This window comes from Sebastes fasciatus, chromosome 21, assembly GCF_043250625.1.
Source record: "Sebastes fasciatus isolate fSebFas1 chromosome 21, fSebFas1.pri, whole genome shotgun sequence".
Lineage (NCBI taxonomy): Eukaryota > Metazoa > Chordata > Actinopteri > Perciformes > Sebastidae > Sebastes > Sebastes fasciatus.
Genome location: NC_133815.1, coordinates 19170307 through 19285056, shown reverse-complemented (window position 1 = coordinate 19285056; position 114750 = coordinate 19170307). Strand labels below are relative to the sequence as shown.

The window sequence follows — 114750 nt, the reverse complement described above, 5'->3', positions numbered from 1 at the left end:
GGTCGGGCACACACCGATTACATTACGTACCCACCATCCCCACCGTCCCCACCGTCCCCACCGTCCCCACCATCGTTTTGCTTTTTTTACACAAATAAAACCCATTTAGTTCATTTTAGCGTATCAGCACCATGTTATCAATAGATAGTCGGACGACGGACGCTACAAACTGAAAGTGAATGCATCTGCTCCACACGGAGTCTCAGCTCAGAGTAGCAGGAGTCATATTTCACACACACTGGACGAGAGTTGACAGACCGAGAGATGGCGGAGGATTTGGTGTCGAAGCGAAAAGCAAAAGCGCCGTCATCTTTTCTTGTAAAATGTCCGGTGTAATCGGTAACACCGTTATTGTTACAAGTTTATGGGAATATTTCCCACCCCTGTGTGTCACATCCCTACTGTATATAAAGATGGACGACACGACAGCTGCCCAAAAGTGAAGCCAAAACATCTGAATCGCCCCCCTGGTGGCTGGCTGCAGTATAGGTCATAAAACCCGCCCTCTCCACGTTAGCAGATAGGACATCTAAACCAAACTAAAATCACTCCGGCTCCAAATGACATCAAAAGTTCAAGATGGAAGCTCAGAAAAACAAACCACATTTGTTTGAAAAATATAATCACGGATTGTGTTGTCTCTATACCACAAACACATGTGGTTGTTTTATATTTGATTACGTGTTTGTCTTGCAGATGCCAGCACCTCCAGCTCTGAAGTGCATCCTTTCCTCAAAGCTCTTTTCTCGTTGACCATCAGTGTTTCAGAAAGCTTTTCAGGTCACTGTAAAATGGTCTGGGGGGGGTGTAGGGTGGCTGCTTGGGCTTATGACCTCACCTATTCTTAAAGCATTGGTACAGCCCTGCCTCTGAGGATAGAAGTGTTGTCTTGACCAGCCATAAATGAGAAAAGTCATGGCGCAAACATCCAGATGTGGGGGCCAATGAGTCACTCAGCAGCCGACAGCTGAGCTCAGATAAACCGGCCGTCGGCCCTCTCACGTTCAGGGCTTCTCGCCACTGAGAGGTTTTCTTTCTGCCCGTCTCTTTACAACCCCCTCGTCACCCATCGCTCCTATTAGGAATGTGTCCACTACGTCCACCCCGCTGTGCTCGACCTTTGGTTCCTCCCCAGGTGTACACGCCTCGGTAGAGACGACCTTTAACCTTGGCCTTTGTCTGACCCCGCTGGGAGATGTCGGTGTGTGTGTGTGGGCATGTGCATGTTTTTTAATGTGAGCAGAGGTTTAAAGAGGGGATGTTGCGTGCTTTGGCAACCTTGGTCACGACCCCTCCTTTTCCGCGAATACCTGAGCTGCTATCCTCCATTTACCTCTCTGTATTTACACACCCAGCTCCCTCCCTCACAGTCCATTCCCTCCTCCTCCTCCTTATAACACACATTTCACTCTCAAATATGTGGTTTTCCTGCTTCTCCTCCTCCAGCTAATCGGCCCAGAGAGGCTTGGACAGCACCTGTTGTTTCGAATCCAGCGATTAGCAACAGTTTCGGTCTTCCTCCCCTCCGCTAACAGCCGGGCCTCACAGCTCCGGCTGTTGTGTCTAAGACACCGGCTCCACAGCTTTTTACATAACAGTGTAAAAAGTGCAAACAATGAAAGGAATCTCTGTTTGCCAATTAGAGACAGAAACTGAGAAAGGGAGTCTTGTTTGTGATGATTTCATATCATCACTTCTGGGTGAGTACCTTTCAACAAAAAATGTCAGAATTGAAGAGCCACAATGGGTTTTTAGTTTGATGATGATGCATTTTTAAGTGGGTAAAGTGGTGATTTTAGCCAGTGGGAAGCTGAGCCAGACATAGTTGTATGTCCTTTACTATTGTCACACAGCGAGCACAGTGTATGAGTGGTTTAAGGGTGTCATGAGCAAGAACAGACACAGAATTAGAGTAAGTTGTTAGCGTGAGTTTTGCACCGAACTGCCAGTTGACGTTATTTAAAATGGTATAAGGCCTGGAGCAACTCACTCTATGATGGGGATGATTATTTTTATGGTTATAGTTTATGGTAGTACCAATCATTACTGTTGACTGAATTGACTATTTTGCTTTTGTTGATCCACATTTTGAATTTTTATCCTGCAACAGATCTGAGACAGATGCCAACTCGCTTAATCCCATTAAGAACTGCTCTGCAGGCAAAACAATCGAAGCTTCTAGTCCTATAACTCTGACTTATAGTGAAAATAAAATTATGAATGAACATAATAAATTATGTGCACCAGCTTTGAACCGTAATCAATCAGATTGTCTGAGTCTGTGTCGTGAGACACAACAGATGAACAGAATAGAAATGTTAGACATTTTTTAGTGGTCAGGTATTATGAAGCCAAAATGTTGCAGTGTATCAAAACCAGTGAGCTACGTCAGGGTCTGAGAGGTGAAGCCAATGCTGAAGTGCCTTAAACCTGCATTCTTTCTAACAGCCAGCAGGGGGCGACTCCCCTGGTTGCAAAAAGAAGTCTGATTGTATAGAAGTCTGTGTTAAAATGACCCTACTTCTCACTTGATTTATTACTTCAGTAAACATTGTAAACATGAGTTTATGATCTCAATCTCTGTGTTTGTATATGTGTCTGTTTATTTGTTGTATTTCTATTGTGGGATATAACCTGGAGCATTAGTTGTGGGAGGTTCACGCTTGCGATTATGACTGAATGATGTTTAATTTTATGTTTGGATGATGCTAGATGATGCCGGGCTAACATGCCAGAATGTTTGTTTGTTTTGTTGCTGGTTAATGTGTCTGAATAATCCCATGAGGGATGGGTTATGTAAACGACCGGACACAAAAACAAATTATTTATTCATTCATTGTACTTCTCGGGTCACTTCTGGTTGCAAGGAACCAAGATGGCGACGGCCAAAAACCGAGATGGTGACAGTCAATAACCAAGATGACAAGATGGTCCAAACATCCAATCTTTACTTTAAGTTGCAGACTGCAATGAAGCATACAAACAAGAAGGCAATAACATTACTCGCTCCCGTCGCCGCTGCTCTCTCTCTCTCTTGCTTCACCACTCACTCCCCACTGACTCTGCTACAAATGACCCACGCTATACTCTTACAACTGGTTCAAGAGAGGGCATTTTGCGTTTTTCGTGTCAGCCACCGTAGTACTTCTATACACGCTTGGCACACGGGAGAGGCTTCAGATGGTTGCAATCTGCAACCTCACTGCTAGATACCGCCAGATCCAACATACTGCACCTTTAAAAAGGAAGCAAACCCTCACAACTGTGAAGCTGAACCATAAATGTTTTTCATGAAAAATTACTAAATATAAGCTCCCAATTAATTCTCTGTCAGTCGACTAATCGTTTCATTAACTAACAATTTGTTTGTAAAAGAACTACAAAATAAAGCGGTTAAATAATGGTAGTACAATATTTCCCTCTGAAATGTAGTGGAGTAGAAATAGACGGTGGCACGAAAAGAAGAGAAATTTGTACTTAAGTACAGTATTCGAGTAAATGTACTTAGTTACATTTCACCACGATTCATCACTACGACCCACATCTTCCACATTACACATAGTCATTTAACCCATTTTTCATATTATAATATTGATTAGTGCAGCTTTAAAGAACCAGCAGTTTCAAAAAAAGAGAAAACTAGATCATTTGGCAGAGTGGGGTATTAGGAGGCATTTAAAAATCCAATACTCAGACTGTGTAATTCCAATGTACATCAAACTGAGGCGTCACTGTTTTCAAAGCAATCTCTGCTTTGGCTACACTCCCCCCCTCACCTTGGGCAACTTGGCGTATTTTTGAAAGTGTATATTTTAGTAATAATCTGAAGATTTCAAGTGATGCACGACATTCTGAAATATATGTATCCTACAAATCTTACTTGGAGACGTCGTCACCTCGCCCCCGGGGATGCCAAAGTGGCTCATCTCACCCCCCTGTTCCCTGAAAAATGAAGTGAAAAGTGCCAAAATATGAATTATGAGGTGTCCACACATCAGTAGAGATACTCTCTCTCCCTGTGTCAATGAGAAGCAGGTTACAGAGATTCTCACAGTGATTTTTTTCGTGTTTAAAATACACTAAAATGACAGAAACGAAAGCTTAATTCCCATCATCGCTCAGAGTATCGATCATACAGACACACTTCATTTGCTTTTCTTATCATAACCTTTAAAATGACCCTAGAAATGAGGCTCCGAGTCAGAGGACGGGCGATAGAGGGAAATGAAGCGAAGACGGGGAAGGGGAGGGAATAAAGCGAGATGATGAGGAAGGATCCTAATCAGTGCAGGCAGCTTTCATTCTCTCCTTCTGTCTCTGTCTGTCCCCATTTCCTCAAGCTCTTTTCATTAAGACACCGGGAGCTTCGGTTCTGCGCCGGCGTCCATCAGCATCCCTGACCTTTTGATCCCCGCCTGGGCTCCCTGTGTGTGGGTTAAGACGTGAGTGTGTGTCCTTTTTGGCTGGGGGTGGGGGGTCCACCCCTTCCGGGCTCTGCCATGCCTTCTGTCTCCGTCATCAGTCACTGGGTGTGTGCTGGGCCACTGGGGACAGAAACCAGTACACTGGATAGGTGTAAATGATCCAGAAGAAGAAGAAGAAGCAGAGGAAGACACACTTTGTCCTCGACGAAGGTGAGTGAAAAAAATAAGAGACGGGAGATATCATAAAATCCCAAAGAGTTTGTGTGTGTGTGTGTGTGTGTGTGTGTGTGTGTGTAATCCAATCCCCCCCCGCCACCCCACCTCAGGAAGGAGAACAGGTTGGAGCCCCATCTTTCTGTGCCAGATGGCTCCACATTGACAAATCAATTAGGCTCCACCTCATCACCGGGGGGACCGGGGCTACAAACCTGCCCACCTCCAACCCCCCCACCACCCTGGGGTCCTCGGTCAACCACTCCTCCGTCTCTCCTCGCCTTAATCACCCCCTGATCCCCAGAAAAGCTTTGCCCGGGTAAAGAGGGGCGAGGAGGCAAAGAAAAGAAAAAAAAAGATAAAACAAAGAGGCTGGCAGCACATGAATCACCTAGCATCAATATGGATGACTTCCATGCTAATGCAGAGGGGACCGGAGAGGAGACAGTGGCAAAAGCTTGATTTTGTGTGTGTGTGTGTGTGTGTGTGTGTGTGTGTGTGTGTGTGTGTGTGTGTGTGTGTGTTTACAAGCTCAGTCAGAGTAGATTTGCCGTGTGCTGAAGAGCCAAGTGTCTCTGGTTGTTTTTCCTTCACCGTGTGGAGGTGGGAGACAGGAGGAGGAAGATGAGGAGGAGGAGGAGGAGGAGGAGGAGGAGGAGGAGGAGGGTGGACGTTTGGGGAAGTTAATCCAAGGAGAATAAACAGCGCAGCCTGGAGCAGGTATGCATCTGGGTCGGCAGGAGGAGAGGGTGAATCTGTGTTCTTCACTACACCCTAGTGGGAGAGGAGGGACACAGCAAGGAGGAAGATGGATGGACACAGTCAGAGCTACTGGACCGGCCGACACTCACAATTTATTAAAGGTTCTTCTTCTTTTGAAGGAAATTCCTGATGAGTTGAGTTCAATGGGAGGTTTGATTGGAGTTACAAATACTTGATCTGAAACAAGAATACATTAAAATGTATATAAATGCAAAAGTTCGTTATCATGCAAATGCAAACATACTGTTGATGAAGCAGTATTTACGTATACCTGTACCTGTGCCACGCCTGTTGGCTGATGTAGACAGTGAGATGCTGTTAAAAAGCCCGGAAAAGTTTGATTAAATTAAGTAAAAATAATAGTAAACATAATTTCTATATCACGAACATGAAACACAAAATGCTTTACATCAATAACTTTCACAATGAAAGGATAAACACCATACAATAGGATCAATTCACATAAAAAAAAGACAAAATAATTAAACAATCTAATGTTAAAACAGTGTCTTTGTTTAAAAGTGTCAACCGTTCTGACCTCAGGTATACTCAAAGATGTCAGCGGAGACTGCAGACTAAACTTGCTTGGTATTTTTATGTGCTGTTGGTTGGACTGTATTGTTCCACAATGCAATGCATAAAGGAAATAAAGGAAGTACTCACAGCTGGAAATAAAATTAAATGTTGGAAGTGACGACACGGCTCAGGGAACACCCTGGAAAATAAGTATTATCAAGTTTTAAATCTGTGTTTCTCTCTGTTTACTGCCTAAATTGTAATTTTATACTGTAAATCAGCAGCAGCTTTCAGGGGCAGCACAACAACACAACTTTGATATATTATCACCTCATGAAGTTGATATGGTAAACATGTTAGCAAACAAATTCAGCGGACAGCAACATTATCGTTCATTTGGAGTTGTGTTTATTTCCACACTATGAATATAAGTCCCATATTCACTCTCTTTTAGCTCTGTTTTGGTCTCCACCAACTCCTGAGGGAAATATCTGACTCTTTAACTGTTAAACGCTAAACTATGTTCACCAGCTAGTTGATCATTTTGGCAGCGGTGGAAGAAGTACTCAGATTTCACTACTTAAGTACAAATATTATTACCACGACGCAAAAATACGAGTAAAAGTCCTTCATTAAAACTTAAGTATCATGCGCTAAAAGTATCAAAAGTGAAACTACTCATAATGCACCGTGGGCCCTTTTACTGTAGTGTTATATATCACTGGATCATTAGGAGTTACTTTAACTGTTGGGTAGTTTAATCTGTAACAATGCATCATACTCTATAAACTGATCACATGTTTTGCATGTAAAAGGTTATTCTGTAGAGTAAGTGGCTTTTAAATAAATATAAATATTTCTTTTTGAATTGTAGTAGAAGTAGAAGTATAAAGTTGAATAAAATGTAAATATTAAAGTGAAGTATAAGAACCTCTTTAAGGACTTAAATGTCCAGTTTGTGGGGGATTTGATGATTTTATGTTTTCATTAGTATATAATCACCGGAAACTAAGAATCGTGTTTTTCGTTGCACCGCCATGTTTTTTCTTTTTTAATTTTAATTTATTAACGATTCATTATTAACAACACATGTTGCGTCGCCATGTTTCTACAGTAGCCCAGAACGGACAAACAAAACACATGCTCTGGAGAGAGCCTTTCACATTTTTATGTTACCTGAAGGCCACCGTAGTTTTCCCACATGCCTGGAAAGAGAGGGGGTGAGCGGAGCGGTGTTCAGTTGGTTACAATCTGCAACCACACCACTAGATGCACCAAATCGTACACACTGCACCTTTAAGTACAGCATAGTAAATGTACATAGTTGCCATCACGCTCTGCTGTTTGGTGCTGAGCATGTAGTGGGTTTTCCGATTTTTTTTGGAGGGTGAAAACAGCTGCCGCTGGCCACGGGGTTGATGAGAGCTGTGAGAGTCAACCAAAACATTACAGGTACATTGCAGGTAAAACCAAAACAATGAGCTAAAAGCTGTGTAGAGCTGAGAGGAAGAGCAGAGTTGGGTGATGATTCTCTGTGGTCTCGTCACTATGGGCGATACCTTCCACATTCCACCTAGTCAGTTAATCCATTGTTTATAGAAAAATAGTGTCATGGGAAGATTAGCGCAGCTTTAAAGTTTGTGAAATCTTCAGTCCGCGAGTGCTCCACGTTGCAGCCTTGAGCTGCATGGCTGATGAAGGAGTGAGGGGGAGGTGGGAGGCAGGTTTACGTGTTGGAAGGGGGGGGTGGGGAGGCGTGGGGTGATGGAGAGATGTGTGGGTGCCCTCCTGGCTTGCCTCAATCCCTGCGTCCCTTTACTCATCCGATCTGGGGGCAGCGTCGAGAGAGAAAAGAGTGAGCTGATGCCGAGACCCCTGGGGAGAGATTAGCGCTGACAGCACAACAAAGAAGAATTATGCCAGGGGCTCTCAGCTCTTCGACAAATTCAGATGTAATGTATGGCTTTAACTGCGCCAAGGAGGATCAACATAATATATGATCGACCCACTTTGCGGTGCGCTCCGTTGGCAGTGATGTAAAAGCGATTTATGCCCGTAAAAATGTGCAGGCTAATTAAGTAAGACGTTGGCACGGGAGCAAATCCAATGAGCTTATGAGAGAGCTGGCAGAGCGAGCGCGGCCCTCCCTCTGAAAAGGTCTACCTGCGGTGAGAGGAAGAAAACTTCTACTTCAAAATCAGAAACGGTCGTGATCGAGAATCGTCTGATCAGATGTCGGCGTCCACGTGTGAGGCTGTTGATCCTTTAATTAAATTTTTGTTTGTGATTTGTTTAGGGTCCCCCAACCACCCCCCTCTGCCCGGCGAGGCGGGGGCCCAGGGCCTCTGTAATTACGCAGGGCCTTTCCTCCAATCAGACAGCTGTGGTGAAAAGGCTGCGGAAGAAATGTCCTAATTACAGCCTCAGTGGAGAAAGGCTCCACCAGGGGAATACATGTGCTGTTAGCTAACAGATTCTGGAGCCAACAGTGTTAATGAGACCGAGAGGAAAAAAACAGACACCCCCCCTTTTCACATTAATCAGAGCACCTAGTTCTTCCTGTCTCACTGTCAGTTCTTATCATCGCCAACCTCAACCTCACATCTCCATCCAGGTTGGAGGATCACTTCACTGCTGCTCTTATTTCCAAACAAGATGAGAAGCTTTTTCAGCCGATTAGACTGTTATCAGGCCATTAAATAGGAGTTATCAGTCGCTATAAGCACCATAGATGTGGGTCAATAGGGGCCTACTACGCCTACTATGTTGTAAAAGTGAAAGTGAAACTTAAAAGCAACATGTTTTAACTGAATGAAATGTCACGTTTTGAACACAAACAAAACTGCTTGTTTAGGTTTAGGCAACAAAACTACAACGTCTTTAGGTTTAGGAAACAGAACTACAACTTCTTCAGGTTTAGGAAACAAACTACAACTTCTTTAGGTTTAGGCAATTAAACTACAACTTTTTTAGGTTAAGGCAATAAAACTACAACTTTTTTAGGTTAAGGCAACAAAACTAAATTTTTTTAGGTTAAGGTAACAAAACTACAACGTCTTTAGGTTTAGGCAACAAACCTACACCTTTTTTAGGTTAAGGCAACAAAACTAAATTTTTTTAGGTTAAGGTAACAAACTACAACTTCTTCAGGTTTAGGAAACAAACTACAACTTCTTTAGGTTTAGGCAATTAAACTACAACTTTTTTAGGTTAAGGCAACAAAACTAAATTGTTTTAGGTTAAGGTAACAAAACTACAACGTCTTTAGGTTTAGGCAACAAACCTACACCTTTTTTAGGTTAAGGCAACAAAACTAAATTTTTTTAGGTTAAGGTAACAAACTACAACTTCTTCAGGTTTAGGCAAAAAAAACACTTAGTTAAGTTAAAAAAAAACTACAACTACACATTGTTGGTTTCACACGTGATGCGTACTCTGGTCTTCTGGGTGAAAACCCTGTGTTTCGTGTCCCATCAATCGTCATCAACCTCCACCCCTTATCGACTTTCAGTCTATACTACAGCACCTGACTTCCACTTCTGCTCCTGTCATAATTACTACGGTCGCTAGAGGTCGCTATCTTCTTTTATTCCTTCTTTCAGTGATCCACCATGTGAATAGATGATAAAACCTACTAGTGGGTGCAGTAGGCCCCCATTGACCCACATCTATGGTGCTTTTAGCGAATGATGATGCCTATTTCATGGCCTGATGACAGTTTCTGCGATCTGCTGTACCTCGTCCCTCCATCAGTCTTAATTAAAAGAAATACACAGAGCACTTTCTGGGTGTAATCATCACTTAACGGACCCAAAAAAAAAAACATACACACCACCAACACATAATCCCAGGGTCTCTGGGGGAAGAGTGTGTTCGTGCAGTCAGCCAGCTCAGCCCATTTCTCTAATGAGCTGCTGAGCAGGCCGTGTCATAGACCTACAGAGGCTAACTACCACCTCAGGCCCGCGGCGCTCCACTTCATGGAAAAGGCAGACGGCTTATTTGATGTTAATATTCCAGCCTGGAGGAAGATGTCATAACCACCGGTTGACAAAGCCAAAGAATGTGTGTTTTTTCCCCTTCTTAGCAACAGTAGGTGTGTTCAGTTGATTGAAGTCCCCCTCCACCTCTGCATACATACAGCATGGCACTATTGTCTCTGTGTTCTCACTCTCTACCTACAGTTAATTTCCCCAGACCCCCATAGCAGCTGCTGCAGGTAGACCTCGGAGAGGTGTAACATGGGGCATCATCTCAATTCTCCTGAACGCCCTTCTCTGCCAGCAGCCAACCCGTTTCAATACTCAATCACTGCAGGAAACAATACCACATAGGACCGAGGTTGTCAAATCTTCTTTAGCAGGTGAAGAAGAAAAGGATGCCAAGTCAGACTATAGATGTGCCACGTGTGTCTGCTAGAACAGCAGCTGTAACTGTCCAAGGGTAAATATATAGATATTCTGGAGAGGGGCCATTATCTGTCATGGAGCGCTCATACAGTCTTGCCTTGTATTTATTGCCTACTTAATGGACTTGATTGTATTACTGAAGGTAAAGAGGGAAAAAAAAAATCCATTGCCAGCAACAAGGTACTTTCAGCATCCTGCAATTACCTTATGTAAATCCTGGCCTGGAATGTTGATCCACTGCTATTTAAAATGCATTGAATTTCCATGGAAAATGATCCACTCCTGCCGCCCGAAGCTCATTAATAACAACGATGAGCCGGGCTGACATTTGGAATACTTACACGCTTACTTAGCATTGCCATGCATGCGAGAACACAGCCCGGTCTGCCATGCGCTGCAGCTATGACAGCACATTTGGAAAAAGGATGGCTGTGAGTTAAAGCGAGCCGGCAAATGAGTTATTTCTGCAACTGGAACCGGTTCTTCTTCTTATTCTTCTTCTTCTTCTTCTTTTTCTTGCACATGAGGTTATGCTTGTAAGTGCTCACACTATCTTTGATCATGCAGAGAGGGGATTGCAGGGAGTGAGCTGGCTTCTATGCATTTGCAGAAACAGCTTCATTACCCTGGATTTTACTATTATATAAACATGTCTATAGCACACTGTACTCATATTGTTACAGGTAGTTTTAAAGGAGCAGTTCACTCAAATGATAAAAAAAGGAGCATATACCTCTAATGGTATGCTGCCATGGAGATAGTTTTGGTTCAGGTTTTGAAATTTCTACATTCACCCCAAAACAATGGAGGTGAATGGAATTATATCTGTAGTGCTCACAGCTTTTAAGCATTTAAAGGGCCACTCCATCAATTTTACTCACAGAGAGCAGTTTACTTGTCACAAGGAGTACTACTCAATGATAATATTTTTATGCAGACAAATATAAAAAAATAATAATAATACATCCACAGAGCTTTTAGAAAGGTGCAGAAAAAGTTTGGGTGGGTCCAAAATTATTATTATTTTTTTAATCTCTGTGGAAGATATCTGACGTTTGGGTCCCACTTCTAACAAGGCTTGTGAGCCAATAGTATAACAACGTTGGTATCATGTGGTATCTCTGTGTCGTCAGTTAGTGTGGAAAAAACGGATAAATGAATGAGATTGACGGTAAGTGCCTGGTAATGACTTGTTGTGAAGTAAATGCAATGGAACGGGGGGAGGGAGAATGTGACATCTAGTGGCTGAATGTTATCAAGGTTATCAATAAGCACCTTTAAATTAAAACAGATAGCATGTGTGTTACGAACTTGGGGCGTGGAGAAATACGTCAGCCTTTACCACATAAGGCAGGTCTAACGAAAGGCACTATTAAGATGCATTGTGGGAATCGTAGGATCCAAATATTTTCCTGTAAAATAACCCCACAAATCATGATATCTTGGCCACAGCTTCATCCATTTCGACCAATCTTTTGGTAATTTGTCTCTTGTGAGTCTCCCAACTTTATGAAAGTGCAACATTGCTGGAGTAGTGTCCCCCATTTGTATGGATAATCCACAGAACACAACAGTGTTCATAAGGACAATTAAAACCCAAACTATATATACGTGGCTGGATACAACATTTTATTTGGATGAACTGGCCCTTTAAAGGCCCTTCTTAGTTTGCCGAAGTGCTCTGGTTGCACAGTGACTCAGTTGAGCCACACGGGCCCTTTCTGCATCTGTTGCCGAAAGGTTGATGGCACATCAGCTCAGCTAAGTGAATGGGGGGGGGGGGAATCGGCGGAGCGAGGCAGCACGAATCAGAAAACCAACAACAGAAGGTCAGTGCCGTAGCAGCGGAGTAGCAAAGGGCCCTACGATGGTGAGATGGATGCACAGAAGAGCCAGTGGAACACTAGTCCTGTCAGACCATTTGATTAGATTAGTTGGGTTGGGCTACAGGCAGAGGCTCTATAGGAGCTGAAGCTGTATATAAGCAGTTAATGTGTCAAATGGAATATCACATGTAGTCTCACATGTAATACAAATCAGACAAATGCCAGATAATTTGGAAATAATCAGACTGTATTTAAAAATGTAAACAGTGAAACTTGATTTAAACAATATATAATGTGAACGGTATCACTTGGAGAGACAAACACAGAGAATTATCATCCAATTCTGCAGTTTCCATTAGCTATATGGAGCGTTTTAGCGTCTTTTGGCTAATTGTTTTGCTTTTGGTTCAGTCTCACCACTCTTATCAACCTCGTTTGCAGCCGCGGCCAGCAAGTTTCACCCAAAAAAGCTCTGATAAACTGACTTTGTGCTATACAAGCTCAACATCAAACAGTAGACAGGAAAAGTTAGCAACTAGCTTGTGAACATAGTGGAGCATTTAGCAGCTAAAGAGACAGATATTTTTCCACAGGAGTTGGTAGAGACCAAAAACGGAGCTAAAAGAGAGTGAATATTGGACTTCACATTCACCAAGTGGTCAGAAACACAACTCCAAATGAAGTTGTTGCTCCGTTAATGCTGCATGTGTAAATTGGCTGCTAACAACTTCACCAACATGGGATTTGATTCCTAAGTTGCTAAAGTGTCTTCTAAAATGCTGTTTCTGCACTTTAACGGCTTTATAATCACAAACTAACAGCATCACGCCGCAGATAAGCGGCCATTTGCTCGCTGAGCTATGAGTAAAAAGCAGTGGGTAAAGTACAGGGGTCTTTACCACAGAGTGGCAAAACCTCCCAACCATTTTGTTCCTCATCCAGCCACTTTGCCGACAGCCCACCTGCAAATGAAGCATGGGGGGATGAGGGGGGAGCACTGAAGACCCATAAATCTTTTATGCTCCATAATGGCTTGTTCACATTACCTGCCCACACCTCAGCCTCCACGGAGCAGGCCGGGCCAGCACTGAGCAGATCAGGCCTGGAAAACCACCGTGAGCATATGGAGCACTTCAAACACTCAAAGCCTCCCCGGGCCTGAGCTGTGGTCGCACCCATGAATTATAGAAATGATCTAATTGTTTTCTCATTTGGAAATAGTGGGGGCCCTCCTCTCCGCGTCTCAGTTTTTAACGGCCTGCGGTTTCCAACGGGGGCACATGATTCAGTGCTGCCTACCTACCGACAAGTTTGTTGAATCCAAGGTGGTCCGTCCTGTCAAAACAGAGCCGGAGCTGAGGTATAAGTCAAAAACCTGTTGCTGTAAATTAACACGTAGGCCAGAGAGGGGAGGAGGGGGGTTCAATGGGACTTCAAAGAGGAGCGTTCGTGATCAGAGGAGGGAGGAGGGCACATGTGGTGGTAAATACACATGAAACAAACCTGGGGAATGGATGAAAACTTCTGCGTCCTCAGAGAATCTACACCGTATGGAAGCCCGTTATTGCCAAGAAAACAGGAAAGAACATAGTTGAAAAGTTAGTTATGACAAAAGCAAAATACTCACTTGAAATACTATGAGTTACTAAGTCATAAGTGTAATCATGACTAATGCAAACCATAAAGTCTTATTTGTGTATGACCTATGGATACCTTGTATACACCACTAGTTATTCCTCAGGTAAAATTCATTTATGACTTAAAATGATGAGATTACAAGTCAATTTACTAAAGTCAAAATTATGAGAAAGCAGATAAGTCAAAATACGAGACAATAAGTCAAAATTTGAATGAGATCTTGCGAGTGCTCAAGCAATGGTTATCTCAAAACCTGGACAAATATGAAGTTAGAAACAACAAAAAATAAAATACTGAAAATGGTGAATGAAAATGGTGAGATATGAGAAGTCAAACATTTGATTTTCTGAGTTCAGTTACGACAGTTTTATAGATAAACAGATTGGTTATTGAGTCTGACAGGGAGGATGTTACTGGTTCCACTTGGTTTTGTCTGTATTATAAGAAAAACTCTTAACTGTAGACAAACCACAGGATCCCACACATAATTTAATGTTTCAATTATTTAATCTGATTAATAATATATAAAATTAATATCACTAAATAATAATAAAAGTCAAACATTTATGAGTCAAAAATGTTGACGTTAAATCAAAATAAGTTAAATTATGAGACAGAAGGTTGGTCAAAATTATGGGACAATAAATCAAAACTGACTCATTATCATAATTGCAACCCGACCCAGGACCCGTACAGGTTCGGATTTATACGGTCCGGTCCCGTTCCAGGTTTGGGTCCAACAGTTCAGTTCTGGGAAGTACCTCTCTGTGAATTTTTGATTGAAGACTTCTATTAGAATGTCAAAATTTCTACAATTTAGGCTCAGAAGTCAAAATGTCGACTATCATCATTTTTACATAAAAAGGAACATTTTGACTCACTCTTATAATAACAAATTAGTGTCTCATAAATTTAAAAATCATAAAGTCAATCAAAAAATTTAATTTCTTCTGACTTTGACCAAAGTTGAGCCTTTTTATTTCTATCATTCTTGACTTTGAATGAAAAATGTTCCCCTATTTTTTTGGCAGAAATGGTCTTCCATACAGGGCTGCTATTCTGTAGATCCTGAAGCAGAGAAAACATGAGATATCCCAACACAAACACAACCTGCAGTAAAAAGAAAAAGGGGAAGCTAAATGGAGGCTTTTCGTTCAGCGCTGCCTGCAAAGCAAGCAGCTTTGCTCAGCACTTGCTCGGCCTCGTGCTTCTTAATCAAAACTGGCACCGTGGCAATTACCTAATTAGACATCAATTAATCCACACCCTTCAGGTCCGCAGCCACGTTTGACCCGCGGAGTAATGACAAAAATGCCTTCAAAGAACGGAGAAATCAGATTAATGGAAGCCGAGCAGGCAGAGGTTGCGCCGCATTTGAGAAATCTCCAGAAATATACTGCAGTTCATTTCATAATTAACAGGTAGGAATATAATTGATTGAGACGTGAAAGCTTAATCACTCAATTCAATAACCAGGATATCAGTGTTGAGTAGATTAATTCAATTCAGTAATTAAAGGCGAGGGAAAGGTGAAGCTTTAGTTGATTGAAGGTTAAACAGCAGACTCACCTTCTCTTTCTCTTTATCGTCTCCATCCGCCGGGAACATTTAGCTCCACATTCATTCGGAACAGAGAATATACACACTCTTTAGTTTGTCTTTTTTTATTAGACATAGCAGTTTCACAAACAGCAGTTAGCCTGAAAATTACATTCAGAATGTGCAGCTGAACCATGCGCAAACACTCCAGGTACACCTTCAAACAAAAGTAACAGTCGATCGTGTGTTTGTTTTTCTTCGCAATCTGTGTATTGTGTATGTTTTAATTCAAATTTGCTAAATCAAAATCATCTTCCACTAGTTCACCATCAAAGCATACATACCTCAGTCACTATAACACGTTTTAACAACTAGTTTCTGTCTCTGTACATAATGCTCTGAAAGTTTTTTTTTTTTTTTTAAAGGCTCCTCTTTGCATTTTAACACCCATACGCTCCCATACATCAACCTGTGAGATATTCTCAGTGCCCTCTCCCCTTCTCTGAATACTCTTTAACGTTAGCTTAGGGTGATGAGAAGGGTCGTCACGCCGACACTCAGACAATTCGTGTCAACATTGGTAACATTGCAGTCCCCAAGAAATGTTGTTTTCCAGTAACACCAGGACCTCGGTGGCGTTTTCCTGCCACTGAATAAAACCAACATTGAAGTTGATGAAGGAGCACAGACGATGATGACCCGGCAGTTTTAACGGAAACTTTACCAAAAGCACGCAAGACTACACGACAACACAGTTTGTACAAAGTGGCAAGACGAGGATGCTTCTGCTCAGGTTTTATTCCATTTAGGGTTAATTCACTCACACACACACAGACAGACGGAGGGTTTGTCCTCCCCGTCATTCAAGTCACAGGACGCTCATGTCACAGGGTTAATGGTTAACACTGGCTGGAAGGAGGGGCGGCAGGGAGTGGGAGGGGTGATGGTGTCGCTAAGGTAAGTTGGGGACACGATCTGTAACTCCAGTTCATCCAAGTGCCAAAAGACAGTCCGTTAACGTAACACTGATTATTTATTTTTTCCCCAACCTGATCAGGGCTTATACATCACAGACGAAGCTCCACGACACAGAAAAACCAGTTCAGATTCAGCGAGGTGATGAGGTCGCCGGTTTTGGCTATTAATGCCACAAGCCCCCCCGCCGCGATCCACCAAAGTCCGGTCGGCTTCCACCTGGGAGGCGAAGGGTGCCACCGTTTTGAATTACTGGCCACGGGGATCCAGTGTATGTGAAAACACCTGAATACTCAAAAATCCACCAAAAATCACACGGACGTCACCACGTCATCACTCTGAAACACTGTCCGTTTGTCCGGTCCCGCTATACTCGCAGCAGGAATGGCAACTGAAGAAGAAGAAGAAGAAGTAGCGGGTGAAATCTGTACACCTTTTTTCTTTTTTTTTAAATTCTTCTCCAAAACTTCTGTTAAGTGCGACCCTTTTCGTAAAACTGTCCTGTCAATGAAGGTAAATTCGATTTTTTTTTATCTCCCAACTGCTTGGTCCACAGCAATGTTCAGTTCAGTCAAAGAAAAGGAGGGCGGGGGGGAATAGGGTTAGGGTAAAAGAAAAAGAAGAAGTCCGCGTTTTGAAAAAGCCCGGCATCCTATTTCTCTGAGTGCCTCTACCTGCCGAAGATGCTTTCGTACTCGAGCAGTATGAGCTCCACTATCTGGTTCTGGTAGACCATGTGGACCGCGATGTTGCCCGTCTCGGTCTCGGGCCGGAGCAGCGTGGGTCCGAACACGATGGCCACGCTCTGGGTGGTCATTCGGTTGGCCTCCCCGTGGTCAATCACCCTAAGGAGGGGGAAGAAGGAGGTAGCACATGGGGAGATTTAAAGATGGAGAATGTGTCATGAGGGGCTTTAGGTGAGCGTCTGTTTGTTTGACAGCTCAATGCAGCTTCGGGGCTTCATCTAGAAAAACAACATTACACACATCTTCAGGGCCCTCGCGACACACACTCACACACACATACCCTGTAACGGTACACAACGCTCCAGGGCTAGAGCATAATAGCCTTTTTAAATAGAATCTACATCCTTGCATGCAGATGCACAAAACAATAACATATTCATGGAAGGGGAGAAAAAAAAAAAGGAGATTAAATCCGCCCGCTGATATACGTAGACCTCCATACACTGAATGTCACGCTATAAATTTCCTCAAGAAACACCACTTCATAGGTGCTGAATTACAGCAAACACGGCGCCATATAAATGCAAATTGGAAAACCTAGGCAAATGTCATTGTGAACATATGGTATTGCCACTGGCTCCGGTGGGCTAAGAATACACGTTAAACCGGGCTGTAGTTGGTTGTTTGCCCACAGGCTGATCAGCGCGAGGATGGAAAGGTAAACACGGGAGAGTCAGACAGGAGCCGGTAACATATCCTCGGTGCCATTTATGATCCGAGTGCATGAAACTGTGGAGTTAATGTGAACAGGTCGGACGTGTTGTCGAGGCAGAGCAGACGCGGGTTTCCAAGGGTGCTCGGGAAGGTTCTCAGGAGCTCAGGCACCCGAAGGTAAATGTGAGTGGACCATATCAGAAAAACAGTCACATTGTCCAATAAAGATCAATATGGGAATTCACAGTCTCTTTTATTATCTGACCTTCCACAGAGATGTAACAATTTTGCTTCACATTGTGAACTACAAAATGGGACTGGACTATAGACTGTATATATAAGAAGTGGACGTAGTCACCGTGATGTCACCTGTTGGTTTTGTGGACTGCGCTTTTGAAGCCTCGAGCTCGGCATTTTGTCGTTGCCATCTTGGTTGTTTTTGCAACCAGAAGATGAGACGAGACGAGAGGGCGGAGCTAAGTACAACCGCACGCTGAATAACACATTGTTTGGCGTCCAAACTTTTTTAAATAAACCTTCATGAAGTGAAAACACACTGTGAAAGACCGGACAACGCAGTGGTAGCAACCTGTCAATCACAAGGTAGCCACGCCCTAAAGCATCCCCTGCTTTATGGTCTATTTGACTCTAAATGGGACCATAATTTACTAAATGAACATCATGCTGTATTGAAGAAGACTTGAAACTAGCGATTGAGACCATAAACTCATGTTTACAATGTTTACTGAGGTAATAAATCAAGTGAGAAGTAGACTCATTATCTCATAGACTTCTAAACAATTAGACTTCTTTTTGCAACCAGAGGAGTCGCCCCCTGCTGGCTGTTAGAGAGAATGCAGGTTTAAGGCACTTCAGCATTGGCTTCACTTCTCAGACCCGGAGGTAGCCCGCTGGACTGGGCGTGAAACAAATGCGCAGTAAGTTTCCAAACAAGGCTGTTTGCAAAGGTAGTTCACCAGTAAATATTTTCTTTGGTAATGATTTTACTCTACTTACAAAACTATAACTATTAAAGTTAGGGTACCAATTCTTATTAAGTGATAAGATGGATGTTTTGACTGATCAATCTAATCTAATATATATATATATAATATCTAATATTATACGTATATGTGTTTATGGATATAGGTCCCAGGCAACTCGCTTTGTTTGAGGGCATGCCAAACGAGCCACTAGGCAGGTATTAGGCAAATGTGTGACTTGGTGATATCACCACGTTACGGAGGAGAAGGCGGGACTTCAAGTAAGGCGGTTCAGGAGCAGTGTTTCTGTAGAGGAGAGTAACTCCCTTTGGTGTGGACTTTGTAACTTTGCAGAACTTTTAAATGCACAAAAAACGATATAACACACTAAAGGAAAAGGGAAAAAACACAAAAGCATAATAAGTCCTGGTTTAAAATGTTCAAAATATAACAACCAAAACAAAATATAATCAAATAGTTAAAAAAAGTTCCTGATTTAATTCAGGAAATATCTGATTTTAATCAGGAAGTCAAGCCTAAGAATCCAACTGTCAATAAGTATAGAAATTCAACACACAGCCAAACAGTGCTAGTAGAGTTTGTAAATGTCATATCTGTCAGGACTATCAGTCTCAATGAAGGGCTCCTCATGCCTTTATTACTGCCAAAGAAAGTATGTAATTAAGATATAATAATAATATGGTTGGTAAGTAGTTCTTACTTATGGATGTAATATCTAAAAGACCTCATTGTGTAAATTAAGGAGATTAATAGCAGTTGTTTGCACTTACCTGCGCAGGTGTTCGAAGAGGCCTTGCATTGTGTCGTGGTTGGGTTTTGGCAACTTGTTTATTAAGTCTTTGATTGAATTCACTCGCTGCTTGTAGTCGGAGGATTCTGCAGCACGGAAACAGACGGTCAGTGAATGCACGTGTGCAGAGCACCATCTTGTGGCCAAAATTAGGAAAGAAAAATGCTGCACTACTCTAAAACACCTCGTCATAGAATAGTGGTCCTTTGACACAATGAATCAAGTTCACTCACTGATGGATTCGACAAAGTCTTCGAAGGATCCGTATGTGAAGAGAGGCTCGGGGAGCTCCCTGAAGAACATCTTGAGAGCTCCGGTGGTGACGTGGATGTCCTCCCACTTGCTGTCGTTCAGATCCACCTTCTCATCTGATGGAGGGGTTGATGGAGGGAAAGGGATTTAACGAAAGTGTACAAGGTCAGTATGTGTCCCACAAATGTGAACCGTACAATCCCCTATAAGGGAGGTAGCGTTTTAGGCGAGTCCTACCGTGATTGACAGCAAAGCGGAGCTTCTGGATGACCGCCAGGTTCCCGCTCACTCTGTACAAGCCGTCAATATCAAGACCTGCATTAAAAGGATGAGGAAGAGGGACAAAAGCAGAGAGTGGAAATTAGACACTGGTGGTCCTGACCAGTGTTGGGTAATGTTACTTTTAAAAGTAACTTGTTACATCACAACATTAAAAGTAACTTGTTACTTTACAGTGTTAACCTACTGAGAAAAGTAACCCCTTTGTGGTTCCTTGTGGATGTTGGTTATATTGTCCAGCAGTAAGCTTACTTTTGAATGTATTGACTTTCAGAATAGAATGGATGAATAGATCACACCTATGTATGGCATTTAACAAAGCGTGTATGACTATTTCAGCCTTCTTTCAGCTGCGTCCTCGACTCCGGCGGTGTGAAACGGACTCGAGATCAAGTAAAAAAAATAATATAAAAACATAATTCAAAGCGGTAAACACCCACAGCATAAATCCAGCTGTCCTTCCTGCATTTGGCAGTTTAATTGTGTTGCTTTCAGCCTGGATTATGACTTAGACTTCTATGTATTTGTGTAATATTATCATATGATCTACACACCAGGCTCTGATTGGTCAGTATGCGGTGCTTTTATACGAGTTGATCTCTTATCTGGAACGTAACCAGGTTAGGTGTTCAACATAAGTTACTATGGTGATCTACCCCCGGTAAAAAGTGAACCACCGTCGTAGGACTGAAAACCCTGAAGGGTTAACAATTGAAGTTTCCTCGCTAAATCGCAAATCCTGCTTCGTGGTACAGGCCTCTGGAGCTCTCGTCTACAAACGGTAATCAAAGCTGGACAAATGCAACTTGTTATATGCGTTATATACACACATTTCTGGCCTGAGTTTTGATCATACCTTCGTTCTCCACGTGGTCGATACACATTGTGACAAAGTTGGGCACTGATGTGTTCTCCCGCTGGCACAGACTGGTCAGACTGCAGCCAAACACCTGATCTGTGAATCACCAAACACACAGTCATTTCTAAACTTCCACCTGTCTGGTGCTGCTGTGACATATTTAAACACCGGCACACGATATCCACATCAACTGTGTTCTGTCTGGATACCTTTGATGTATCCCTTGTCTCTGACGGCCTGGTAGGTGGGCCGACGTGTCAGGAACTTCTTGAGCTTCAACCTGGTTTTCTTCTGGTCTGATGAGTCCATACTCACAGAGGTCTTCATCACTGAGGAAGACAGGCAGGATATGAGTGTATTTCTTACAATAATAAACACATTTACAGTATGTTGTAGGAACGTTCTCCGTCGGGCCTCACCTCTGCTCTTCTTGGAGTCCCGGTGGTCTTTCTCCTTGTCCTGTTTCTCAGCTCCTGGAGACTCGGGCATGTCCTCCTCAATGGCCTCATCTGACTCCCAGGCCTGGACAGGGAGAGACGCACATAATATACTGTTAGATACATTCAGATTTAAAGGAACTATCCCTTTAAGGCTCATTTGTTCCAACCAACTGAAGAAATGAAACTGAGGCAGCGCAGATAAAAGGGATGCATCTGCTCTAAGGTCAAACTTGTGACAGATGTCTCCTCACATGTGTGTTGATGGTCTCGGTGAGGGCCCGGTACCAGTCGTTGATGACGCTGTCGATCTCTGACTGGATCAGCAGCTCCGTCCCTTGACGAGTCTTCAGCTGAGGGAGGGAAAAGTCAACATTACTTTGTGACCACGTTAAAAACAAAAGCGCAGGCTGATCTGCGGCGAAACCGGACAGCGGATCCACTGAGTTTCAGTACCTCGATGACGTGTTTCTTGCTCGACTTGTCCTTGGAGGCCCAATCCACCGACCCCCCTCGCAGATCAACGGTGAACTCAGGCTTCGACTGGTTGCCCCCAAACTTCTGGAATCAATGAATCAGCATGAGGACACAAAGATAATAACAACAGGGACACGTCGTTGTTTCAGGAGGTTTGTTAAAAACAAGAAACTATTTGGGATGTGTGTGCTTTTAAAGGTAGGTTCTTAAACACTGTGAATGTCATTGTGGAGCTCTTCATGAACACATCTTTAGTATTGAGTTACAAGAAAAGCAAAAACACTGTTAGTTGTTGTTATTTATATAATGTGCATATACATTATTTTGGTTAGATTCTCAATGCAAACTTAAAACACAACATTCAAGCCATTTCAATGACTTTCAAGGTGATTTTCTCCTGTTCAATGTAGTTTTTTGCCAGAGTAGTAGCTGAATCCTACAGAGTGTAATTTATCATTTTAAGTGAACATTATGAATGTTTGTGATAAACACTGTTAAATCTATATGATAATTGTTTCCATTTTGTTTGTGTTTCAGCAGAACCATTATTATCTAATCTAATCTGACTTCAGACCGGTGTGCTGCTGTTCTTCCAGGTTATCACTCATCTTTATAGAAATCTAAATGGATATGTTTTTGGAGTTAGACACAGGTAAAGGGGCGTCCTTGTTGCATGTCTTTCCCCCATCTGTCTCTCCGGTCATCTCTCTATTATTCGGTATCTAAAAAAGGCAGAATAAAAAAAAAAAAATAGATCCGCACACCAAATGGATTTTTATTGCTGTAACGTTCAGGATAAAAACAGATCGATCCTCTAAAAGTCACAGCAATGAAAAATACTTCTAACGGGAGCTATTTGGTGTGCGGGTCTATCTGTTTTCATTCTGCTAGTTCTTTCTTACATCCAGCACCGATCCTATGTGTGTCTTTCTTATTGTTTCCTATCTAAAAAAAAAAAGGCATACAACACAGGGACTTCATCATTTTCATGTTTTCTTGCTAAATCAAGAAAATGAATATACTGAAGACTTTTGAAGCTTAATTTCATCTTTCCATCCAAATTAAACTTGCATTAACTGATTTTTTAGCCATTTAAGGGAATTGAAACACGCTGCAAACACAACACTGACATACTATATAGTATATTATCACCATATAAAGTTATTATGGTGAACATGTTAGCTCAACTGTTGCCTATTTACAACTCCAGCAGATGCAGAGCGACAGTAGCATGCATTTGGAGTCGTGTTTGTTTCCGCCTGATTAAAGGAGAACTACACCCATTTTCAAAGTTCATACATGTTATTCCTATGGTCTAAGACAGGCCAAAAAATATGAGTAAATATGAGCGACTCTCCAAAAACTAGAGTGCTAAAACTCAAACTTTGAGTCTGGAGCTGCTCCAAAGACAATGAATAGGGAGAGATGTTCTAGATGACACTGAGATCACCCAGGGGAATATTCTGAGTATATTTTTTTGGTTCACAACTGAGAACACTACAATAGCATGAAGCTCATTTAGGTACAAAAAAGAAAACACACATTCTGTGGGTCTCCCATTCGTTGTCTATGTAGCAGCTCCAGACTTTATACACTATGACATCACAAGTTTGAGACTTACTTGTCTGGTTTCTGGCTTTGAGAGAGAGTAGCGCATGTTCACAAATATTGATTGACCTTTCCTCGGCCATGGAGATAACATATTGGAATTCATAATTTAGGTGGTGTTCCCCTTTAATGTATGTCCAGTACTCGCTCTCCTTATAGCTCTGATTTGGTCTCTACCAACTACTGAGGCCTCTTTAGCTTCGCCTTAGCTCCACTATGCTCACTGTAACAGCGCTGTAGTTATCAACTGTGTCTGTCTGCTGTTTGGTGCTGAGCAGGTGGGTTTATCAGCTACCTGCTGCTGCAAACAATGCTGAGATGAGACTGACTGGCTGTAAAATTTGATCTATTATTAAATAAAAAATATTGATTAATGCATCTTTTTTGCATTGGATCAGCTAAATCAAGCTTTACACACACACACACACACACACACACACACACACACACACACACACACACACACACACACACACACAGAGACACTAGTGTCCCTGTCAGCTAAAGCAGGAGTGAATAAAAGAATGAAAGACGAGCAGGAGGAACAGCAACACATGCAGAGAGATGGAGAGAGAGGGGGGGGGACATACAGCGGCAGCCTGCACAGGCCTACAGTTCACATAGGAGACAGCAGGACGGGGCTTGACTGAGCGTTTCCAGTTGCTAAGGAGAGTGAGGAGCAGCTCGGGGATGGAGCCGCTGCGGTAGTACGACTTCAGGAAGGAAGAGGAGAGGAAGAAAAGCGATAAAACTGAGAGAGAGGATGACACATTTCGCAGCACATGTGGCAATGAAGACAGGAATGAGGAAGAGAGAAATAACACATAGATGAATGGAATGCCTCAGAAACTTGACGGAAACATGAGGGCTGATGGGAAACGTACCCAGCTGGTGCTGCCCCCCTGACCCTTTGCAAAGAGCAGGGAGGAACCCTGCAGCACCGTCCACGACGAGGTCCAGTTCTTCCTGTGTGACACAATAAAACAAAGACGTTAAGGGTATAGCAATTGAAAGGCTGACACACAATCAAACTAAAAAGTCTTTCATAAAACATGGGGATTTATACCTTACATTTTTGGAATCAAGATCTGATAACGTAACATCTTGAATTTGACATATACCAATGTACCTCTTAGAGATAGACAGGCAGGTATGTCTGCATTTCTGCATGTGGGAATTTGTATTTACACTGATCAGCCATAAAATTATGACCACCTGCCTAATATTGAGTAGGTCCCCCTTTTGCCGCCAGAACAGCCCTGACCCGTCGAGGCATGGACTCCACTAGACCTCTGATGTTAAGCTGTGGTATCTGGCACCAAGCCGTCAGTAGCAGATCCTTTAAGTCCTTTAAGCGAGGCGGGGCCTCCGTGGATCGGACTTGTTTGTCCAGAACATCCCACAGATGCTCGATCGGATTGAGATCTGGAGAATTTGGAGGCCGAGTCGACACCTCGAACTCGTTGCCCTCCACATGATGTAAAAGAAAACGTGATTCATCAGACCGGGCCACCTTCTTCCATTGCTCCGTGGTCCAGTTCTGATGCTCACGTGCCCATTGTAGGTGCTTTTGGCGGTTAACACGGGGTCAGCACGGGCACCCTGACTGGTCTGCGGCTACGCAGCCCCATACACAACAAACTGTGATGCACTGTGTGTTCTGACACCTTTCTATCGGAACCAGCATTCACTTTTTCAGCAATTTGAGCCCCAGTAGCTCTTCTATTGGATCGGACAACACGGGCCAGCCTTTGCTCCCCACGTGCATCGATGAGCCTTGGGTCTGGGTCTGACCCTGTCGCCGGTTCACCGGTTCTCCTTCCTTGGACCACTTTTGGTAGGTCCTGACCACTGCAGACCAGGAACATCCCACAAGAGCTGCAGTTCTGGAGATGCTCTGACCCAGTCGCCTAGCCGTCACAATCTGGCCCTTGTCAAAGTCGCTCACATCCTTACGCTTGCCCATTTCTTCTGCTTCCAACACAAAGTTCAAAATGTTCACTTGCTGTCTAATATATCCCACCCACTGCCAGGTGCCATTGTAACGAGATAACCAATGTTATTCACTTCACCTGTCAGTGGTCTTAATGTTATGGCTGATCAGTGTAATGTATGCAGGTAATTTAATTTATTTTTGTTATTATTATCATTTTGTAAACTATCATTTTTGTTATTATCTACACCGAGGGCTCAGAGTTCATGGGACTTGAAAGATGTAACCAACTCATTTTGGAAAAGTGATGTATTATGTTCAAAATCAATAAAGATATGTGAGAGAAAAACAAAGACATTCAGGGTCTCTCATTTCAGACAAAAGCTCATCAGGATTTTGAAAAAGTAAGTTCTATGTAGATCCATTACCTGACTTTCTTTCCATTCTCTGTGATTTTGGTGACATTTAGGACTCCGCACTTCTCTGAGGGCTGAGGAGACACAGACGCAGATAAGAACCTACTCAAACACATGCATGAAAACACACATACACACACACTGAAGCTTGAGAAGCAAATGGGTCAATGTTGGAGGCTGGAAGTGGCTGTGCTGCTTGATGTTATGTCCAAATGTCACCAGCAGAGGGCGCCCTAACACTGCATATTTGCTGGTATATTTTTTTAGCGTGGTGTTAGATGTGATGTAGTTAAGATGTGGCATGCAGAAGATGAGAGGAACCAAATGCTGGGAGAGTTTTAGAAGATGAGGAGAAGAGACGTGTTTGTGTTTGGATGCGGGTGAAAGTGGGATGATGTGGTGCGATGCAGTGCGAGCTGGGATACTAACAGTCGAGGGGTGCTTAGGAGATGAGGGGCAGGAGTCAGAGTCTGGAGAGCTCTGCTTGGGCGCCGGAGCACACTCCTATCGACAAGAGGCACAACATGATGAGTCGCTAATAACTACCGGCTAACTACGAGACACATGAAGAAGACAAGTCAGTCTGAGGTTAGTGAGGAGAAGAGGATGGATCAGGGAACCTGGAGAGGAATCACAAGATTGTGTTGGATGTTAGCGAAGGTCATTAGAAGATAAGGAAGGGAAGTTAGGATTTAGGGTTAGAAACAACATGCGTTAGAGGTTCTGATAGGAGTTAATTCAGAGTGAGAGATTCATTCCAAGTTGCTGCTTTCCTTCCTGTTTATCCAATCCACAATAAATCAGACATATTTGATTGAGTGAACACGTGGCTTTGATTTGTCATGTGTATTCTACAGGACACACTGGCAGTGAATCAAAACGGATCATGTGTTGTGATTAGAGAAGGGACGGGAGAGCGGAGGCTCTGTGTGGTACCAACTTTATCACGGTAAAGAGAGAGACGGAATCTCCTCTTGTGCGAGTCGGAAGTGAACCGCCAGAGTTTGAAAGGGAACTGCAATGAAACGGCCACAGAGTGAGTTAGCCTCCAGTATATTTACCTCACTCTTTAAACTTTGTGTCTAATTCAAACGCCCCCCCCCCCAATAAACTATGCCACAGAGTTTATTAACCGTTACTCCAACCAACCAAGGCATTTGAAAGATCTGAGGATTTATGAGGCAGTATGACAAATAATAATAATCTGTGGGTACACACATTAATTAGTTTTAGTGTACGCTATATTTAGAATGTTTTTTACAGCTTCACCTCGCCGTCAGACAGCCCTGAAGCTGTTATCTATGCTCTCTTTAAAGTCACTAGACTCCATTGACAAAAACAGTTATTTAACCTTGCAGAACACGGGAGTTGCGGGTCTACCGCTAAAATTTCTGCTATTGTCAATGGAGTCTGGTGACTTTGAAGAGAGCATAGATAACGGCTTCAGTTCCCCGTCGGAAAGGGCTGTCTGATGGCGAGGTAAAGCTGTGAAAACATTCTAAATATAGCATATACTTAAAAGAATATTGATTTTTTTTTAGGTGTCTAAAATCGTTACTCGGTACTCCTGTCTGTTTCGCCAACCGACCGTCATCTACTGTAGGTAATAGGGCTGGGCGGTATGGCCAAAATCTTCTATCATGATATGATAAGTAATTTCGTATCTCGAGAACGATGTATATCACGATATAGCATGTTTTCCGGTAATTCAATAAATAAATATTCTAAATGAAATAACCACATGGTAAAACCTATTTTCTATACTCCTGTGCAAATTAAATGCTTGACAAAATGAAAAGTATCATTTTAAGAAATTGAGTGCAAAATGAACATAACTTTGAAGTGAAATTATAGAAAAAAATAAAATAAATATAGTTCTAGCCTATATTGCGATAGAAACAATATTGAAAAATATACACGATAGACATTTCATCATATTGTTTTGATGATATATATCGTCATATTGCCCAGCCCTAGCAGGTGATTCACTGACTATGGCCAAAGTATCTCATACAACCCTACTTCAAAACATTCAAACTATCCCTTTAAGGGTTGTCAAATATAACACAAGTGACAGGTGTCAGGACAAACTAATCTGAATAATATGCTTAGATTAAATGCAGTTTTTATTTTGTGTATCTATATATAATATATAGTAAAGTTCAATATATTGCTTTATATATATATTATAATATGGGCCCTATATTGCCAGGAGAGTCTAGCAAAAACACTGCAGTTTTTCTGGAGCTTGACTCGTACCAGGGACTAAAAATCGGAATATCTTGGCCTCCGTTGCTTCAATTTAGAGCATTTGTCCCTCGTAAAGCTCATGACTTTATAGGAGTGCATTACTAACTCACTGTAGCACTCTTTTAAGACATCTTGTCTGCTGTAATGGATCACCTTGCTCAGTGGAAGTTAGCTTGCAACCTGAATCTGCACAGAAACTAGCTGGAATTAAATGCAACACAGAAACTTAAGGTGGGTTTTCACTAACATCACAACAACATGTTGAAAATCCCTGTAAGTAAACCTGCTTTTCACTTGAATAATACATCATCCTTTTGTCAAGATTCCAAAATAAAAGAGACAGATTAATCCAGTGTAAGCCTGTTCCTGTGTTGAGCTGAACGCGTCATTAGTACTCGGGGATTAAACTCGGTGCCAATAAGACAGGTAATGGAAAGAGTCTGCCAGGAAGCCTGCAGCAGCCAGAGCGCCTGTTTCCACGCCGATCAGACCCAACGGTCTACGTAACCTCGTTATTGGTTCTCACATTTCCAATCCTGCCGTCTTCACCGTGTCTTACCTTGTCGTTGAGATCTAAGACGTAGGTGCTGTGTCTCCACTTGGTGAGGACGATGGGATCCTGCTGCTTCCTCTCCAGACTGCGACTCTTGGGAACCTCGCCGGACTGAGGGGAGATGTTGTACTGCAGAGACAGAGAAGGCGGCTTTTAGACATCACAGAGTTCTCCTAGCACGCCCCTTAACTATCTCTCCTCTCCCCTACCTCTCCTTTAACTGTCCACAGCACCATTGGACAAAGAGGGCTTCTCTTACAGCCCATGCATTGTCTTCAACAGTCTACTGAACGCATCCATGTCCGCACTACTGTCCATTCACTGTGAGAATGGACCGCTCTGTTCAGATCGGCTCCCCAGATTAGCAGGTAAAGAGCCAGTAATAGTCCCGTCACCCGGAGTTCAACTCAAACTTGGCTCCGGCGGGAGCTCGCCAGACACTCATCCTCTTACATTAACAGGACCAGTCTTAAGTAAACATACCAGGAGGTGTCGCATTTAAGTGTGTTACTGGGTGGTGGTATTATTAGGTGATGTAATATGAGAACGTTTTCCAGGTTAAAGAGGAGGAGATCATTTTAAATGAGGTATGATTTTAGTCTGTATATAAGAAGTGGACGTAGTCACCGTGACGTCACCCGTTGGTTTGTGGACTGCCGTTTTGAAGCCTCAAGTTTGGCATTTTGGCCTTAACTTTCATGAACGGAAAACACACCGCAAAAGGGTTAAAAGTTCTAAAGCCGGGGACACGCCAAGCCGACGTAAAAGAACTAGCGGCGACGAATGCCGCCTGTTGAGCCCGCCTCACATCGCCTTTGCCATGGCCAAAAAGTTGCACTTGAACACACCGCAAACACTACAGCTGACGGCCAGTTAGCCCGTACGCTCTGCACCTGCGTGAGAGGAAATAACTCTCCGCAGGCGGCGGTAGTCCGTATTCATCATTCAAAAAAGGGAAACCGGAAGATCGAGGACGACGGATATACAAGCCGTTGTTATGATACGTACATGAAACAAAGCTGTGTCTGCCGACCATTCACACCACTTCGCTTCATTCCAGACGGCCTTGTCGTTGAGAAAATATCAGTGTATTGGAATGATCAGATGAGATGAAGATGAAAAAGGAGAACGTTGGCTCGCTTTCCTCACTTCCGTTTATCTTCTCCTGCACTTACCCATTTAAGCTGAACAGCCAATCAGTGATTTCACTCACCGACGAGTGCTGCTGCCAATTCAACATGCTGAATCGACCGAAAAACCTCAGAAACAGGCAGACTAGAGCCGACGGTGCGGGACACACCAAAACTAGGCCAACGGACGCTTACCGACGGCCCCAAACTGTTTGGCGGCCGACTGTTGAGTTGGTGTGTCAGGGCACTAAAACGAAAACACGTACAACGCCGTGGTAGCGACCTGTCAATCACAAGGTAGCCCCGCCCTAAAGCATCCCCTGCTTTATGGTCTATTTGACTCTAAATGGGACCATCATTTACTAAATGAACATCTTGCTGTATTGAAAAAGACTTGAAACTAGTGATTGAGACCATAAACTCATGTTTACAATGTTTACTGAGGTAATAAATCAAGTGAGGAGTAGGCTCATTTTCTCATAGAATTCTATATAATCGGACTTCTGCTGGCTGTTAGAAAGAATGCAAGTTGAAGGTACTTCAGCATTGGCTTCACTTCTCAGACCCAGAGGTAGCCACCTGGATATGATGGATGTAATAGTTCATAGGATCATCTTACCCTAGGTAGTTCCCATTCTGACCTGGACCCGTCAGAGCTGTAATAGTAGGGCCGGCCTTGTTCATCCACATGTTTTATCCACTGCGAAAACAAACACAGTCAGAACTCAGCATCAGAAAAGGGAAAACCGGCATATTTGATGCAGATGTAATTTGCAGGGGTGGTAGACAAACTATCAAAGACTGTGATTTGATCTATAAGCTGGCTGGTTAATGAATAGACCGCACCTTCTCCTGTGTATACTCGGAGACGTAGAGAGTGTGTCCGTGCTCATCCAGCTCCTCGGACCAGCCTCTAGGGGGCGACCCGTACTGACTGTCGGACTGACTCGAGTGGGTGCTGTGACAGTTTTCCTCTGAGGACAGCGGCTGTGGAGGACAAAGAAAAACAGACGGAGGGCTTAATGATACAGGTTTTACTAGCGGACACAACACATGACTCATGAAGACATTACAACCTTTCTACTTTATTTAAGTATGGAGGCTTAGCTAGCCTAGCAGTGACGTTACAGAGACTGGAAACAGTTAGCCTGGCTCTGTCAAATTGTTGTTGTTACACTTCAGTTTTTGTGATAATTAATCAAATAAAATGCAACATAATGTGTTCATAAGTGAGCTAGTTGTTTCTTCCCGTTTCCAGTCTTGCTAAGCTGAGCTGAGCTAACTGACTGCTGTCGCTGGCTTCATATTTACCATAAAGACATGAGAGTGGTATCACTCCACTCATCTAACTCTCGTTAGGAAAGCTAATAAGAAAATTTCCCAAAATGTCAAAATAATCCTTGTAAAAAGATTATTGTTCCACCACAGCTACATCATTAAAATGTTGCTTACACAGAGACACATTTGTAATAATTAGGCTGTTACTAATGATTATTATTATTATTATTATTATTATTATTATTATTATTATTATTATTACTACTAATTTATTATTATTAAAAAGTAGCACTGTGACATTTGTTTAAATGCAAACATATTCAGTTTACATTGATAAAACAGAAAAACAAACACATTTCAGAGGCTGGAACCAGCTTAAACATATTAATCAAATATCAAAATGTATGTTGATTAACTTTCTGTTGACTGACTCATCAATTCAGCACTGATTATATTCCAATAATACTATATACAGTCTATATAATTAGCCATCCTCACTCTCCCTAACATACTACTTCAATAAACCAAAGCACCACACGGGGGCAGTGTTGGATAGATAGGCAGGAAACTACAACCTGACAGGAAACCATCACTTCCCCATATCAAAGGCACTCTTGTTTCCCTACCTTCAGTAACAACCACAACACCATCATAAAGTCATTTGAGGTCCACCACACCTTCACCGCAGCCTGTTGATTTAAGACTGACTGACAGAGAGTCCATTTACAAACAGCTTTGACTTTTTCCTCACATCTAAACTAAATACCTGAATGTTGTGTTTCCTGTGGGTCTAAAAGGAGTGATTTTGTTCATGCTTGTACGGAAACCCTGAGAGGCAAGTGAGAAGAAAAAAAAATATCGTGGTGATCCATTTTCAAAGTCTGATCTAAATTGTTTTCTCTCCTGAGTTATGACTTAAGAACAGGAGGGTAAAACGTTTTACCAGGATGATTTTAGTAACTTTTCTATTTCATCTGTGAAATAATGTTGCCCACCAGACGCTGAAGGTCACCACTACCCTGTGTTCTAAAAACGACTAAAAGCATTCATGTTTTCCTCCAGGTGAGATTTTGCAAAACAACCTTCGGTCAGTCATCTTTTTCAGTAAAAGTAATACATTTTTGGAACGCCCTACCAACGGAAATAAAAATACAACCTGACTTTGAAACGTTTAATAATGAAAAGGTGAAACACTGGCTGAAACTAAACCAAACCTGTGATCACTGATTACTGATTGGGAACATTCATATGTAAATTGATTGTAATGTAGTATTATGTGATTTTGTGTATGATGTGGTATTATGTATTTTTATTTTTTTCTTAAAAGCCTAACCAGGGACCAAGGTCTGCAAATTAGCAAAGGTTATAGAAGTCCTATATACATTGCATCAGTTGCACTTTAATTCAGTGTACTGTAACAATGCCTACATGTATTGTCCCTGTCAAATAAATTAATAAATAAAATAAATAAATGCATTTACATAACTTGCTAACAAACAATATATGTACCTTATGTTTAGAGTGTATGGGGGAATTAAACCTCAGCTGGAAGAAAACATGAATGATTTTGGTCCCATTAAGAACATGAGGTAGTGGTGCACTTCAGCCTCTTGTGGCCGGAATGAGCATTACAACAAACACTTGTTTGAAAGAAAAAAAATTCCTATCTGCCAAAACTTTTACGTTTTCACGGATGAGAAAAATGCAACTTAGAAAAATGATCCCGGAAAAACTTTTTTTTTCCCTTAACAGATGAAAAATAATGTAGGGAACATCGAAAAATGTTCCTGGCAAAACTTTTTTTCACATGTTCTTTAGTAATAAACACAGGAGAGAAAAAACAATTTAGATCAGACTTAGAAAACGGATCACCAGAATTGTTTTTTCTCTCTTGCCTCTCAGGGCTTCCGTATGCTGCCCAATTAGAAGCTTTTAAACAGAAGTGAATAGTTTCGCAACAATTAAATTACTTTTTTAAAAGTGTTTATACCATACAAGACAAAGAAATGTCTTAAATTGGTTTTAAGCATCCCTCACCTCACTCTCCACCGTGCTCTGGCTGTCTCCCCGCATACTGCTGGTGCTGCCGCTGGCGTCCCTGGTGCGCGGTGGCTTCCAGGTGCGCTCTCCGGTGGCCCGGTTGTAGTAGAAATGCCTGCCGCTCAGGTCTTTGTGGGTCTCCCAGTCGCCCAGGATGTGGAGAGGGGAGCTGGAGGGGACGGGCGGCAGGCTGGACTGAGAGATCTTCAGCTCCTGGAGGTTGGTGTAGACCGGCGAGTCGGACCGGCCCTGGCCTGTAGGGGATGTTGTCTGGTGGAGGAAAGGAGAAAAGAAGAGAGGTCAGATCATGAACTTCTCCAGAGACTTTATGAGTGAAAATTCAAATGATGTTTCAGGAATTCAATAACCAGAAGGAGCCCTGAAATCCCTCCAGAGTCTGCCGAGGTCTAAGTGTCTGTAGGAATGTGGGTCCTGTCCAGCACAGAAACCGACAGCTATCACATCCTGGACTAGAGGACTGAGGAATGTAACAAGCTGAGCTGTTTGTCACAGTTCAAATCACAGACGTGAGTGCACATTTAGCTGCAGAAACAACAGACCTGCTATACATAAAACCCAACTTCTCTTTCTAAGAGCATGAAGGTGAAGCAATGAGTTACGAGTCTCTACGAAAGTCTGCACGGCAGGATGCAGCCGCTGATCACATCACATGTGGCCCGCAGATATTTTAAAACCACATCAGTCTAATCAGGTCCTCAAAACAGATGGATTCAGCACAGTTACAGAATCACTTATCTGTCCACTCAAGATACCAGAGACTAACATAAAGGGCTACTGGTAATAGCATGCAAGCTTTACGTATATAGCACTTCTCAAAATAGAAGTCACAGAGTGATTTACAGGAAGAAGAGAGAGAAGGCCGTAGACGAGACAACAAATGAAAAGAAGCACAATTAAGTGTAGAACACGTAAATAAAAAGGTATAAAATCCAGATAAAGTCGAGAAAAGCAAATGGATTTTAAGGTGCTTTTTAAAGATGGAAGTCGATTTGGCTTCTCTGCAGTGTTGGAATGTAACTAAGAACATTTACTCCACTACTGTACTGAAGTACAATGCTGAGGTACTTTACTTGGGTATTTCCATTTTCTGCTACCTAATATTTCTACTCCACTACATCTCAGAGGGAAAACACACATGATATGCTTTTATGATATGATGCAGCACTGTACCACTGATCTACCCAGTAGTATATAACAACAACAAAAATCTAAATTGACGAAGAACTGCGATGTTAAAATGTTTTTTTAGAATAATATAATTTTGTATAATACCAATATATAATAATACAACAATTTGAAAGGAGCTGTTCTGCATTATGAGTACTTTTCATTATGATACTTTCAGTACACTTTGCTGATAATACTGCAAACTTTTACTTTTCAGTAGCATTCTGAATTCAGGACTTTTACTTCCAATGGAGTATTTTTAGACTGTGGGATTTGTACTTTTACTTAAATAAAAGATCTTAGTACTTCTTCCAGCACTGCTTCTCTGAGGCTTTGCGTAAGTCTGTTTGTGATCACCTTTAGTTCACAGTTCAGAAATTACAAATACAATGACCCGCAAGCTGTACATTATCCTGCTTATTACACGGCTACTTACTTGAGAAATCAATATTTTGACACAAAAACAGTCCGCCAGAGTCCCACATCAGAACTGTGCCCATAGCAACGGTCTGTTATACATAGCAACGGTCTGTTATACATAGCAACGGTCTGTTATGAAGAAATTACAGACCGCAGAACGCCGTGATTGACCAATCACAATCGAGTATTCAACACAGCCGTGTAATAATTTAAGTTATCACCACTATTATCACAACTACTATATCTTTTGTCATGAGGACTGGGAGGTAAATGAGGTAATCCGAATCAGAAATGTTGCGCTTGCCAGATGATATTATGTTTTGTGATACTGCATCGATTCTCAAAATCACTATTGATTTTTTAATTCATAGTTTACATACACAGACTGTTGCTTAGATTGCACAAAAAGTAGTGCTATGGTGTTGGATGTTACAGGGACTGTGATAAATGCAAATGCAGATCCCACTGTTCTGATTGCATAACAAAAAGTCAACTTTTTTTACTCAGATTTTACACACATGGTGGTGTGTTCTTTATACTATGACAGTTGGAAAAGCAGAGAATTCACATGGAGCTCAAACTTTATGTTGGAATCACAAATAACTCTTTTTCACAGTAGATAACACTTTTAAAATCCTCTAGACAGATCCTAACCAGACAGATAAGAAAATCATTATGGTTAAACATGTCCATTTTCCCTGACATGCTGCAAAAGACCTGCAACCGGTGAGCAGATAGTAGAAGTTCAGTACCATGACAGGATGCATGTTAGAATTGCATAAAAAGGTTGGTTAGAAGATAAGAGTGAGGAAACAAAGCAGAAAATGCATTATGCACGGCAGAGACAAGCTAAGAGGAAGTGGAAGGGGAGATAAGATACAGCCTACTTTTTGAGCAAGGGTCTGGTGTCAAGTGTTGATAAGGTGTATGAGGAAAACGAAAGAACAGTGTTACTAATTATTAAACATTCGCACATTTTCTATCTGTTCAAAATGTACCTTAAAGGGAGATTTGTCAAGTATTTAATACTCTTATCAACATGGGAGTGGACAAATATGCTGCTTTATGCAAATGTAGGTATATATTTATTATTGGAAATCAATAAACAACACAAAACAATGATAGATATTGTCCAGAAACCCTCACAGGTACTGCATTTAGTATAAAAAATATGCTCACATCATAACATGGCAAACTGCAGCCCAACAGGCAACAACAGCTGTCAGTGTGTCAGTGACTTGACTATGTCTTGCCCCAAACTGCATGTGATTATCATAAAGTGGGCATGTCTGTAAAGGGGAGACTCGTGGGTACCCATAGAACCCATTTACATTCACATATCTTGAGGTCAGAGGTCAAGGGACCCCTTTGAAAATGGCCATGCCAGTTTTTCCTCGCCAAAATTTAGCGTACGTTTTGGAGCGTTCTTTAGCCTCCTTCGTGACAAGCTAGTATGACATGGTTGGTACCAATGGATTCTTTAGGTTTTTGTAGTTTCATATGATGCCAGTGTCTTCTGTCTAACACAAGTCGCGTTAATGTGTTAAAGAAATTAGGGCCGTTTAAACGAATTTGCGTTATTATCGCGTTAAATTTGCCAGCCCTAATTAAACAGCGTGCTTTGTGTTGAGATCAAAATGTTATTCCACATTATAACTTCAGGGTGGCAATTTCTAATTATACTTGACTGGACTCGCTGCAGTTTGCTTTTCCAAGTGACAAAAACTAACCACAGTGAATAAACGTAATCACAAATGTGGCCCCATGTCAGCGCAGACACACTTCAAAGACAGTTTTTTGAAAACTTGGCAGCATCCGAAGGTCACTCCACAAAAGCCAGAAAGCTACGTTACCATGGCTACAGCTCAGAGCATATAACATTGTTCTGAATGCTTCTGAAAAAAAATATATTTGGGGCGTTTGGAGCAAGAGCAGAGTGTGTGAGACTGCTGCCAGCTTTGTGTCTCTCTGGAGGAGATCCAGCACCAAACATTGTGTAAAACACAGAGCGGATAAAAAGGAATAGAGCAGATATCAGAGGCTGTGCCAGCACCACACCTCCCCTCTCCTCTCTCTGCTTGTTACAGGTGAGGAACACTCTTCAGTCAGACGGTTTGAACTGTTCTCAGGACACAGATGGGACTTCCTGCCGTTCTTGGAATAACAGGAATGTTTTTCACATTATTTAATATCCTGCACACATGCGGGAGCAGAGGAAAGGATTCGGCGGCGCCCTGCTGTTTTCAGTTAGGTTCGCCCCGCTGTTTCTCGGTTTCAGTCCAACGCGCGGCAAGTGCTCGAGCATGAACCGCTGAGAGATGATGATGGTTTGGCTGAACTCGGGTTCAGACTCATCAGTTACAACCAGGGTGGAGCCGGTGTGCCGCAGCTTTAATTGGGTTTTTAGGGAATAATGTGGTAAAGATGAAATCTAAATGCAGATGATTTAGTGAGGCTGGGACTCGGGGACGCTGAGGTATCTGGACTTTTATGGATCAAGCTCCAGAGATCCTCAATCGAACACTTCCCATAATGCAATACTGAGTACGGTTTTTCATTATGGTCACATGGGTTATTTCCTCAGACTTGACAAAGCTCCCTCCAGGGCCACAGAAGTCCTTATACAACCGCAGCACTCCCTGTATCGGATAAATGGATCTTAATGCGTAGAATCTGTGGAGTTCCCCTTTAACACACACGGAGAAACTTCCACTGGGAAGCTGCTAAATAGAACCCGACCAATATCGATATGGAGGGTTAAAAAGAAAAATCCTATAATGACGTGAATCATTTGATATTTGTTTTTAGCCATGCCAGCAGCATGGCTCCAGGGAAGGCAATGACAGAAACCCCATCCAAAAATGACCTCTAGTAACACTATCGAGCAGTGGGTCCCTGTTTTGTTTGTCTAGACTGCCTGCCAGTAAACATGAATATAAACGATGCAGGATTTGAAATACTTTATAAATGTTTGATGAGGAAGGAAATGCATTGAACACATTTAGATTTCCAGGATACACCCGATTTGTTTTGGTGCGTGACACTGACCATAAACGGAACTTTTGTTTGTTTAGAATTACAAGAAAAGGGCAGGGTATCTTTAACTAGACAGGTCATTTAGACTTGGCTAAAAGGTCGGATCTCAGTTTAATGTTAAGACCTCTAAAATAAACACATATCATAAGGAACGTTTAAAAAAAAAAAAAAAATCCTTATAACGTGGTTAACAACAGTTGAAAAATAAACTTGTTAATGCTTTCTGGTGGACAAACTATTTCATGGAGGCTACACTTCCGCAACGGTCTGTCGGTCGGGACGGCGTTATCAGCTGTAACCGCCGTATGAGAGCAGTGCAGAGCGGTGGCCGTGAGCTAGCCAGTGGGGCATGCTCACATGCACTAAAAGCAACCACAGCCTGCCCGACTATGTCAACAAAGCACAAAGAAGCTCTGATTACAACACACACAGAGGGAGAGACTTCATTCTCTGCTCTGGTAGACATTACTCCTCTATAGCTTTACATAGACAATAGTTGTTTTTGATGCTACATTAATGCTCTGGATATCATCATAGAGCACCTTTAATGATTGATAAAAAATACGCCGATGGGGATAAACTAAAATGGGCCAAAAACATCGACCCTGTCAATATATCACTCAGGCTCTAGCACTATATCTTTAAGTCTATATATCTTATCACTCTTTGTAAAGAAAAATAGCTGACTAACTGCTCCCTTGAGACTAAGCAAAATAGAAGTGATGTCAAGAGACAATGGGCGCCCTCTTTTGCAAAAAATGGGACTGTTCTGTCTCCGATAGAAACGCAATGTGACCATATGCTGAGAGAGAAGTCCAACACAGCTCTTCTACAGTCAATGTTTAACTGAACTCAACATCAAGTGTTTTACTGGCAGACTGCAGTCAGTTAGTATCTGCTTCTCTCTCAAACTGGCAAACTTTTGTTAGGACCACATTAATCCTACCTGGAATTCAAACTGAACAAAGCCGGCAATGCCTGCCGAGTGTCAGATGGAAAGTTCTCCAGCTATAAATGGACATTTTGAAGGAAAATGACACCGGGAAATCAATTGTCACGGGACATGAAATCCATCTGTTGGCAAAGCAGACGCCCCCTGTTCTATATGAATCTAGTGCAAACACACCTGACATGGTAAAAAAACATCACATATTATGTCTCATTTCATGTCACCTTGCGTCCGGGGCTGCCCACAAACACCTCGTCATCATCCTCGCTGGCTCTCCTGTAACCTTTGAATACACTGAATGCACGACGCATGGCGATGCACGGCGGCCATCAAGTGTGACAGCTGACCCCCCCTGTGGCTTCACCTCCTTCCAGCACGCACACACACACAAGCTCTATTATCTCTTCCCCGTCCTTCTGGCTGTGTAGCGGTCCAAGCTGAAGGTAGGAGGGGAATTTGATATCGACTGTGACAGAAGCGAAGGGGGAACCGGAGCTGTTCTACCTCACAAACACGCAGCGCGCCACACACACACAAACTCATCTGACACAACAGGAAATGGCACTGAAAAGTCAGAGCTTCCTCTATCAGAGCTTGCGTTCTGTGTGTTTGAGTCAAACTGGGCACTGACAGACGTGTTGACAGACAAACCGGGTCGGGCTCTATATTTAACCTGGCCGCCACACTCAACACACCAGAGCAGAGAGGAAAGATAACACCACTGTGCAATGTCCAGCTCTCATCTTTCACTTTTATTAAAGAGTTTTGTTTGCACAACAGTGTATTAGCAAAGGTGTTGCAGCTACAGACAAAAACAGCAAGAGGAAGGATGACAGAAAGGGATGTAGCAGAAATAAGATAACCCACAAGTTAGGGCTGAGATAGAGAAGGGATTATTATAAATCATACTATGAAAAGGAGAAAGCTAGTGTCTATTATCAGCTTCATCACTTCCCTGAACATTTTGCAACACGTGTTGTAATTTAACTAAGATCTTTCAACAGCACAGTTCTTTTTTTTTCTTTTCTTTGAAACACGTGTTTTACAGACATATCTGATTTTGGGTTGCTGTTTTTTTGTTTAATCACTAACAGGAAGTTTAAGAAGCTGCGGACAATAAATGCTAGTTGATGCATTTCTAGTATTTTAGAGCCTGGTTGATACGGAATTTCTGAGGTTTTAAAAATAGGATAGTCAGCAAGATGTGTCAAAATGACTATCTTTCTTTCTTCTTTCAGTTCTTCCTTTAACATAAACACATGTGGCGGCATGCCATACTGACATTTAGAATTCCCCTAAACTTCTACCATAAACTTGTCAAAAACACAAGACTAACAGCAAATATATCAGTTTATTCTAAACAGTAAACTTCACTGAAAATCTAATTCAAGTGTGATTACTAATGAACAATGAAAATATATAAAAAAAATAAGAACAGACTCACAAATTGAATCACGATTGATCGCACATTTTTTTTCTGTTCAAAATGTACCTTAAAGGGAGATTTGTCAAGTATTTAATACTCTTATCAACATGGGACTGGGTAAATATGCTGCTTTATGCAAATGTATGTATATATTTATTATTGGAAATCAATTAACAACACAAAACAATGACAAATATTGTCCAGAAACCCTCACAGGTACTGCATTTAGCATAAAAAATATGCTCAAATTATAACATGACAAACAACAGCTGTCAATGTGTCAGTGTGCTGACTTGACTATGACTTGCCCCAAACTGCATGTGATTATCATAAAGTGGGCATGTCTGTAAAGGGGAGACTCGTGGGTACCCATAGAACCTATTTTCATTCACATATCTGGAGGTCAGAGGTCAAGGGACCCCTTTGAAAATGGCCATGACAGTTTTTCCACGCCAATGTTTAGTGCAAGTTCGAAGCGTTATTTAACCTCCGTCGCAACAAGCTTAAAAACCGCAAGTTGCGTCAATGCCTTAAAGAAATTAGTGCCGTTAAAACAAATTTGTGTTAACACATTATTATCGTGTTAACATTAATATCAACAGATTGAAATCCAAATAAATAGTATTTTATTCAAAACATATAGTTGGCATTCTGTACTGCAATATCTTGTACCACTGATCGATACCAGCAGATACAGGTCTATCTGATCTGCGATCCGATAATGGATATTATCAGCTCACGCAGCTCTCATAGCAACAATCAACAATGAAGAAACTCAACTTTTTACATCATTCATTCATATCTGTGGGATATGAATCCTTCCCACAATGCACTGGCAGTCTCTCTCGACGTCTGCCTGATAGTGAATCTCTCCTCACTTTACTCTCAGAGGCAGATTCCTGGCTAGTCTGCGGTGAATGAGATGTGGCAGAGAGCTGGGAGGCAGGGGGATCCAGACCCGGGGTCTGTGACAGGTAATTAAAAAAAGAAAAGGGGCCCGAGGGGGGCGGGAGGTGTGTATGAGGGATGGATGGAGTGAGAGATAGAGGGCAAGAGAGAGGGAGAGAGATGTACTGTTGAATGCAGAACAGTTTTACAGCAGCAGCCTGTCTGCACGGAGATGATAAATGAGTTTCAGACTACAGGCCAGTGCGGTATAGAATCCACACATTAGAATGCATTATGCAGCCTGTAGTGTGTGTAGGCACACCCAACATGGAAATGTGCGATTAATTCAACTCGTGGGTCTAATGGAGTATGCGAAGGGAAAAGAACTGATGAGAATTGGCTCGCTAATGGAGCCCTATACGATTATGCTCTGCTGCGTGGAACACAGCTTATAACCATGTTGGGAATACTACTCTCTGTTTCCCCTTACCCCCCCCTTCTCCTGTCCCACTGGGCTTGTACAATCACTAGAAAATGCCTCGCACCATAAATTATTCTGTGTGTAAAGGAAGCGCAGGTCGGGGTGAGGGCAGCGAGGGGATGAGGGGCTGTAGTTGCACCCCGAGTCCTCTAGGTGTCTCTCTCGGGTTGGGGAGGGAGTACCGGGGAGCAGGGGCTGCTGGGTGAGTGGGTGGGAGTCTCCATCAAATGCATCTGGCCATGAGGAGAGTAGCGTGAAGGGGGGGGGGGCTTTCTTTCTCTCTCCGTGCACACATGGCAACCCGCTCTGCAGCATCTCCACGCTGCACTTTGACACATTAGTAGTGTCTGTGCAGCAGGGTGCACATAGCCGGACTCACATATATATACTACACAGAAGCATCATTCTATCTCACTGCAGCTGATTCAGAAACTGCTGCTTACTCACAACACTGCTGCTGCCAGGATGTTGACAGAGACAAAGAAAGTACATTACATCAGCTCTCCAGACCTGGCTCCACGCTGGCTTCTAGTTTGTCACAGAATAGAAAATCTTAATGCTTGTACTGTACATAAATCACTGATTGGCTTAGCCCCCCTAGCTATATCTCACTGACCTGCTGGTACAATATGAAACCGCCAAGCCTCTTAAGGGTTCAGTATGCTTGAAATGAACTAAGTCGTACGACGTGTCATCTGACCACAACTCCAGTAAATGTTCACAGTTGAAAGTTAAAGCGGCAGTAGGCTGAATTTATTTGGCATCATTGGGCAAAAAATCCATAATAACTTTTCAGCATATTGTAACTCAAGTGTTCTGAGAGAAACCTCTGCACCTCCTCATGGCTCTGTTTTCAGGCTTTTAAAAATCTAGCCCGGGACGGGAGACTTTGGCCAATCACAGGTCATTTCAGAGAGAGAGCGTTCCTATTGGCTGTTCATTCAACGGAGGCAGCTGTCAATCACTCACAAACTCCGATCAAACGGTCAAGCTAGGCAGCGTTGATTAAATATGACTCAATATTCTGTTACTGTAATGACTATTTCTCGTGTAAAATGTTTTCAGAAACATCAATAGGAACGCTCTCGCTCTCTGAAATGACCTGTGATTGGTCAAAGACGGAGCCATGAGGAGGGGCAGAAGTCTGGTTCTCTCTCAGAACACTTGAATTACAATATGCTGAAAAGTGAATGTGGAATTTTTTGTCCAATGATGCCAAAAAACATTCTGCCAACTGCCACTTTAATATCCCTTCAAATCATTTCTCTTATATGACTTTCTGATTTAAATGTGTCTTGATTCTTTCGTTTTTTTAATTCCTTTTTAAGTTAAATGTCTCCTCAGTGTGAGTTGTGCTAAATAAAAGCTTGTCAGATACATGTGGAAGCATTAGTCAGACCTGAGCACGCGCTGATCTAATCTAAAAAGGTGGCCGCATTTCATTAAAAGGCTTCAGACACAAATAAAACTAAAAAGAAATGTACGACTCCCATGGTGACACTATCACAGCAGTAATGCTAAAATCATGATTCTGTTTTTAATTTAAAAAGGTCTCTCTGGTATCTTCTGTCACAGATGGCGCCCGCATCGATGTCACACCTCAGAGCGTGCGTGTGTGCGTTCCCCCCTTAACTACGTTACATAATGTGATTGTGTAATTGAATTAGATGAGAGCAGGTTAAAGGAAGTGTGGTGGTGGTGGGGTTTTGGGTGGGGTGGCGGTGGCGGTGGCGGTGGCGGCGGAGAGGTGGTCGCATGGTGACTGACGGAGAGCTGCACCCGTGGCCATGGCGACACGCACTCAGCCGATGAGGCGGTCACGCAGAGGAGTGTTTGAAGATGGACCGCGGGGTTAGAGGGGAGGGTGGAGGTGGGGGGCGGGGGGGAAGCACACACACCGCCTCCGAGCCAATGCATCAATCCACTCTGCTCCCTCTGTTCTTTTGTCCTCTCATCTTCCTCCGCTGACCTCCTCCTTCATCTCTCACTTCTGTTTCCTCCTCTCCAGCCCTCTTCTCTTCGCCGCACACAGCAAACACTCCCTGCCCTTTTCCTCCGCTGCATCCTTCTGATAATCATGCACCAAACCTCTTCGGCCATTCTTTCTCCCTGCCAACGCCCCACTGCCCCCCTCTCCTCCCCTCCCCTCTGCTCCAGGAGGTATGATGCTGATCATGATGTCCATATGACCAGATTAACCTACATTTCCACCTCACTGGGTGTCAGACCACATTCGCCCCCCCCATCATCACATTTGTGGCATTTCACATGCCAATCCCTCCCCCCCCCCCAACACCACCACCCATCACTCTTCACAAGCAGAGACTGACACACACACATGTATCAACATGAACACAAGATGCTTACAATCACACACACTGCTCCTCACTTCCCTTAGCAACAACCAGCTCCAGCCTTGTGCTGTAGTTCAGAGAGGCACGGTGTTTAAATAGACTTGATATTCAGCCAGATTCAATAGTGAGTTTGGGGGGGGGGGGAAATGTTAATGGAATTGGAGTATTGACTTCACTCACAAATGCAACGCACACATACACGGGTCAGCAAAACACAGCCAGGGGTTTGGGAGTGGAAAAGCGAAAAAAATAAATCAGAGAATGTGAGTCAGCATCTTCGCTCTCGTCAGGATGACGACAGCTACTTTCATTTCACGGATCAGAGGATCCGGGGCGAGGCTCGCAAACCTGACGGAGACGCGAGCAATTAACCTTTTGGTCTCGAGCTGATAGCGCTCGGCTAAAATGTCAGCTTGTGTGTGCGGAAATACACCCTGCTCGTGTTAAACCTCCAGCAGCTCAGCGGAGAATAACTGGTCTAATAGACACTGCTGCTGCTCGGATGCTGCAGACAAAAGAAGCTTCAAGGCTGCACTTTACCAGATTAGAGCACAAAATGTTTTTAAATCGTGTAGAAAACAAGCTGCAATTGAGAGCTGATCTAGAGTTGTTGTGTCAAAATGATCCGTTTTTACGTAATACCTTTTCAAATAGCTCTGCTGTTTTTCATGTCCTCTTTGTGAGTTAAAAAAAGGGTTTTTTTCACTTTCTCTCCAATCACATTTTTCCTCTTGAAATGTTAATGAGCGAAGGAGAGGGCGGATTTCGAGGACGGGGGAAGCCTGCAGTCTCATGTGCATATGGAGGGGGATGCTGTCATTGGCCCAAAAACCAGTCTGTCGTACTGGGCCGCAGATTCTGCAGTGCCAGTGAGTGAGCTTAACTAGAGCAAGGGAATCAAACTCATATCTGGGACACAACGCGTCCATGGTTATTTTATAGGCACCCAATGGATCACGGGGGTTTGGTGCTTCTATTTGGGGCTAAACTCGGAGTGTGAAAGCAAACACGGACAAGTCAGACATGTCCTTTTTATCGCCTCTCTTTAAAAGCATATGGAGACATTTCCTGGAGTATTTAAAAAATGTCTACATCTCAAATATCAGCAGGTCTGAGCAGCACGGGAGCATACAGCTGCCGTGTGAAGATGCACACTTGCAAGACACAGAATCGGAGAGCGTGTTTTTGCATATGCTGCTTACTGTCAGCGTGCATGATATGATTTGTGTAACAAGCAGCTTGAGGCTGCGGCGCCACCTGTGTCCCTGCAGCACCTGGGCATGCTTTGTCTCGGCGTCTCAGTGTCCCCTGGTGCGTGTTTACTGTCCTTTCTCTGTGTAGTCATCAGATCAGTTCAGCCTGGGCACACACAGCTCCTAATGGTCCGGTCACAGAGAAACTAATCCGTACCTCGGCAAATTATTTGGTTCTTGAAGCGTGGTGATTACTCACTACAGCTAGCTGGCTGGGCTAGCTTAGCACTAGTCATTCACAATTAGGGATGTCACGATACCAGAAATTTAGTAGTTACTAGAAAAATTCCACAATTCTCGATACCCATTTCAATACCACGGTGAAAAACAAAACAATAAATTCATACATTCACTCCTTTATTACCGTTTGCATACTGGTTTTTGAAAATGCATCATTAATCCCTGATGAACCGCCTCAAGTTTCTCACCAAAAACTACATTTTACAAGATTATATTTGAACACATCATGATAACGTTAGAATTTAACTTCACCCAAAACGCATTTTTTTACTGACTACTATACTTTCTAGAGCTTGAATGCATCACAATGTATCTCAATGAAAACCTTGCCCTGACGGGACTTATGGTAACTGCGGTACTGTAGAAAAACGAGTGCCATCACATTTTCCTTTCAGAATTTTGGCATCGACTTGGTACCAAAGTATCGGCGATGAACGTATATTGGCAAGAAGTGAAAGTCAATTGTTCGTTCCATTGCAACATCAGCTACGCTTCCGCCGTTTTGGACTGAATGCGACTACCGGACGCGAGTAAAACGTCCGCCTACAAAGTGCCGTACAAAAGTAAAACAAAATTATTTCTATTCTTTTGTCATATTCAATGTCTCTGCCGAAATGGCCTGTTTTGAACAATAAAAATATTATAAATATAATACGTGTTTTCAGTTAAAAATGGCGGCAGCTGCTGTTGTCAAAAAAAGTTTTGTTTCTTTGCTTCAATACTCTTTGGTATCAGTTCTTGAGAAATCCCTCATCACAATAGCTCTAGGGACTTCTCTCTATTTTCTCTCTACTCTTCTGTTTACTTCCCCCCGGCATGTCGAACATCGTACACCAATTGGTTCAATAAAAGGTAGCTGAAGATGGAAAATAAAGCTCTCCAAGCTAACAAGCTTGCTAATGGTCAGTTAGCAAATTACACTGTTTTAAATGCTGGTGTGATCACCAGGCTTTTCCTCTGAGAAACACAGAGAGAAAAGGAGTGTGTGGGTGAGAGGGTGAAACACAGACTAAAGCTCCTTTTCCCACTGGAATAAAAACCCCACTAACACCCACTAACATCTGGCTTTTGACTGAAGTGGTAAAGGTTACAATCGGCATTCATTCCCGGGACAAATCACTCTGCAGTAGGCACGGGTATTTATCTACTCCAGCTCTGATCGGCAGTGATGGAAACGTGACACCCGGGTGGACACGCAGATTTTTTACCCTTTTTCCGGTGCCGTGCTATGTGAAACACATAGAAGTGAATTTATAATAAATAAAATCAAGAGGAATTTGGACAATTATTATAATGTATTAACATACAAAACACACAATTAATAAGCTCTCCTTAAAAACCACCAGACTCCAGTCAGAGAACAGTCATTTTACCTCACTGATCGTCGTAAAACACATTCAAACATGACGGGACCAAAAATAAATCATCAAAACCGTGTTTTGTAAATCTTTCCACTGTTCCAGCAATCACCAACTCTGGTTTGGTCAAAATAAACCCTTAATTCACCAAGTTAGGTGTGAAAAGAAACAGACGTTTTATGCGTTCCTCAAAGCCACCAGACTCCATTGACAGAAACAGTCATTTTACATCGCTGATTGTCGTAAAACACACTTCATTCAAACTCGACAGACACAAAACAAATCATCAAAACCGTCTTTGTTAGTCTTTCTGTTGGTATATATACTCTGGCTTGAGAGTTTGGCGAGAGAGACTGAATAAGTCTATGGTGAAAGAAGGGAAAAGAAGTCTATCGCAAATCTTTACCGGGTTTTCTTTGTTTAAAAAAAACTGCATATACGTGTGTGCACATGTGCAGGCTATGCAAAGGCTACTACATTTCTCTCCTCAGTGGGGGGTCAAAGGCCACAGATCCCCACAGCAGGAGTGACTCCCAGACCCCCAGCAGTCTGTCCAGTCTGGACGCTGCACTCCCACCCCTCTTCCTCCTCCTCCTGACCTCCTCTTTCTCTCCATTTTGTGCCAACAGACCTGGCCTCAGATGCATCACTTCTCTAAGAGCTGCACGCCAGTCGGTCGTGAGCCAGCGCCTGTGAGCTCCACGATCAAAGTGTGAGACAGACGGCCAGACTCGTGGGACGCGATGACAGAGCAGCACCGCAATCTGTTTACCCACAAAACTGTCCAATAAAAAGGAAGAACAGGATGTGATGGATTCTGCATCCACTCCTATGGGAGAGAAGACAGAGCGGGAAGGGGCCCCGATAAATGAATTCTGGCTGCACAAGTCAAACGACCTGCCAGCGCCCTGACAGCATCAATTTGTTCTGTTTAGTCGCGGACAGGTTTGGGGAGGGGGGGGAATATCGACGACGCACAGAAGGAAAATTCAATTTCTTTAATGGAACCGACATTGCCAAATCTCTCTCTTATTACTCATTTCGAGTGGTCTTTGGTGAACAAAGACTCTCTGTGTTGAAACTCGCCGCCATCGGGTTTTCTCCGAGCGCAGGGCCAAAACAAACACCGCTAAACATTACACATTAGAGTCGGACATTTGGGACTATGAAAACTTGGTTAATTGGTGCCAACACAGACTGTTTAGAGGTCAGTTCTTCTGCAATAACTACAGCAATATCATGTTCATTTACAGCTGGTGTCTGATCCATCCACCCGCGGCTCAGGTTATTAACAGAACAGCACACAGCGCCGCTGTATTTTAAGAACTATTTTGCTCCCAGAATTATTATTTTCTTGGTGGCAGGGAGGACGGGGCTGAAGCAGAGACTTAGCAGCATTCCTGCGTGGCTGACAGCTGACAGCTAAGCCCCTCTGTTAATGACTAATCCTGCCCTCATGCCTTCAGCGTGATTGGTTCAAGCTAATTACACTAGCTCCGTTCTACGGGTGCTGAATGGCTGCTCGGAGGGGTGGGGCGGAGGTAAAAAGCGGTGTGGAGGCTGTGCGATGGTGGCCTTCAAGGTATAGCAACATGTGATTGATTGATTGATCGTTAGAAAATTTCCTTGTTTTGCTAGATGGGTGAGGGAACTAGTCTCAGGGATGCACCTCGAGAGGCTTCGAAGCAACACAAATGGTTTTAAAGAAAAATCTGAGTGTATATGGGGCCCAATTATTAGACACCTTGACTCCCCCGACTGAAGTCCCTACTGCGTGACATCCTGTTTGGCCATTCTTTTCTGTTCTTTCCCTTATATGACATAGGCGGAAAAGTGATTGTATCTTTGTCTGTCTAGTCTGGCTTTCTTGTGGTGGTTGTCTTTTTTGAATTATTTTTATTCTATTTATTTATTTATTTATTTTAATTAAATAATTAATTAAATTTAATTTATTTTTTTACGTTTGTTTTTTGAGTCTGTCTGTAGATGTTACCTTTTTGTTTGTGATGAAAATTTAAAAAAGAAATTACATAAAGAAAATTTGCAACTATATTAATTATCAATATGATTGAAGCACAAAAGATCAAATATTTGATGGTTACAGCTTTTCAAATGTGAGGACTTGCAGTTTTTTTATTTTTTAGTATAACACAAGATGCAATACATCTTATTGTACCTTACTGAGTACATAACCAGGCAGCACAAACTATATCATAAAAGCTCTTGTGACAGCTCGTTATACTCTGGAACCGGCTCATTTTTGACAAACCTGCATTAGCTCTCCCTCTCCGTCTTCAGCTGGGGTCTGGAAGGCAGCTGGCTGTAGTTTATAGTAGGTTATTAATATTCCCTCATATCATCCTGCTAATCTGCTCTGTTTATGTGGAAACAGATAGAGACACTCAGAGAGCCTCCTCCTCTGCTCCCCCACAGAATCTCACGATAACATCTTAAAATAATCAGAAAAGCTCAATATCAAAACAAAGGGAGTTTACGGAACATTAAAAGTAGTAGTAGGAAAATAGTTCCAGTTCATACCAAGGGTGTTGGATAGGGTGCACGCCACTTCTTCCACACCAAACAAGGGAAAACATTTCTTTACTGATGTGGCTTTGTACAACGGGGCACTGTCATGTTTAGCTGCAACGATTAGTCAATAAACAGATTAATCATTTTGAGTAATAATAATAATAATGATAATAAAATCCAGAATTCTCTGGCTCCTGTTTTGCCTTTATTTGCGGTGCAAATACTCAGAAAAATCAACCTCGAACCGAAATAAATAAGTTGCTTTTTCACCGCGTAATATTCGTGTTCTGTGTTAAAGTAGTCATGACAAAAACAATAGTTTGAAAAAATATATACTTACGTGCTTATTAATCATGTGACAAAAAAAAATGCTGCCGGAATGTTAAAGCTTTAATAGATCATAGTAAAAAAAAAAAGTTGCAGCACTGGTCATGTTGAAACAGGAAAGGCCTAAAACCAAACTGTTGGCAAAAAGTTGGAAGAAGACTATTGTCCAAAGTGTCATTGCACGCTGTAGCAGCAAGATTTCCATTCATGGTGTCCACATACATTTGGCAACATGGTGTATATTATTTAATATGCTTTGGAAAATTATTGGCAGTTGACTGGTGAATTATATTCCACATATCAGACTTCCAAAGTCTATATTGGTCCAACAAATACAATTCCACCTCACTCACTCTTTCTGCTGACTGTCATTACTTTCCATTACTGGTCGGGGTGGATGGTTGGGTCAAAAAACACCTGACTTTTGCCCAGGAGGCCGCTGTTTGCACCCTGCACCAGACGTCAAAATTGATTTATTTGTCGTGTAACTTCTGTACTTAAGTTGCGCCATTTCTGAAGTTATTTTAACCCAAACCACGATCTTTTTCTAAAACTAACTAAGTAGTTTTGTTGACTAAACCTAAGCAAGTTGTTTCCTGTGAAGTCTATTTTGTTAAGACCGTATGCATGTAACGAGCACAAATTGACACGTGTTGCTGGACATTCGTAGGAAAACACACAAAAATACAACTTTTTGTAAGATATCATACAAACTGTTGCATGATGATACGTTGTTAACTGTTTTAATATGTCTACCGTGCATGTGCAGTGCGTTGTCATTTCTAGTGAACCTGACCGGCGCATGAATGAGAGGCTGCTACTTCCACTCTACAGCACAACAACAAAGCTGCAGCATTCACACTCCCACCTGCACATATTCTCCTCAAGCTGCCCAGTAAGCCAAGTCTCTGTTGTCTTGAAACATCAATGAGACTTCCATGAGAGGAAGACAGTATACGCACGTCCACATATGTACACGTTCAACACCCACTTTCTCCTCGAGTCTAATAAAACAAACTGAAAGCATATAAGCCTCATCGTGTACAGCAAAAATGATCACTGATACGGGGAACAAAGAGCCCTCAGTACTTCCTGTGTTAGTGGATTAGCGTTCAGAAGAAGCAGATTACATGCAGTAGTGAAGTGTTGGTGAATTAATGCTGTTAACATGCTGTAAACATGGTGCTAATATTATTACATCTCTTGCAGCACTTCTGCGAGTATATATATGTGTGTGTGTGTGTGTGTGTGCCTCTATCATCTGAGGCAACTTAAGATCAAATTAGTCACGTCTCTGTGAATCCCAGCAGCTGAGAGGAAAATAACAGGATGTGTCATGCACATCCACTGCCAGCATGATATCATGGCGTGCTGAACTAAAACTAATGTTACTTATCAAACTGGTGAATAGGATGAAAAGACCAATAAATCAATGATAAGAATGAAACATGATTGATGCCAGGAAAGGGGATGTATGCTTCCTTCCTCCATCCTCATCTCAGGACCCAGACATTTTCCCACTGCAGGGCTCAGACACATCAGCAACATCCACGCTGGGACCGGGACAAAAACAGATCAAGTTACTGTCTTCACACAGTGCAAAACGCCAAATATATCAAGACTGCAGCAGAGCTGAGATATCAACACGTTAGATAACAGGGAGGGACGTCCCGGTAACATTTCTCTAACTACATCGCAGATTAAACTAAAGGTCACATTTCTGCTGATGGCACACTGATTACGCACATTCCTTTTATAGAACAACACACAATGTGTCAATCAGTTTGGAGACAACTGAAGGATTATTGATCCACGCTGGAGAAATGTCCCTCTGCAAGGAAGGTCAAGGGTCAAGGCATCACATAGTAAAGTCTGCATTGTGTGGCTGCACACACTATACTGGGAAAGTCTTCAGCACCTGTTGTGAACAAGGATTTGCTACCCTGTAGATAAACATTCTTGAGTCAAAACGGTTTCGTTAGAGACACCATGGTGAAAGACATCAAATATCAAACTAAATCAGATCCTGAACATGTAAGAAAAAATGACAATCGTGTGTATTATTGCAAAGTGAAAAACATAGAGGACACCGGCTCTAAAACAACCCAGGTCACCGAGGACGAGGGTGATACATACACTGGTGTGTCATTATTAAAGTCCAAGCATCCACATTCAACACAAATCGGTCACAATAAGTCAACTAGTGACATCAGATGGACGTGTTTGAGGTTGTGTTTGAAATTGCATACTAACGTACTGCATACTCATTCAGCAGACTGTTCATACTGGAATATACTCAAGCAAAATACGTATTCTCCGCATCACATGATTGTATTGATCACAACGTTACCGGCACTTACATACCGTTTTTCATCGTCCTCTCCCGGTTTCCTTCCGGGGTCACACTTCTCCCTTATTTCTCTCGATTTATGACAAACGTTCACACCTTTTTTTTCCTGTTCGTTATCTCAGCCCGTTTCTGGCTCTGTATGGCGTCTACTGTTACCTCCTGGACAACAATACAGCTACACCAAATGCCATTTCCTGGGGGGGGGGGGAGCTGCTTGTGGTTTGAGCCACGCTCGCCGCCGCACGTCGTCAGTGCATGCTGCACCCAAAGTTGGGCTTTGCTTGATGCAGCAAAAAGCCGTTGTGGTGCGGCATAATCCGTTGGAAATAACGGGTTTCAGAGCGCAGTGGTGCCGTTATCACGTTGTGTCTGAAAGGATCTTCAGTGAGTGAGAGAAGGAGACGTAAAATTAAAAAGTATTTAACATAAAACTGCTGTTGCGGTTTACTTTATAATTATAATTATTTTACAATTTTCATTCTTTAAAAAGTCACCAGAATGCAGGAAAAAAGGGGAGCGCTTTGGTTTCTTAAATCGTCCCTATTTTTGAGCTCTCAAGGTTGGCAAGTATGGTTACCGGTCCGAGTTACTGTTGAATCAAACTGGTTTATCACAAATGGAAAACAGTTCCAGGGTGCTGGTGTAGGCCTTTTACAAACAGACATTTTGACTTGTCATAGTTGGAACAACACAGGTGTTAATAATATTAATAATGTAATGATGAGTCTGTTCTGTACAAGTTAGCCGTGACAGTGTGACAGTGAGCCAGCATGCACAGAAAGACCTTTTTCCACAGCAGACATTTTGACATAGCAGGTGAATTCAGTGGCTGCGTTCTACTTCTCCTGGTTTTGAGCATGCTGGCTGCACTGTCGTGGCTTACTGGGACACTTAATGGAACCAAGCCATCATTATTGTTATAATTTCCTGCTGTGACAAGTCAAAATGTCTGCTGTGGAAAAGGTCTGTAGCTTTTCTTTGTTGTGTATGACAGAAAATGTTGAGTTTTGGACTGTTATTCGAATAAAAGAAAGAATGAAAGATGACACTTTGGCCTCTGGGAAATTATACAGGGACTTTTTCGTTATTTTATAGACAAAACGATTTAACTAACTAATTGAGAAAATAATTGGCAGATTAAAGGAGAATGAAAACAATTAGTCGCAGCCCTTGTAAAATATCACAAGCATGTGTCTCATGTAATGTTGCCAAATTGGGTGGAAAACACATGGCAAAACCTGGCATAACAGCTGTGCTTTTTACACCAACATCCCACCACATTGTCACCACTGCATGGCTCTCATACATCCACCTACATGAAGACATGTATTCCATAGAAAAGTAGCGAGCGTGCATGATAAGTTACATAGCGGTCCAGGTGAGAGGACATGTTTAATAGTATTTGGGGGGTGAAGTGACCCTTTAAACTAGGCCCTGATGTATTCAGATGGGGGTTGGGGTGGTTGATGGGTATGAGGGAGCAGACCCAGGGGGCCTGGTGGCAGTAGCCTGAGGTCTATTGATGCGCCGCCACATGAAGTGCAGAGACAGCGCGGGACACAAGGGCTCTTGGTACAAAGGACAACAATGGCCAGTCAGCCTTCAGTCACTACAGCTGAGCAGCTGACAATGACAGGAGAGGTGGGGGGGGAGTTAAAGAGGGGTGTAAAGAGTCACACGGGTTGGCTTCTCCAGGAGGGAGGGAGCAGCCAGAAACACTGAAGAACTGCCAAGAGAAAGAAAGAAAGACAGAAAGGACCGGAGGGAATAATGAAGCCACAGTAGGTATACTCGACAGCTGTGGTTACCATGGAGAGTAGGGTGGGGTGGGGGTGGGGGTTGGAAAGGGTTAAGCCAACATGGCTTAAGTCTTTTCTCCGTCTTTACCGTCCTCAGGTGTGTCATGGCTGAGGAGAAATTTGAGCCTTTAACCCGTTCTAACGTTGAAGAAAAAGCTCCAACCGTGAACACAATCACCTGTGTGCTCCGACATGAGCGCGCAGCACACACACGCAACCTGGAGGCGCTGTCACATCTCACAATATCAGCTCTGTTCACCGACAGACTCCATCCTCGTCAGCGGGCCATTCAAGTTTGAACTGCATTTGCCCTGCAGTTAAGTGAAGGTCAGATCCTCTTTATACTCTCTCTGTGAAGCAGTTACGGACTCCTTTTGATGCTGAAAGAGGACACTGAAAACAACCACGAGCCTCTCTTCTTCTCTCTTATGTAAGCCGAAAGCTCAACAATAGACAGCCGAGGTTTTGCTGGTACTCCTGAGGGCAATTCTACTCCAAACCCTTTCTCGAATACACTATACAGTACACACAACAAGCATCATACACAACAGAGTTCCTACAACGTGTGTGTGTGTGTGTTCCTAGAAGAAACTGAAACAGCAGTGATACAGAATAATGTAAGTGCGGATTCACACCTAAAGGTCCGGTTCCTGAATGGAACCAATGCGGGGATGATGGGTTGTTTTAGTTTTCCAACTGGTTCCGGTTTGTGTTCACAAAGGCAAAACTCAAACGGTCCAGAAATTGTAAACAAAAGTCATGTAGGTCTGGGCGATATGGAGGAAATCAAATATCATATTTTTAACCAAATACCTTGATATTGATATTACAACGATATTGTAGGGCTGACGAATGGTGTTTTCACAAAATGTTTGATAAATAATCATCAGTAATGTGGATATAATGACTAAGTGGGTAAAGACAAATAATAGAACAGTAAGTAAGTTCAGAAAATGACATCACTTTACTGTAATGCAGCATCCACATCTTCGAGGTTGTTTGGACTGCACCACATTATTATTAATGTATTCAAATGTAAAAAGCATTTTAATAGCGTAGCTGGTCAAAGTGCAGTTAATTATAGCCTAATAACTTCCTATAGATGGGTTTATGAGCGACGTCCTTGTGAGGTGTGTGTGTAGAAAACAAACCAGAAGGACTGAGAGCTTAAATGAAGATCAACATGAGGAGTTGTATTTGTGCCACAAACTGCATGAATCACAAAAGTGCAGAAAAAAATGCTTGATATTCAAAGAAGGAAATCTCCCTTTTGGCTTAATTAACGAGCAGGTTATATTCTCGGGTAATCTTTTAATGTACAAAATGTTTTTAAAAAAAGTTCTGAAAAAATACAAATAGCAATTTCTCCCTCGAATTCCATGTGTCATGTTAGCTGGCTAAAGCCGACAGGTGTCTGTTAACACACGACTCCACATTTACATTTGTTGCACTGGTGCACCAAACTTTTTCATTTAGGTGCACCCCTATATTTTTCACCGTGCCTTTTGGTGCCGCAATAACAGCTACATTTTAAGTGTTTTGTCAGTTCCTATATAGGACTACACATTGGTAATTTCTTAAAACATTATGTAAAAGGTTATAAACAGGAATAAAGGTGCAGATTAATGTTTTTGAGTCAGATGAGGCCGCCAAATATGTTGTGACAGAAGGGCGCTGACCCCCATTGAAAATGTTTAGTCACACTCTGGAGCCCTGTTACATGCCATTTAGTAAAAAGCTGTGAAAATGCAAGAACAAGTGCTATATATTCAACTCTAAAATGTGATTTTACTTCTTTTCAGCGTAGTGTTTTCTTTCTAAATACTAAAAAAAAATTCCGAAATAATCTATCATGACATTGTGGCAGCGAGTTTAGCTAATTTCCACCACTGACAATGATAATAAATGGCATGGAATGCACACGGTTAAACCAGACACATGTTTCGTCAGTGAACCAGAGACCATGACGAGAACCAAGACCCACTAACACCTGCTCTACTTTGTCCCTCAGCCAAGTAGCGTAAGCCTCAACACATTCACTAAGCCTGCGTTTGGGAAAGTGCAGAACAGAACGGCAGCTACTCACAATGTAGTGTGGGCTCTTCAGGTATGAAAACATGGTCCAGAAAGAGAAAGAGAGAGAGAGAGAGAGGAGTCCGGTCGGGGCTGGGAGGGTCCCGAGCAGGTAGGTGTGGATGTGGCTACTGTAACAGCCTCACTGTATCCAGACTGTCGTCACACAGAACAGAAGAGGAGGCCTCGGCGACCGATTAAAGGATCTTAAGATCTATTTAGGGCCCTGGTGCTCGCCTTGAATAGGAGCTCTCATTAGCTGGCTGACCTGAGCCTCTCAGACAGAGAGAGAGAGAGAGAGAGAGAGAGAGAGAGAGAGAGAGAGCAAGGAAGAGTGAGAGAAAATACAAAGCAGATGAAGGAGGGGAAAGAGTGAAAGACAGAGTGGATTGCTTGACGGGTGGCCATGCTCAGCCAATAAAAGGTCAGGGTTCGCGATCCTGGAGTCATAAAGTGTGTGGTTCACACGCTCCGGTCACAACGACAGACGCTACACCGAAAACTGTTCTGAATGTAACCGAGAAATAAGCCAATAACAACTAGTAATGTCTAAGCAACACAAAAAAAAAAACAGCTCAACAATTGAAACCCAATTTTACACAGCAAATAACATCCAGCAAGCTGCAATCACCAAAATTGCCGAAACCCACTGTGTTTTCTCTCCTTTGTAGGGTGCTGGAAGTAGATTATCGAGATTAGATTTTGGAGTAAGTCTGCCACCAGCTGCGTGTGAAAACAAAGTGATCACAGCTGATCCCGACATCCCCCCCCCCACTCCTCCCTTTCACTGCTTCCTCCCAGTCTGTCAATGGCAGGGTCGGCCAAAACACACGAGGATGATGACAGATTAGAGCCATTATCTAGCTCGTTAGTCCAGCGGCAGATTGGTGGGAGGAGCTGTCCGTCACATGAACGTCACCATGGTGTTGTGATGATGATGAGCCAGATGTGAGAGGAAGGCTCGGTGAGAGTGTTTGTGCCCCGACACCCAGACACTACAGAAAGAGAGTCACACGCCGTGCATGGTAAGAGGCGGTGTATTGAACGTCAATACTTTTTGTGTACCAACATAATTGTGTATTAAAAATGATGCATCGATACCGACCCACAAACTATGAAATAAGACGACCCCAGTCAGTTTTTTTGTGAGCTGCCTGGATCAGAAAAACATGTGATTCAGATTTGGCTCTCCTTCCTATGTCACATGTAGGCTCATTAGAATATACTAAAAGCTAATGAAAGCTGGTCCACCTTAACAGCCCACCTGAAGAGAGTCTGAGCCGGCGTCGCAAGATACAGGAGGTTGGATTAGATTTGTAGATTTGTGTACACACGTGGGCAACGATAACCTTACGAGATCGAGGCGGCCGCAGTTGCTCTCCACCGACTGCAAGACCCAGGGCACCATGGGAAACGCCTGGCTCACGCCTGATTAAAGAGCTGATTGGCTCTTAGTTTTAACAGCAAACACCACGTGTTGTAGAAAGTCTGTGTAATCTGTGTAATTGTAATATTTAACGCTAGATTGTAGGCTATTAGTCTCATGTTGTGCAATGAAGGTTTCATCTGTTAAACACTTGTGTGGTTGATAATAATATTAATGAAGGTTATTTATAAGTGCTCATTACAAAGTGCTTTACAAGGCGGACATCAAAATAATAAAGGATCCAGAATCCAATGCCAGATACTGTAAATGCACATTTCCACATATACTTACAAACAAATATAAATAAATCCAGACGTGGTTTGAAAACTACAAGTGGCCTACAGATGGGATCTAACAGGATGTAACTACTTCTGTAACTTCCTGTAAATTCTTTGAAGGCTGTTGGAAACTGTCCGACTTGACCGCAGCTTTTAGTCTCCGCCCCCTGCTGCTGCTGCTGCCGCCTGATCTCGTCTACTTTCCAGGCGAGGCGCAGTTCATCTCGAACGAGCCTATTTATTCACCGACAAATAAACTGTACACACACTGCTACACCTACGTCCACAGCTATAACGACAAACCCACACTCACTGCCCGCCACACACACACACGGTCTGCCGGACGCTCGTTAACGCTGCGCCATGCTGACAGACTGTATGTGTGTGACAACGGCAGGCACGAAGCCACCAGCAACGCTACATCTGTGAATGTAGCGCAAACCCAACAGACGCGATCTGTCGGACACAGCTGACAACATCGTAGCTAAACTAAATGGTGCGGTAAAGTGGAATTTTGTGTCCTCGACAATACACGCAGCATCGTGGCTGCTACAGTAACTCTCTGCGCACTGCTGCATGCAACGAACTAATCTTGTCAGGTTAACGAGGGTCGGTTACCGGTTAAAAATAATAATAATTCAAAATTAGCATCCCTAGAATATACCGCCCACAGCTGGAGAACTACCTTTGCAAAGGTGCATCATATTTTTCTCACGAGCCAATCAGAGCAGACTGGAGGAGGGGTCTTAAAGAGACAGAGGCTAAACCGGAGCGTTTCAGACAGAGGGTGAATACAGGTACATTCAGACAGACAGGAGGAGACCAATAATGTGTTTTTTGGACATTAAAGCGTGTAAACATGTTCTAGTAGAAACCCAAAACACAAGTATGAACCTGAAAATGAGCGTGATATGTCGACTTTAACAGAACAGAGTTGGCAGAGCTGGCATGGCTTGTTGAATCACATGTTTGCTGATCGAGGCAGCCCACAGAACACTGACTGGGTCGTCTTATTTCACTTTTTTTTGTGGGTCGGTAGGAACTCCAGATACCCAGATATATGTGCACAAGCATCATCATGATATGTCCCCTTTAACCAAAAAATGAACAAAGCTAAAGCTAAATCCATGTTGGACCAAATATACAAGCAAAGCAGGCTTACCCCAGCATGCTGATGCATCAGTGCACTTCGACTTCAAATCAATAATGAATCCCTAATTATAGCTCCAGGCTGCTTACAAGAGCTGGCAAATAATGCAGTGATACAGTTATGGATGAGTCACCCTGTGAACTTCTAAGGCCCAAAGATATCATTTCCACTGTTAAAATGTGCCACGCCCACACGGGAGCACACATGTAATCATCATGACGCCTGCACGGAGATGGCTATCATTCGGTACACCGGAACAGAGTTAAAGTCAAGGCTGAGTCTTTATTATTTTCATGTCTGCGCATTAGTCTCTGCTTTATTTCTTCACAGAACGCCCATGGCAGAGACAAAGACGACTGTGTCTGTGTGTGCTCAAACAGATGATGACTCATTACTGGTAAGAAACGAAATGTGGGAGCGCCTCGGAGCCAAGCACGCCGGTTGTTGCGCATCAGGGGTATTAACCCCGGTGAATCAGGTTAATTGAAAATCAAACACACAGCGAGGAGTGCTTTTATCTCAATGGCGTGCCATTTTTCAGCTTTAGGTACAGCGGCAAAATAAAGAAAAAGGGATGGCAAAGCTCAATCAGTGTGTGTCACTGTGTGATTTTGTTTGAATCATGCATATGCATTAGTGTGTGTTTGCTCTCATGTAGCTGATTTCTAATGCTCCAAATTTAATGATCCTCCTCTCCAGAATGTGACCCAGATAAGCGCCGCGCTGCCGCCCTGGAGGTTCAAGTGGCATGGTTTTCCACACATCTCTCTTCCCTCCTCTGCTGCCACACTTCAACATAACCCTGTAACCCTCTGTGGAGTGCTATAGGGTACTTTTATAGAGATATGAGAGCATGTGTGTATGCGGGTGTACAAGTTAGTAGGTGAACGCAGGCTGAAATATTCAGGCCACGCGTCGGTATCACAATCTCTACAGCGCTGAATGAATCTGTGGTGGAACGGAGCGCTGAGGGGCGGCGGGTACCACGTCAACAGGCGATAGACGCCCACAAGGGAAATGGAAACTTCCTCCCAGACGAAACCCTCCAACCAGCAGGCTGTGGTAAACACAAACGCACGTGCACAACCCGCCTACGAACCCAGACAGACACAGGAAGTGGTGTGCTACAGCTTGAGGTGAAAGACAGATCTCTTGGAACATGAGACGGAAGGTGTCAAATTTATAAACAATCATCGGAGCGAGATACAGTATGCAAATTCAAATATATTCCAGTAAACATCAGCAGATTGAAAAGTAGTTGCTATTTGTTTTTGTAGGGCTGTCAATCGATTAAAATATCTAATAGTAGAATAGAATATAGAATATATAGAAAATATCCATTTTTTATCTGTTCAAAATGAACCTTAAAGGGAGATTTGTCAAGTATTTAATACTCTTATCAACAAAAATGCTGCTTTATGCAAACATATGTATATATTTATTATTGGAAATCAATTAACAACACAAAACAATGACACATAGTGTCCAGAAACCCTCACAGGTACTGCATTTAGCATAAAAAAATATGCTTAAATCATAACATGGCAAACTGCAGCCCAACAGGCAACAACAGCTGTCAGAGTGTCAGTGTGCTGACTTGACTATGACTTGCCCCAAACTGCATGTGATTATCATAAAGTAGGCATGTCTGTAAAGGGGAGACTCGTGGGTACCCATTGAACCCATTTTCATTCACATATCTTGAGGTCAGAGGTCAAGGGACTCCTTTGAAAACGGCCATGCCAGTTATTTAGCCTCCTTCTTGACAAGCTAGTATGATCCATAGATTTTCTAGTTTCATATGATACCAGTATGAGCCCGCTCCAACCTAAAGATCGCGAGTGTCGTTGATGCGTTAAAGAAATTAGTGGTGAATTTGCGTTAACGTGTTATTTTCGCATTAACTTTGACAGCCCTAGCTCAAATATATTTCAGCAGAATGAAAACGCATAGTTGTTTGTTTGCTAAGTAAAGCATCTGTCCATTAAAAGACAACACGATGATCTGTAGGATACCCAGGTTTAACGGCTCACAATACTCCAAGAGCAGAAACAATAGATGTCTTTTTTGTAACATCAGGTAGGATTAAGACAGATAAGAGTCATTTACAGAGTAGTGAGAGATCAGTGGTAAAAGAGGAGGGATGTAAGGAAAGAGAGAGCAGAGAGAGGTGATGAAAGGCGTGGGTTGTTGTTTTTGGGGGGGCCGGCAGACAGTAACGGCACATCTGGGCTGAGAGAGACTGACAGCGGGGGCCTCCCACAGAGAGGACGGCTGCATTCACAGCACATCATCTACAATGAGGAAATGGAATTACCTGAGCAGAGAGAAGCAAAAGCACAGCGGGCGGTTTGGACAACTCATTCTACTCCTCCGCCTCAGGCACACAGCACAGGAGGAGACTTCGAAGAACTGCTTATTTACAACAACACGGATTTCTGTTCTGGCAGTAAAACAATTATCTAACATATGGAGAATTTGCAAATGATTGCTGAATGAGGCCCAGCAGAACAGATCAGGTGGATGGGATACAGTTGGTACAGGGTATAATTAAATAACAGTGGTATCAGACAGCGGGGTCAGGGCTGTTTTTTTTAGGATCAATGTGTCTGTTCACATTCCAATATATAAAATCAGACTGATTATTTCAGCCCAGCAAACTGCAAATCAATGGCAACACACCATGATACCTCACCGCAGGGAGACTGCTGGTATTTTGTGGACATCATTATCCTTCACCTTGTGTATGTGTGTGAATCGGAAAAAAAAAAAAGCAGCCCAAAGGGATGTCTTTACTTGTTTTATCTGATCATCAGTCCAAAACCCAAAGATTGTTTTGTTTACTATCATTAAATATCGCTGTCTTATGAAAACCATGGATCTCTCCATCGGACTACGTTTACATGACACTAGGGTTGTGATGATTCACTCAGCTCATGATACGATACGATACGATACGATACGATACGATACGATACGATACGATACCAATAATTTGAACAAAACTTGAATGATGAATATATATGACTGAAAAAGTAGCTCTTTATTCAAAAGACTGTTGTTTGCCCTATAGTTCCACTTTTTATGTTATCAGTCCTTCCTCCCGTCCTCTGCTGATGTCACTCACTGCTGCAGGTAACGTTAGGCGGCTTTGTCTCAGCCAGCTGATCAGTTTACCAGTAAGATACATGACAAACTAACCTAAACAGTTACACTATACAGCCTACTGCCAGCTTTAGTTTCAGTCTTGTGTAGCCGAGGGTTACGCTGCTCCTATACTTTATGAAGATGATAAATTAATAACACGGAGGCTCTGTAGTCTGCACCCTTGTCAATAACAGCGCATCACCGCTTCACGTCTTCCGTTCCTCCCTTCACAATAAGCTCCCCGGACACATATACTGAAACACGGCTTACTGGAGGGAAGTAAAGTCATTCACAACTCAACTAAATAAATTACACGTGTTTACAGTTAGCTGTTAGCCGCCGAGCTAACGCATTCTGCTTGTGTAAACAGCGGCAGGGGATGAGAGACAGCGGACAGAGCAGATTGAAACGTTGCTTTCCTCCATGTTTAACCGTTTCATCGTGTTTATGCTTGTTGAACAGGTGTAATGACGTATCTTGGCTTTACACTTGCAAAGTTTTATTGCACTTACAGCAATTACGCCCTGATATCGCGATTCAGTTTTTCGTCTCGACGATACATATCGTCCCATTTTTTATATCGTGATATTTCGTCACACCCCTAAAGCATACCAAACAAGTTATGGTTATTGGTTCTCACAATGTGAGGATACGCTTGTTTTCTTCTGTTCTGTAGACATTGCTTTGGGCTCTGCTTACTTGTGATGGATATTTGTCATTGTACATTAATGAATAATAATATGACTACGGCCTCGTGGTGACAGAGCCAAGAAACATGGGGAAAGTGGGCTACATACAATTTAAAAGGGCACATTTAAATCTCCAGCCCATCTACCCATTGGCCCACATACCATGACTCAGGGTGTGTGAGCGTCTGTGCGTGCGCTTGTTGTGGGTGGACATGCAGTGACAGAAAGGTACATTGTGTCCCGTTCGTACAGGTCATGGGTCACTCAGCCCACTACCCCAGAGACTGCCAAGCCGGCCAGCCCTCCCCCTCTCTCCGTGCCCCCATCCCTCCCTCCCTCTCCATATCCATCCAGAGAAAAGTTCCAGTAGCGGGCCAGCCACTGTAACGCCATTGTTGTGTACTGTCCCTGTCAGAGAGAGGGCTGCCTTGTCATCTATACTGCCCAGTCACATGCTAGGGGTCTTTAGAAAAATTGAAGTGCATCATCAGCTGGACACAGGGTCTGCGTGTCACGCTGAAAACATGACCACATATTGAACTGTGGACTGCCTACCACCTCCTGATTTACATGCCAACATATTGTTGGCGAGCTGACACCCACCTGCTGCTGGGTGACACCTGCTGCAAGGAGCACTTCATCTCAGATTTGGGTCAAGAATGAGAACTTATTGGCTTAAAAATTAAAAAACAATTGTTTGCTTTCTGGAAAAACACACATAAGATCCAGGTAAATAATCCTGCTGCTCCACAGTACCACACTTTCCCAGGCTCTAATCTATCCAAGCCAACGGCCTTGGTCCCTTTCGTCCTCTGAGTGACCCATGAAAGGGTCCTGGTTGGGTAATTGATCGTCACAGAGCTGCTTCTGTAGCAAAGCAATTTAATTTCCACCCGGCATGTCTTGCCACATTAGCGAGAATGGTGCTATTGTTTTGTCGAGCCGGCAGTGGCACGTAAAGGCAACTCTGTCCGCCAAATTGTCCGCGGCCCATTGACAGAATGTGCACCGGGCGGGGCAGAAACCGGGGCACTCGGTAACCTTGAGCCACGAGGTGGTCCTCTCCCGCTGAGCGGTGCTGGCAGAGATCTGGAGCAATGGTGCCGCTGGGTTGGATGGCAGTAGCGAACAGGGTCAGTGGGTTTGCTTCAGAGTAACAAAGGGACATTAGATCAGGGTCCAAATGGGCACAGAGATGCTTTAGAGGAGCCGGGATGAGACCTGTTTCTATTTCCTGGTCAGGGCAGGAAGCTGGAAGTGCAGCCACTTTATAAGCTCAGGATTTTAAAATGCAAGTTTCACATTCGCCGAGACAAGAACTATTTCAGGCATCCAGGGAACTGAAAGTGAAAGTCACTTTCTGCTTAAACAGTGTTAAGTGACTGGCAGGTGGCCACTTCCCTTTGACAAAAAGACAAAAGGTACAAGCCTTTGTAAGGGTCTAAGGACACTAGGGCTGACCCCTCTTAGTCGATTAATCAGACGTTTTGGTCTTACTAAGATTTCTTTAGTACATTACTCCTTTTTTATGCTTTTTCATGCTGAATTTCTTATTTCTAGGACTGTCCTCGACTAAACAAATTCTTAGTCAACCAACACTCATACAATTTGATTTAATCGACAGATCCGTAAAACTGAGTTTCTTCACAAAGAATCACGTGAAAAGCACCACTTTAAATCTTGTGTTCACCAGAGATGTGCTCATTCGTTTCTTAGAAATAAGTCATTCAGCATGAAAAAAGCATAAAAAAAATGACAAATCAATTAAAGAAGTCTTAGTTGATTGAGACCAAAAGAACCAATTAGTCGACTAATCGACTTAGAGGGGGCAGCTCTACTTATTCCCAAGAAGCTTATGAGCACATCTCTGGTAAACAAGTGGTGCTTTTGTGTGATTCTTTGTGGAGAAACTGTTGTTTTGGTCAAGGACAGGCTTAGAGGACAGGAGGAGTTTGTCAATAGTGATTTTAGGCTATATGAATAAAATTGATTTGAAACACCTTAATACTGAGCTTAAAATTCTGTGCACAGCTAACAATGAGCTCAATACTCAATTCGCCTTTTTAGAGAGTATCTATGAGATTGCTCTCAGATTCTGTGCCAATTTTGGATGGATTTGGCAAATACGCCTACTTCTCTGATTCACGCCTCTGACTGGATACTATTCCATAGAGATGGAATCAATGGTATCGTAGAATTTAAAGTCAAACTGAAGTAAAAAAAAAAAAACTAGATTTCTGAAGTTTAAATGATTAAAAGTGATGGCCCCAACATAAACCTGTAGTATCAGTACACTAGGGATAGTTTACTAAGAAACTGGAATTTACGGTGGGGAAACAATAATTCTGGAACCAGAGCTAATAAATTATTAATAAAATCCATTGCAGGCTAGGGATGCACCGATTTGACTTTTTCAGTCCCGATACTGATACCGATACCTGGGCTTTTGGTATTGGCCAATGCCGAGTACCGATCCGATACCAGTGTTTAATTAATAAGCTGTATGCCTCACTGTGTGGAGGTGACTGGGACCATTCCTTTATGTGTGAGGCGACATCAGGCTTGACTTAAACATTGCTTTCCTAACTTTGTAAAAACAAACTGTAACAAATAAATATATAGATATAAATTAACTGAATTGTTAAGTTATTATTAAAATAATAAATCGTTGACCAGCAACTTGGTAAAAAAAATCTTCAATTAATAGGAATTGCAAATGTAAACTTTTGTAATGCAGCAACAAATTGGTCAAAACTTGAATATTCCAGTATATAATTCATATAGGATATAAACATAGAATTGAATTGAACAGATCGGCCTTATTGTCACCGATAACCGATCCAGCTGTATGAGTCGGTATCGGCCCATATCAAATATTGGTGGATCCCTAATTTAGGCCTACCTGCAACCCTTATATTGTGAACATTTAGCACATATGCAAATTCATTTTGACGTACCCTGATGTGTAGGAATAACAATGGCTCCCCTTTTAGTTATTCACTAATTTAAGGCTCTTTGTGTGAAGTAGCTGTTTTCTCTTTGACATCCTCTCAAACAGGAGCATGCTAAACACATCCAAAGCACCGCAACCCAATGGGCACTTGGAGTGGCTGCCGTCTGATTTGAATATGTCACCATGGTTGCAAACACCACCCACTCACTTCAGATCAATAGGGGCTCAAGAGCCTGGGGATTGGCTGGCAGATCAACAACAAGCTTCTCTACTGGCCACCGAGGGAGGGGGTCCTGGCCCGGGCCACAGAGCAGCCACATAACCCCAAACTCTAAAGAAAGACCGATTACTCGCCTTTCAATTAACACCGAGCGAGAGACACAAGTAAGGAGAATGAATTTGTGAATAAGGCAACAACGAAGACATTGAGCTAAGCGGCGAATACCCTCTGGACCCCCCCCCCCCCTAACGGTCTTAGGGGATCAACAGTATGGCACGCTTGGTGCTGGACAGGAAGGGTTTGGGCTATCAGCGCAGAGCAAATAAGCACATTGTTCAACAAGATGAGGAACGCTGGAACATGTTGGTGTGGGATGAACAGGAGTTTGGGGGGGCGGAGGGGGTTTAACCCAGGAATGTACTGTACACAACCTCTTAATCCAGATATGTAAGAAGATTGCCTTCGACTGTGTGTGTGTGGAGGTGGGGGCAGTCTGTCCGGGCTCGGGCTCGGGCTGACCTGTAAGCCCCTCAGTCCCACAGTTGCTGGTGCATGAAGCTTACCCAGTGAAGCCTCTAACACTTTTGAGATGATTATGGCACTCTGGGCCTGGTCTGTCTCTGTGGTTTAATCCATACAAAACAATGTTCTAGTAGCAGTCATTTCACTGGAAAATAAACAGAAACACACATTAGTGTACCATACATATGAACAGGCTTATTCGCTGAGGCACCAAAACAACAGACTCTCATACAGAAAGTACAACAGGGAAGTAAAATCAGCCGTCCTCAGACAACTGAACTTTGTCATGACTAGGGATGTCAAGAGGACCAATACCTTGGTACCACGTCGATGATAAAATTCTTTAAAAAGTGACAGAACTTGTTTTTCTACAGTACCGCAGGTACCGGGGGGGTGACTAACGGCAATCTGGGGACGATAGCAAATTTCCCTGACAATGCTACAGTGGGAACAACAAATCCTTGTTGAAATCGGCAGGACGAGAGCTACTTAACGTTAGCTGTTGGCAGCCGGTGGCCATCACAGTCCTGCAGGCGTCGTACGGTACCTTCTGTACTGTAGAAAACGAGTACTGTCACGGTTTTTAGAATTTTGGCATTGACTTGGTACCGAAGTCAATTCTCGTGACATCCCTAACTCCATGAGGTGCTGCTAAAACACAGGATTACATTCAGTTGTTTGCAAGATTCGTTCCACGGAGATGCACTACAGAGCGCCACAGGAAGTCATTCCTGCCTGTGGCCATCAAACTTTACAACTCCTCCCTCTAGTCAATAGACCGGACCTGGACTTATTTCACCCAGCTGTTTACAATACTGACTTAACTGTACAATACTGTCATTAATACTGCATTCATGCTTTACATTCAAGAAATATTCTTATTCATTTTCTTATTTATACCATTCTGACATTTATATTTACTTAATCTCTTAATAGATCCCACTTCTCAGCATTTTGAATTTACTTATTTGCACTGTTATATATTGCACATCGTATTGCAAATATTTGTACATATTTCTTATGTTCTCATTTTCTTATTTTAAATTTTAGTACTTACTTTTATTTTTTTGGATATATTGGGTTTATATTGTAGCATTATGTACATAATTTACATGTTACATACTCATTTATTTCTATTTTCTTTTATACATGAGCAACACCCCAATTTCCCACCAGGGATCAATAAAGTATTTCTGATTCTGATCATTTAGATCAGTTCTGATCGTAATCAATATTCATTGTTTTTTTTCAATTTAATCAAAAAAAGTCTAAAAGACTAAAATTAACAAAAAATAATAGTAATTCTGTTAACGCGCCACACAGTCACACACAGAAAGAATCTAAAAGGTCACCATGGGAATGAACTCAAAGGCCACCGGGGATAGACTACGGTACACACACTGATAATAAAACATGCACTTACAACAAGGAAATGTAGCGCAAAGATGTATTATGGAGGTATGCTTGCCTGAGCAGATGGTTAGGAGCACTGGGGTCAAATGAGCTCAACTATCTGGTGTCCCTTCACTGTGGAAACATTAGCAGCATGGATTTAGTCTAAGTAACCTCCATCCGTGGTAAACAATCACTGGCTGGTCCCACGACGGAGACAAAACAAAGAGAAATCGCAGGAGAAGTGAAACAGGCTCAGCCAATGATATTACATTCATGGCATAAAAAATATGCTCACATCATAACATTGCAAACTGCAGCCCAACAGGCAACAACAGCTGTCAGTGAGTCAGTGTGCTGACTTGACTATGACTTGCCCCAAACTGCATGTGATTATCATAAAGTGGGCATGTCTGTAAAGGGGAGACTCGTGGGTACCCAGAGAACCCATTTTCATTCACATATCTGGAGGTCAGAGGTCAAGGGACCCCTTTGAAAACGGCCATGTCAGTTTTTCCTCGTCAAAATTTAGCGTAAGTTTAGAGCGTTATTTAGCCTCCTTCTTGTCAAGCTAGTATGACATGGTTGGTACCAATGGGTTCCATATGGATTTTCTAGTTTCATATGATACCAGTATCTTCACTCTAGCTTTAAAACTGAGCCCACTACAAGCTAAAGACAGAAGATTAGTGGCGTTAAAACAAATGTGCGTTATTATTGCGTTAACTTTGACAGTATGAATACATGATGTCTCCAAAGTCAACGAGTAATCATGTTAAATAATCGTGACGTCAATATTGACCAAAATAATCGTGATTCTGATTGTTGCCATAATGGAGCAGCCCTAGTTAACGCTGCAAAAGAAGTAGAAAAATGGGAACTAAAGTCAACAGAAATAAGTGCACATGGCTGGCGGCCAGCGCTGGCTCTCACTCACACACTCCCAAACACACACACACGTTTGTTTTGCTTCCATTCAGGCAAGATAATGCTGACCTGACCAAGGTCCTACGCAAATGAGAGAGAAACAAGATAGCATGCTTTAAAAAGCAGTGGTGGAGTCGACAAATATAAAAACCAAGAAGAACAGTTGATACACAGCACGTTATCTAATACTGTAAGGTTTCAGAAGTTCCTCCTTTCTCCTCGGCGTTACTACCTGCTCTATACATTTATGAGTGAAACTTTGTAATCCCTTCCCTGACAGAATAATCAACAAGCTGTCAATCAACTCCACAAAGAGGTGATAAAACCAGCCAATGGTGTTGCGGAGTCGACGGAGCGTGACGGTAACACCGAGACATCCGTTACCGCTGGCATATCCATTTCATTAATGGACACTGGGAGTGCCTCTCTGCCAATCAAACACAAGGGCACTGAGAGCCTGCTGGCCTTGGAAGCCTCTCCCCGCGTACTATACACAGAACGCCGATCAGCCTCCGAGTGTCTCTGTTTTATCTGTCAGCTATTTCTGGGCCAGCTTTGAGGAAATGTACAGAGACATGGACTGTATCCCCCAAAAGGCAGAGCTTGGGTTGGCAGACTCCCCACTGAGCTGAGAGCCCATCTGAGTGCAATTATAGGATGTGTGTTGCCGCTGTGTTAAAATTGGATTTTGGCTGTTTGAAATGACTGTTTGGGTACAGAGCTGTATGGCTGGCAGAAGGATCCAGACTGATCCACAGCGGTATAGAGGGTGCACTCTCTCTGTATCCTCTTTGTTTTCCACTGTAGTATCTGTGTTCAGTGACAGCTGCTGGTGGAAAGTTCAGAGGACAAAAACACAAGAGTTTCTGGAAAGTCAATTCAGCTGTAAAAAAAAAAAAATCACAGGGCTGTCACAGGACTTTAGGAGCAACACATCCTCAACTACTAGCCTACAAATGACCTACAAAACCCAAAGGGATGATAAACAGAGGAGCAAACTCCACTGCTAGATCAATAAACTGAGCAGCCCACAACAGAACAGCAGAGGTTAAACACACATCAGTAACTCCTCTCCACAGCCGCTACAGCCGCTAGATGATGGTGACGGACCAATTCTAATCTGGGCTCTCACAGTAAACGACCTCCGGCAAGACGACGGTTAGCAGAACGATTTCTGCGGCCGATCGATTCGCAGCTCATCCTTTGTCTCTTTGGCAGCCACGCCGAAGCTATTAACGACAGCAGTGGCATATGACAGAGACAATATACGTGCCCCCACGATGCTCACAAGACGCCCACGCTCCGATGCTTCCGCCGGTCCTCCACCGCACCCGCTGGCAAACCAGCAGCAGCAGCTGCTGCGGCTCTCCTGAGGACAGCAGTGAGAGCAGAGAAATGCTGGATGGCTCGCAAATATTGTCTTTGATCTGCGGTAATGTGCTGTATTATTACACTAAATCACTGAGAGATACAAGCTGTTATACAAAACGACAGAGTGCAACAAGTCAAAGAGCAGCCACACAAAAAACTAGGGCTGTCAAAGTTAACGCGATAATAAAATGCAAATTCGTTTTTAATGCCACAAATGTCTTTAACGCATTAATGCAACTTGCGATTTTCAGGTAGTTGCGGGCTCGGTTGGCATCACATGAAATTAAAAAACCTAAGGAATCCATTGGTACCAACCGTGTCATACTAGCTTGTCGCGAAGGAGGTAAGATAACGCTACAAAGTTACGCTAAATTTTGGCAAGGAAAAACTGACATGGCCATTTCCAAAGGGGTCCTCTTGACCTCTGACCTCAAGATATGTGAATGAAAATGGGTTCAATGGGTACCCACGAGTCTCCCCTTTACAGACATGCCCACTTTATGATAATCACATGCAGTTTGGGGCAAGTCATAGTCAAGTCAGCACACTGACACACTGACAGCTGTTGCCATGTTTTGATTTGAGCATATTTTTATAATAAATGCAGTACCTGTGAGGGTTTCTGGACAATATCTGTTGTTCTTTTGTGTTGTTTATTGATTTCCAATAATAAATATATACATATCTTTGCATAAAGCAGCATATTTTTGTCCACTCCCATGTTGATAAGACTATCAAATACTCAACAAATCTTCCTTTAAGGTGCATTTTAAACAGATGAAAATGTGCAATTCATTTACAATTAACTATTGACATTAATCCCGATTTAATATTTCAATCGATTGACAGCCCTAGTATAAACATGTTTTGATTGTTTTTTATTGCCAATGTGTGAACAGGTTGTAACCTTACCTAAAAAAAAAATCCCTCGGAAACTTTTTGGGTTTCCTCGACAGCCCTAATTATTACACTAAATCACTGAGAGATACAAGCTGTTATACAAAACGACAGAATGCAACAAGTCAAAGAGCAGCCACAAAAAAAACACTTCAATGAGGTGATAAGGAGGTGAAAGAATAGAAAAGATACACCCCCGTGCTGTACTCAGTTACAGTTTGATTTCATAGAAAACAAGCTGCACAGGAGGATCCCCTCTGATGTCACACACAACATCCTCTATCGCAGTGCTTGTGTTCAGTTCTGTGTTTTTGGATAGAAAAGATGTGAAACAAAAAGAGTTCAGCATCTTTCAAAGCATGATTTGATGCAACTTCCACATTTCAGTCAGTCCCTATAAGCAGGTGAAACACCAGTGTGGGTGAAAACAAAGGAGAGGGAAATAAACACAAAGCCCAGCACTGTGGGGGGGGGGAAGTGACGGCGCTCCACTTTAGCGCTCTGCTGACTCCAATCCCCAAGGTGGATCCGGATGTAATAGGAGAAATCGGAAACAGGGCACACCACACAAAAACATAACGCAGCCGTGGCCAGAAACGCTTTTAAGCCCAGGAAGCGATATCTAAAGACAGCTTTGTAAGAGATACTAAAAAGGGAAATAGTTCCCCAGACCGTGATCGCTGTCTTCAGAGGGGTGAGTGTTAGCGTAGCTTGACCTGTCCGTTCATCCAAAGCAGGAGACCGCTGGAGGGGGAAATGACTAGCAGCTGTTTAAACGGCTCTGGACACATCCAGCATCAGTTATGTAACTATGCACTGAGAGCTGCACGGAGCATCATCACAGACCTCTGTGGATAACACAGCAGGGGGGGGGTGGTCAAGTTACTAGCTAAATAAATCCAACACAAGAACGCCCACGTGTGCCATATCAAACACATAATAGTGCAACACAACAGTTGGTGCTGTCAGTCTGAATGTCAAGAGGAAGGAGGCTCTGGTGGTTAGGGAAGGTAGTCACGCTGGAACCGAAACTGTCCCAAACGAACAGGGAGAGATGCAGGGAGGTGGGCTGGCTGAGAGATAAGAGAAGGAAGCAGAGGGGAAATAAATGAGTGTGCTATGAAAAAGCAGGCCAGCTAGAGGTTCTCTTACCTTCTCTGGGTACATGGTGTCCCAGTGCAGCGAGCTACAGCGGTTAGACAGGCCCAGAGAGAGACAGGGGAGGGACTGAACAGAGCACGGTGAGCAATGGAGTGAGGAGAAGAAGAGAGGGGGGAGAGCGGGACTGTGTGCAAATGAAATAGGTGATGTGTCCCCGTCATCCGCTCTGTGAGCAAAACGCCACGCCGCATCACGGGCTGACAGGCAGAGCGGCTGTATGGACACTGGAGCGGAGAGAGGACTACAACGGAGAGAGAGAGAGAGAGAGAGAGGGGAAGCCTCCAATCACAGTCTCTCCACTGAACTTTAGATAACGCTCCTGCAGTTTGGTCTAAACGATCATTCTTTTACATTTATTATCTCACCCTTGATAAAGCCGCAAAGAAGCCAAAGAACTTATGTGACAGGATTATATCGGGTCGATACTGACTCAGATAGCTGGATAAGGTATTGGTGACAATGGGGCCGATCTATTCAATTCAATTCTGTTTATATCTGATTACACGTGCACGTACTATGTCAATTAATGATTATTTTCATTGTCGATTAATCTGTTGATTATTTTCGCGATTAATCGATTAGTTGTTTTGTCTATAAACTGGCATAAAATAGTGAAAAATGTCAATCAGTGTTTCCAAAAGCCCAAGATGACGTCCTCAAATGTCTTTGTTTTGTCAACAACTCAAAGATATTAAATGTAAACATAAGTTTTGTTTGTTTACTAGAAAACACCACAGGGCACCTTTAATCTGCACAAGCTGATCCACTCATCACAGACATTCCATTGAAATGAAATGATTTCGGTCCTGTATAAATGCTGGTGTGACCGAGCCTTTAAACCGATATATCGGACAGATATTAGCCCAAAGTAAGGACAATCATGTCATCCACAACTAACTAGTTACATTTCAGACGGCAGAGAGTAATCATTGCGGTTAGGAGGGGATTTATGTGACCTGTCCGATGCAGCAATAAGTAGCTGCTACTCCAGCTCCAACAGTTTCATTGGATGGGAGTATCAAATGATGATCTGTTTCAAAATGGGGTTTCCACTGTGTGCCAAGAATAAAATACAGAGGTGAACACTGAATATTTTATTACATTTTGTTGGCATCACTGGCTGCTAAAATGACTGGTCTTAGAAATCTACGCCTTAAACCTCCACATAAGCAATTAGAAAACTAGAATGTGTGTAGACCATTTTATCCGGCTCACCCTTAGCCAGCACTTCATGGAAAGAATTAAAAGGTTAAACCCTGCACCTTACACAACAGACGTGATTCTCCTGTAACCCCTGAGCCTGATTTGTCAACATCAGCTCTTGTGGTTGTCTTGAGGGCTCAGCCCCCGGAATCGGGGCGTGTGGGTGTAATCCTCTTGTGGTGTCACAGAGGCGTGGATCAGGAGGGATGTGGGGGACGACAACAAAGAAAAAATTGGTGGTCACAGGTTGAACTCTGGGATTCCTCACTGTTGCTCCTGAGACCACATCTGACAACACGATTCAACGGAAAGGTTGAAGAGGAGAGACGGGGTGAGGAGACGAGGGAATACGAGGCTGAGACGGCAGAAGAGGAAGCAACAGAGACGGGGCGAACGGGAAAAGTAGAAGAGAAACTAAAAGGGCCAGACAGAGGAGAGAGAAGGGAAGTAGAAAGAATGCCGGCAGGCAGAGAAGCAGAGAGAAGCATGAACACAGCGGATGCACAATTTGCTCAAGTTTAATATTAAATTACTGAAAGGTCCAGTGCTTCGCTTTTGAGGGGTAAAGCAGACTTTCATTGACTTAGTTTGTATGCGAGTGTGTGTGTGTGTGTAGGCACTGAGGAAGGAATGTCAAGTATGCACTGGAAAACAAGCAGGGGCCTCCTTTTCAGCCGGTCCGGGAGTAAGACTCTCGGCCCAGCTCCAGATTACAGGGCACGGCAGACAGGAGATGGTTGCACTTTACGGCACTGCTTCCACTCATATTCGGTGGTATTTACTAGGTCATTACGTAACGGGAGCACGGAACCTTCTTGTGTGTACTTCAAAAGTTTTTCAGCTTATTTGGAAACTGGCTGCAAAGAGTAACGCTGCAGCAAATTTAGACTCCGCGGGCAAAGAATCCATTTAGCACAACATGTAATTAGCAGGTTATTGTGGCGTTGGGATGTTTAGGAGCAGGTCGTTTTCTGTACAGTGAACCCCCGAGGGTTTCCTAAGACCGCAAGAGTGAGAGAAAGGCTCTCTGGACATGTGAACAATACACACATTCTGCCTCACGTGGGAGAAAACTCACGTCACCGCCACCGGACAATAAAGATCTAATTCACTGCACCTAAATAGCAGCAAGTATAATTGATCAAACCTCTCTTGGAGCGAATGCATTTTTCAAAGTGCCCTTCGGAGTCCCAGCCACCCCCGCATACATAGCAGCAGTCTATTTCAATGCACTAGTGCGAAGCCCCCCCTGGTACACATTCTCAGCCTTTGCTCTGTTGCACAAGTCGGTAAACACGCAACTTAGCAGAAGCCAAAGAGCGCAGGATGAAAGAAACAATCCATCTCGACAGACGCTCAGACATCCACTTTTAATGCTCTCCTCCATCTTTAATGGTGGCCTTGTAATGTTGCTCTGTTGAGTCATTCATCTGACCGAGTCGGTCATTTTACGGCTCGCAGGCGACGACTTATCTCCAGATTCACCCAAACATGAAAACACATCCGTCTGGCCTCCTGTACCCGGGTCTCTGCCATCCCACAGGGGCTACCATGGCCCTGGCACTGTCTTGCCTTGTCCCTGTCTTGTTACGCCCACAACCTCCTCCCTCCTCCTCCTCCTCTTCCTCCTCTTCCTCCTCTTCCTTCAGGCATCGCCAGCTAGCAGGAAGACCACACAGTAGGTTGAAGGCAGACACACTCTGGCCTCTACTCAGCTTGTTTCTTTTTGTTTTCAAGCCAATAATGTCATTGTGACCGTAGGCATCCTTAAAGAAGACCTTCGAGGACATTTTTTGTGAAAGGAGACATGTCAAGCAGGAAGGCAGCTTATTTTAGGGGAGTGCCTGATCCCTGGTTTCATTATTAAAGCTGCAGTAGGCAGATTGGAGCAAATATGATTAAAAAAAAAGTTATTTTATATACTATATCCTGACAGTAGCGCATGAGACAGGTAATCTGAAAAAAATCATGTGCCTCTGTGTCCTCTGGTGCTCCTAATGGCATCTGCAAGATTTCACAGACCGGAGGAAATCAACCAATCAGAGCCGAGCTGGAGCCTTGCCTCTCTGAGCAGCTGTCAGTCACTCGCGAACTCCGATCAAACGGTCAAACTAGGCAGCGCTGATGAAATATGAATCAATATTCTCTTACTGTAATGCCATTTCTATGTATCTTGTCGTGTACTGTTTAGCTGTAAAATGAGAAAGTTTGTGACACGGCAGCCATGTTTTGAGATCAGTTGAGGAACTACCAAGCACCGCCCACCAGCCAAAGCAAACGTCCTCATTTTACAGCTAAACAGTACACTACAAGATGTTTCTGAAAACATGTGAGGAGAGAAATAGGCATTACAGTAACAGAATATTAATTCATATTTGATCAGCGCTGCCTAGTTGTACTGTTTGTTCGGAGTTTGCGAGTGATTGACAGCTGCCTCCGCTGAATGAACAGCCAATAGGAACGCTCTCTCTCTCTCTCTCTGAAATGACCTGTGATTGGCCAAAGTCTCCCATCACGAGCTAGATTTTCTAAAGCCTGAAAACAGAGCCATGAGGAGGTGCAGAAGTTTCTCTCAGAACACTTGAATTACAATATACTGAAAGGTTATTGTGGAATTTTTGCCCAATGATGCCAAACAACATTCGGCCTCCTGCAGTTTTAAGGCGGACCTTCGAGGACATTTCTGTGAAACGAGACATGTCGTACAGGAAGGCGGCTTATTTTAGGGGAGTGACTGATCCAGCTTGTAATCTCAGGGAATTACTGGTTTTATTATTAACATGGAGCGATGCACGTTACACACTACGAGGAGTTACTTAACAGGCTTGTCTGGAGTGTGATTGTGTGAAACGGTACAAAGGCAGGGGTGGCAGTGTGTGTGTGTGTGGGGGGGGCTCTCAAGGTCCTTCTAATCAGACAGTGAGTGAGCACAGGGCAGCCCGCTGGCTCCACGGTGCAAAGCCACAGACACAAACACATCCAGGGCCGCCACATCTTCCCCTCGGTGACACATCTCAGAGACAGAAAACAACAATCTGGCCTCTCACACAATCCCACAGAGCAGCCGCCATCCGCTCATTAAGTCGCTGCGCTCTGGAGAGAAAAAGGAGACGTTTCCCATCAGTAGGACGAGTCTCCCCCGTTCTTAAGAAGAGATGTGAGTAAAAAGTGTTCCAAAATAAACCAGACTCCAGAATAACTTTCTTCGTGGCGATTGAGGCTGTGTGGTCATGTTTTACCGTTGAATTTTAAAACAGGGCAGTGTCTTAAAAACAGAGCAGAGGTAGAGAAATTTAAGTGAAAAACAGGCTTTTAAATCACATGGTTTGCCACATTCTTTAAAGAAAATAAACACCATTGTGAGGTTCTTGAGAAGTGGAGAAAAGAGGTTTATTTTGCCAATCCCTTAAGAGCATAGGAGCTGTACTTTTAGAGGGGAGGGGGAGGGCTTGGTAACTAAGTAGGATTCAGGAGGACGGCTGTGTGACCACAAACCCAAGCAGCCCGTCAAGATGCTGAGGAGGCGGGAGGGTGGGAGGGTGGGGGGGCTGGAGTGGACCGTCTCGCTCTGCTGAGCCCCAGAGATAAGCAAATTACATACGGAAAGCATGGAGAGACACAGAGGCGTTAATCGTCACCCCGAGATCAAATCTAATCAATTAGGAGGTGGCCAGCTGGCACTCGGAGCGGAGGCATGTCGGCGACAAATCCTTCTAACAGATACATCCATCTAGCCGTCCGCCCGTTCATCCAGCAGCTCCGACTCTCTTTCACAGAGTGGATGTGTACGGGAGGGAAGGCCCTATAGATGTTTGTGGAGGGGATGCTGAAGGTGAACCGTTTTGGTGGATGATTAACAATAGGGGTGTCACGATTCGATTTGACTTTAAGGCCACGATTCGATTCGATTTGAACATGCCATTGTTAGACTATGGAGTCTTGATCCATAAAGATCAACAGATCATCCGGCTTTATGCCCTGACAACTGTCATTTACACTTTCAAATTCTTCTTTAAAACGAGAACTGAACTCCTTTTTTAATTAGAAAGTGTTTTAAAAACAGTCTACAATATAAAAAGCTGCATCTTTTCAATACCAGTATCTGTGTGACCCACCTCAGTACATAAATCCTTGTGCAGCGCATTTCTAGTGTGCTGAAATCTATAAAAGAAATACGGTTTTGTTGTCATTTACTGTCACGTCAGAGCCGCTGAGAGACGGCACTCTGCAGTCCCACTAGCTCGGTGCTACTATCAACTGCTCTGATTCAACAATGTTGAGCAGAAAAAAAGCGTGCATGTAGACTGAAATTCAACCGTGGTGTTGTTCTGTCGGGAGATGCAGTGACTTAACGTTAAACCAAGTAAGAGTAGAAGAGCTTGGAGTAAGGAAAAATAACATAACAAGACATGCAGGAAGTTCCCTGAGTAACGTAGCGAAAGAGACGGCCCACATTTCCCATCATGCCTGCCTAGTCCCAAGTGCTGGACTGAGTTGTTACATTACATTATTACATTACATACCCACCGCCCCAACCGTTGTTTTGCTTTTTTGTTTTTTACAGAAATAAAACCCATTTAATTAATTTTGGCGTATCACTGGTGTGTTATCAACAGATAGTCAGACGACGGACGCTACAAACTGGAAGTGAATGCATCTGCTCCACACAGAGTCTCAGCTCAGAGCAGCAGGAGTCATATTTCACACACACGAGAGATGGCGGAGGATTTGGTGTCAAAGCGAAAAGCAAACGCGCCTATTTGGCAATATTTCAGATTTAAACCCAATGCTATAAGAGAACTATAACGTTAATGAGGTAATCGCCGCGAGGAGGACGGAGCGGTCACAGCCGGTGTGAGTGGCAGCACAGCGTCGCCGGGTGGAAACATGCGGTAAAGATCAAAGTAAGCGTGCTACATATATTGAGCGTCATCTTTTCTTGTAAAATGTCCGGTATAATCGGTAACAATGGTGTTGGTCACAAGTTTATTAGCCAGTTGGAAATTTCACCGTCACATCCCTAGCTCCAAAATGCAAATGTTACTTTTGTTAGTGTTTGTAATGTAATGTGTGTGTTCAGAACATGGTGGCTTATAGTGGTATTTGGGATTTTTGTGCTGGTTTATAGTTCAAACCATGAGTGAGATTACATTTCTTGAGTACAGCTGCACATTCCTTCTTATGCACGAAGGAGATCAGAAGCCAATTATCGATTGTTTCCCGATTTAGAATTGAAATAGGGAAATGGCAAGGAAGCACTAGAGCAACATGAAACATCATCTTTATTTTATCTAGTTATGGTGCCAAGATTTTATGCATCATGTTCAGTTTATTGTCACAATTAGTTTTCTGTAGGGAGCTTTCAACATTCTGACATCATCCTGCCTTTTGTTATTAATAGATAGTTCTCACTTCGAAAACTGTTACTGATGCATTTTCATCAATACACCATGCTATTATGAGCCCTATAATTATTGTTCACTGGCCTAATTGTTTTGCAGTCCAGTGCACCTGCAGAGCAGCTGCTCACCTCTCAGTGTTTGAGTCTTACAGTTACAACTGGAAGCAAGAAACCTAGTAACGCTCTCAGTCTCTCAGTTTCACAGGCCCGGCTTGTCTGCACCCGAGCGACGACAGGAAGCAGTGGAAGTAGGGTTAAGAGTTAAAAGAATTGGGGTTTTTGCAGGGTCAATCACTCGCCTGGCAACAGGCCAAACAGGACAAACTAACACAACATCACAGAGAGCAAAGGGAGTGGGTTCCACCTGCCCCGGCGACCACAGACGGCGCTGAGCTTCACAGGGAGTTTGGGCTGAATCCTGTCTGTTGTCTGCTCCTTATCCGTCCCTCCAGCTCCACTGTAGCCTGACAAAGAGCTGCCCATGCAAATGGAAATGGCCCAGAGTGAAATGTGTGTTTATTTTGCCCCGTGTGATTTGACAAGCGTGAAATTAATTCAAAAAGGTTGGTTGAAGGCGAGCAGCAACACAGACAACAAGCCTTTTCTCGCCTTGATAGGGGGGCTTTTGAGGCACGTCAGTTCCGACCCACAAACCATTTAACCGTTCCTGTGTGTGAGGCTCTGAAGTTGTAAACTGTGTTCTTTCATTCTCACTTTCCTTCCCCATCACATGGGCGCATCACACATGGCATTCGCACTCGCGCAGCGGTCCCCACGGCGGGGCGACTGGGGGGGCTACAGACTGATCCTCCGCTGATATGACCTACTTTCTATTCAAGCCTGTCTCTCTTTGTTCGCTCCGTGGTGGTGGAGGAGGAGGCTGCTGCAGCCTGTGGAACAAAGAGCACAAGCAGCACTTGGAGCCTTCAAAACAAGCTGACCCTGCCTGGATACAGCCACCCCAAAAATGGCTCACGGAGAGCAGCGCCGCTTGGGCTCCCACCGTCTGCTAAATCTCCTCCTTCTTCTACTTTGATCTACCTCCGCTGCAGACGAGGGAGGATAAGCCTCAGCTCCTGAAGCCGTCCACCCAATCCTTCCATTCTCCTGGCTCGGTGATGAGACAGATATCATGGAGGTGGGAGGAGGCCTGAGTTATCAATCTAGGGACTACAGGGACAGGGGGGGAGGGAGAGAATTTATTTGGGGTTTTCGTCGAGGGGTGTCAGGAAGTTTGGATCCCTGCATAGAGCTTAGTCACTTTATACAGATACCAGACCCCTTGCAGAGATTATCTTCCTCAGAGCATTAGTTTTTGGTGTAATAATACCTTTGCACACATTCCTGTAGTACAAGGACATCAACAAGTTTAACCCCTAAACACTGCGACATCCGTGTGCGGGCTGAGTTTTCAAGCTAGAATGAAGATACTGGTATCATATGAAACAAGAAAGCCAGTGGTACCAACCGTTGCTAAATAACACTATGAAGTTACACTACATTTTGGCAAGGAAAAACTGGCATGGCGATGTTCAAAGGGGTCCCTTGACCTCTGACCTCAAGATATGAATGAAAATAGGTTCTATGGGTACCCACGAGTCTCCCCTTTACAGACATGCCCACTTTATGATAATCACATGCAGTTCGGAGCAAAATACTTGCAGTTTTTCTATATACTGGGGTCCCTAAATAGTCTTGAATTACATAAATTGGGTATCAATGTAAAGCTGAGACTCTTGTGGATCCAATGAGCCCAACTGTATTCATGTGTGTTGCTGTTAGTCCCCATAGTGGCCATTTCATTGTAGTGAGAGACCATTTTTTTAAACTTGACCTCACTGTATAAAATGACCTGTGGTGACCTCTAGGATAATCACAGCCTCATGAAACTCTACACCCACAAACTACAGACCTAGAGCATTCAGAGGATGGATGGCTTTCCTAGGTGGATTGACAATAAGGGGGTTTCTGAGCAGTTTACCCAACAGAAGTTCTTGCCATCCAATCACCAAAAAAATGCAATTTTTGCAGAAATCTGCAAATGTCAAAAGTGTTTGATACCAAAGCAGCATGGCTTTTTCCATGGTGTTCCTCAAGGGGAATGGGCATGGGGATGGCCATCATATACTTCATCATAACACAATTTATTTTAATTGATTCATTCATTTATTAATTAATTTTTATTTCTGATTAATGACTGGAACAACTTAACACACAGTACGTGAGCTGCATCTCAAATTAATCTTCAGGTTCCCAGCTTTCAGATGATGTACACCACTTCTATGTGATATCTACAGTTGATTTTTTAATCTCCCCCTGAACATCCCTTGTCCCCCACCCCTACCCCTCTCAAAAAAAAAAGGGCGGAATGGTAAGGGGTTAAAAAGCATAAGCAAAACTACACATCCAAGCAGTTGTGTTTGGCATTTCCTTGTATTAAATGTACCTGAAGAAACAATTATAGAATCCTCCATTAACAGTGGAGCTGTGAACAGACCGTTTAGTCTTTAATGACCCAAATGCAACAGCCACCCCCACCCCCCCCCAAAACAAATGCACATCTGTACAATCCAGACAAATTATGCTTCAAGGGCAACAGAAGCATTTTAATAAGGACCTGCAACTGTTGCCGCTTAGGTCAAATCTGGCAAATGAGGCACAAAATTGTAGGAGGTAGAGCGGCGTAGGGGCTGATGAATGAATGCAGCTCGGCAAGAGGTGGCGAGCGAAGAGCGTGCAATCTCTGCACACCCAAAATGACAGAATCTGATGGCGACGAAGGCAGTTATCTGCAGCCGGCCAGAGATAAAAAATAAAACGATCACATGGTGGGAAATAAACCAGGGAGAGCGGAAGAACAGAGGGTACAAAGAGGGACAAAACCAATGGTGCTCAAGAGATTTCAGTAGTTCAAACTTCCTGTCTGGGGACAGAACTAAATGAGCTACCGTACATTGTGTTCGGTGTCCCTACAGACTGCGACACAGTGACTGACTTTAGATTATTCTCTTAAAATATCAAAGAATACACAAAAACAAAAGTCCCAAATGCATCAAATGAAGCAGATCTTTGAAGGATGCCATCTCTAAAAAAGCATAAAGTAGCACCTTACCTGCATGTGTTCCGTTGAGCTGCTGCTCAGCTCGTCCCCCGACTCCGAGTCGTTGTGGAGCTTGTTCAGCCGATCTCCCGGCAGCTCGCTCGGCGGGGACGCCTTGTCGCTGTCCGGACTTTTGTTGTGGTTGTTCCCCACTTTGAGCGGAGGCGAGTCCGCCCGTGTCCTTGGCAACGTGGAACTGTTGGCGTGGTGATGGTTGTTGTTGTTGTGCAGCAGCACCAGTTCGGCTACCATCTTGCAGTGATGGGGGCTCCCCACGTTCTGGTTAGCGTCCTTGGACAGAGCCGGCGGCGTGACGCGATCGGAGGATGGCGACGGCGTCGAGGAAGGCGACGGGCGCCCGAAGCTGGACATTTCCGGCTGGGGTCTGTTGAGGTTTTCGTTGGACGCGCGGCAGATATCCAAAACGGTCGGCTTGGCCCTCAACGTGGGCTTCTGCGGGGGCATGAGCGCCCGGCGCACCTCCCTGACGTACTGCGCCGGCACGTAAAAGGCCTTCATGCCCTCCTCCTTCTTCACCTGCCACCAATCCTCGTTGGTCTTCTTCACCAGCATGTAGCACTCTCCCTGGCGGATGGCCACCATCTTCTCTTTGGCCTTGTACTCGTAGTCGAACTCCACCTCGATGTAGATCTGGCCCGGGGCGATGGGCGGCCCCTCCCTGTCCGCCATGGCTGACGAAACAAGCACTTGAACTGTGACCTCAGCTGCTCAGCGACCCAGGCCTGGAGGGCTCCTCATGTCTGACCGGGGGAACTGCTGGACTGCAGGAGATAAGACAGACAGGGGACGGAGGGGGGGGGGGGTTATTTCAGCTAACTGTCACAAGCTATATTTTTAAAAAAACCTTTAGCAAGCTCAGACACATGACCATACAACAAATCTCCCAGCCTGTCACAACCCGCCGCATTACTCACCTGATTACCACAACCGCAAAGTGCTACTACTGTAACACACTCACATTATGACATGACGATTTACTACCAGACCGAAATATTCCATTGGTGAGTCGAGTAAAGAACACCACACTCCTCCCTCTGATCATCAAAACCCACAACAGACTCAACACTGATTGTTCCGGTAACCGATACCACAGCTAAGGATATCCAGCCCGGTAACCTGATCTCCCTTTGCGGATCTAAACCTGATGACAACATGACCCCGAGATCCTGCATGCGACTACAAAGACTCCCTGGAGCTTACATTCCCTCAGAGACGGCATCCAAAAATAAAATCTTTCATAGAGTTTGGCATCATCACTCATTAATGCAGCTACAAGACACAGTCAGAAACCTTTAATAAGCTCAGGGTGATCTTCCCGATATATATATTATACGCAATGTGTGAGTCAGAGGACAGCTGGGCCCTCGCTAGTCCTGCAGGGTTTTGTTTTGGGATGTCATCGATCCGTCTGTCAGAGAGTCTCCCTTCGTCGGTTAACCTAAATAAATACCGGGGCGCTCCCATAGCAGAGGAGCTGCCACCGAGCGCGCCTCGACTCCCCCTCATATCGAATTCTCCCTCTTCCTCCCTGAAATAGCAGCCGCCGTGGACTGACATCCTGGAAGTGCAGGCGGTAAAAGCAGGTGCTTTTAGGGAGGCGTGAGAACACGCTGCTGAATCTATAAGGGGGCCCATCCTTATGTAAAGGAATATGTACACACTCTCTGAAGCTCAGACTCACCCAGAATAGATTTACGGTGGTGAGAGCCGTCTGGGCCGGAGTGGGAGCCCATGAGAGATGAGCTGCATGTTCATAACGGGCTTAAACAGATTCTGTTTTATCTGTTTCAACACCATGAAGCATACACACGCACACACACAGTGTTGCATCATGCCAGCAGCAGCAGCAGCCCGGTCCAGGCCTGTCCCAATACAAGCTTCAGCCATGATGTCAACACACACACACACACACACACACGTCCAAGCCTTTATGAATGAGTGTCTCTCAAAGAACAGTCACTGTCTCTGTTTTAAAGTGTGTGTATCAGAATCACACATCCTCATGTAACCCCGCCTCTAACGCCACACACACACACACACACACACAACCTATAGTTCACACCATCACCAGAGGTGCCAGAGACGGAGTCAGGAGTCTGTCAGAGCTTGGAGTCACGCACATGATTACCGTACTATCACTGATGATGCATGACAGCAGCTACCGTCCTGACCTCCGCCTCACGCTATCTTCACAGAGCTGCTGCATTCTCAGATAAAGGATAAAAACCTGTAACATGACGGCGGCGGAGAGTGAGAGAATGTCACGCTGATAGTTTGTCCAAAGATAACTTTATCTATTGGATTACCAGCAACTGTCCTCTTCATACCATTAGCATCTGAAGTTGGAAGCACTTATCCAAAAGATTAAAAGGGACCGTATGTACGTTTTCACACGTATAAACTAGGGCTGTCAAAGTGATTTTTAGGTTGTAACAGACTCAGTTTTAAAGCTAGAGTGAAGATACTGGCAACACTAGGAACTAGGAAACCTGAGGTACCAACCATGTCATACTAACTCGTGGCAAAAGTGGCTAAATTACGCTACAAACCTACGCTACATTTTGGCGAGGAAAAACTGGCATGGCCATTTTCAAAGGGGTCCCTTGACCTCTGACCTCAAGATATGTGAATGAAAATGGGTTCTATGGGTACCCACAAGTCTCCCCTTTACAGACATGCCCACTTTATGATAATCACATGCAGTTTGGGGCAAGTCATAGTCAAGTCAGCACACTGACACACTGAGAGCTGTTGTTGCCTGTTGGGCTGCAGTTTGCCATGTTATGATTTGAGCATATTTTTTTCATGCTAAATGCAGTACCTGTGAGGGTTTCTGGACAATATCTATCATTGTTTTGTGTTATTAATTGATTTCCAATAATAAATATATACATACATTTGCATAAAGCAGCATATTTGTCCACTCCCAAGTTGATAAGAGTATTAAATACTTGACAAATCTCCCTTTAAGGTACATTTTGAACAGACAAAAACGTGATTCATTTGCGATTAACTATGGACATGAATCGCAATTTAATCTTTGAATCGATTGACAGCCCTGGTATAAACATGTTTTGATTATGTTTTATTGCCAATGTGTGAACAGGTTGTAACCTAACCTAAAAAATCCCTCCGCAACTATCTGGGTTTCATCTATCTGCCTGTAGCTTTTAATGTGAAGAACCCAGGCCCGTTTTTCCAGGAAAATCCAACGGATGTGACGTCATGCGCGCTCGCGAGTGCCTTTATTTTCAGCTCCACTACAGAGCTAACAGTGTGCAAGCATAACGTTCGGTTAGAAATGGAGTCCGCTAACGCCAAAAAAACGACCAGGCTAAACCACAACTCAGACTCCAACACAAACTACAAAGAAGCACAAAAAAACAAATCTAGTAAAGCCGTCATGCAAAACAGGAATGTGACCGACGTTGGGGAAAACTAGTGTTGTTGGAGTGTGTGTGCACGTGGGAAGTGAGTGGTGAAGCAAGAGAGAGAGAGAGAGAGTGGAGAAAACGAGCGAGCAGCGGAGCAGAAGAGAGTTAGTTTAGCTTTGATAATATCAAGTGAATGTTCAGTGGAAGTTGCCGTTTGTGCAGAAATAAATGCTGCAGCTCCTCCAGACCAACAGAGTTTTCCCGTGTCTTGTTTCCTTGCTGCTGAGTGGAGTGACGGGGGTTAACTCCGGAGCAAGAAACGTTATCGTCTCCGGCCCAGGAGACCAAAAACTACGCCGTCTCCCCTGTGCCTTCTGACCACGGTCGGGAGGCTGAAGCAGGAAAAGTTAACGCTAGGATCAACATCGATTCATGGAGGGACCTTCGTTTGGTCAGCTAATATCATCGTTATATAGTGATACTGTGCTTTTAGCTGGCTTATGTTACTAACGTTAATCAATATGATGCCTGTCAATCTCATTCAGTCTTGTGTGTGTCGGTAGTGTGAGCACCAGGACGCTGACTGTCGTTGAGAGTAACGGGCGTCACTGTTAACAAGCAAATTCTGATTCTTACATCCCCTTTAAGTCTCCCAAATATACACCAGTACAACCAAAACCACTTCCCACACAATGTCAAAGAGCTGGTTGCTAAACTGGCAAGCCAGAAAAAGCAAGCACATGAAAATGAAGTGATCAGATGTGGAGTAACTTTCATTGTCTTTCTGGAGGCACATCAAAAACCATTAGAAACCTTAAAAAGCAGACAGAACAGAGAAGCTGGCTGGAGATCAAGCATGACATCACTCACCTCTGCAGAGGCCCACAACTGAGTCACTACACTAAAACTTACTGTTACCCATAAATTAAAACGGGCTCCTCAGGCACAAAACGGCAAGAAATTTACAACTCCGCTCCCCCCCCCCTCTCTTTCTCAACTGCTGTGGTGTCTCAGAGTTCTGCCAGAGGACACGAGGGAGTAAACATGCAGCAATGGAATCACCGCATGGTGTCAGAGTAAAGTGAAGTCTCAGAGGAGTGCACTGCCCAACTTGTTGCTCTGCGGAGGTTCAAAGGATGCTGCTCATGTTTAGAAACAGGTTGGCACAGCAGCGACTGAACTATTGTCCATCTGTCTATATATTGAACAAAGCCACATTGTCCCTTTTTTTACCATTTAGGAATCAATCAGTAGTTTTCAAAGTGAGGCCCAGTGTGACAATAACAGCATGCCTTATGATAGATATGTTTGATCAGGATGAACTTCATGATGTTGTAGCCAGAGATTATCCCTCTAACATAACTATTAAAGGCTTAAAGGAACAGCGTGTGACATTTCAGGGGATCTATTAGCAGAAATTGAATATAATATTCAGTGTATAATCACCTGAAACTAAGAACCGTTGTGTTTTCATTAGCTTAGAATGAGCCCTTCATATCTACACAGGGATGGCGGGTCCTCTTCACGGAGTCCGCCATGTTGCTCCGCCATGTTTCTTCAGTAGCCCAGAACGGACAAACCAAACACTGGCTCTAGAGAGAGCCTTTCGCGTTCTTACGTTACCTGAAGGCTACCGTAGTTTTCTGACACGCTTGTGAAATTGCGCTAACGTGAGCCACAGAGTGCTAAACCGTGGTACCGCCAGCCGCCGTCTGACTGACGTTGCTCCTAAAGTCGTGTTATTATGGTAAGGGTGGCCTCTGAGCAAGGCCAAAGGCGTCACCACAGTTTTGCACTCTGCAGTCTTGGAGAGGGGGGAGTGAGCGGCGGGGTACTCAGTTGGTTGCAATCTGCAACCACACCAATATTTGTCGCCAAATCCTACACACTGTCCCTTTACTTAATTTAACAGCTTTTTAAAACTTCATTACTTCCTCTGATCTTTCATGACATTGATTATGTAGATTTTGGTGCTGATGTTGTTTCCAGATGTGATGCTATTTTATCTGTAGACAGATGTGTAATTTTACAAAAAAAACGCAACGAATACCAACAATTTCTGATGACAGAAGTGGTTCCCTGGGAAAAAATGTACTGGTGACTTCTGTGGTATAAATAAAGCAGCAAATATGATTAAAAAAAGTTATTTTTATAAAACGGTCACTATATCCTGACAGTAGTGCATGAGACAGGTAATCTGAAAAAAATGATGTGCCTGTGTCCTCCGGAGCTCCTAATGGCATCTGCAACATTTCACAGACCGGAGGAAAACAACCAATCAGAGCCGTTCTGGAGCCTTGTCGTCTCTGAGCAGCTGTCAATCACTCACAAACTCCGATCAAACGGTCAAACTAGGCAGCGCTGATCAAATATGAATCAATATTCTGTTACTGTATTGCCTATATCTCTCCTCAAATGTTTTCAGAAACATCTTGTAGTGTACTGATTAGCTGTAAAATGAGAGTTTGTGACCCGGCGACCGTGTTGAGATCTGTTGAGGAAATGTCAAGCACCACCCACCAGTCGGAACAAATACTATCATTTTACAGCTAAACAGTACACTACAAGATGTTTCTGAAAACATTTTACACAAGAAATAGGCATTACAGTAACAGAATATTGACTCATATTTGATCAGTGCTGCCTAGTTTGACCTTTTGATCGGAGTTTGCGAGTGACTGACAGCTGCCTCTGTTGAATGAACAGCCAATAGCAATGCTCTCTCTCTCTCTCTGAAATGACCTGTGATTGGACAAAGTCTCCTGTCACAAGCTAGATTTTCTAAAGCCTGAAAACAGAGCCATGAGGAGGTGCAGAAGTCTAGTTTTCTCTCAGACTACTTGCATTACAATATGCTGAAAGGTCATTATGGATTTGTTGATGCCAAAAACATTCTGCCTACTGCAGCTTTAATAAAACAACATTTGAGCCACTTCACTTACACGCCACTGTACTGAAATGCACCTGTATGACAGGAACAAGTGTCATTTAGTTAATAACACAAAAATGACATCATGGTAAAAAAGGACTGCAACTTAGCACTCAGTCAGGAGTGTGGCTGGCAGAAAACGAAGGTATGCATGCATCAACACGGAGATCACGACCTGTGCTTTTGTCTGCTGCATACATCTGCAGACCAGCAGCCACTGAAGCAGCAAAACACCCTGAAAGACTCGGACTGCTCTTTGTCCCCTGCATGTGCTTCATTCAAAACAGATGTGGCCGAGCAGCATCACTCCAACAACATGTGCTGCTGCAGCATGTTCACTCCATCTATGCGGGTTATCTGCTGCATATGGACATGCATTGCATGAAAACAGCTCTTTTTGCAAGTATGCACTGAAAAAAGCCCTGAAAACAAGCATGCTTGGGTGTATAAACCGTGCAGGGTGGTGGTGGTGGTGGTGAGGGATTGGGGGTGCATAGGTGGGGGGTGGCAGGGTCCCCTTCAAGCCCCCCACACAGACCGCAGAAATACAACACAAAGGGAGTTTAATCCATGTGCAATCATAACAAAGGACGCGGACTCGACATCACCAAGGACTTCCAGAAGCGAGGGGCAGGGCAGCGACGTGCCTTGCCGGAGAACGCGCCCCCTGAGCGGATACAAACAAGCCAAACACACCGCTGAGAAAACCAGCTTCACCAGGGTTGAGTGTCACACAGACTGATGCTATCACGTGGAAGGTATCAGATAAAACAAACCCGAGCTAAAAGAAGAAAAAAAAAAAAAAAAATGTTCATATATGGGTTATATATTACCGGTGGGAGTCGTTTATGTGACCGTTTCCAGAGGCTTCATTCTCGGACAGAAAGCACCGCAGGTTGCCTGGAGCCTCTCAGCTCCGCCGCAGCGTGCATAGCAACAAAGTGGTCCGACAGAAGCAGCTCGCTGACCGGCCGACCGAGGGGAACAACAGACCCCCACACACACATAACTCAATCCTACTGACCTTTAAGAGCTCCAGTGTTGAGTCTCCGTGTTCTGCGTCCACCGTACAGCTAGTTAGCAGCAACTTTTCCCACCTATTTCACTGTCGGAGGCTCTGACTTTATTCCTCCGCAGCAGCAGCAGACCTCCAGACCTCCAGTCAGTCAGTCTCTGTTCAATCCCCCGCCTCTCTGCAGGCGGTCAAGCGTCGCTGGGCAACACGCTGCATATCCGGTTACAACCTTCAAAGTAAAGTTGGCTTGCATGTTTTGATATCTGTGGACTTGGAATTAAAGCAAAGCATCTGGAAATAATTAATAAAATAGCCGTGTATTAAATTTAATTAATTTCTTTTCAATTATGTTATTTTAGGATGACACTTTAGTTATTATTTTCCCCAATAGGCTACAGTATTAAACCTGCAGTAGGAGGTAGATTTTTGGCATCATTGGGCAAAAATTCCATAATAACCTTTCAGCATATTGTAATTCAAGTGTTCTGAGAGATAACTACACTTCTGCACCTCCTCATGGCTCTGTTTTCAGGCTTTAAAACATCTAGCCCGTGACGGGAGACTTTGACCAATCACAGGTCATTTCATTGAGAGAGAGAGTGCTCCTATTGGCTGTGCTCCGGTCATGTGACCAGAACTTGGCATTCCTTCACCAGATTTCACAATGGCGGCGGCGTCACAAACTTTCCATTTTACAGCTAAACCATGCACTACAAGATGATTCTGAAAACATTTGAGGCGAGAAATAGACATTAACGTAACATAATATTGATCCATATTTGATCAGCGGTGCCTAGTTTGACCATTTGGTCAGAGCTCGCAAGTGATTGACAGCTGGCTCTCATAGACGGCAGCTGGACAGCAGACCTCAGATCAGCTCTTACTGCTTGTTTTCCTGCGGTCTGTGAAATTTTGCAGATGCCGCTAGGAGCCCCATAGGACACCAGAGGACACCGGAGGACACCGGAGGACACCGGAGGACACAGAGGCACATGATTTTTTTCAGATAACCTGTCTCATGCACTATTGTCAGAATATACCATTGACCAGTGACCATTTTGTAAAAATAACTTTTTTTAATCATATTTGCTCCAATTCTACCTTCTGCAGTTTTAATGTGTTTGGTGGTGCGGTCTATTGATAGTAATGATTATAGTTTTCAATTCAATGAAAGCATGACAATGCCTCAAAATGAAAATCCAACACACCCAAGTAAATATTACATATATATATATATATATATATCAGGTGTTTATAAACTGAAATCTCTCCAGATTGTCAATTCATGCATGTTGGGTAAACTGGCTGAAATTACAAATCACTACAAGAATTACAGTCAAATACCCAGACTGAGTCTAAACACACCCGGTGACTTAAAATGTGTCTACAGCTTTGACTATAATACATTTTAAAGCTATACCAGTGCAGGGTTTTTGTCTCCATAATGTGATCAAATGATGTCAAATACAATGTCATCTTATTTGGGCACTAGTTAGTTTTATTTTGAAGGCTGATTCCAGTAGCATCCGGTTCTAGTCGGTGTGTTTCCGTTTAGCTTGACTCAGTTGTAGTCTTTAACCAGCAGACGCCCGTCTGTCAGCGGTGATAGACGGCGTCCAGATCCCCGCGGCAGGCCTGCCCCCCTTCGGGTTCAGCACCTCACTGTCTGTCAGGGGTTCCCAACCACTGGTCCTCGGACACCCAGGGGGTTTTCACGGAGTTCCAGGGGATCTCCTGTTTAAATGTCACTTTCGCTTAAAGGGGATATATCATGCTCATTTTCAGGTTCATGTTTGTATTTGTGTTTCTACTACAACATGTTTACATGCATTGATGTTCATAAATCACATTATTTTTCTCATATGGTCTGTCTGAATATACCTGTATTCACCTTCTTTCTGAAACGCTCCGTTTTAGCGCATTTCAATGGAATTGCGTTGCTAGGAAACAGCTTGGGTCCATGTTTACATCCTGTTAGCTGATGTCATTCACATACACTGCAACAGGAAATAAACTGGGACACATTTAGTATGTTTACGTTTAAAACTGTGAAATGGTCTACATATTGTAGATTTGTGACATCACAAATGGACAGAAATCCTAACAGCTTGTTTCAAATGCACAGTTTCAGAATACGGGCTGTGTATATTTCTCCATGGATTGAGTGTTTTGATACTTTCACAGTATTTATATATCACTTAAACCTGCTTTATAATATAAGAGACATGAAAATCTCCCTTTTGACAATATGGGACCTTTAAAGCTTCAGTAAGCAGAATATTTTTGGCATCATTGGGCAAAAAATCCCATAATAACCTTTCAGCATATAGTAATTCAAGTGTTCTGAGAGAAAACCAGACTTCTGCACCTCCTCATGACTCCTTTGGTTTTTCATTATCCTATTTTTAAAACCATCATTAAAATGTGTAGGATAAACATGCGAAGATGCTTCCTCCTCTCATCAGCAGAGCTCCTCTAACTAGCAACGCCAGCAGAGAGTTTCACCATCCAGCAGGATCATGAATGATTTAGTGCTCGGATGATCCAGGAACACAGCGAGTCTTCTGGTTTATAATCTCTCTCAGACTATATAGAGGGACTGGAATTAGCCTCAGGCGATAAAAGTCCAAGTTTACATTATTGCAGAATAATGTATGAGATGAGCGTCTGCACTGTGATTTAATCACATCGTTTCTCATTGTGTGTTAGCATATTTGTATAAAAGCACACTCTGTTGGTGTGAGGGGGGAAGTGACACACACATGAGCACTGCTGATTTCAGTATTTTGTTTTGAGGTTTTAAGTACTGATAATGTGAATCTTTTGGGATATAAAAATAATCAAAATTAAACATATCATAGAGAATTCATTCATTTTCATTCAAATAAACAGTGTCTACTGTAGAAGCTCAAACTTGTGTTTGGCATGCAGTGCTTCTTTGGACAATACTTTAGACCCATAATCTTATATTGATGTGAAAAAAAAACAGCTGTCTGACTCTATTCAAATCCTCTCATGATAGGCAAATAAATGATCCACAATAAGGTTTAATAAGGTCCAAAGCTATAGTATGGTGATGTTATAACCTGGACAAACTGCACAGGCACTTATACAACTGTTTCAATGACTTTTCAACATTAAAGGTAATATTCAGGACCTTTTATGTGGATGTCCAACCATTGTTGATGGTAAATTTAGTTGATTGAAGCAATAAATTCCTCAGTGCTGCTATATTGACCCAGAAAGCTGCTGCAAAACCTGTTGTTCTTCCTGTATCCAGCGCCATCATTTGACGTGACAGTGACGTGGTTGGATACGAGGAAGAACTACAGGCTGTTTCCACTTGTATCTCTCTGTGTAGCCAGGGGGCGCCATGGTCTAGATCCATCCATCCATTATCTGTAACCGCTTATCCTACTCAGGGTCAATCGGAGGGGAATGGAGCCGATCCCAGCTGACATTGGGCGAAGGCGCCCTGGACACGTCGCCAGACAGCCATTCACACCTACAGCCAATTTAGAGTCAAGAATTAACCTAACCTGCATGTCTTTGGACTGTGGGAGGAAGCGGAAGCCGGAGAACCCGGAGAAAACCCACGATAACACAGGGAGCACAGGCACACAGAAGGGAACAAGCCGGGTTTGAACCTACGACCCTCTTGCTGTGAGGCGGCCGTGCTAACCACCACACTGTCGTGCTCTAGATGCCACTCCAAAATAGAACTTCCGTGTTCGCTTCGCTTGTATTGCAAACTAGCTACTTTTCTAACAGCGAAAATAGCATCCCAGAATATAAGTGCAGAGGATCAATCTCCAGTTCCTCCTTTCTGCATGTCGAAGTGTCCTTGAGCGAGACGCTCTGGACCACAAGTTGCTCCCTGAGCGCTCTACAGCAGCCCACTGCTCCTTAGGATGGGTTAAATGCAGAGGTCAAATTTCATGTATGTACCTGTATGTATGACGAATATAATAAAGTTTTTGAAGTTTAAGGATGTTATGGACGAGGATATATTTTATATCGTTTTGTCTGACTCGGATATTCATCTGTATTTATTCCAGCCCGAGTATACGGCTGAGGCTGCTGCTGCTTTAGCCGTGCAAGAAGATATGGCCGGTGCGGGACATCAGAAGCTTGCGCGCAATGCATCCTGGTACATGTAGGCACTGCCGGCACGGCTCGAGCAGGAGAACGCCGCTTTCTGGGTCAATAAAGCACACACAGAGGGATTTATTGCTTGATTGGACATCAATAAAAGGTGGCGAATTTTCCCTTTCAGTCATCAATAATAAAAGTGAATAGCATAATACGCATTTGAAAATTTCAGCAAAACATTTAATGGTGCCTTTAGTTCGAGGGACAGAAACATTTGATTTATTCAGAAAGTTTGAGTTACGTCATTTTTTCTTTAGAAGCTTTAATTTTATATTCTGTACAATAATAAACGGATGACTTGTCAGGAGTGCTATTAAGGCTCCAGAGTGTTACAGGGTAAGTATCAATCATCCACTTTCATCCTGGAAATTCAGCTTGGATACATTAGCTACATTAAAAACAAAACATAATTCATGTTTTAACAAACAAGGTCAACATAAGTGAGCTCTTGCCTGCAGCTATCAGGCATACATTACATCTATATCTATCTACCCACTCCCAGCGCTCTTCCTGTCCTGAGCTCAAAGACAAGAGCGCTGTCGCCGAGCCAAACCTTCTGAGGAGCTAATGGCTTTCTGAGATAGTTTCAAGCACTCAACGTTAATAACAACAGTGATCCAGTCAGACAAAAAATAAGGCAGAGCATGCATACACTTATTTTACAGGTGTACGGAAGATAGATGCTCAGATAATTCTCAGTTCTTACTCACCTTGCAAAAAATTCATCATCATTCAGCCTCATTTTGAACCACTGATATGTGGTTAAATACACTTTTGGTTGGTTAAGACAGATTATTACAATCATCTGCACAGGTTCTGGTGTTTATAAACACGTACAGTTAAAAAAATCTATTGCACTAAAACCAAAGGTATCCCTGAGAAACAGGACCTTTCTCTTTACTGTACACCATGACAGAAGTGTCTTCTGATGTTCAGGGATCCGTCAACGTCTGATAGTTTAGGCTAATATCTTAGTAAGTTGCTGTCAACTTGTTGCATTATATGTTGATTTTCAAGGCACTAATGTGGTTTGGTTTCATGAATGACTGCACAGTACATGCCATACTTATATACAGTATATACAGACTTTGATGATGGGAGAATGGTTCAGTGGTTCCAGGTAAAAGTTCAATATTTTGGAGTGAAAACTTCTCTGGGTCTGGAGCTTTGGCTAGTTGTTGGGGTGACCGTGCTCCACAGGTGTAGGGGAAACCAGGAAAGAAAAAGAATGGAAAGGAATTTATATGATATCTTTTTGGATGTCTTGCGTGGCAGTAGCTCAGTCCGTAGGGTCTTGGCTTGGGAACCGAAGGGTAGTCTGCTCAAGTCCCGCACAGACCGGGTACGGAGTGTGGACCGGTAGCTGGAAAGGGCGTCAGTTCACCTCCTGGGTACTGTCAAGGAGCAGGAGCTATCTGCTCGGGGCGCTGTGCTGCGGCGATCCATCACTCTGACATCTCTCCACCTTGATGCATGAGCCTGTGTGTGTGTGTGTGTTAATCAAGAAATATAAGAACAGAATGAAAACATAAATTTCCCAAGGGGACAAATAAAGTACATTATCATTTACCTGGATAAGAATAAAAAAATACAAAATCTCTTTTTAGCCAATCACAAGTGAGTAAGTAAGTATACTTATTCAGCTATCTATCGAGCAGCTACTGAACACACACACGGTGTGTATTCTTCTCCCACCTGTTGATGCCTGCTGCCTTGATGAGGTTGTTCAGCTGGCCTGCTCTGATGGGCTTGGCTGGGTTGGGCACAGAGAGATAACATGGGTCACATACAGAGAGTACACACATTTCTTTGAGTTTAAAGGGAAAAAAGACATAGGACATGTTAGTCAGTGAACTTTAAAGGTGTAACGGCCGGGCCACTCAGGGAACATTAGCAGCTGCATCTCTTCTAGAGTTTCGAGATCTCGCCTATTTTTACCGTGCGGTTCACAGCAACAACAGACAGTGAAAGTGATTGTTTGATCGTATATTGACATCATATCAGCAACATTACTACAGTTTCAATGTCTAGACATCTGAATATGACACAGACATGAAAAAAGTAAAGATTTATTTTTAAATCAACACTTCCTGCTTTCATTTCGAACTAAAAGCCCTCAAACGTTTTTTTCTGTGGACAGAATTCCTTCATTTGTTAACATGAGGCTTTTATTCTGAAATATTTGCAGGATTGCTGTAGGAGATGCAGTGACTTGCACGACTCCCGGGGTTTTTTAATTGTGGATTACTACTATTATTTACAAATGAGCACACAATAAATATAAATGACATTTATAATGAAAAGAAATAGCCATTTAGAAAGGCAAACTCTATGTAGCAGCCCAGCAGCAGAGACGCTGCCGCTGTGGACAACCCACGCACGGGACAATCAGCAGTTCAGAGAGGCATCCGTCACGCACTGCTCACGCGGGCAGTCTGGCCCAAGCGTAATTTATATTTGAAATGTAATTTAATTACATTTTTAGACTTCCACATTATTATTTTTCACGACTTCAGGATTTTTAGACCTGTGCAAGACATAGTTCCATACATGTGTGTGTGTTTGTGTGTCAACCTACCAATCGAGGCTCTTCTGCCCATGTTTTTGGGCTTGGCAGTGTCCTTGATGCGCTCCATCTCCTGCTGGTAGCGCTTTCGGTCGATGGCTGCGTTCTCTTTGGCCTCCCTCAGAGCCCCCTCCAGGGCTTTGACCCGCTCGGCGGTGGCCCGCAGGCGCTTCTCCAGTTTAGGCAGCTCGCCGCGAAGGTCGGCGTTGTCCCGTAGCAGCTACCGAGGGGAGGGGAACAGGTAACACAAAGAGGGACACAGAGAGTGTGTAGCCTTTAGACACAAAATCTGGAAAAGAATCACTTCTATGGGAGGAAGCATTGTGGTAATTGTGTGTTTGTAGATATTTTTTACCTGCTTGTGAGCTTTGGAGAGCTGCTCAAGGTTGTCCTCCAGGAAGCTGATCTTCTGTTTCTGGGCAGCGCTGCCTTCTGTGCCATCCGAGTTCTTAGCGTTCTAATGAAGCACAACACACAGCTTTAACGATACACTGATTTCAATACATGTTTTGCCTCTGCGTTTATTTATTTGCGTGCAACTGATTTGTCCCATTCAGTTCTTCCCACCCAGTGTCTAAAAAGAAGTCTGAAACCCAAACTCCTGAATCCAAAGCATCCGATCTGTGGCTTAATGAGATGATAAATGGCAGATTTTGGGATGGGTACAACACCATGGCGTATCCTCTGTCCTCCAGGAAAGCCTGTTTTGCCTTTGTTTCTCTCATCAAGGCTCAGCCTGAGGGCTGGAGATGAGCGCCACGCAGAGAGCCTGGGTCCCTAATTTACAGCTGCTACCTTTGAAGAATCAGATGGCCTACTTATTGCAGACACTTTCTGTTGTGTTCCCTGGATTCATTAAAATTTCATCATGTTGCAAATTAAATGGAGTGCAGCCGGCGCATGAGCGAGCTATGGCTGCGTTTGTCTCATTCCAGGTAAATGTCGTGGTCGTGGGCAACAAGAGCTCATGCGATATCACACTAGATAGGAGATAAAAGCACACACAAAACCAGAACACAGCAGGATGATTACAGTGATAATGGACTATGAGCGGCTTCAGGAGAACAGGAGGATATGTACATACTGTTACCTTTTTGACTCGAGTGGCCAAGTCTTGGACAAAAAGCCTCCTGAGGTTGTGCAGTGTCTGCAGCTCTCGGGCCTGTGAGACACCAAGGAAACACAGTTCAGAAAAAAACAAAAAACAGTTTGGAGACATTAAAGGGTTGGTTCACCCAAATTACATGCAGATTTTGTCTTTGAAATATCCTCCCCTGAGATTTCTGCTTCCACCCAAACGCAAGTGTAGTGAATAGAATGCCATTAGTTTATTTAAATTAAGAGCAAGAAGCTCAGAACATAATAATGGATGGTCCGACTGGGCACAGGCCCAGAGGGCCAAAATTGACAGGGGCCCCCTTGGTCTTCACCTACAAAATGTCACTCAATGAGACACGTACCAAGCAGGAAGAGACTCCAAATGACCACAAAAAGACATACAACAACTACAAAGAGCTACAAAGAGATGCAAAACATCTGCAAAGAGACACAAAGAGACTCACAATGATGATGGAAAGAGGCAAAACAACCACAAAGAGACACAGAGCAACTACAAAAGAGACACAACATGACTACAAAGAAACACAAATGACTACAGAGAGACAAAGCAACTACAAAGAGATACAAAACAACTACAGAGAGACTCAAAAGCTACAAAGAAACATACAACAACTACAAAGAGACCAAAACAGCTGCACAGAGACACAAAGGGACATTGAAGAAACTAACAATGGCTATGATAAGGGGCAAAAAAACACAGAGACAACTACAAAGAGATGCAAAACAACTACAAAGAGACCAACAAAGCTACAAAGAGATGCAAAACAGCTGCACAGAGACACAAAGAGACTCACAATAACTATGAAAAGGGGAAAAATAACCACAGAGAGACACAAAGCAACTACAAACTGATGAAGCGACTAAAAAGAGACTCAAAACAACTACAAAGAGACAAAAAATGACCACAAAAAGACTCAAAATGACCACAAAGAGACACAAAATGATCACAAAAAGACTCAAAATGACCACAAAGAGACACAAATGACTACAAAGAGACAAAGCAACTACAAAGAAACATACAACAACTACAAAGAGACCAACACAACTACAAAGAGATGCAAAACAGCTACAAAGAGAAGCAAAAAGCTGCACAGAGACACAAAGAGACATTGAAGATACTAATGACTAATGACGATGAAAAGGGGCAAAAAACCACAGACAACTACAAAGAGATGCGAAACGACTACAAAGAGATGCAAAACAACACAGAGACTCATAATTACTACAAAGAGACAAAACTACCACAGAGACACACAAAACTACAAAGAGACACAAAACAACTGCAAAGAGACACAGAACAACTACAAAGAGATGCAAAACAACTACAAAGACACACAAACAAATGCAAAAGAGATACAGAACAACTACAAAGAGACACAAAACAACTGCAAAGAGACACAGAACAACTACAAAGAGATGCAAAACAACTACAAAGAGACACAAAGCAACTACAAAGAGACACAAAACAACTACGAGACTCAAAATGACTGCAGAATTTACATTTTCTAATGAAATCATAGTTATGAATATTATATTCCATATCTGCTAATAGATCCCCCTAAATCCTACAGACTGGTCCTTTAAATGGACATGCTGATAACTGACCACAGTCTCCTCCAGTCCCTTCATGTCCTGTTTGGCCTGATCCCGCCTGTCCTGCATCACCCTGCACAATGTAAAAAGGATGTTACTTGATGTATGTAGTATAATGGGAAACCATGCCCATTAACTATAGACCATAGAGGCATTACGTGAGCTCCTGCAACTGGCGGCTCTTCTCCTGGTCGGCAGCCTTGAGCTTCTCGTGCTCCACCCTCAGTCTCTCCTGCTCCAGCACGATCTTCTGGTTCAGACTACACACACACACACACGTCGGTGACAGTATCAGTACGTAACTCTGCATCACATTTAGAGAGAGAGCAGTGTTTGGTGATGTTGTTGTCTTACTCTTGTAGCTCCGTCATGAGTTTCTCCTTGTCGTCCAGCTCGTCTCTCAGGCTGCTGATCTGTTTCTGATGGGTCTCTCTGTGAGCCTGGATCTGCTTCTCCACAGTCTCCTGAAGACACACAAGCAGCATACACCGTTAGTCACAATTTCTAGTTTGAGACCACCCTCTTATGGGACAGCTTAGTGATGCAGTACCTTGACTTCATTGGCAGACTGGATCTCATTCTGCTTCTCCATGGTTTTGACTTTCTCTGGAAGGAGAACTGAAAACAATGCAAAAAGGTTTTAGTTTTAGTTATTTTTTAACTTTATTTTTTACACCTGATAATTTGGTATTTTGAGCCTCAATTTACAGTGAAGGAACAAATCTGCTTAGATTTATCTCCACAAACGTGAAATAAAGGTTCAAATGTCAAAGTTAAGATGTCAATGTCCACAATTGTTAAATTAGTGTTGAATCATTATACCAATATTAGAAGTAGCCACCTGGATTTACCCCACCAATGATTATTTTCATTAAAAACATCCACAAAAAGTCAGACAAAATGACACTGATAAAATAATTTCAACAAATATATATTACTTATAATAGTTACTTATAATTAAAAGACTTCAAATAACATAGAAATACACAGCTTTTGTTTAAAAAAAATGTTAGAAATACTACCTTTACCAATAATGAATTATTTTTCAGGATTGGTGGAGCATGTGAAAAGTGTGAGACAGGTAATCTGTGAAGAAAATCAGGTTCCTCTGTCTCCCCCTTGTGCTCCTAATGACATTTGCAAGTTTCTACTGCACCCGAACGAAAACAACCAATCACAGCCGAGCTGGAGCCGAGCAGTCTCCGAGCAGCTGTCAATCACTGCTCGCGAAACTCGTGAATTCCAATCAAACGGTCAAACTAGGCAGCGCTGATCAAATATGAATTAATATTCTGTTACTGTAATGCCTATTTCTTTCCTCAAATGTTTTTAAAAACATATTTTAGTGAACTGTTTAGCTGTAAAATGAGAAAGTTTAACTTTCAGCTGCTTTGAGACAGCTCAGATCTGATTGGTTGTTTTCCTTCGGCGCTATGAAATCTTGCAAATGCCATTAGGAGCACTAGGAGGAAACAGATAACCAGATTTTGTTCTCCGATTACCTGTCTCATGCACTACTGTCAGAATATAGTGACTGTTTTATAAAAATAACTTTTTATCATATTTGCTAAAAGTTACCTACCGCAGCTTTAAAGACAACATAGTGAGTGATTTTCACCTTGGGCATTGACCCGGACTATTTCCTCATTGAGAGAGTCCACGTTCTCCTCCAGCTGTCTTTTCTTCTGCTCCACATTCTGGAGGCTGTCTGTCAGGGACTTGATTTTAGCTTCATGCTGGACACCAACAGGTAAAAGAAAAAGATGTGAAACCGGTTATAAACTATCACATGCGATTAAAACTCACACAAACTCCACAGCAGCTCCGTTTAAACCCCAGAACAGAGACATGCATAGATAGATAGGCAAAAAACCCATCAACTTGTCAAGCTGCTGTTTGATTGATAACCACATGATCTGCCATTTTAATTAACCGCCACATTTGTCACTATGGTGACGGTATCCATGACAGCAGAGGTGGTAAGCAGCAGCGGTTACCTGGGAGACACGGAGCTGGCAGGCGATCAGCTCCATCTCCGTCTCGTCCATCTTCTGGGTGCTCTCGGCCTTGGTGCTCTCCAGCAGTTTGCTGCGCTTCACCATCGTCTTCACCTCTGACTTCATCTTACTGATGTAGAGACGGGCCATAGTGAACTCTTCATCGATGAGGCCGCTGCTCTCTTGTTGCTGAGGTCAGGAAACATAGCAATTAGGCCTTTTGTCATTTTGTCTGTATAGCTATAAGTAACATTTTCTTTCAAGTGAATGTCTTTCTATCAATGATTCACGGAGAACCACTGACTAACCATTACAGCTCAATATATGGAGAGCCCCATCTACAGAAACCAAACTGCACATTTACTTATAGTAGTTATAATCTTATAGACTTAACAATTACTAAACAAATGACATAATTAATCATGGAGCTGAAATCAATTCATTGATAAGTCGATCGACAAAATATTTATCGGCAACTACTTTGTCATTTCTGGCAAATCATCATCTGGTTTTAACATCTTCATTGTGAGGATTTGCTGCATTTTCTTGTTATTTGTGATAGTAAATTGAATATTTTTGGGTCTGAAGGCACCGTTAAGGGCCATTTTCCACCATTTTCCAAATAAATATTTGCTGCAGCCCAACACAAATCCATCGCTAATTTGAGCAAGTATTGCCTAGATACTTGGTGATGATGAATGGAATGAAAATGAGCTGATCAAAGGGCATTCGATTTGACATTATAGAGGAATATGATGCAGACAAAGACAATAAACTGGAAACATGTGACCCAAAAGGACACATGTGATGCAGGCAGTGGATGTTTCAGCTACTATGGTATTAATCTCTATAAACAGATAATCTGCATATGAATGCAGAATCTGGAGGCAAGATTTGGTATCGGAATCTGGTTTCCATTTCCGAGTAGTATTGGCCAATCAGGTTTGAGCAGGCTTTGGTTGCATGCAGGTAAACAGTCTGTGTGGAGAGCAAAAGAGGCGGAACACATTGGCTGAAATGCATCCTCTGAACCCATCGGCTATCGTCTGATGATAATTTAGTTTTATATTTTGTTGTGGTTTTAAATTGAGTGTAAACTGGCTATTTGTGAAACAATCCGGCCATTGGCTACCCCAGAACTATTGGCCGTTACGGTAATGTCACTGAAATCAGCATGTCATTTTTGTTTCAACAGGCCCTTTTTGCTCTGCCAACATGTCAATTTATTCTTAGTTTCTAGTATATTTCTGAATTTGAAACATCACCGCGCCTGTTAACCTTAATGTCGTTGCTTCCCACGGCGATGCCTATCTCAGCCAGGTCTTTGAGTAATGATGACATCATCTCAGTGACCCTCTTCTTCTGGTGGTTGGTCATCTCCTTCAGCTTCTGGAGTTCAATGTCAATGGAGGCCAAGGAGCTCTGGCGGTGGATGATAACATAAATAAATACACGCCTTACAAAGGTAATAAGAACTTCTAATTGATTCAGGTGAATAAAAAAGTACCGATTTCTCGTTCAGCTCGTCGCTGAGAGCCTCGAACTCTAGTGCTTTGTCCTCGACTTCCTGACTCTTCTGGTCGTAGTTGAGAGCCAGCTCCTCCAGGGCCTGCAGCACCTCCTTCACCTCCTCCTTGGAGGCTTCGTTCTCCGACAGAATCCGGTTTAGTTCTGTCTGCAGGGTTTTGTGGTCATTGCTGGAGGAGGCTAAGAGCTACCAGTGAAGATAGGGAAGGGAGGATAAGAAAGTGATGCTCAGCCTAGGAAGGGAAGGGGGTTAAAGGGGAGTAAAGTTCATAACAGGATCTACTAAATACTTTAGAATACAGCTAAATACACCCTCATGAGTTCAATCTGTAAGGCTCCAATGTTGCTTTCTACAGGTCAGCTACAGTCTGACCTCTCCTGCAGGGCTACTAATGGTCTGCTATGAGCTGTCAGGCTGGGTTTGTGCTAACAGGAATGGCTGTTAGCCGTGTTGGGAAGGGAGAGGAGGGGAGAGGAAGGGGGGAGTTGTGTCACCTCCTCCTGGTCCAACATCTGTTGCTTCAGCGTCTCCATCAACTGAGACAACTGGTTGATCTCCTCGTCCTGGAGGAGGGTAAGGACGGTGGAGAGGAGACAGGGAAAGACAAATACAATTCATCACTCATTTGTTTCCACTACAAATACAGGCAATACTGAACAGAAGCCAATCACGCCATCTGCTGACCAAAAGAGATACTACATGAAATGTAGGTCCACATTTAGTTCATCAAATGATCAAATCACTAGGGCTTGCAAAGAAAACCTAAGGAATCCATTGGTACCAACCATGTCATACTAGCTTGTTGCAAAGGAGGTTAAATAATGCTACGAAGTTACGCTAAATTTTGGTGAAGAAAAACTGGCATGGCCATTTTCAAAGGGGTCCCTTGACCTCTGACCTCAAGGTATGTGAATGAAAATGGGTTCTATGGGTACCCACGAGTCTCCCCTTTACAGACATGCCCACTTTATGATAATCACATGCAGTTTGGGACAAGTCATAGTCAAGTCAGCACACTGACACACTGACAGCTGTTGTTGCCTGTTGGGCTGCAGTTTGCCATGTTATGATTTGAGCATATGTTTTATGCTAAATGCAGTACCTGTGAGGGTTTCTGGACAATATTTGTCATTGTTTTGTGTTGTTAATTGATTTCCAATAATAAATATATACATACATTTGCATAAAGCAGCATTTTTACCCAGTCCCATGTTGATAAGAGTATTAAATGCACGACAAATTTCCCTTTAAGGTACAATTTGAACAGATAAACAGATAAACAAAATGTGTGAATAATTTGTGATTAATCGTTATTAACTCTGGACAATCATGCGGTTAATCAAGACTAAATATATTCATCAATTGACAGCCCTACTACATACATGTAAGCATTGTTTGCGATTGTTAGTGTGATAATCAAATGAACTGAAATGAACATGGCAACATTTAATACAGCCTCTGTTAGAAGGCAATAACAAGCAGGACAATGCAGTAAAGTAAAACTATTTACAATCATACTGTAAATCCTGCATTCACACTTTTTGTTTCCCAGCGTTCCATGTGAACATCAGCTTGATTAGGAAGGGTGGGTTTGGTTTTAACCCGTGAGGGTCTGCGCCACATGTAAACATGGGTGTCCACTGTATTTTGTACAGCGTGTGCAACCTACGTCCAGACATAGTGGGTGTCTGGATATCAGCTGTGTAATTAGAAAGGACAAGAAAAACAGGCCCCCCGGTTTGTGTGTGTATATATAAGTTTGTGCAGATCTGTGTGTCTGCTTTGCTTTCCACACTGCCTACTACAAAGTGTGAGCGTTTGGTCGGGGGGTGCGACAGTGATGAGTTAACCAGGCTGACTCTCACAAATGCATTTAGAGCACATAAACATGGCAAAACATCCAACAGTTATGTTGTTGACATTTTAAATTGACTTTGACGTTTAAAATGGTCGTACAGCCCCTTTAATATGATGGCGTTTCCAGTGGTCTTCAACAGTTATGATAAATGTGTTTTTTAAAACAAACAACACAGGATATTCAGATGCGTCTTTGCAGTGTAGGCGCTTGTTGCCAATGCTGAAATAGAAACTTTTCCTGCAGGATATTCCACCGTTGAATCACACTTTCACCGAAGGGACGCCAAAAATAAACTACCTACCCTAGCTTTAATCTCTCAGGTGGTCTCAGTGTGATTAGATGTTACCACCTGAAATCAATAACATGTTTCTGACTTGATCAATGAAACCACGCTACAGGCGTGAACTCTCCAGTGTGTCAACACACTGCTAAATGAAATGCTTGGTGTGTGTGTCCACCACAAGCGTTGTGCAAAAAAGAGGATGTATGAACACTTCCTCCAACACTTTCCTCACCTTGTCATCCATCTCTTTGTAAAGCTTGGCCATGTCTGCCCCGTACTTCTCTTTCTCTGCCCCTGTGAGTTGGACCCCAGGGAGGGTGCTGAGGGCAGGTGTTGGTGCCTTCTTATCGTTGTTGGGCGCAGCGTCCAGGGCCTGGACCTCCGCTTTGGCCTTCTCTTTATCAAACTGATCCTCCACTGGAACGCTCTCTCCTGCAGGGGGCAGAAGACAAAGGGGACATCAGCTCCAGTCTGTGTGGGGGGGTCTGTGATGAGTCCTCCTCCCTCATTTGTCGCTCAATCAATCAAACTATTGTTTTAAGAGGAAGACCTGTGACAACTCTAGATTCCTCATGTCTTTACATTAGTGTAAGGCAGACGTGATCATGCACATTTTTCAAGAGAGCTAGACAAGATTTTGCTGATATGGAAACAAAGGTTTCTTTCTTAAGGCACCTCCTTTAAAAGCCCAAAATAGGACCAATGTGTGATTCAGCTCTTTGGAGCATGACTAAGTGATAGAACTTCAAAAAGTTTTTGTTTTTGGTTGCTTCTTTTCATCTCATCCAAACCATTATAAACCAAAATAATGATCATCTTTATTAGCATGTGGAAGAATGTACCTTTAAAACATTCATATTTCTGGACATATTTTGCTTCGTCGATTAGGAAATACACTAGAGGAATAAGCTCGGACAGCAGCTGAGAAACATGTATGCTATGAACAAGTAGGCCAAATTATCCTCAATTATTCTTAAAGTATATCCCAAATATCAGTGACTATATATCAGGATGGAGACTTTTTGTGAAAAATTTGTAACACTGGAAAAAAAGATATTCTTAGTAATAGTTACAGTATATGCTCCCTTCAAGCTCGTCTGCCTCTGTTTGAATGTCATAATGCAGCATAAGTATGTAGCACGTAAAGATGTGAGCTGTTATTGGACAGCGTGGTCCTCACCGCCCCTCCAGCGGTTGAGCTCGGTCTCCAGCCAGGTGACGGTGGTTTTCAGGGTCTTGTTCTTCTCCTTCTCTTTCTCAAACTTCTTCTTCCACTGCTCTGCAGTGAGCTCCACATTCAGACTCACTGAGTTCTTGATGGTCTTTGCCCTGGTCAGACAGGAAGGTAACATCACCAGTCCCGGCCACGTATAGACTGTCATCACTGCACTTTGTTTTCCCTAAAGATGGTGCGCTTTTCATATCATTAACAGGCCCATTCAGATCAATGAAGTTTTATAACGAAGTTCGGGAACTAAGACCCGGCCTCATGCGCATCCAATTTCCGCAGCAAAAGTATTTAATCATCGTTGCTCCCCTCCATCTTCAATATGTAATAAACTATTCCAGACCCATACTATTATTGCCGTGGTTTTTGTTAGTGAACTGAGAGATGTCACAGATGAGATACCCAACCACTGTGGCTCTGTCAAATGTAAATACTTTCTTATTTAAAAGTACTCTAACTGCAGACAACCATGTGGTTTCTCTGATACAGATTAAGACCTATCACTGGTACTCACTGGTGCAGCAACAACAACATGATCCCTCACTGGCTTCCCACAGGAACAGGCCAATTGTGGACAAATGGGCCGTTGGATACAACAGAATGATTCCCTTGCAGTGCGGTTCACAGATTGTATCTCTACCCGCTGTGTGTGTGTGTGTGTGTGTGTGTGTGTGTACCTCTGTCCAAACAGCAGTGTGGATCTGGTCTCAGCATCATTGTAAGCGGAGGGTGAGCAGCAGATGACCATGGTGGTCCGACAGTTCCCTCCCAGGGAGTCCTGCAGAATCCTGGTCATCTTACTGTCTCTGTACGGTACATAGGCCTGACAGAGGACACAAATTAAAATCCACAGGACACGTGTGTAGTTCCTGCTGAGATTTAAAGAGGACCTATCATACTTATTTTCAGGTGCATACTTGTATTTTGGGTTTCTACTAGAACATGTTGACATGCTTTAATGTTCTACAGAAGCTTTCTTTTTCTCATACCAGCTGTGCTGCATGAGAAATCCCCCTCCCGAAAAGCCTAGTCTGCTCTAATTGGTCAGCTGGCCTGCTGTTGTGATTGGTCAACTGAACCAAACTCTTTGGACTCAGTTCCTGCTCCGCTCTAACTAGCTTTGTTTGAGGCCGTGCCAAACTACCCGCTAGGCAGGTATTACAGATATGTTACTTGGTGACATCACCACGTTACACCACCCCCGGAAGTGCAAACTGCCTCACCGAGCCCTCCGCCAGAGCTGAGATGACATTTCCCAGTGAAGACAGGGATTTGTTGATCATCTTGGCTTCATCCAGCACTGTGCCCTCTGCTCCTGTTTTACCAATCTGAGAAACACACAAACACAGGAGAGTTCTCATCATGACCAGACTGCCAGACTGGATGATCTGCACAACTAACAATAAAACTGATCACAATCTAGTCCTGATTGACTCCAAATAGTCAAAAAATACTATGACAAAGATGATGGGGAGGTGTATTGTTCATTGAATAACAAGGAGATTAATAAAAGAAGGTTGACAGAGCATGTTAATGTGTTTACTGGAGTTTAGTGCTATCCTTGTCTTATTAACATCTCATACTGATGGACAGATTACTGTAGCGACCCCTGTCGAAAGGAAGCAGCGGCGTCAATACAGGCAAGCAAACTGTGCCTTCGGGAGCATATGAAATGAGAGTAAGAAAAGTTAGAAAGTCAAGGTTAAAGGTGCAATGTGTAAGATCTGGCCAGAATTTTTGTTTCGATTATCATTTTTTTTATTATCAACAGATTGTGAAGAGGTTACAGTGTCGACGTTATGTCAAAGACGCCTATGTATTGTGTTGCAGAGATATTTACTGAAATGAGCATCCTAACCAGCTAGCCCTGGCCCGTCCTGTCTTGTGTTCTCATTTCTGCCACTTTAGATATAATCCAATGAACAAACTATCTAAATGTACACGGACAGTACAGCTCCCCGTTAGTGGAACAGTAAACACAATACATAGGCCGACGCCACACGTGAAGAAGGCTCTCAGAGTTTCAGGAGTTTGATCAAATTTTGCATATTCTTGCCCTGCTGTTAGTTGGCTTTTTTTAATAAGAGATTTAAAATGTTGATCGTATGGAGCCAGTAAAAGAGGTGAAATGCTAACCCCTATTTGTTTGGAGCAGGTGGCCAGATCTTACACAGTGCACCTTTAAAATAAGAAATTTTGGTTTTTGAAACTGGAAAAAAATGCAGATGCTGAAACTGGGAAGCCACAGAGGCAAAGAGAAGGAGACTGTGAGAGGTGGAAACGTACTTTTTCACTCCCGGCCAGATCAACGAGGTAGAGCTTGCCGGTGAATTTCTGTTCAGTCTGACTGTTTTCTTGCTTGATGTTGATGAGGAAGATGCTGTGACTCCTGGAGCTGTGCTCATTCATGTCTGAAATACAGACGTACACACACACATAATAATATTATTAATAATAATTAGTATGCTATTAGTATAAAACAAATTAACAATCTGATCTTTGCACTTAAATTCATCTATCTAATCTTTTTAACAGAATTTTCTAGAAATGTATTTTGTAGAAAGAAAAGAAAGAATAAGGTGGGTCACCACACTAGAATCAAGAAATAAAAAAATTTACTTAAAAAAATACTTGAAACAAGGGACTGACTGAATCACAGAGAAAAATCATGTGATGATGATGATTTTTATCTTTTGATAAGTTTGTTTTAACACTAACACTCGCGGTCCCTGACAGTGAGTGACTGTACAAAACTTGATTTCCAATAATAAATATATACATACATTTGCATAAAGCAGCATATTTGTCCATTACCATGTTGATAAGAGTATTAAATACTTGACAAATCTCCCTTTACGTTACACTTTTAAACAGATAAAAATGTGAGATCCATTTGCGATTAATCACGATTAACTATGGACCATTATGCAATTAATAGCAATTAAATATTTTAATCGATTGCCAGCCCTAATCATAAGTATAAATTAGTATAAGTGCTTCCACGGAGCAGTGTCGGAACACACTGTTCATGAAAATTACTAATTACTAATTAAAATCACAGAGAAGCTCTGCATATGCCAACTTTAGTCTAACTTCTTCTATAAAAGTTAGCCTGTATAAATAGGGCTTAACAGTAATAGCTGATTCAAAAACAACACATAAGTCATTTTGGGTCACTTATTTTTAACACTTTTTAATTTTTTTTACTATTGTACTATTGTCTCATAGTTAATGATTAGATAATGACAAACATTTAATTTTAGAAAATATTAGATGCAAAAAAAGTCACGTGAAATCAAAGCTTATCAGAAAATGCACTAAAGGCTAAAATTAAGCTGAGTTTAGTTACAGTTTAAGCCAAGAGTCCAGGAATAGAAATGCTTTGTGTGTTTTAGGAATCATGCTTATTTTAACTTCATTTTTTTGTCTTATTATGTGTGCAGCAGCACAGACAGTGTCTTGGCTGATGAGAGTCTCGCTGCAGTCAGGAGACTCAGTGAGGTTGAACCCATGAGAGGCTGCAGCCCTCGAGGCGCTCAGTGTGGGAACTCACTTGTGACAGCCACATGTCTGCTGTTTTTGCCTTCGTCTATGGCGTCCATGACCTCGTCGGGACAGCTCACGAAACGCTCGGTACACCCCTGGAGACACATGCAATCACAAGGAAACGCTGTGCTCAACGGGCCCGCAGTGATCCGGCTTTACAGAGACACAACTATTAGCTGAGTACACCGAGACATACTGTATCAGGCTGATGCTCTCAGAGGGAAAGCTATGGAGAGTGATCTTATTACCTTGTGTTCTTCGTATTTTAAAACATATACACAACAATATGAAAGCTAAAAAATCTTATTCCATTAAACACAATGAGTTTAAAAGTCTGTATTGAGCAGATAATGTAAAGTAAACCCTCATCTCATCCTGCGGATCACAGTTCTGCCATTGTTTTGATCATATTCTCTTATGTCATTCATAGTGCTTTACAACTAGCTGGGACAAACTTGTGACTGTGTGATTTAATCAGAAACACCTCAAATAACATTTCTCAACCTAAAAATAAATCCCCACCTTAACATAGGGCACCCTGTTTTTATCCTCGTGCACAGAAAGGTTGACCTTTGACACTGTGGAGGAGAAGGAAAGTAGACATCAGGTTCTGAATCTGTCATGTTGTTTGCATCAGGTACTGAATGATAACGATATGGTACAAGAGACTTTAAAACATACCATCCAACAAGTCCTTGATTTTGTCCAAATAGATTTCAAAATATGAAACCTGCAAAGCAAAAGCTTCCAGTGAGACTCAACCAAACATTATGATGTTTTAAAGCATCTGAGCACCTGATTGAGAGGTTAACGTACTTTGATGTGAAACTCCAGGTTCTCATCCATGGAATAAATGTAGTTGAAGATGTCCTGAACTATTCTGGGAATGATTCCCATCATGTCTGGGTTGTGGAGTTTCCCCTTTAGGAGACAATTATATAAAAAAAAAATTGGAAACACGACAAAACAAGTATTTTAGGCTTTTCAGTCACTGTTTTTTTTTCATTTTTGTTCAGCAGTAAAAGCAGCAGTTAAACTATAGGATCATCTTGAGATCAGATCACACCAGCCGTGACGCCAAATCAGGCCAGGGGTGTAAAGTGGGGGGTCCAATTGCCATTTCCCCATTTCGCACCTCCCCCCCCCTACTTCCTACACCCTTGCTCAGACCACACCCATCTTCGAGCTCGGCCTTCATTTTTATCTCACAGCCCGTTCGCATGAAAAGGCGTATAAATGCCTTTCTTGATTTCCGCGTGTCTTTTGTACTCCATGTATCCTGTACTGACTGTCACGTGACAAAACGTCACATGTTTTTTGTTGACGTTTGTCACGTGTTTTCCGTAGTTGTTTCCGTATGTGTTTTACTTAGTTTACTTACTTATTTTAAGCCCAACCATGACATTTACCCTAATCCTAACTAAATGGTTTTCTTGCCTGAACCTAACTGCGGATGTTTGCGTGGCGTACAAATGACACGCGAAAATGCTAAAATGCGTACTCATGAACACGCGGAATTTCCGTGTAATGTCGTTGTATTTATACGCCTTCCTGTGAGACCGGGTTTGATATCAACTACACACCTGTAAAGTTTAGTGATGCCAAACTGGGCCTGTGTGTGTGTATGTGTGTGTTCGCACCCCTTGCTCGGACCATGCCCATCTTCGAACTCCTAGCGTTGCAACATTATTGTGGTCACAAAATCTGTCCACAGAAATATAAACATCTGGCAAAGTACTCAAAAGACCTCCTCTATGGTAGTTCCCGCTACAGTAGGTGTCTCTGTCACATTTTACCATCATGACACACACACACACACACACACACAAGGTGAAAACAATACCAGTGTCGCTGGTAAATATTACCTCCATTGTGTGTGTTTTACCAGAGGATGTCTGCCCATAGGCAAATATTGTCCCATTGTAGCCCTCGAGAACATCTGTACACATCACGACAAAGAAATAACACATTTAGTATTGAGGTTTAGGTTTTGTTTCAAGGGGTTTTAGTGCGTCGGCCACTCTGCGCTCTACTGTGCATCTTACCTCTGACAATCTTCTGAGCCCAAGCATTGTAGAACTGCTCCTGAGTTGTATCGGACTGGAACACACGGTCAAAGTAGTACGGTTTACCCTGTGAAGAGGAGGTGGCAGTGGTCAGCACCGGTAACAACATGCCAACATGAATTTCCTACATAACTCCACATATGTCAGCTGCATGTTCGCAATTCAAGTAGGTAGGTGGGATATTCAATAAAACTGTGAGGGGGGGGGGGGGGGGGGGGGGGGGGAATATTTGGAGGATTGTTCGCCAGCATAAGTTCATACAAGAAACAGTAAGACTTCCAATATGGACCGCTGACCTGACCGTCAGAATAAAAGAGGATATGAGTATACACACTGTGCAAGTCATATGTAAGGATAAAGTACAGGCCAGGGGGATGTACTAACATCCTGCGATTCGCTTATTTAACACCGTGACACATTTGAAAGAAGAAATGACACATTCATACAAATGAAAAGTTGAATTCATAAGTCATAAAACACAGCCTTGTTCAATATGATGCACTGAGGTTATTCTGCTGCAGTCTTACTTGGTCTGGTATGACCTGTGGCTTATTGTGGCTAATATTAGCTATTTAGATAGATATTGCTGTGTAACTGGCATTACTGAGTCAGTTCACTGACTCCTCTCTACTCTTTGCTATTTTGTTTTTCAACATTTTACAATGATTCCATAAATGTCACTAGTAGCCAAAGGGACTGCTATTCAGCAAAAGTTAAGTACAGTAGGCTATGTACAGCATATTGGATGTAATATTTATTGCAGAAAAACTATTATATATATATAAAGTAAAGCGTTTTTTGAGCATTAAAGCATGTAAACATGTTCTAGTAGAAACCCAAAATACAAGTATGCACCTGTAAATAAGCACAATATGTACTCTTTAATGTGGTTCTAAATTTTTTTTTTGAAAATCCAAAAGTTTGGAAGTTTTGTCATGTCTGAGTCACACAGAGAAACGAATACCTGATTCATTTTGCATGACACAATGAACAAGGCACAAATATTTCATAAACTAATGTTATTCTAAAATTCAAGTTAATAAAAAGAATAATGAAACACTTAAATGTGAAATCCATCTGCACTGAGGAATGCAAAATTGTCAAAAATGTGGATGATATTCTAAATCTTTTGGCACAGATGTTCATTGTGTTACTTTGACTAAATAGTCAAGGAAAAACAACATATATCTGAGGTCGGGCTAGGAGTTATGGAGAAAATCAAATACCTTGATATCTGTAATGTGATGATATTGTAGGGGTGACTATTGGTGCTTTCACAAAATATTCATGAGATTTTTGATAAATAATCCTCAGTAATGTGAATATAATGACGTGGGTAAAGGGAAATAATAGAACAGTCTGGTAAGTTCAGAAAACTACATCAATTTACTGTAATGCAGCCATTAACACCAGGAAAAGACAACACTTATGCCATATTACAATATTACGATATCCAAAATCAAATACAATGTCTAGTCTCATATCACTATATCGATAAATTATCGATATCTTGCCCAGCCCTAATCTGGGGCCTGGTTTAATGCTGCCTTAGATCCTTTCTTGGAGCAGGAAAACAGCACATCAACACTTTTCCATGTGACATAACTGGTTATCAGTTGGCCTGTGACTGGGAGTCAAAACCTCTGAACAAAGCAGCCATTCATTTTCAATGGTCATGAACATCAGGGGTTATAGTTTCCCAAGGAAATTGATTTTTTTCCCCACTAATATGCATACTGCCACAATGACAAAAGCTGCCATGTGTCCTATAAAAGGGCCACCTTAGCCTATAGCTATACTCATACAGAGAACTTCAGGGTGACGAATTAGAGGAAACACCAACATAAAGTATGTTAGTAAGGTGTTGTTCCATCACGAGCCTCTGGCCATCTGGTGACTGTGAAGGCCATTCACATCATTTTCATACTCACCAAATCATTCACTTTATGCGCTGTATGGAAGACTCTGTATTAGTCATGTTTCCCTACACATTTATTCAAGTTTTGTCTTTAATGTGCCACCGGTGTCTGGCCTCACTCGGCTTTCAGTTAGTCTTTCAGTTACAGGGCTCTACAGTGGCCATTTTGGTGCAGCTATGCTTACTGCTAGCATAGCACGCTAACGTTAGCATGCTAGCATTATCATGACTCGTTCGACGGTTTTAGCCTGATAAGGTTAGCATTAACCTCAAATTAGCTTACTACTGAGGCTGGTGTGAAATTTAATGACAATTTTCAGGTTAAAGGTCCCATATTGTAAAAAGTGACTTTTTCATGGCTTTTATATTATAAAGCAGGTTTAAGTGATATATAAATACTGTGAAAGTATCAAAACACACAATCCACAGATAAATACACATAGCCCATATTCAGAAACTGTGTGTTTGAAACAAGCCGTTAGGATTTCTGTACATTTGTGATGTCACAAATCTACAATATTTAGACAATTTCACAGTTTTAGATGTAAACATTCTAAATGTGTCCCAGGTTATTCCCCGTTGCAGTGTATGTGAATGAAATCAGCTGACAGCAAGTACACATGGATCCAAACTGCTGCCTAGCAACGCAATTCTGTTGCAATTCCATCAAAATGCACTAAAACTGAGCGTTTGAGACAGAGGGTAAATACAGGTATATTCAGGCAGACAGTATGAGGAAAATAAAGTTTTTTTTTTAACATTACAGCATGTAAACATGTTCTAGTAGAAACACAAAATACAAGTGTGAACCTGAAAATGAGCACGATATGGGACCTTTAAGTTCGGTTACAACCAGCACCTTTAACTTAACTTCTTAAAGGTGTGTTTGGTATTTGTGACACCAAAAGAGACATTTTGAACTAACCTATTTTTATTGATAATTTTCTGACTTTCACTTAATGAAAAGTGGAACAAGTAGAGCTTCTGAGTTATAAGTGTTAATCTTCTGATCCCCATAGCTGTGATGAATAGAGAAAGCACACACTCACCCCCATCGTCACACAGTCATCCCCTTGAAACTTGGGGATGTACTTGTCTCCCCGGGCCAACTCCGAGCTGTTGAGGGGCCTGAAACGGCACACCACCTTGATAGAGGTCTCTGATGCGGGGTCAGCCATCTCCCTCCGCTGTGGATGGATGAATGGAGAGAAGCTCCGTCCTCCAGTGACAGTCTGACACTAAAACCAGCAGCAGCAGCAGCAGGGGAGCCAGAGAGGAGGAGGAGGCCGCACCCCCTCACAGAGATGCTCCTCAGCTGCTGCTACAGCTGACTGTGTTGGCTCCTCTCACAAGAGAAAATATTGTGTTTGGTATTAACATGAAGGACATTAAGAGTGACTTGATATTGAACAATCTGATAATGCTGGCAATTTTTTCATCCATGCATCCAAATGCAGGAAAATGAAACCCCTATGTTCCATTTGCAAAAGGGACCTTGTGGACAATCATCTCAGTGCTTTAAGACTAATGAAAGGACAACATGCAAAGTGTCTCCTCAGAGCTTATGAAGAACTGAACATAATATGATGATGACTCTTAGAGCTACTATGGAAGAGTGCAGTCTTATTATTATTATTATATTTTATTATTTATGCATTTCTTTTTTTGTTCCTTGAATTATTTTCTACCCCCTTTTATTTTTGTTATTATATTATTTTTTATAATTTAAGTTATCTTTCCTATCCAATTGTGCCTATTATGTTAAAAGTATTGAGTTTAGATTACAATGCCTTAATGTTTGTAAATTAATTTTCTTCAATAAAAAAGACAAAGAAAAGCTTACTGTGTTGGAGGAGTCCTCAAAAATATATTTACAGCCAAAATATTATACCAATAACTTCCACTAAATTGGTTGGTGCACCTGAACCTGGCAGTTACAGCGCAGGTCTTTTTAAAAGTGTGTCTGTATTTTCACTGCACTGCTAGAAGCATGTTGTCTTATTGTGAAGGACAGGAAGTACAGTCTCGGAAGTGTTGACAT

The 114750-nt window shown here is 42.9% G+C and overlaps 2 protein-coding genes across 10 annotated transcripts; both read right to left on the bottom strand.

Moving 5' to 3' along the window:
* Positions 1-15436: 15436 nt before the first annotated feature.
* arhgap12b (Rho GTPase activating protein 12b) lies at positions 15437-89046 on the bottom strand. 9 transcript variants are annotated; one of them, XM_074621542.1, is made up of 19 exons: positions 88865-89045; positions 81529-82298; positions 33006-33278; positions 30537-30677; positions 30310-30390; positions 28567-28689; positions 26187-26261; positions 25770-25831; positions 24293-24374; positions 23999-24121; positions 21780-21884; positions 21578-21676; positions 21306-21408; positions 21096-21215; positions 20884-20982; positions 19986-20063; positions 19730-19864; positions 19477-19582; positions 15437-17147 (listed from the first exon to the last, which is right to left on the bottom strand). In XM_074621542.1, exons 2-19 carry the CDS (start codon positions 82204-82206, stop codon positions 16973-16975), a joined length of 2658 nt encoding a protein of 885 aa, XP_074477643.1. In that variant the 5' UTR covers positions 82207-82298; positions 88865-89045; the 3' UTR covers positions 15437-16972. The 9 variants fall into 9 exon arrangements, with proteins under 9 accessions (XP_074477643.1, XP_074477645.1, XP_074477644.1 ...); XM_074621544.1 differs by having other exon boundaries at positions 21780-21881; XM_074621543.1 differs by lacking the exon at positions 88865-89045 and adding an exon at positions 88674-88798.
* Positions 89047-93118: 4072 nt separating this feature from the next.
* LOC141759774 (kinesin-1 heavy chain-like) lies at positions 93119-114283 on the bottom strand. Its single transcript, XM_074622109.1, has 26 exons — positions 113759-114283; positions 110771-110858; positions 110591-110664; positions 109542-109646; positions 109407-109455; positions 109248-109303; positions 108733-108820; positions 107466-107590; positions 106403-106507; positions 105857-106002; positions 105132-105280; positions 104184-104383; positions 102305-102373; positions 101790-101996; positions 101561-101704; positions 100283-100471; positions 99904-100021; positions 98836-98903; positions 98640-98749; positions 98444-98545; positions 98298-98358; positions 96664-96735; positions 95929-96030; positions 95586-95793; positions 94703-94760; positions 93119-94486 (listed from the first exon to the last, which is right to left on the bottom strand). Exons 1-26 carry the CDS (start codon positions 113885-113887, stop codon positions 94453-94455), a joined length of 2856 nt encoding a protein of 951 aa, XP_074478210.1. The 5' UTR covers positions 113888-114283; the 3' UTR covers positions 93119-94452.
* Between the last annotated feature and the right edge of the window lie 467 nt (positions 114284-114750).

What these genes read in the sequence shown, in the direction of transcription:
- arhgap12b (XM_074621542.1), bottom strand. Translation starts at nt 82,206, where the DNA reads ATGGCGGACAGGGAGGGGCCGCCCATCGCCCCGGGCCAGATCTACATC. An exon ending in CAGAATGGGAACTACCTAGG is followed by an intron (nt 28,690 to 30,309) that starts GTAAGATGATCC and finishes CTGTCTCTGCAG; the next exon opens with TACAACATCTCCCCTCAGTC. An exon ending in AGACAAGGGATACATCAAAG is followed by an intron (nt 20,983 to 21,095) that starts GTATCCAGACAG and finishes GGTGATTCACAG; the next exon opens with ATCAGGTGTTTGGCTGCAGT.
- LOC141759774 (XM_074622109.1), bottom strand. Translation starts at nt 113,887, where the DNA reads ATGGCTGACCCCGCATCAGAGACCTCTATCAAGGTGGTGTGCCGTTTC. An exon ending in ACACTGCTGTTTGGACAGAG is followed by an intron (nt 105,281 to 105,856) that starts GTACACACACAC and finishes CTGTCTGACCAG; the next exon opens with GGCAAAGACCATCAAGAACT. An exon ending in CTCATGACGGAGCTACAAGA is followed by an intron (nt 98,546 to 98,639) that starts GTAAGACAACAA and finishes GTGTGTGTGTAG; the next exon opens with TCTGAACCAGAAGATCGTGC.